We start from the raw sequence: 136379 nt of genomic DNA, 5'->3' as shown, positions 1-136379 counted from the left end.
AAAAAATAAGCAAGTTATCCAGGACCTGACCCAGTGAGCAGTCGTCCCTACGAGAGCAAAGTCCTGGCTCTGACATTCATTCCAGGCCAAAGACACAGCAAGCCCTCCAGCCCCCGCTGGGGGACATCCTGCCCAGGCCTCGGGCAGGACCCCCGGGGTGGGGGGCAGCTGAGCCCACGCAAGGCCCCAAACACACAAACAACCCCGCCGAAGGCTTGAACACAGGAACCCCACTGCGCAGGCAGGACCCACACGTGGGATGCAGGCCGGGGAGGTCGAGCCAACAGGGGGACGGGTCCAAACAGGAGCAGGGGTGAGCACAGGAGACCCAGCCCCCGTATTCATCCCTTGCCCCCTCCAGGGGGGCTGGGTCTAGGGGAGCTTGCGTGTGGCCCTGCGGTCACTGGGACCCACAGCCGCCCCCGGCGAGGGAAGAGCCACCCTCCCTCCTGGGTGGTGGGGGGGGGATTTTGTCTGCATGAGCTTGGGTGACCGGGGTGGGCAGGGGTCAAACTCAGCCAATCATTCCCCAGTCCCACTGGGAGTCCATGAGGTCTGGTACACAGCAGGCGTTCAATAAATGCCCGCTGCACAAAGAGATAAAAGACTCATCTTGTGCATCTCGGTGGCCTGGCACTTAGCACGTGGCCCGGCACACACATCGGTGACCCGGTGCCAACCCGGCGAGTGTTACACTGTATCGCTAATGCCTGTAGGTGTTCTTTAGATGGGGTGGGGGGTGGGGGGGAGGAAACCGATCGAAGCATGAAAAGCACCTTGTTTCTCTTCATCCCCAGCACACAGCAGGCACTCGATAAATGCTCTGAGTCAGTGAGAACTTGTCTTTGTGTCACGAGTACCAGGCAGGCACAGAGCGGGTGCTCGGATGTGTTGTTGGAAGAAATGAACGAAAGGGGCTGGTCAATCTCAATATTCCCAGAGCCTAGGATGGTTGGTGCCCAGCCTACAGTAGGCGTTCAATAAATACTTAAATGAATCAAAACAATGACTGTGTATCACTAGTGCTGATTCTTGGGGCGGTGGGGGGAGGGGCGGTCGGTAGAACCTTGACGACTGAATCGATCACTGGCCTACGGAATAACTGCGCCTCGCTCACTGCCGCTAACACAGAAGCCTGGGACACAGCGGGGACTTCAGGTGTTCGGCCCCTGAAGACAGGAACGTGTCTCGTTCCCATCTGACCGCCCCCCGGTTCCGGGCCCCGTTCCCGGCATACAGTAGGCACTCCATTAAAGCTGCCTGCGTGCACGTGATTGCTGAACAAGAGCTGGCTGGATACCGCCTTGCGTGGAGAGCCCTCTGTGGCCGGCCAGGGGTCCGCAGGGGGCTGGGGGGGGGTGGCCCTTCTGTCCCCGGCGAGCACAAGGAGGCTGGGCCAGCGATGCCTGCTTTGGTGTCTCGGCCGCAGCCCCTCAGAGCTCGTCTCGGGCGGCGCTGTCCAGCGGGGACTGCAGCACGTCTGAGTTCTTGGCCTCGCGACTCAGTGCCTGCTGCTGGCGCATCTTCTGGGATTTGGCACGGTCCCAGTCGGTCTTGACGTGTTCGTTGTTCCACACGACTGAGGTCTCCGTGTCACTCACGTAGCCATCGTCCCCCGTGTAGTGCGTGGGGTAGATGAGCAGGGGCTCCACCGAGAAGGCGCGAAGGTTGCGGGGCGAGAAGTGGGCCTTGTACTCAGACCTGGGGGAGGGCGGCGAGAGGAGAGGCAGCAGTGGGTTGGGAGTAAGGGACAGACTGAGACGGAAGTGGGCAGGGCGGTGGCGGGGAGGTGGGGGGGATCATGTGGAGCCGGAGGGTGGGGGTAGCACGGGGGAAGAAGCAGGCAGAGGAAAAGACACACCCTTGGGACAGACCCACGGCAAGAGCCCGGCCCACGTGCCCGCCGCAACCCCCTCTCACACTGGGTGCTTGTCAAACATGACGGGCAGGAACTCGTCGACAGGCAGCATCTTGGAGAGCGGCTGGGCCGCCAGCAGCTTGCGGGCGCCTTGCAGGGAGATCACGTAGGCCAGCGTCCAGTAGGAGTAATCGGCCTCCACCAGGTTCCTCACACGGGGCACAGCCTTCTCCGGCCGCTCCACCTGCATCCTCTTCCGGCCCACGTAGCTGGGGTGCAGAGTTAGGGTCCTGTCACCCCCACCTCCTTCCCGCCCGCCGGAGGACGCCCAGCGAGCAAATCAGAGACCTAGCGAGCCTCCGTCAGGCCCCGGGGTGGCGGCAGGCGCCGTGTGTTTGGGGAGCGATGGGGAGGCTGGAGTGGCTGGGCCAGGGAGGACCCCAGGGGCTGAGGTATGCAGGGAGGAGACTGGGTTTTTCCAAGGGCACTGGGGAGCCCCGGGAGGATCTGGAGCTGGGAAGGGAAGGATGTCCTGGACCCTCGCTGAGGCTGAACCACGAGAAGGAGTGGGGCCGGGAGGGAAGCTGCTCTGACTTCACAAGGCTGTGGGGCAGCTGGGCAAGGCGCGGGAATGTGGTGAGGGGTCAGGGACGAAGGGGTACGGCTGCTGCTCCTGTTACAAACATGGTCCACAGTCTGGGGCCTAGAGCCTGCATCAGGGCCCTGCATCCAGCAGGACAGCGAGAGAGGGAGGGAAGGAAGGACAGAGGCAGGGAGGAGGATCCAACTGACCTAGAGGAGATTCCAAAGGACTGTTCCAGAAATACGCTGGCCACACCCCACCTCGAGCTGGTCCAAGACCCAGGCTCCCCGGCTATGCCCCCAGTCTGCCAGGCCCCCAGCTTCTGGGAACACTCCCAAGCCCTGACCACACCCACCCCAGGCCACGCCCCAAGCCCCGGCTGCTCTTAGATCGGGGGAGCGCGGGGCCTCTTCTGCTATACCCCCAAGAGTTGGCTCAGCCTGTTAACTTGCAAAGGCCATCAGACCCACAGGCTCTAGGCCACCCTTCTGAGCTCCAGGCTCCAGCTCCACCCCACCCCAAACTGGGCCCCGGACCACGCCACCAGCCCTGCCCCCACCCCCCCCACTCACATGAGGTCCCAGTCCAGACCCTCCCGTTCCACGTCCCGCATGAGGTTCAGCAGGCGTCTCTTGAAGAAGATCTCAAAGCGCAGGTCGTCCTCGAACACAAGCGACTTCCGCAGCCCTCGGTCCACCACCTGAGGGAGGACGCCCTGCCCACGTCACACAAAGACCAAGGCCAGACCCGACCCTGAAGTCAGCTCTGCTTAAAGGCCCTGGGGCAGCCGGAGAGAAGCAAACAGGCACCTTCCTCACCATCTTTTGCATTGACCTCCCTCCCTTTGAGGGTGGCTGCCGAGCCCCTGGCACGGGGCTGGCGTTGGTTAATGTCCCTGTGGCCGTCGTTTCTCATTGTAAATGTTGAGCACAGAGACCAGGCTCCGGAGACATTTGACAGCAGCTGGGTGGGAAGAGGCCTCAACTGGGGGCCCTGGGTCTCAGACCCCACCTTCTGTGGGAGCCGGGCTCCCCCTCCCTCCCTAGTCTGTTTTCCCGTCTGCACAAAGGAGGGACAACAGCTGCCCCACCCAGGGTTCAGGGGACTTCCGGTGAAGCAGTCACCGGAGAGAGGTCCTATGTCCCGCTGAAGCGCCGGAAGCCTGCAGGGGGCGCCAGCGATCCCCTCCCGGAGGGGCCAGAAGCCTGAGGACCCGAGGACAGCCAGCCCTCCCCTGCGAGGCCTACCTCCTTCCAGATGTTATAGTGGCTGAGGAAGCAGCCCAGCTCGCCCTTGGTGAGGGGCCGCCCGTGGTAGGGGTCCCGGTAGCCGGGCAGCATCTGGATGCCCAGCGCCTCCACCTGGCTGGTGTTCATAGCTCTGGAGGCAGGGAGCAGGGGTCAGAGGAAGCCCCGCTCGCTCGGCCTGCCATCCCGCCGTCAGCCCGCCCCCTCCCACCGTCCGCACCCGCCAGGGAGCGGTCTACACCCGTGCGTGTGGACCCCCCGGGGTGGGACTCACTTGCCGTCCACCGCCTCCACCAGCCGGCACTCGATCTCCTGCGCCCGCAGCGCCCGCAGCATGCGGTCCCGCCGGTCCTGCCGTCGCTTCAGGTTGATCATGAAGACCTGAGGGCCCGGAGCTTCAGTGGGAGACTCCAGGCCGGGCCCCTGCCCCCACCCCCGCCCCCGGGGAAGGAAGGCCTGGCTCACCTCGTCAAAGCCCATCTTGTCAGGCGTCCCGGTGGGCACGGAGATGAACCTGGAGGGCTCCGCCGGTGGGTGCTTCACTGTAGGGCGGAGAGAGGCCACGGGGTCGGTAGGGTCCCTCGGGGAGGGGCCGTGGCCTCCTAACAACCTCCCTATCCCAGCCCCTGTGTGACCCCCCCCCCCCCCCCCCCCCCCGTCACCCCAAACTCCTTAGCCTGGCACTGGAGGCTGTGCCTGAGCCGGCTGCACTCACAACTCTGGTGCTAGTCTCTTTCCCCACCCCTACTCACTCGGGCTGTCGGCACTGCCCCAAATGCACCCCCTTCCTACCTCAGGACCTTTGCACACGCTGGGCTTCTGCCTGAAACCGCTTTCCTTCCCCCGCTCCATCCCCTGAGTTCTAAGACGGCCTCTTGAGTTGGAGCGGGGCACCTCCTCCTGGCTCCCACAACACCTGGGCTTCTGCCATCGAACCCTGTAGTCCTCTCTGGTTTCCTGTCTCCCGTGTGCCCCACAGAACAGACACCAGGTCTGTCCACTCACGCTGAGTCCCCAGTGCCCAACGCTTGGTACGCAGCAGGCACTCAATAATTACTCGTAGAACGAGCACAGGAATGATGGCAAGCCGTGTGACGTTGACCTGCCTGGGCCTTGGCTTTCCTCATCTATAAAATGGGACTCTAATAAACAAAAACCACTAACAAAAAATTCTTTACCTCCTCCTCCCAGAGGTTTCAGGAAAAGATGCCACGAAACGACACACATTATGGGTTGAACTGTGTCCTCCCCAGTATGTTGGCATCTTTACCCCCCGTACCTCGGAATGTGACCTTATTTGGAGGTAAGGTTTTAAAGACATAGTCAAGTGAAAATAGTGACTGGGATCCTTAGAAACATGGGAACTTTGGTTACAGACGCACGCGCAGAGGACCACAGGAAACGTGCAGGGGGATGGTGACCGTGTGACTGGAGCGCCTACAAGCCAAGCTATGCCAAGAACTTCAGAGTGGCCGTGACCACTCCCCTGTCAGCTGCAGTGAACGACGCTCGGACCACGTCCCTGGGGCCCTGTCTTGGCACACCCCTGGTGGTTTCCCTCAGAAGGATCAGATCCGCGGGTGGACGGGGGGTTGGGGAGGCTTCTGCACGCCCACTGGGCTGGCCCAGAGGAGCCCAGCCTCACGGGCAGTGCAGCATCTGCAGCCGTCAAGAATACAGGCCCTATGTGAGCCTGAGGGACAGACACAGGCCCCTCTGTCTGGGACAGACCTGGGCGAGGCCCAAAGCCAACCTGGGCCCCCCAGGGATACCACATCCTGGGTTTTTGTTTTTTTGTTTTTTTTTTTTTTTGCCTGCTGGGGGCCCTACACAGCTCTGACCACCCCCTGCCCTCTTTGAGGGAGCCGGAGACCAAGGGCAAGATGTTGGGGTCTGAGCACCCGGGTGCAAACTCTAGGTGCCTTTCCCTTCTCTTTCTGAGCCTCTGCCCCTCCCCTGGGGCCCAGGCTCCCCTGGCCTGCCTGTGGGGAGTGAGGATCTCCTCTTTATTGCCTGTTCTGGGAAAATGGAGCACATCGGGCATCCAGGAGCAAAGCCATGCAGCCTTTCCGGAAAGTCACATCACCGTGGCTATAAAAACCTAACACCTTCAGACCCATCATGGGGTGAATAATCGAACTTGCCCAAAGAGAGGTCTGGCCTTTGTCCCCAGCTCCTGGGAGGCGGAAGCCCTCTGAACATCCTGCCTGGCAGGACTATCTTTGTTTGCCTGGGGTCTTGGGCCACACCGGGTGGTCTACGCCGACAGTGTGATTTAGGATCTTGCGCCATGTGGAATCAGCTCGCCCTCGGCGAGGACTAGACGTGGAGGTCACCCATGTGGCAGTCAGCCAGGTCCCTGTGAGTCCAGTAAAAACCCTGGACACGGAGGCTCAGGGGAGCACCCGTGGCTGGCAGTACACCATGCGTGTTGTTCACACTTTGGTGCTGGGAAAAGTACAAGCTGTCCACACGACCCCACAGAGAGGGGACGACTGGAAGTTCCATGCATGGAACGCTCCTGGATACCACCCCAGACACCCCTTCCCTCTGCTGACCGTAATCTGTCCTTTCACTCGTAATAAACCGTAACTGTGAGTGTAACAGCTTCCGGTGAGCCCTGAGTCCTTCTAGCGAATTATCAGACCCGAGTGTGGTCTCAGGGACCCACGGACTCTGCAACTGGTCTAAGAAGTAAGAGAACTAGTAACACCGGGCAGCAAGGCAGGGGACGAGCCTCAGCTGCATCCAGCAGCCATGGCAGCACCGGCGGGACGCTGGGCGGACGACCTGGTACTTGAGAGAGGCACGCGGGGCGATTCCACTGCCAGAAGCACCAGGCAGCCCAAACCCATCCGCTGAGGAAATAGGGGCGGTGGGAGGGCCAGGGGAAGGCCAGGGCCCGGGCTGTGGCTGGTGACAGGATACAAAAGCGATCATCACCCGCACACACACAACGCCCATCGCCCCCGTGTTGCTAAAGCTCAACGGACAGGACTTCTATCGAGCAAGGTTTACGGGGCCGACAGGGAGAGATGCCGCATAGTCCGGGGGCGGGGCGGTGGGGAAAGGAAGCAAGTCTCCGGGTTCCCCATACTCAGGGGCCTCGCTGAGCTTTTCTGCGAGTCTGAAGCTTCGCCGTAAGACAGACCTGAATGCGTGGGGAAAAAAATCACACGCACAGCCTGGGTCCAAGCGCCCACGCGTGGACACGTGGTTTTCACTCAGACCAGAAGGAGGGATTTGCACCAACACCTGAAACCTCCAGCCCCTCCTTCCTTTCATTCCATGTGCTTTGCTCTGGCCCCTGAGAAATGGGGAAATATTCGCCCCTCTGTCATTTTCGGTTTCTAACAGCGGCGCGAATGGTTTCCTGACCGGAGATAACACTGGAAATACTTGTGAAACTTTAAACTAGGAAAACTACGGAAGCCTCGGAGATATTTCTCAGGGTCTAGTCGCCAGTGGGAGTTGGTGACAAGCAGAGATCTGCCTCCTGTGACTGCAGTCTGGTGGGGTTTGCTGGGCCGGGTGTGGGCATCCGTCCCAGACGCTCAGATGTTATGCGGGGTGGGGGGGGGGGGTGGTCTTCAGCCTGGTCACCTTGCAGCCTCCAGATGTCACCTCCAAATACCCAGAAGTTGCCCCAGAAGGCAGGGTGCCATTCCACCTTCAGCCACCAGGGGGTGCCACAGACAGAACTTTCTAGAGCGTGGGCCGAGTGGGAAAGGAGCCCCAGAGCTGGGCTCCTCCCTGTCTGTGCAGTGGGAGGAGTGGCCATGCTGTCTCAGAGGCCGTCTTGGGAGAGTGTGGGGCCAGCACAGGGCGAGGCCCCCGTGGAGGTGGACAGTGTCTCACTGCTGGCTGCTCCGGAGGTCCCCAGCTGCTCAAACCACCACGAGGGCAGCTCAGCCCTGCGTGCCTGTCCCACCTCAGGGGCCCACTGGAGGGACGGCTGGCTTAACAGTTTATGGACTGATGTGTATACGTACATACATATTAGAAAGACGTGAGCTTGCAACTATGATACAAATACCTTTTTAAAATAAATCTATTCAAGTGGGGGAAATAAAAGCATTCATGTAAGAGAAATACGAGACAAAGACTGGTGGGTCTGGGGGTTGGCAGGGGTACGGATGAGGAAACGGCTCAAGATGACAGTGTCCCAGACGCTACCATGCACATGAAGGTCTATCAGCGAAAACCTGCTGCCCCTGGGCTCCCACACCCTCCATGGCTCCCGCCTGCCACCGGGGAAAGAGGCCTGTTACTCAGCTTAGTGTCTGAGGCCACTGCCCCGGCCCCGCCTGCCAGCTCTGCCCAGCTCACCACCTCGATTTCTGCCCCGTCAACCTTGGTTGGTCGCTGGGCTCACGTCCCCTCCAGCCTCCTGGCCTTTGCGAGGGCTGATCCTCCGGCTGCAATCTTCTTCCTGGCTAACTCCCGTCCACCCTGCATCTCAATGCCACCTCTTCCCGGAAGCCCACCCCGACCGCTCTCGGGAGGCTGCGCACAGCTACCTGCAAGCTGATCGTGCCGGGTACCCCCTGCCCCCAGCCAAGGGGCCGGCGCGCGGCAGACGCTCGCGTCGGGGGATGGGTGCGAGGTGGCGGAGAAAGGCAGGTGACTTGGGCGCGGGTGGACTCACCCATGACTTCCAGCTGCACGTGCATGAAGCTCTCGGCCTCATCCTGGAGGCTGCTGTGCGCCCGCAGCGGCACTGGCAGGAAGCCATATACCTCCTTGTTGCAGACGTACATCTGGACCTCTGGGGCCGAGGAAACAACAATCAGAAGGGCAAACGGCGGGGCTCCGGGGTGGCTCAGCCGGTTGAGCGTCCGACTTCGGCTCGGGTCGTGATCTCGCGGTCCGTGGGTTCGAGTCCCGCGTCAGGCTCTGTGCTGAGCGCTCAGAGCTTGAAGCCTGCTTCGGATGCTGTGTCTCCCTCCGTCTTTCTCTGCCCCTCCCCTGCTCGCGCTCTGTCTCTCTCTCTCTCAAAAATAAATAAACGTTAAAACGAATTATTAAAAAAAAAAAAAAAAAGTGCAAATAGTGTGAAGCCGCACGGCCCCGGGCGGGGCTGGATCCGAGACAGGTCCCGCTGCTCCTGGCAACCAGCAGAGGCTCCTCGGCTCCCCATCTGGGGCCAGGAGCCAGAGGAGGGGCTCACGCTGTGGGGCAAGCCCATGACAAACTCCAGAGCTGTTAACAGGCGCCTTGCGCGGCCACGGACTCAGTCCCCGCAGGATTCCACGACAAACCAAACCACAAAACAGCGGGTGGACCCCACCAGATGCACCCTTATGCCCAGAAAGGGGCTGCAGCTGAACAAAACATTAGTTACATCAGAGCCGTCTGCATTCGCCCTTTTCTGAGTGGTTTACATCTTTGTATCTTGTGTAATCTTTTTTTTTTTTCCCTTAAAAAAAAAAAAAAAAAAAAAAAAAACCCGGTGAAAATGATTTTTCGTTTTAACTGGTTAAACTTTTTCTGTGAAGGGCCAGATGGTCAATATTTACGCTTGTGGGCCAGACAGTTCTGTCTGAATGACTCAGTTGCCGTTGGAACGCGAAAGCGGCCATAAATGATGCTTAAATGGATGGGCGTGGCTGCGTGCCGCTGAAACTTTATTTATAGGCCCTGAAATATGAATTTTATATGATTTTCAGATGTCACAGAATATTCTTGTTCTTTTCATTTTTTTCCATTCAGAGGACCAACTATGTACTTCTTCTATATATTTGGTCTTTGTTCAGTTTCTGGCTCACGGTTCCCCAAACCCGTGGAATTTCCTAAATGTTGAGAGCTTAAAAGTGTCTCTTATGTTAAGAAGTGCCTTTTGAGAAGCATTTAAAGAGGACCCCCCCCCCAACACACACACACACACACACACACACACACACTGATTGCCAGGGGAATCAACCATGAATAGAAGGTTGGATTCTTCAGTCCCGCCCCTCCGACCTCTGGGGAGAGGAGAGAGGTAGAGGCTGAATCACCGAGAGCCAACGATTCAATCAACTGCGTCTATGTCACGGAAGCCTCCATAGAAACCCGACAGGATGGGGTTCAGAGAGCTTCCAGGGTGGTAAACACGTGGAGATGTGGGGAGAGCAGTGCACGTGGAGAGGACGAGGAAGCTCGGCGCCCCTTCCCACGTACCTGGCCCTGGGCGTCTCCTCTACGTGGCCGCTCCCGAGTTCTATCCTTTTATAATAAACCAGTAATCTAGTGAGTCGAGGGGTTTCCTGAATTCTGTGAGCCGCTCTGGCAAATTAATGGTGAGACCATGGGTTGGTGGCTGGCATGTGAAGTCGGGGGCGGGGGGGGGGGGCAGTCTTGTAGGACCGAGCCCTCAACCTGTGGAATCTGATGCTATCTCTGGGTAGACAGTGTCAGAACGGAGTTGAATTATAGAACACAATGCTGGTGTCCAAGAATTGCTTGTTGGACAACACGCCCCCCCCCCCCCCCCCCCCCGCACACATACGTGATGCAGTTGGGTCCAGGAACCAAAGGCATTCTTAGCTCGTGGCTACAGAAAAACAGATGGTGGGCCGGCTTTGGCCCATGGGCCATAGTTGGCCGCACGGTGGTTTTAAAAATACAAGTCAGCTATGGTTGGCTGTGTTCTCTCTCTCTTTAACATGTTTTTTGGTGGGGGGGGCGTCTGGGTGGCTCAGTCGATTTTGTGTCCGACTTCAGCTCAGGTCATGATCTCCCCGTTTGTGGGTTCAAGCCCCACGTCGGGCTCTGTGCTGACAGCTCAGAGCCCGGAGCCTGCTTTGGATTCTGCGTCTCCTTCTCTCTGCCCCTTTCCCGCTTCCTCTCTCTGTCCCTCAAAAAATAAATGCTAAAAAAAAATTTTTTTTTTAATTTTTTTTCCCCTAATTGTACAGTTAGGGAACAATTATGCTCAGCTACAGAAAACTGGGAGAACACAGGAGAATATCAAGATGGGAATAACCCTCAATAAATAGGTCTTAAACACCTGGGGAGTGAAGCGGCCCAGCAAAGCTGGGGCTGGAGAATAAGTAGGTCCTGAGGATATCGCCTCACACCTGGCTACAGCCACACCTGAAGCCGTCCCTGCATTCTGCAGCTCTGATTCTGTGAACCTTCTGTGGGCTCGGCGCCGTCCCAATGAACCGGACGCCCCAGTGATGGCCAACTCCCTGCGGGCTCACCTGCTTGCTTGCAGGAGAAGGCAAAGACGATGATGTCGTCAAAGGACCAGGTGTAGTCGGGGTGAGGAGGGTAGAATGCCAAGTTCCTGGATGCCGCCTTCCGCAGGTCGATCAGGAAGGTCGAGTGCACCATGGGAACCGCAAAGCAGCCCTGACGGTCCCGCTTGCGAATGGGGATGTAGGCAGGTGTGCGTTTGTAGTAGCCCTGCAGGGAGAGGGGCAGAGTGCGGGGGTCCCTAAAGGTGAGGCGGGGGGCCTGGGACAACGGGAGGCATGGAACAACTCGGAGAGCAAGACCCAGATGCCAGCCTCTGGCCGCAGTGGGTATTCGCTGAGTGCAAAGCTCTGGGTGCGGTCAGGCCTCATCTGCACCCCGCCCCCCACCAGAACCTCGGCCACCCGGGCGGGGGTGGGGTGGGGTGGGGGTGGCAGATAAGGAAAGGGAAGCGGTTGTCCACCCGCAGACCTAGCTCCACACTTCAGATCAGGAGGGAGCCACTGGGGGGCTCAGTCGCTTGGGCGTCCAACCTGGACTCTTGACTTCGGCTCAGGTCATGATCTCACGGTTCGTGAGTTCGAACCCCACGTGGGGCTTTGCACGGACAGCGCAGAGCCTGCGCTGGATTCTCTGTTTTCCTCTCTCTGCCCCTCCCCTGCTAGCACTCTCCCTCTCAAAAATAAACAAAGATTAAAAAATTAGAAAAAAAAAAAGAAGAAGAAGAAAGACAGGAGACATTAGGGAAGGAGGAAATCAGAAAGTCAAGAAAGGGCTGGATCTTTGTGATCCTTTGATTTACGCTGGACAACTTCAAGGAAGTTGGGGGGGAATCTTCTAGAAAAGATGACTTAACAGTCGGAGGTTGGTCTCTCTCTTCATCATACCTTTACAAACTGTAATTCTTAGAGTGTAACATTTAGGTTTCTACGACATATTTTTAACAAATAGAAACCATGAAATTGTTCACTTTAAAATGGTGAGTTTGGGGCGCCTGGGTAGCTGTTGGTTAAGCGTCTGACTCTTGATTTCGGCTCAGGTCATGAGCTCACAGTTTGTGGGTTCGAGTCCCACGTCGGGCTCCATGCTGGCAGTGCGGAGCCTGCTTGGGATACTCCCTCTCTCTGCCTCCCCTGTTTGCTCTCTCTCTCAAAATAAATAAAAATAAACAAACAAAGCTGAGTTTTATGTTATGTGAATCACCCAACAATTAAAAAGACAGGCAGAGGCAAGAGGGGTCCCGGCTCCAGCCACCAAACCCCATTCCGCTGGCATGGTCCCCACTCCAGCACCTACCCTTTCACTCCCCCTGGAGTTGCCTGCAACCCCAGCCTCAACCCTGGGGTGGGACTTGTGGCCCAGGCTTGGTCAATCCGAACCTGGCATTTTCCTGGCTTCAGTAACTGGCTCAGGTGTAGGAGGAGACTAGACAGGGACCAAAGTGGACTTTGGCCAGATGGTGCTGGGATCATGCCTCAAGAGTCTGAAAATGAAGCCATCCAAAGGATGGAGGAAGATAGGAATGCTGTTTGAATACCTAGATCAAGCGGTGCCGGAAGTCCTATCCTGGCACCGCCACTTCCTAGCTGTGTGAGCTTAGGCAAGTCAACTCCTCTCTGTGTTTCTATTTCTGCTTCAGTAACTGGGAAGAGGGTGGGGAGGAGAGGGCACAATCACAGCCCCTCCCCAGAGGAGCTACTTAAGGATTATCACAATGATGTTGTGAGATGCTCACATGAGGTGGTATGATAAGTTAGACTCTAGCCACAGCCCCCAGTTGCTCACCCCCCCACCCCCGGCCCACACCCTACCCCAGAAGCCCCCTGACCTGGGAAGTCATCCCACACCAGAAGTTGGAGTACGCAGCCCGCGAATCCAGCATCGGGGCCACCACGGTCTTATTCTCGGCGATGAGGAGGCTCAGTGTGTCAGGGTTGAGGATCAGGTTGTCTGCATCCACAAACTGCAAAACACCCAATACAGCATCAGCATGGGTCACGGGACTGACCTGGGCTGGGCCATAGCTCTGAACAGCCAGAGTCCTACAGGGGAGGGGTGCCTGGGGATCCCAGAGCAGCAGATGGGGCCCTGGAAGCCACCTGGTTCCTCAAGTGACAAGCCAAGTCATGCTCATACAATACACTACACGGCAAGAGAAGGGACAGACCACACAGCACAAAGCAACATAAATGGGTCCCAGATGTAGCACTGGAAACTTTCAAAACGGGCCGCGCTGGAGGACGAGGACAGTCGGAGCAGAGGCCACCTCTGTGCGGAGTGGCTGGGAGGAACACACGCTTCTCCTAACGTCAATTAGATGCTGATAAAAAGCGTATAAAAATCAGACCTTCACATAAGCCTTTTTTTTTTTCCTTTAATGCCTCGCATGTTGGGATAAAAAGATGGTAACTTCCTTGTTGCGGCACCAGATGAAATCTACCAGCCTGGGAACAGCGTCACCATGGGGGGGGGGGGGGAGGGGTGCCTGCTGGTCCTCCCACCCCAAACCACGCGTCACCAACACTCTCCAGCAAGGCCACGCCAGGATGTTCACCACAGTGTTATTTATCACACAACCCAGGGACGACCCCAAGAGTCTGGTGGTGGCGAACCAGCCAGGGGGGTTCGGGCCGCGTCCCACCGCGGAGTGAGCCAAGACGGCTGGGAATCGCGCCGCAGAAAACGATCAGGTAAGGGTGGTCCTGTCCACCGGGGATACGCCGGTCACGATGCGATTCCACACTCCCAGGCGTGCTCCAGGACAACCGGAAACAGGGATGAGACATTTGCACACCCAGGCTCCCCGTGGCATTGGCCACAGCAGCCAAACGGCGGAAAGGACCCAAGTGTCCGTCGATGGCAGAAGGGATGAACAAAACGTGGTCCATCCGTTCAAGGAACATGACTCAGCCACAAAAAGGACTAGAGTTCTGGCACACGCTACCACATGGATGGACCTTGAGAACATGGTGCACGGTGAAGGACGCCAGACACAAAAGGCCACGTGGTGTTATGATTCATTTACAAGAAATGTCCAGAACGGGCGCATCTATAGGCACAGAAAGCAGACTGTTGGTGGCCAGGGGCTGGGGGAGGAGGAGTGGGGAGTGATTGCTCATGGGGACAGGGTCCCCTTCTGGGGTGCTGGGAATGTTCTGGAACTAGACAGAAGTTGTGGTTGCACAACATAATGAATGTACTAAATGCCGCTGAGTTGTCCGCTTTAAAACAGTTAATTTTATGTTATGTAAATTGCACCTCAATTAGAAAACACAGAAAAGCAGCCAGAAAGTGAGTCTCCCTGGGAGGTAAGATTATAAGGTTTGCTTGGTTTTTTTTTTTCTTTCCTAAGTTTCTGATTTTTTTCTTGTGTATTTTCACACCAGTAACACCTATATCGCTTGCAAAAGGAGGAAAAAAGAGGGTCCTTTTCTTCCCCTTTCTCTCCCTTCCTTCCTTCCTTCTTCCTTCCTTCCTTCCTTCCTTCCTTCCTTCCTTCCTTCCTTCCTTCCCTCCCTCCCTCCCTCCCTCCTTCCTTCCTTCCCTCCCTCCCTCCCTCCTTCCTTCCTTCCTTCCTTCCTTTCTTTCTTTCTTTTTTTTAAAGAGGTCCTTTTCATAACAATTTTAAAACACCGGACAAAGGGGTCCACATCCCAGTATGGATTTCCAAAGGCCCCAGTCACAGAAAGACACTGGTATGCCGAAAGCTGCTTTGAGTTTTAAACTAACACACTGAGTTCCCCCCAAGTTTGCTGAGGGAGAGAAGTGCAAGCCAGCCAGCCTCGAACCTGGGGAAGCAGACAAGGTGGCTCTGTGCTAGATGGTTCCAGGAGGGTCCAGTCTCCTCTCTGCACTTCACTGGTTCCGAGACTCCACCCAGCACATGGTCACCTACCTCTCTGAGCCTCCACCTTCCCGTCTGTAAATGGGCTGATAAGACATCAACCTACGGGGCTCCCAGGAGGAGTCTGTTCCTTTTTTTTTTTTTCCCCCCCGGTTTAAGAAAAGAAAAAGTAATTTATAAAGGGTGTTCCATTCTTTCTCCTCCACCCTCTCTGCAGAGCTGTCAGGGACATGGGGTCCTCCTGGCACCCTCACATCTAGTCCCCGAGCAGAGCCTGTCCCCTCAGCCTGACAAGGCGTCCCCAATCCATTTGCAGTCACTCCCCATTCCTCCTCCTCCATATTGGCCTCTACCCTGGCCTCCTGCTAACCCCATTCCTGCCCCAACAGACCCTGCTTCCCCATGGGAGGAGCCATGAGGCTTCTGAAAATCATAAATCAGAACACAGTTCTCCTGTGCTCACATACCCTCCATGGCTCCCCATTACCCTCAAAGTAAAAAACGAAATCTCTCCCTTGGTCTGCGTAGTCTGGCCCCCGCCCACCACTCCAGGACCGCCTCCATCACCCCTCCAGCCACACCGGCCTCCTTGCCAGTCCCTGTATGCCCCACGGCTGTGCCCTACTCTGTTCCCTCTGCCTCAGACACTGTCCCCCAGTGTCCCCCCAGAGGCTGGCTTCCTTCTTCCTTCGGACCCACTGCCAGGGTCCCCTCCTAAGGGAGGCCCCCAACCCTGCTCACTCATCACAACACCCTGATTATGCCATCTGTTGTGGACTGAACGGGGGCCCCCAGAAAACGATATGTTGAAATTCTGACCCCTGGTAACCTGTGACTGTGGTCTTAATAGGGTCTTTGCACACGTAACTAAGACGTAGGTTAAGAGGGGGTCAGACTGGAGTAGGGTGGGTTCTAAATTCAATGACTAACCACCTGATAAGAAGCGACAGAGAGAGGAGTCCGTGTGACCCCAGAGGCAGACAGCAGAGCGATGTGGCCACAAGCCAAGGAACATGCTGAGCCCCCAGAAGCTGGAAGAAGTGAGGAAGGACCCTCCCCTAGAGCCTTCAGAGGGAGCAGAGCCCCGTGGACACCTTGACTTCAGACTTCTGGTCTCCAGAACCACGTGACAATAAGCTTCCATCATTTTAAGCCCCCCCCCCCCCCCCCCCAGTGCGGGCTACTTTATCACCGTAGCCCCAGGACACCGACCCGCCACCAGCTGCCTTTGTACGATCGCAGCACTGGCGGCCTTTCGGTATGTCCTCACTCAGTTTCGTTTTCTGGTCCCGTCCACCTTTCCGGGGACGCTAGGAAGGCAGGGTGCAGCCCGTGCTGACCCTCACCGTGTCCTCGGGGTCCGGCCCGCGGACGGAGGGCAGGGGAGAGGCTCACAGACGTCTGCCCGCTAAGTAAATAAGGAAGGTGCAGAGCACGGCTCAGGGCCCGGCGTGTAGATGGAGACCAACCACAGGTACGTCAGGCTGGCATGAGTGCGCTCAGCCTCCACGGGGCGCCAGGCCCAGCCTTCCGTGCCGTCCACCCCCACCCGCACCAGGGGGGAGATCACGTCCAGATCAAGGGGATGGGCTGACGGGGCTCGCAGGCCTGTGGGGAGATACCTTAACATTACTGCACTTGCGCCTGAACCGTCCCTCCCTCCAGAGGCAACGGCCGGCCCAGAAGGAAGTGAAAGTCAGGCCCCATCGCCAGTGCCCCCCAGCCCCCCACCCCATCCTCTAGCTTCTCGGAATTCGCCCAGAGGATGTTATCGTCGGGCGTGCAGGAGGGGCAATAAAAAGGAGGTGGCCCAAGGGTCCCACCACAGGGGACGGTTAGGAACACAACCTGATGACTAAGAGCCCAGGGGGCCCTGGACTGAATCCCAGCAACTCTGCTACCCAGCTGTGTCACCTCTGACAACTCACTCCCCCTCTCAGAGCCTGTTTCCCTCCGTAAACGGGGGGGTTAAAGTTGGTCTCTACAGCCCACTGCTCCGGCCTCCCTCGGCCACCCAGACCTCCCCCGCCATCTGGGGGCAGCTGGCCGAGAAACTCACCAGGATGTAATCGGCCCACATGTCCCGGGCAGATTTCAGGGCTGCCTGGCGCAACTTCATAACGTGCTCGTAGCGCGAGTCGGACCAGTGTTTGGGGCCCTCCTCGTCCGGGTAGGACCTGCAGAGAGGCAGCTGTGCTGTGGGAAGCGTGGGGCACCATCGCAACCCAGGGGGCAGTGGTCAGAGAGGGCTTCCTGGAGGAGGGGATGTGTGGGCTGGATCTGAAGGCTGCGAGGAAGCAAGAGGAGAAAAGTGGGGGAGGGAGCCCAGGGCCAGCTGCAGAGGAGGAAGAAAGCTCTGGAGATGGGGGTCGGGGGGCCTCTATGCCTTGCAGGGCCATTCCTGAGGGTAAGAGGAGCCGCAGAAGCAAACTTGCAGCCTGTCCTCCCAGACTCGGAATCTGGTCTGGGCAGCAGACGGGTTAAGAAAAAAAACCTGAAAGGATTAAAGAAACCAGGGGTCAGCACTGCCCAGGGGATCATGGGGAAGCTAAGCGGTAGAGCTCGTGCCAGGGCACAGAGGGACACTGGGGACAAAGCAGTAGGTGTCCCCACCACCAGGAGGACAAGGGCCCAAGGGAACCGCGGGGAAGAGAATTTCTGGGGCAGAGGTCCAGCTGGAGGGTTACGGCCCATTGAAGCTGAAGGCGGATCAGAGCAGCCAAGGCCAGCCCTTAAGGCCGCAGAGCTGGGACAGTGGGGAGTCAGGAAAGGTGTGTGAATAAGGGCGCAGCCCAGTCCGGCTGTTGGGGCGTCGGGGAGCGGGGGGGGGGGCATCCGGGCAGAAGCCGAAGCTCACCTGGGCTCCTCCGCCGGCCGCCACTCCACAGAGTGGTACCAACTCTTCACAGCCACCAGCCATTCCCGCAGCACAGCCGACGTATTGTCTGAGTTGTGGTCCGTGGCCACCCTGCGGGCAGAGCAGGACAGGCAGCGTGAGGCCGGGGACAGTGAGGCAGGGCAGACCACCGGGGCAGCAGGGCAACAACAGACTCCGGACCCCAAGCCAGCCTCCCACTAGCTTATAGCCCTGGGCAAGACGCTTCCCCCCCTTCGCTGCCTGTGTCCTCATCTGAAATACAGGTGAGGGAGGACTGGACCCACTTCCCCGGGCTGCAGAGGGGATCAAACGAGTTCATTCTGGAAAAACACATCAGACGTTGTTAGTACTATTGAGCATCTAGAATCTTACAACGACCCCAAGTACTAAATAGGTACAATTTAGTTTTACCATGTTTTCAAAGTTTATTCATTTATTTTGTGTGAGAGGGAGAGAGGGAAAGAGAGAGTCCCAAGCAGGCTCCACTGTCAGCACAGAGCCAGTGGGGGGACTCGAACCCACGAACCCATGGGAACCCATGAGATCATGACTGGAGCCAAAATCAAGAGCCGAAGACTTAACTGACTGAGCCACCCAGGCGCCCCTGTGCAATTTAATTTTAAAATGTATCCGGTATATCACATACGCTCACCCCCCCTTCCTCAATTGTCTTTTATGAGCCAACACCACCTTATAGTGGGCTGTGGTTACTTATTAATTCAACAAACATTTCTTGGACTATCCAGGCTACGCAATCTGGGGTGGAGGAGTGAGAGCCATTTAAGAGTTCAGGTTTGGGGCGCCTGGGTGGCTCAGTCGGTTAAGCGTCCGACTTCAGCTCAGGTCACGATCTCGCGGTCCGTGGGTTCGAGCCCCGCGTCGGCCTCTGGGCTGATGGCTCAGAGCCTGGAGCCTGCTTCCGATTCTGTGTCTCCCTCTCTCTCTGACCCTCCCCCGTTCATGCTCTGTCTCTGTCTCAAAAATAAATAAACTTAAAAAAAAAAAATTAAGAGTTCAGGTTAACCATAAAGATGAGAGCTATCCCCCCACCAAAAAAAAAAATTGTTATGAAGTCGCCAACAACAGCAGTGATGATTAGTAATGACAACATAAGGGTAAGAGTACTAGTCCCAGCTCTGGCCCATCGGGCACCAAATCAGAGACGCCAGGCACAAGGGCTTCACAGGCATTAACTGGTGAATTTTCTGAGACGGACCCAACCGCAGTGACATTAAAGCCCCCCATTTTCCAGATGAGGAAACTGAGGCAGGAGGCGGGAAGTCACCAGTCAGGCAGAACTCGGCCCCATTCCCCTGCCAGGAAAGAGCCACTTCCCCCTTTGGCCACTAGGGTCCGGTAACCCACCCACCCACGCCGGTTAGAGGGCAGGGAATCTGACTCCGGCTGGGTTCGGGATCCAAGGCAGCAGGAGCCGAAAGGTCTTTCTGTTAGCGGAAGTGCCGTGTGGGCCGCGGGGACCCCGGGTTCCCCTTCTTTGGGGCTGTGGGTGCTCCGAAGCGGGTTTGAGGGTTAGTCCCAGGCAGAGCGGCCCAGCCCTGGGCTGGGCGCGAGGGGTCCCAGATCTGCAGAGCGCGGTCGGTCAGTCCTAATGCGGCGGGGAAGGGACAGGGGGAGGGGCGGGACGGCAAAAGCAAAGGGCCCGCGCGCCCGGCCCGCCCCGAAGAGGGAAGCCAGCGGGGGCCACGCGTGGGTCCGGTCCGGCCCGCCCCGCCCGGTGCCGGGGCAGCAGGCAGCGCGTGGCGTGGAGCCGCCCGAATGGGGGCAAGCGGGCCGGGCGGGGGCCGAGCTCACCACAGCGCCGTGCGCTCCCGCGGGTGCCGCAGCCGCTCGAGCGCGCCCAGCGTGGCGGGCAGCGCGTGGGCCGCGTTGCGCGCCAGCAGCGCGATGAGGACTCGCGGCGCCTGCAGCGGCGACTCCGGGCTCCAGCGCTCCTCGGGGAAGTAGGCGGCGGCGCCCGGCGGGCCCCCCGGGGGCGGCAGCGCCAGCAGCAGAAGCAGCAGCAGCACCGGGCGCGGCCGCCAGCCCCGCCTGCACGCGCGTGGGGCCGCCGCCATCGCGCCACGCGTCGCCTTTAAGCCGTTTTTTCTGCCGGCGGACGCGGACCGCGCCTTGGAGAGGCCAGTGGGGGGCCCCGCCCTGCCGCGCGCCTTAAAGGGGAGGAGCGCCTGGAGTGAATCAGCCGTCTGGGCCCGGTTCCCAGGCCCCGCCCTCAGGACGGCCTTAAAGGCACAGAGAGCCCGGAGCCTTCCAATCTGACGTGACTCTGGTGCCTTCAAGGTGCCGGAGCTCAGAACAAGCCCTGCCTCCCGACACCTGCCCCCGCCTGATGTGCCTCCAGGCGGAACTGGCTAGTTAGGACCAGGTTTCACGGGGACGTCGTCTAGGGCTGTGGGGTCTGAAGCGCGCGTGGCCCCTGGCGTCCTGCAGACCTGGCTTCAAATTCAGCCCCCACCGTGGGCTCCCAGTGTGAGCCTCGGTTTGTCCATCTGTACTATAGGGTCTTCCGACGCCTCAAGGCTGGCGGCTGCTGGAGCCAGATACTTGAAAATGCTGAGCACGCGATCTGGGGGCAGCGTGGGAGTTTCCAGAGAAATGCTATCAGGGAATTGTTTCCCAGGACTCTTATTAATGTACTTTACGATTGCTTGTTTCTGGGCCATTCTTAAAAACTAAGTTTTAAGAAGGATGCTCAGGTGTACATTTATTAGTATGGTCGGAAGGAGGAGATTCAATATTGTGAAGTGAAATTCGGGGCACTGTGGTGTGTCCTTGTGCTCAGGGGACAGTAGGGCTTGAATTTAAGTAAGACAGGGCGGTGGGCTTGACCCAAAAAGCTTCCCGGCTCCCGGCGCGGCTAACCGAGTCACGTGATATTTACCCTTCCTCCTCCCGATGCCCTTCTCCTTGTCCATCCCCTTCCTCCAAATTCATTTCTCTCCTTTCTTCTGTTCTCCAGTTTTTTCTACAATAATCATTTGTGCAAGTTCAGTTTTTAGCTGAATGTTTTGGAAGCGCAACCTAAAATTTACTGGTTACATGATTGACTAAGGGAGTGGAGGAAGGGGGTCTGGCCACACTGGTCACTGCTGAATCCGAGTAGGGGCACACTTGGGGCTCTGCTTTAGGGGTATGTTAGAGATTTTCTGTAATAAAATGGCAAAAACAATTCTGCACTCTATGAACCTGGCCAGAACATTCATATTAAGTTAGAAAAACAGAGTGACAAGATGTATCCCATACCCTGATAAACTGAGAAAAGACTAGAAGGTTTTCGGACCAAAGACAAATAGCGATTTTCTCCAGGAGGACTGGATGGCAAATTCTTGTTTCTCCAGTTTTTCAGGATTAGCATCACATCCTGGGTTTAAAAACTACAACAACAGCTGTACAAGGCTGCAGAAACACAAATGTTATCTCAGAAGTTAGAGCTGGAGGGTAAAGTCAGGAAAAGTGAAGAAACTCTCTTTGGGGAGGCTGAAAACGCCAGGGCGGAAAGAGGCGGAACCATCTCCACGGGGAGTATGCATCTCCCCCTCTGAAAGCTGAACCCAGAAGGACCCTGGGGAAATCCCTCCGGAACCTGCTCCGGAAGCAGCTGTAAGGCTTGTTGATACAATGAAGCTGTCAACTGCCAGGACACAGATGGCTTCTCTGGCAGGCAGAGGGAAGTCAATCAGTGCTTCACTGTCAGCTGAGAAACTAGATACCAAGTTAAGATTTGGAGCAAATAAATCCGAAAGGTCTATAGCATGCTGCGAATTAAATAAATAAATAAATAAATAATAACCTGTACCGTATAGCAAAGCATTAATATCTTCAATATACAAAGAGTTTTTAGGGATCAATAAGAAAAAGAGAAAATCTACTGAAGAGAAAAGTAGGTAAGGCCATGAACTGGCAATACACTTTAAAAAAAAAAAAAAAAAAAAGCACAAACAGAAAAATGGCAATAAGCCTATTTTTAGGTTCAATTCAATCACTAAAGAAATTCAAAATGAAACAATGAAATAAAGAAATTCAAAATGAAACAATGAAATGTGTGCGTCCCTCCAACTGACTTTTTTTTCTCTTATGGACACTCCTAGTGTTTGGAAAGGATACAGAGAATGTGCACAAATGCTGTTGGTGGGAGGGTAAAGAAACCCAGCGTTTCTGGAGAGGAATGAGGTAGAGATATGAGGGTTATAAAAGCCTCGAGGGGCGCCTGGATGGCTCAGTCGGTTAAGCGTCAGACTTCTACTCAGGTCGTGATCTCACAGTTCATGAGTTCGAGCCCCGTGTTGCGCTCTGGGCTGACAGCTCGGAGCCTGGAACCTGCTTCACATTCTATGTCTCCCTCTCTCTCTGCCCCTCCCCTGCTCACACTCTGTCTCTGTCTCTGTCTCAAAAATGAATAAACATTTAAAAAAATTTTTAATAATAAAAGAAAAATAAAAGCCTTGAAATGGTGTGGATGCTTTGACTCATTTGTCCGATGGGAACGAAGAGAGATGCGGTCGAGACGCAGCTGTGGATGTTCCTGGAGGAGGCCGTGAGCAGAGCAGCTGGACCTCGGCACCAGAGCCTGGTTGCCTGGGACAAGTCCCTCTCTGAGCCTCAGTTTCCTCGTCTGTAAAATAGAAAGCGTCATAAGGAAGACAAAATACACCAAATGCCTGACACGTAATAGATGCTCAGTAAATGTAAGCCTAGCAAAAGAAACTGAGCAGAAATTATAAGCTCCCAGAAGATAAATGGGCCAAGGAGAGGAGCAAAGTTTCACCAAAAAGAAGCTAAAAACAGCTCATAAACACATGAGAAGATGCTCAATCTCCTCTCCAATTAGACATGCTCATTAAGATGACGACCAGACACCATTATTCACTCAGAAGATCTGAGAAACCCCAAGACAGCGGATAGCCTGTGCAGCCGATGGGGAAATGGGCCACCTGCATACAGGTGAGGGGCACCAGGTGGGACCACCTTGGTGGAGAATGCTCTGGACACTGCCGTTGAAGTAACAAACACAAATGCTCTAAACCCTGAGATTTCGTATTGGGGGATTTACCCGGAGACCTGCACTTGCTTGGAAAGTCTGCTCAAGGTCATTTCCTGAAGCAATAACATTTAGCTCAAAAGACTAGAAGCAAAATAACCATCACTGGTTAGATTCCGGTTAAAAACATTAAGGGGCCCGTTCAACAAGACCTCATCCTCAATTGCACATCCCCAAATATTTTGACACCCAGGAGTCTTTCTAAGACTGTTGAATCTCCATTTACGCCAGCAAGTGTGAATATTCTTCAGTTTATCTGCACTGACCAACTATGGGATGCTAGCCCAGATCAGTGGTGTATTTGTTAGCTGCTGCTGTGTAACAAATGACCCCCCCCCAAAAGTGAGCAGCCAAAAAGAACACACATGATCTCAGAGTTTCTGTGGATGAAAAATGTGGGAACTGCTTAGTTGGGTGGGCTCATAAGGCTCTCGTAACAGTAATACTCAAGGGGGTTGAGCTGTTAGCTCTTCCAGAATCCCTGCCCCTACCCTGGGTGCTGAACATCTAGATTATAGCCGTCCTGCCTCCTGGCCTGCTTCTGGTTGGATGGGTTGTTTTCTGCCCCATTTCAGGGAAGTCCCCATGACACATTTCCATCTCACAGCTGGAGCTGAGGACCCCGGCACCTCCCAGCAGTGTCAGCCTCAGTCCTACATGCATTTACGGCTCCAACAAAGCGCTCGCTGTAGGATCCTGCAGTAGGAGGTCAGGTTCCCCCGGTGCTGAGCATGGCTCCCTGTACCCCTCTCCCAGAGCGGCCCTGGCTTGTGGTGAGCCCAAGGCTCCCATCGCCATGAGCTCCCCTTGCAGTGTTGGGAACCGGTAGCTACTGGGAGAGGCTCCACAGAGGCCTGGCAATATGCGATAGGACACAAATTCATGTGCATGTCAGAGGGTACCTCTGGCTCAGACAAACACTGTGGCTCCCCACTGCCCTTGTTTACCGTGAGCTTGGCCAACCTGGCTGGGTCAGGAGATAAGGTATATGCCGTTCCATCCAGGAATCCACACTTGAGAACCATCCCCCCAACAATTCACTGGATGGCCCAAGAGCTTGTGAGATCCTCACCTGCTCCTGTCGGGTCCCATGGGGCCTCCGAGCAGCCATCCAGAGTGCAGGACATGTCACTGACACCAAGGGCCTTTTTCAGTTCTAAAGCAAGAGATAAACCTTTGGACCCATGTGGGGATTCCATGCATTCTCTCAGAGAGGCCACAAGAGGGCAAAGGATGGCAGGAAATGTCTCAGCCAGGAACCCAAAACAAGTGGCTCAAATAACCCTCTCTCCATACCTGTGGCCATGGCAGACATTGCTAGTCGATCCCCACATCTTCACTGAGCCCCCTACCAACCCTCCCTGCCAACACAACACTCCAAGCAGACATTACAAGTCAATTAAGGATGAAACACCACCAAGGACCCCTCTAGGAATAGAGACTCTCTGAGGTTACCTGTTTCTGGGTTTTTTTGTTTGTTTGTTTCCAATTAGAGAATAGCCTTCTTCCATTTAAAATGTCCCCTTTCTAAGGGAACTTAGTTCTTTTTGTCACCCTTACTTCCTGGCTCCTAGAACCCTACTGTCTTTGAGTTCCCCCCCCCCCCCACCTCTCCAACTGCTCCTTCTGTGTCCCTACTTCCTGTTTGCTCCTTCAGATACAGGTGCTCCAGGACTCCACTCTTCCCTGTAAACAGCATTCCCAGTGTCGTGGCCCCTCTTGTGCCCTCAGTGACGCCCAACAACCTCAGGCTCCCACCTCAGCTTCACGCCTGGGCTCTATCCCCTTGTTTGCTGCACCTTCGGTCCATCCTTTGCCTCTAGGACTGTGCCCTCAACCTCCTCCCCTGGCTTCCGGTGTGGCCGGTGTTGCCCTCTGCTCACACACCCTCCATGGCTCCCCATTGCCTGCCCAATAAAGCCTAACCTCCTCTGCCTGTTATTCAAGGCCCTGCACACGCGCCCCAGCAGCCTCCTGCCTCCTCTCCTTCCATTCCCCTTCATATCCTCTGTATCAGCCACGCGGATGCCATGACATTCCCTGAAAGTCACATGGCTCATCCGAGCACACATCTCTTCAGTCACAGGCAGTGGGTCACGAGCAAACGGAAGAAGCAAGAAGGAGAAGAGATGGTTCTGGAACCACTTCCCAGCCCAGAAGGTCCAAGGACTCTCGGGGCTTCAATGCCAGCCCAGAAAAAAACAAAAAACAAAAAACAAAAAACAAACAAAACAACCAAAACAGGGAGTGGTTGCTGAATGAATAAAGGTCAATGTGTCTGAATTTTTCCCAGTTTCTGAATTTTTGCCTCCTTCCCTTCAGCCTGAGAACTCCTACACACCCCTTACAGCCTTGCCCCAATGCCCCCTCCTTTAGGGAACCTCCATCGCTGCCCTTCTAAGACTCGCTCACCCTAGTCCCCATCTGTCCCAGTCCTAACATTCAGTCAAAGGTTAGTGTTCACAGGAAGTAAGAGGTGATGGGGAACCCGGGAGAGCTTGGTATATACAGCCAGGGGGCACCAGGCTTCCTTGAGCCAGAGAGGAACGGGGCTCACCTCCATCAATCCTCTGCAGCAGAACCCCCCGGACAATGTCTTCATAGATACCCTCGATGGTCAGGGCCGGGCTACCCATGGCGAGGACCTCCCCTTCAAACTCAGGCAGCTCCTAGAACAGAGGTGGGTGAGGGGTTGGGCTGGAGGAGAGGGCTGCGACCTTGACCCTGATCAGCTGGGGGACCTTGGGACTAAGTTTCCTCATCTTTAAAATGAACTCCTGGGGCGCCTGGGTGGCGCAGTCGGTTAAGCGTCCGACTTCAGCCAGGTCACGATCTCGCGGTCCGTGAGTTCGAGCCCCGCGTCGGGCTCTGGGCTGATGGCTCAGAGCCTGGAGCCTGTTTCCGATTCTGTGTCTCCCTCTCTCTCTGCCCCTCCCCCGTTCATGCTCTGTCTCTCTCTGTCCCAAAAATAAATACACGTTGAAAAAAAAAAATTAAAAAAAAAAAATAAAATGAACTCCTGGATCCATATGCCCTCAGGTTGTTGCCGGCGCTGATGAACCACAGCACGGCACATCTCAATGGGAATTGTGCGGGGATCTCTGTTGGCCAACCCCCCTCCCCCGCTTCTTCTTCTAGAGAGGATCGTGTGAGCGCCTGAAGCAGACCCCGGCCTGGTGTCCCCGTGTGACCGGGCCCCTGTGACCTTCTCTCTCATTGCCTTCCAACCCCCTCACTCACTGAGCACCAGCCACGCTTGCCTCCAACGCACCAGGCATAGTCCTACCTCAGGGTCTTTGCACATGCTGTGTCTTCCCCAGGACATGGCTCATGCCATCAGTTCACTGCTTCTCAGGTGTCATTTTCAGGAAGAGCCTCCCTGGCCACCTGGAAACCCCTCGCCCCCCCACCCCCCCCACCCCACACACACACACATTCCCTCTCTGCCTCCTCCCTTCGCTGAGATACAATGCATGGGCCCCCCCATCCAACCCAACCACAGGGCTCAGGGAACAATAGTCTCTGAGAGAGAGAACATTCTGCCCACTTTCGTAGGACACAGGCACATGGCTGTCCTCTGGGCCCCACGTGCACGTGCCCCATTACTCACCGCTTTGCAGCTACTCTTCAGCTGACTCAACACAAAGGGCAAGAAGATACAAAGCAACCATCCACGGATGAACCTCCTCCGCGCTGAGCTGCTGTCCGACTGGAACTTCTGCGGGGGGGAAAAGCAGCAGCGGCCAGTCCAGTGGCCCTCTGAGCGCCCGGGCCCACGGCCATCTGCTATCTGCCATGCCCTCCCGGTGGACCTCACCTTCAGCACCCGCCCCCTGACTTTCTCCAACTGCTGGGCGGCCTGGGTGCAGTCCAGGGCTGTGGTCAGACACTGGTCCGCCAGCTGCAGGAAGGTGGCCACGGCGTCAGCCATAAGCTGCGGGAAGAGTAACTGCTAGAACCCCGAGAATCACGCTCCGGCCGACGGAGCCCCGTGCCTGCCTGGCTGACCCTTCTCAGCACGCAGACTGACCCGACCAGTCACTTTTCCCCAGCCTCCTTCTTGTTTCAGGAAACAGCATCCCCTTCCTCTCGGGACTGGGGCATCATCCAATCAGTGGGGACCTGTGTGTAATCTAGCAGAAAGTGCCCTCCGCTCTGGAGGATGGTGCCTGGGTGCTCGGCCCGGGGAGCGGAGAGCCGGTCAGAGTTCAGCCTCGTTGGCTGAGCGCTCTTGTGCAGCGTACAACTTGAACAACTGTACCAGGCAGCACTCGGTCTTCTCCATCCCCGTCTCCTTCACTCGCCATGTCAATTAGCAGGCCCCATTCCCTCGGCCTTCAAACACACGCCACTTCTCTCCACCCACAGTGCCCATTCTGCTTCAGGCCTCCTTCCTGCCTCCTCTATTCCTGCCCCCGACAGCCTCTCGTCCCCACAGCAGGTAGGGCTTCCTAAATTTTGAATCTGGTCACGCCCCTTCCCTGCTCACACACCTGCTGTGGCTCCCCATGGCCCTCAGGACAGAGCCTGGCCCCTTAACCCCATACTCAAGTCCCTGGCCCCCCTGCCCCTCCACCTTGCTGGCAAATCTCCCGCCTTGCTGCTCTCACTTGGAGCCTACAGCCAGCCCAGTGTCTCTAAATGGCTTCCAAATGCAGACGAACTCCCTCACCTCCCAGTGCTGTTCCCTCTACCCAGGATGTATTCCACCCCCCATGCCTCCCACCGCTGCTTCAGTTTGAAAGTCCTCTCCTCCTGGGGGGCCCTCCTAACCCTGGAGATGAATCAAATGTCTCTTCAGAGGTCCCATAGCACCACGGCCCTGTCCACCACGTGTGGTCACAGCCTGCTTATGGGGCGATGTCCGCATGATACCCCCCACTCGCCCTCACCTGCTGTGCGAGATCCTGGGCCCCAAATACCAGGCTTCGTGTGCCAAAGAAGCCAAAAGGCGCCACCAGCTGCCCCAGGCGCTTCTGGCTTCGCTCAGCCTCACGGTAGCAGGCGTGCATCAGCTCTGAGTCCCATGGCATCTCCCCAAATGAGTAAACCTGTGCCCCGATGGCAGTCAGGTGAGAAAAACACCATCAGTCGATGGAAAAGCCGGGCCAAGGACCTCACAGCCAATTCGTAGCAAGAGAAATGCAAATGGAAACACATCCCACCTCAGCCACGACCCCCAAAATGCATAATAAAGACAACAGGTATGGTGTAGGACATAAAATGGTAAAACCTGAAAGAAATAGATCACACGCCGTGCTGGCACGACTGAGGGGCAACAGGCACACCAGCCCTTGTCACACCCGCACCCATCACCTGATCCCCTCTCTGTCCTTGGCTCTGGGGCCACAGAAATGGAGTAACCCCAGATGGTCTCTGCCCTCAAGGAGCTCACAGAAAAGTTGGGGAAGATAAACTATCGACAATCAACTACAGAGGTGTATAAACGTGTCTGTGAGGAAGGAAGCACAGGTAGCTGTGGATGCAGAGAGGGAGCAGGGAAAGTTCCTAGAGGAAGTGATTATGAAACGGAGGCCTAATGAGTTGAAGTTTTCCTGGCACTTAGTAGGTGTTCATTTAATATCAGAAGAACAGGGGCGACCTGCATGGAGCAGAAGTCACTGGCTTAGGGGATGGGGGGTGGGTTCTGGCAAACAGAGGAACGGGAAGAGGAGGGATTTGAGGGTAGGTGATTCCAGACGCATGTGGCTAAAATCCTCCTCTTGTCATTTTGCTCCTCCCCCGACCGTGTTTCAAACCGTACCCCTCAACGACCAGAGCACGGTGGTCTACAATAAGAAAAAAAGCACCCTAGGGCAAAGTTCGGAAACAGTTTTCAAAGGAGGCTTTCAAGCAGAAAGATGAGAGGGTTCACGCAACTCTTCTGTGAGGTTAACACACCGCACGTCCGTCGAATGAACCCCACCCCGGGAGCTCACCTCCTTGCGCAAGCGGGTGCTAGAGGGGCTCCCACGCAGGTGGCGAGACAGGCGGTCCATGCCCTGGGCTAGGAGGGTCTGCACTGTTGAGAGCACGGCTTCCACGGTGCTCAGCAGCTTTTGCGTGACCCGGGACAGCTGTGTGTCCACCCTCCCGCGCAGGCAGGACTCCAGGGGGCCCTCGACCTCCACTGGAATGGGAAGACACTAGCCCGGGTCTCCTCCGCAAGGTGCTCCACAAAGGGGGCGCAGGTGGCCCGGGGCTCAGCACGAGGAGGACAGGGGCTCAGACTCTGAGCGCCCTCTTCTACCATTTTACAGGTGAGAAAACTGAGGCTTTGCGTGCGGCAGCAATGAGCTCAAAGCCGTACGCCCGAGAGGCCAGAGTCTGGATTCCAACCCGGTTGTCTTTGTCACTGAGCAGAGTGGGAGCCTCCGCCGTCTGACCGGGACGACCCGGGTCAGGTCTGCCACTACCTGTGCCTCCACCCCTCTCCCGACTGGATGTCGTTAGCCCCATCCCTAGCCCGCAGCCTTTCCGCGGCCGCGACCTCGCTCTTGACCCCTCCCTGGTCTGGCATCCTCCAGCCTTGGCCCAAGGCCACGCCCATACTCCAACTTATACCCCGCCCCTCATGCCCCGCCCTTTCTTTGTCCTGCCCTGTCCCGCTGGGTCTTCGCTCCGGATTCTCGGCCCCACCCCTGAGGCCCACCCAGTTCCCCGCCTACCAGTCAGGCCCCAGGCCCCGCCCCTCCCGGCCCAGGCCCCGCCCCCAGGTCTCACCCCGCAGCCTCCGCGCCACGCGCGCCCGCAGCTGCAGAATCTGGTCCACGTCCGGGCGGATGGTCTTCTCCAGGGCCGCCAGCAGTTCGTCCTTTTCCGGCTGGAAGGCGCGGAGCCCGGCGGAGGCCCCGGCCAGGACGGCAGCGTGGACTGCGTCTAGGAGCTGCCCGGACCGGCCAAAGGGACCCCACACGGGCCAGAGGCGCGACAGCGAGCCGAGATGGGGCGGGATGGGAGAAGAGAGACACAGAGACGGAGAGCCAGAGAGACGCGCAGAGAGTTTAGGGGATAGTCGCGGGGAGGGGGAAGACGGGCCCCAGGGTCCGGCCCCTGTCCCCCTGTGCGGCCACCCGCGTGTACCTCGGTCCAGGCCCAGGCACGGTTGCGGCTGGCCCCCCGCAGGCCGGGCAGGGTCTGGGCTCGCAGCGCCGGCAGCAGCTCCCGCATCAGCACCCCGGTCAGCACCTGCGGGAGAGGGGGCCGTAGGCGCCCGCGGCGGGCCTAGAGGGGTCCCAGGGGCGGCCGTGCACCGCACTGACCTCGGCATCCGAGCCCAGGGTCACGTCGTCCTCGCCAAAGTGGCCTCGGCGCTGCCGATAGAGTCTTAAGGCGTCCAGGAAGGCACGGGCTGCGGGGGCCTGACTGCGCTGCAAGACTGAGGGGGCAGTTCCTGAGTGCCAGCCCACTTCTCCCCTGCTCTCTCACCTCTGCCCGGCTCCCTCTCACCCGGGCAGGAAGCCCTCCACCTCCTCACCAGGTCCCCAGACACCTAAATCTCACCCATCTCCAGACGCTTGCACAAGCAGGGCCCTCTGCAGGGAACATGGTGCCCCAGGACCATCACCGGCCCATAAGTCACCTTGATACTCCGATTTAGGAAAAAGCATCCCCTGTGGGCAGTCACAGGCCAGGCGGCACGGCCCCTCCTGATAGGCACATCTGTGCCCTCAACAGCCTGCTCAACAGGCATGTTGGTCCTGTTCCCCTTCTTCCCCTGGCTGGCCCCAGCTTCAACACACCCTCCTCTGAGCAGCCCTCCCTGATCTCCCAGGCTAAGCTCCCACAGGGCCGTGTCCCCATCACAGCCTGTTGTCACGTCTGTCTCCCCCCAGAATCCATTTCGTAAGTAAACTGGAAACTTGGGAGAGGACCCCACAGCCAGCAGGGGCAGAGCTATCTCGCCTCGGACCCCAGGACACGCGGCTGCCTGACCTTTCCCGGGACCCACCTGTCCCACGGAGCCGGATGCCACCCTGGAGGGCCAGCCTCCAAGCCCGCCGCGCTTCCCCCGTGGCCGCGGAGAAACAGAGGTGCCGGCGGAAGGGGTGCTGCAGGAACAGGGGGAAGTTCACGGGCATTTCCAGGAGGGGTTCGGGCTCTTCCTGGGTATGCTCTCCTGGAAGCAGACGGAGGAGGCTGTGTCATCCTTCATTCACTCGCTCTACAATCAATCGTTCATTCGCTGGAAGAAAACACCCATGAAAATACCCCCCCACCCGCCCCACTCCCCTCCCACCCACCCCCACCCCCCCGGCCGCCCGCACGGGCAGTTGCTAACATAGTTGCACTATCCTTATTCTGGCTCGGTCCCAGGGGGAGGTGCGCCCAGGGGAGACATCAGCGAGCCATCCCAGCGTTGTTTCTGAGCCTCAGCATCCTCCTCAACACGGAGGCCTGGACAGCCACCACCCGTCTGTCTGAGTTGGCGCGTCGTCGTCTGAGCCCTGCTTGCCCTGGGAGTCAGCCAGGGCCAGATTCAAACCCGGCCAAGTCACTTGCTAGCTCTATGTGTAGGGCACGCTTTTCCTACCTGGACCTCGGTTTCCCTGCCTATAAAATGGGCCTAAAAGTGATATCGATGACCCGTTGGGAGAACTGTGGGGGAGCCAGGGTGAGTGAATTTGGGGGGAGGGGGTTAATTTATTGCAGGGGGGGGGCCCTAAATCTTCACTTTTTTCTTCTGATTTCCAGAACTGCAGCAAGATGCAGGAATCCAGAAGGTGGAAATCCCTGGGCATCCCGGCCCTTCAACGGCAGCCTCCGGAGGCAATAACAGCCTTTAACGCTTTGTTGGGGGGCATTACCCCAGATTTTAAAATCCGCACAAAGCGCATGATGTGCATCTGAGTGAGAAGATGGACTTTTCCGGTCTATAACTGGCCTTTTTGTTCCTGCATACGTCTGGGGCGCCTTCAGCGGCTACCCAGCTTTCCTTTCTCAGGGCTGGGCCATAACTGATTTCATCAACCCCTGAGGGCCGGGTGTTCGGATAGATTTTCTTCTTTCCGCTAGCACCAACATTTCTGCAAACTGTCCTTATTGCTACCTCTTTGCATCGCTTGGTGGCAGGATAGCGCCACAGTGAAGCAGAAATGCGATTCTGGCTCTGTCCCTTACTGTGTGACAGTCCTCAGCCTCAGTGGCCTCATCTGTGCAATGGGGGAGTTAGCGATGGGGCCGGCTTCTGGGCAGGCTCAGTGAGATCACACGAGCCCCGCGCTGAGCACTCGTCATACATATGCCAGTCCAATAATGCGGTTCCTTTCCCTATTCCTGCACGGTATTGTGGTCATGGAAGAGAGAGGGGGGTAGAGAGAGGAAGTAGAAGGAGGAGGGAAGGGAGGGAGGGTGGGAAACCCTCCTGGGAATGCTAGGCTGAACAGTACCCCCTGCAGCAAATCTGTGTGATAGTCCCACCCACCCGTGACTATCTCCCCACATGCTTGCTAACATCGGGTTTTATTGTTTTTACCCTCGCTACTTTGGTTCCGGTCCAGTGTCCCAACTCTCCTTCTCACTCTAGTAAGGGTGGATATTTCTCTTGCTAGAGCTGGGGTACTCACCCAAAGGGCAATGCTGCCCCCGGGGGACACTTGATAGTGTCTAGAGATATTTTTGATGGTCACACCTCGCGGGGGGGGGGGGGGGCGCGTGTCCTACGGGCATCGAGTGGGTGGAGGCCACGGATGCTGTTTAACATCCCGCAATGTATAGGGTGCCCCGCCCCTTGCAAAGAATGATTTGGCCCCAACTGTCAACAGTTCTGACGGTAAGAAACGTGCTCTTGAGATCTCGGGAACCTTACCTGAGGGGACTGGGCAGAGAGCATCCAACAGGCAGAGATATTCCCGCTGGGAAGTCAGGACGGTATACCCTGTCAAGGCCACGGAGCTGAGGGGATGGCCCCCATTCTCATATTCCTATGAAAGGCATCCAGAGAACCAACTTGGGACAGGTCTAAACCATGGCTTCCGTGTCCTAACTGTGGGATCAGGGGAAGGCTTGGGGTTAGCTAGGGAAGTCCCCCACCCCTCCTCCCTCCCTCCCTCCCCTGTAGTCGAGCACCCAGTACCCACTGGGTGCTAGGCCAGTCCTAAATAATATACGAAGGTTATCTCCTTGAATCCTCACAGCCCCAGATGACGTGGACCAGCACCAACCCATTTCACAGAGGTGGAAACTGAGTCCCAGGAGCACAAATGACCTGCCCGAGCTCCCCAGCCAGGCGTGATGTGCGAAGGCCTCTCGGTTTCAACCTCAGCTCTGCTGATGACCATGAGGAAGTCGCGACTCCTGGCCTGGACCTCGGTTTTCCTACCCAGCCCAGCGGGGGGTGGTTGCCCACCCCAGGCCCATCTCATAGGGACCCTCAATCCATACTAGGTGACTGAAGACAGGAGAGAGGACCCTGTTGGGAGCTGGACCCCAAAACCCATGCCGAGGAGCGTGGCCTGGCGAGGCCAGGAGGGAAGGGAGGAGAGCCGCTTCCTTACCTCCCTATGGCTGAACCACTCCAGGCGGCCATCCCCCCGCAGGACACAGAAGATCGCCTGCCACCGAGGCGGGTGGCCCCACAGCTGGGTCAGAGGCCCTTGGTGCTCACGGACTCGGGGAAGCTTCTGCAGGAAGAGGGACCAGTGGGTGTCAGGGGCACAGACCGGTGTCCCCACGTCCAGACCGCCTGGAGAGCACCCCACTCCACACCCCCCATCCCAGGCTCTACTAACAGTCCTGGGGGCAGACACCTTGTCCCCACTTCCCCCCTGAGCCTCAGATGACACCCCAGCCCTGGCCCACGTCTTTTTTTTTTTTTTTTTTTAATTTTTTTTTTTAAGGTTGATTCATTTTTTTTTTTTTAATTTTTTTTTCAACGTTTATTCATTTTTGGGACAGAGAGAGACAGAGCATGAATGGGGGAGGGGCAGAGAGAGAGGGAGACACAGAATCGGAAACAGGCTCCAGGCTCTGAGCCATCAGCCCAGAGCCCGACGCGGGGCTCGAACTCACGGACCGCGAGATCGTGACCTGGCTGAAGTCGGACGCTTAACCGACTGCGCCACCCAGGCGCCCCGATTGATGCATTTTTGAGAGAGACAGAGTGCAAGTCTGGGAGGGGCAGAGAGAGACGGAGACACAGAATCCGAAGCAGGCTCCACGCCCCGAGCAGTCAGCACAGAGCCCGCTGTGGGGCTCGAACTCACGAACCGCGAGATCATGATCTGAGCCGAAGTCGGCCACTTAACCGACTGAGCCACCCGGGCGCCCCAGCTCTGGCCGACATCTTGATGGCAGCCTGTGAGAGACCCTGAAAGAAGGAAACTCAGGAGGCTGTGTCTGGATTCCTGACCCACAGCAACTGTAACACGTGTGTGTTGTTTCCAGCCACTGGTTGTGGGATGTTTTGTTATGCAGCATTAGCTAACTGATACAAATGGGATTGCTGGGCCGTGGAGCCGGTGGAGTTTACCTTCATGGGAGAAACAGCCAGTCCTCTGCCCACAGACCCCTCCCTTGGGCAGGATGGGGCATCACTTTGTTTTATCACCTTTGTTACTCTTCTCACTACCTGGCCACCTGAACCGTGTGCCTTTTATTTCATCACCGGGTCCCAGAGCAAGTCCCGGTAACCCAGATGGTGCTCGATAAATACTCTGTGAATACGCTAACTGCGTTTGTGATGTTTTCATTCTTTGATAGAAAGTCACGTGTGGGTTAAATGATTCTCCAAACCTTTTCTGAGGTCTGAGATTTTTCCTAGTGATATTGTTAAAACATGATTATAGAAATTATATATGATAAGCGTTTTGTAAGATGTTCAAACTGAAGCCAGGGGAAAGCCCCCACACTGCCGAACCCCAACGTCAACTGTGCCCTGGCCCCTGTGGCCGGAACCTACAGGCGGTAAAGGGGCAGGTGGGGACCACACCCGCGGTCCCATGATGCCTTAGGCAGGACAAGGAGAGTCCCGGGTGAGAGAGGGCTCTGTGTCCACAGTGTCGGGGAGCCTCCACCCCAGGGCAGGCAGAGCTGAAAAAGGAGTCATCTGAGAGAGGTAGGAACAACTCAGAGCCCTGATCGGGGAAGTGTCAGTAACCAGCATGGGCTCCAGGTTCAAATCTTGCCTTGCTTCTTTTTTTTTTTTTTTTAATGTTTATTTTTTGAGAGAGAGAGAGAGACAGAGATAGAGCATGAGCAGGGGAGGGGCAGAGAGAGAGGGAGACACAGAATCCGAAGCAGGCTCCAGGCTCCGAGCTGTCAGCACAGAGCCCGATGCGGGGCTCGAACTCACAAGCCATGAGATGGTGACCTGAGCTGAAGTCAGATGTTTAACCGACTGAACCACCCAGGCGCCCCTCAAATCCTGCCTTGCCCCTCGCTGGCAGGGCGACCTCGGGCGCTGCAGTTTCCTCACTGGTCAGAGACTCATTTCCCAGGCTGGTGAGGACAGGGTGTGTGGTAGAGGGCGTGTGGAGTCATTTGTTGGCTTGGCAACATCTGGAGCTGGGGCCAGGCAGCTCTAGGCTCTTACGTCCTATCAAGAAACGTCCTGAGCTCCTATTGGGTGCAGGCACCACACGGACGCAAGGGATTTGGGGTGGGGGGGTGGGGGGGTGGGAACAAAGCCTGGCCCCTACCCTCCCAGGGCAGAGAGATGGGGGAGGCAGACGTGTGACCCAAGGCTTCCCTGGATAAACAGCGGGACGGGGATCCCAGAGGAGGCACCCAGCCCAGGGAGGGGCTGTGCTGATCAAGGAAGGCTTCTTGGAAGAAGCGGTGGCCGAAGCACGAGGAGGAACAGGGAGAGTGCACCAGGCAGAGGGTGCCGCGCGTGCAAAGGCTCCAGGGTCCAAGGGGCGTGTTTCATGCCCAGTAGACGAGACGAGCCTCTCCCAACTTCAGAATTTGGCTGTGCCCTCCCCCTAGAATCCGCTTCTCATCCCGGGCTCCGCGTCCAGCAATTTCTCGTCCTGTACATCTCCGTTCAGAGGGGGGCCTCCCTGCCCCCCGACTCCCCGCCCCCGCCCCCAACACTGCCTCTCATCTTGTCCTCATGGCACCTATCGGCGATGACGCTGCAACACGACACAGTAGTCTGTCATTCCTCTCCCCGTCACGCTGTGAGCCGGAGGGGTGGGGGAGGGGGGGGGCGCATGGCAGGACCCACCCCCACCGCCACTGTGTCCCCAGCGTCCGGCCTAGGACGTGGTATGCAGTAGGGGCCCAGTGCATGTTTGTTCAAAGGATGCATTTTAACAGTCTTCCCGGGTCTCGGCGTCAGGAGAGGCCCCCACCGGACCCGGCGCCCCCCTCCCTTTGTGGCACCCACTTTACTGCGCATCAGCTGGCATCCGGCGGGCTCCTGGGGCCCCAGCTCACGGGAGATCTGTCGCAGGACAGAGGCCGCCAGCTGCTCGCGGTAGCAGGGCAGGAAGTCCCTCAGCATGGTGTCCACCTGGCCTGCAGGGACAAGGGGACACTCAGGCGGTTGAATCAGACCTGCCTGGGGAGGGCCGAACAGGCAGGGGAGCCGCTTGTGAGCTCCTACCCTTGCCCCAAAGCTGCCCAACAAGAGGTGCTCCAAATTCCATTCACCCTGAACCCTCCAGACTGTTTCCATCCACGTGGGAACAGGGGGTGGGGGACTTAGGTGACCGGGGCTTAATTTATAACCGCCGTACAGTAAATTTGAATCGTATAAAGCCTCCGATCTGATGAGCTTTGACACCTTTACAGCCCAAGAAACCATCGCCACAATCGAGGTGGTGAACGGAGCCATCCCACCCGAGTTCCCTCTTGCCCCTTCCACGGGGAGGTTTTCAAAATCTTTTAAGAGCCTCACCCTAGCACCAGGGAATTTTCCGGGGGGACCCGATCTAGGAAGCGACCACACAAGTGTTAAAGTCCGCCAAGCGGTTTCGCTAAGATGTGTGCACTTGGCTGTATGTAAAACATGAATCCATCCTGCTGCCTGGAATGTGGACCCAACGGCCGGAGCATCAGCAGGCATTATGCACCATGAGGTGGCCTCAGGCACAAAAGCCACGCACGGGAGAATGATGAAGCGAAGGAGTTCAGGTGTCTAACTTGTATCAGCCTGCCTGCCACTGTACCTCCCCATAGGAGAGAGAAATAAATCTTTATCTTGTTTAAGCCCCTACAGGAAAAGAAAAAGAAAAACACGGCATAGAGTAACTTACTGAATCCTTACAATGGTTCCATGAGATAGGGATTGTTGCTATCCCTGTTTTGCAGATAAGAGAATGAGACCTAGGAGATGAAGTCATTTACCCAAGGTCACACAGTAAGTGGCCGTGGTGTGAACTTGGATGGTCTGGGTGTTGGTAAGACATGCCACATGCCGGGGAACATGCTGTTCCTCCTATCTGGGATGCTCTTCCCACATCTGCCCACCAACTCCGTCACGTCCCTCCAGCCCCGGCTTGGCCCTCATCTCAGTGGGCAGTTGCCCACCCCTCCTTCTTCCCCTGATGTGGGGAGCGTGGGGGTTCTCCGCCGTGCTCATCAATCAACTGCCATTCTTGAAATGATAACTTGGCTTTCCTTCCTGGTCTAGATCACGAGCCCAGGAGGGCGGAAGGATTCTCCACCCCACCGTGTCCCCCGCAGAAAACTCGTCCCAGGAGGTCTGGCTGGGCTTGGGACACCTCCCGCCTGGCCCCCCGCCCTCACCCCGAACCCACGCCCTGAATAGAGCTACCAGATTTACCGAGTAAAACTACAGGACGCCGATGAAATTTGAATTTCAGAGAAATGGGGAGTCATTTTTTCGCATAAGTATGTACCCCAGGCAAAATGTGGGACATACTCATACAGAACAAGAATAGTCGTTGCTTATCTGGAACGTAGGGCATCCTGCTACGGTCAGCCACCGTGTCGGACAAACTTGGCCCTGAACCCCACCTGGCCCCCGACCCACCTCACCCCGTGCCGGCTCACCTCTCAGGTGCTGTTGCCGCCGCTTGTCCAGGGGGCTCGAGGGCCGCCCCCCCATCCTGCTGCAGTCACTGGGGGCTCCCTCGAGAGCAAAGCAGACACTCCCTTCCCTCCCACGACCCCCAGGTTTCTGGGTTCAGGGGCACCCCGGGAGCAGGGCAGCCCGTAAGAGGCCTGGATGCCGCCGAGACCAGCCGCCTGGGCTCAGAAGCCAGAACATAGGCCCTGCGTGAGTGTGTGCGTTTGTTGGGCTCAGTGGGGAATGCCCACCCCTGCCCTGCCCCACCCTGCACCTGCGTCCTCCTGGGACCAAGGCGTCCAGAGCTGCTGGTTTCTGCAGGGGCTGCTGGGGCAGCCCCGGGGGTGCTTTGGGGGTATGGAAGACAAGAGTCCCAGCTGGCTTTGGAGGAGGGACGCAGGGCAGACACCCGGTGGGACCAGTAGCTGTTGTTGGGGTGATGGGCAGGGACGGGGTGTCTAAATCCTGGTGCCCGCTCCCACTCTGCCAACCCCTTGCTGGGTGGTGCTGGGTCCTGAGAGGATCCGGCCCCGGCCCAGCCCCCAGCAGCCCCCAGCCTGACAGCCTCAGTTCCTGGGGTCAGTGCTGGCGCAGGGGGAGAGGGCGGGGAGCTGTCGGTATGCCATGGACTGATGGGATAGGTCCCTTGTCTTCCTGTCTTGTCACCCTGTCCTCCATCAGTGCACATGGCACTGGACTGGGTTGGGTTAGTTGGGTCTCCCTACCCCTTCACCTGTCTCTCCAGTGCCTAGCAGACAGCAGCCCTCAGTTTAGTGAAGGAAGGGAGGGAGGGAGGGAGGGAAGAAGAAGAGTCGGCACTCCAGGCTGAAATATGATCAAATGGGAGTTTTGCAGGCTTTCAGATGAGGAGAGTGTTGAGTGCACTGTGGCCAGAATGTGGATGTGATGGCTGGAGCAGGTGCAGTCCACCTTGGGCCATGAGGTGAAACCCACATACCGACAATGGCACAACTATGATGTAGGAACCGGGGATCCCCCCCCCCCCCCCCCCGCCAAGAGTTCATGACATTGCTCCACCGGCCCTGGGTGGCCTCCCTCCAGAAAAAGAGCTAACCCTCCATTTGTTGAAGCCACCAGGGACATCTGATTGTAACCCTCACCAATGCCCCCGGATTCGGATTCGTTTCTTCTGTCAACGAACATCACTCCTTGCCAGCCTGAGTGTGTCATCCTTGAACTATGTGCCGGGGATGCAGAAGCGGGTAAAGCAGACCGTGGTCCAGCCCCCACGGACCATCCGTTGGCACACCAACAAAACTGTCAGGTAATGAGAAGGGTGAGGAAGAAAATTGGAACAGGAAGAGGGAGAAAATACCAGGAGTGGAGAGGGATCGGGGACATGATTTGCGCCATGACCTAAAGCAAGTGACAGCCCGAGCCACGCAAAAAGCTGGAGGAGAAAGAATACTGGGGAGCAGGCACAGCACAAGCAAAGGCCCTGAGGTGGGAACGGGCTTGACAGGTTCCGGTACAGCCCGAGGTGGGTGGGCTAGAGGAAGGCAAGTGAGGGGCAGACAAAACAGGTCTGGATCGCTGCGGCTACAGGGAGAGGAGCAGAGGGGAGAGGCCCCCCCCCACATGGCGTCCCCATGCCCATCTCATCACTTCCCTTTGCTTCTTGGCACCCCCATCCTGCCTTCTGCCTGCAGCACTGGGGTCACGGCCACCTGCTGTTGCCCGAGCCCACGGCTGGGTTGCTTTCTCTGCTTTTCTTCATGTTTCTGCTCTGGCCCTGGCCCACTTCCTCACTCTCACATCTGAGTGACTGACCCAGACAAGATGTTGGAGGAAAGTTCAGTTTCTGTGGTTTTGGCTTCGGGGTTTCAATCCCCATGGCCCCGATCAGGTGCCTCTGCGGGACGCCCCCAGCCCCCAAACGTGGCAAAGCTCAAACACGGCTGAGAGGCACCCGTGCACCCACCAGCCTCCCCCACTGCAGCCCCTAACGCCACAAAGCCGACAGGTGACCCACGCGTGGTCACGCTCTGGGAAAATGCTACGGCGCAGGCACATCACAGACTGGGGTGTCTTGGCACGTTCAAGGCTCTGAGAAGGTCCGCAGCCCAGGGGGACACAGAGGCTGCTGCTGGCCCCACGTGTGCCGGGAGAGCCCGGTCAAGTGTACGATGGGCTGAACCCTGTGCTCCAAAAGGATATGTCCACAGGCGACTACCAGAAAGCCAAAACAAGCGTTTGTGAGGATGCGAAGCAACTAGAACCCTTGTGCCCTGTTGGCAGGAATACAAAAGGGCACAGCCGCTACAGAAAACCCTACGGAGGCTCCTTGAAATTTAAACACGGAATTACCATGTGAATCAATAATTACACTTCTAGGAATATCCCCAAAGAACTGAAAGCAGGTTCTTGAGGAGGCGTTTGCACACCCACGTTCACAGCAGCCCTATCACAAGAAGCAGGGCGTGGAAGCAACCCAAACGTCTCTCGACAGACGAACGGGAAAAAAATGTGACGCACAATTCTGACCCAGGCTGCAACATGGAGGGACCGTGAGGACGTTACGCTGAGTGAGACAAGCCAGCCGCAAAAGGACAAATCTTGTAGGACTCCACTCATAGGAGGTACCCAGAGTAGTCAGAGTCATAGGGACAGAAAGGAGAAGCACGGGTGGCAGGGCCTGAGAAAGGGGAGCGTGGGGAGCTGTCTCACAGGGGTAGAATTTCCGATCTACAAGTGTTCTGGGGACGGAGGGCGGGGACGGCTGCACAGCCCTGTGAACATACTTAAGGCCACTGCACGGGACACTTAAACGGTTAGGATGAGGGGCGCCTGGGTGGCTCAGTCAGTTAAGCGTCCGACCCTTGATTTGTGGCTCAGGTCATGAGCTCACGATAGAGCCCCAAGTCGCGCTGTGTGTGTGTTGACAGCGAGGACCCTGCCTGGGGTTCTCTTCCTCTCCGCCCCTCCCTGGCTCATGGGTGCGTTCTCTCTCTCAACATACATAAATAAATGATAACTTTAAAAAATGGTTAAGACGGTAAATTTTGTTATGTGGTTTTATTTTTAAATGTTTATTTATTTTTGAGAGAGAGAGAGAGAGAGAACAAGCAGGGTAGGGACAGAGAGAGGGAGACACAGAGGGGCACCTGGGTGGCTCAGTCGGTTAAGTGTCGACTTCAGCTCAGGTCAGGCTCTGGCAGTTTATGGGTTCGAGCCCCGCGTTGGGTTCTGTGCCGACAGCTCAGAGCCTGGAGCCTGCTTCGGATTCTGTGTCTCCCCCTCTCTCTGCCCCTTCCCTGCTCGTGCTCTGTCTGTCTCTCTCTCAAAAAAGGAAGGAAGGAAGGAAGGAAGGAAGGAAGGAAGGAAGGAAGGAAGGAAGGAAGGAAGGGAGGAAGGAAGGAAGACGGACACCGTATCCGAAGCAGGCTCCAGGCTCTGAGCTGTCAGCACAAAGCCCAACATGGCGCTCAAACTCACAAACTGTGAAACCCTGACCTGAGCTGAAGTCAGATGCTTAACCCACTGAGCCACCCAGGAGCCCCTGTTACTTGGGGTTTTTTTTAATTTTTTTTTTCAACGTTTATTTATTTTGGGGACAGAGAGAGACAGAGCATGAACGGGGGAGGGGCAGAGAGAGAGGGAGACACAGAATCGGAAACAGGCTCCAGGCTCCGAGCCATCAGCCCAGAGCCTGACGCGGGGCTCGAGCTCACGGACCGCGAGATCGTGACCTGGCTGATGTCGGACGCTTAACCGACTGCGCCACCCAGGCGCCCCCCTGTTACTTGGTTTTTAACACACACACACACACACACACAGGGTATGTCCATCCCTTAACTCCTAGAACCTCAGAATGTGACCTTATTTGCAGGTGTAATTCCTAAGGATCTTGAGAATTCATCCCGGATTTAGGGTTGTCCTATAGCCAATGACCTGTGTCCCTACGAGAACAGGAGAGGACACAGACACACAGGGAGGACACATGCCAACAGAGGCAGACATGGAGTGATGTGTCTAGAAGCCAAGGATGGCCAAGGAGTGCCAGCAGCCACCAAAACCCAGAAGAAAGGCATGGGACAGATTCTCCCTCAGAACCTCCAGAAGGATCCAACCCTACTGACACCCCAATTTCAGACTTCTGACCTCCTGCTCTGGGCGACCACACATTCTGTGGCACTTTGCTCCGGCAGCCCAGGGTGCCCATCCCTGCCCTCCACCCTCTGGGACGAAGGCTTTAGGTCACACGCACAGCCTGGGCATCCCTGATCCCGCTGCCCACCAAGGACCACGAGACAGTGCGGACTTCAAGCACACGCGCCCTTTAATATCCGGTCACCCAGAGCCACGGCCGGTGGGCTGAGGGCCCCCGGGCCGGGCCGGTGGCTGGACCCCGGGGGCTTCTGGCGGCACCACGCGGCTTTTCGAAAATGAAGCCTGGAGCGGCGGCGGGGGCAGCGGGGCCCAGCCCAGGAAGGTCCCGGCCCACGGGGGCCGTCTGTGGTCCCAGCTGCGGTGTCCCTCGGGGCCAGCTACAAAGTGGAATGCTTCTCGAAGGGCACAGTCAGGAGTCGCGCCGCGGCCTCGTCCAGGAACCAGCAAAGTTTCCCCGTGTGGGGCTGGACCAGGGCGGCGGGGAGGGGGTTCTCCTCCTTGGCCTCCAAAATGCGCTGCATAAAAAAGGCAGGATCGTGAGGCCCCCGACCCGCACCCCCAGCACCCCTCGGAGCTCCCAGGGCCCCCCACGGACAAGACTCTCCTACTCTCAGAATGTGATGCCACCCTTCCGGCTGTCCTGGCTTTAAACGATCAGCAGGGGACTGTGTAATACCGGGGTCGGCACACCTTTCCGGCACAGATCAGAGTCACTCTTTCGGCTCTGCAGGTCATACCCTGTCTCTGTCACAACTACTCAGCTCGGCTGTCACAAGCGGCAGGATGTGGTCCCGTGGGCTGTGGTGTGCTGATCCCCTGATGTGACCTCACGATCGGTGGGAATTGTAAATACTGCTTTCTGATGGCCAGGCCTGCCCCCGTGCCCTCTGTCATTTCCTCTGACCATCGCCCTGTGAGGTCGCCTCATTTCCCACCCCCATTTTATAGTCAGGGAAAGCCTGAGGCTTGGGCAGTCTTACGTGAGCCTACTCTGAGCTAAAACCGCTGCACTGATCCTCAGGAGGACAACACGGAAGGGCCCTCCCGACCCACCTTGCAGATGGGAAAGTTGAGGCCTGAGGGCTTAAGTGGCTGCCCAAGGCCATGCTGGACGTCACAGGCAGGGATGCTGGCCTGTTAGATTTTTTACAGTCTGAACCCTTAATCCCAACCCAAGCCACTCCTGGGAGGACATCTGGGCTTAACAGTTTGGGAGGAATAATTATTACTTATTAATTTAAAAATATATATATATTTCTGGGGCGTCTGGGTGGCTCAGTGGGTTGAGTGTCTGACTTCAGCTCAGGTCATGATCTCAGTTTACAAGTTTGAGCCCCAGATCAGGCTCTCTGCTGTCTGTGCAGAGCCCGCTTCAGATCCTGTCCCCTCTCTCTCTGTTCCTCCCCTGTGTGTTTGTGTGTGTGCACGCACACATTCTCTCTTGAAAATAAACATTAAAAAATTTTTTCAATGTTTTATTTAGTTTTGAGAGAGAGAGACAGAGAGAGAGAGAGAGAGAGAGGGAGAGGGAGAGGGAGGGAGGGAGGAGGAGCAGAGAGAGTGGGAAACATAGAATCCGAAGCAGGCTCCAGGCTCTGAGCTGTCAGCACAGAGCTCGACGCGGGGCTCGAACTCACGAACCGCGAGATCATGACCTAAGCCGAAGTCGGTCGCTTAAACAACTGAGCCACCCAGGCGCCCCTTTTTACTTGTTTTATATGTTCCTAAAATATTAAGTAAACTTTTTTTTCTTATTCCTCCTTGTTTAGTTATTCCTACTGCATAATTTCCCTCCCTGATTAGTTTTGCCAGGGGTCTAACTTTGGGATCTATTACCATTAAGCTTTTAAGAATATTAACCAATCCAGGGGTGCCTGGATGGCTTAGTTGATTGAGTGTCCGCCTTCGACTCAGGTCATGATCTCATGGATCGTGAATCAACCCTCACATCAGACTCACTGCTGTCAACGCAGAGCCCACTTCAGATCTTCTGTCCTCCTCTCTCTGCCTCTCCCCTGTTTTCCTCTCTCTGCCTCTCCCCTGCTTATGCTCTCTCAAAAATAAATAAACATATAAAAAAAGAATATTAACCAACTCCTTAATTTCTGACTTCAATGTCACTTATTCCTTCCACTGACTTTTCTTGGATTTTTGTTATTGTTCTTTTTCCTGAGTCTAGAGTAAAGCACTCAATTTGTTTAACTGTTTTTTTATTTAATAGTTTTTAAAAATTGTATTTTTAAGAGATCTCTACACCCAATGTGGGGCTTGAACTTACAACGCCAAGATCAAGAGTCATGCCCTTATTCACTAATTTTTGAAACCACACCTTAAAGCTACAAATTTACCTCTGAGTGCAGCTTTGGCCTCATCTCATCAATTTCACTTCATTTCATAATTATTTATTCCTAAGTAGCCTGTAATTATAGTGGCCATCTCCCCTTCAAACCAAGAATTACTCAAGTCCCTTGGGGCCTGGTGCTTCTAGCACAATAATGTCTGGGGCCATATTCCATCCCTGGGCCCACGTGCCATGACCTTCCTGGGAACGGGGCCCTCAGCCATTACCTTCAGAACAGCTGCCTTGCCTTCTCCGGTTGCCACAAAAATGACCGTTCGGGCTGCATTTAGCACAGGAAGCGTGAGGGTCACACGCTCTGGTGGTGGCTTTGGGGAGTCGCTGATAGGGGCCACGATCTTCTCCCGCTCCTGGGGGAGGGAGGCCCCGGGGTGGAACGTCACTTCAATTTCTCGAACACTCACATACACCAGGCATGATCTGTCCATCATTCCATCACCCCGCCCCCACCATTAATCTTGTGGTACTTGATTCAAACCCCCATTTTAAGATGGGTAAACCAAGGCTCCAGAGTTGGCTAAGGCTTGCTAGTTGGCAGAGGCTGACTCAAACCCTGCTGTGGGCATCTCCCGGTCCCCCAAAAGTGGTCCTCCCTCCGGAAGTTCTAGTCGGCAGAGGCCCATGCGGGTGTGCTCACCTGCAGGAGGGGGTGGTCCGGGAAGAGTGAGCAGGTGTGGCCGTCAGGACCCACTCCGAGAATCAGCAGGTCAAAAACCGGAATGGCGTCCCCTTGGAAGGCCTGGGTGGGGAAAAGACAGTCCTGAGAGGTTGGGGCGGGGTGGGGCTCAAAGGACACAAAGAGACAGTGGCTGTAACACAGGGAGCAACACGCAGCCTCACCTGCATGAAAGGGCCTCTGTGAGGCTCCACATTTCACCCGTGTGACTGGCCAAAAGCCTGGGGACACAACTGTCCCAGACCTGCTCCCAGAGTGTCAGAGGCTGGGCTACCTTCAGGGACCCAACGGTGGGGCTGTGGACTCCCGGGAAGGGGGAGCGGGGGTGGTCCTGAAAGGCATCTGTCCAGGGTGGGGCCGTATTTGCAACCACCCCCGGGGCGGGGCGGGGGGGGGGTGTTGGGGGGGAGGGCGCTAGTTTTTGCTGGTGATAATCATACAGTGCCACCCACAGGCCTGCTCCGTCACCACCGCATGGACCAGGCCTCCCTGGGGCCACACCGTGGGACTCACCTGTCTCAGCTTCTTGGCATAGTCCTCGGCCGCCTCCTCCACAGGAAGCTGGGGGTTAATGGTGATCACCTGGCTGTCGGGAATGGGCAGCCTGGAGAGCAAGTGGGTCTGCAGCAGAGGGAGGGACAAAGTCACCAACAGCCACACATGGTTCCCAGAGGCACAAGGTTTGCACGCGTGATCACCTGGATTCTCCAGGGGAAGATGCCTCCAGGACAGGACCGTCATACACCCACCTCCTGGGTGAGTCGGGACCCCGGGGGCGTTTCCGCCAGGAGTCTTTCTTTTTTTTTTTTTAAATTTTTTTTTTTTTTTCAACGTTTATTTATTTTTGGGACAGAGAGAGACAGAGCATGAATGGGGGAGGGGCAGAGAGAGAGGGAGACACAGAATCGGAAACAGGCTCCAGGCTCTGAGCCATCAGCCCAGAGCCTGACTCGGGGCTCGAACTCACGGACCGCGAGATCGTGACCTGGCTGAAGTCAGACGCCCAAACGACTGCGCCACCCAGGCGCCCCCCGCCAGGAGTCTTTCAAGGCCAGCATGCTTGGGGGCCTCCTGGCCCCAGCTTGCACCTGTGTGGCCACATCACAGCCCTGTTTCCAAGTCCCCAGGGTCCCTTGGACCTCAGGATAAAACCCAGCCCCTCTCTGCCCTCCATGACGCCCAGCTGACCTTGCGCCGCCCCCCCCCCCCCCCCCCCCGGGATAGCACGCACCCTGGCCTCGACAAGATGGATTTAATTTCTGTGGAAGTGGCCGGAGCCTCCTGCCAGGTGGAGGGCTCTGGCCCTTTCCCTCGTCTCCCCAGGTGAACCTCAGGGCCTTTGATCTGCTCTGGGATGGACCCTGGCGACCCCCACCTTGGTGCCTCCCACCTTGGTGCCTCCCTTCACACGGGATCTAGCCCACGGACGCAGCGCCAAGCTGAGTCACAAAGGAAAAGCAGGAAGCAGCAAAAATATAGTATTAGAGGGGGAAAGTGACAGGGACATAGAGTAAACAGGCCAGGGGCGCCTGGGTGGCTCAGTCGGTGAAGCGTCCGACTTCGGCTCAGGTCATGATCTCACGGTTCATGGGTTCGAGCCCTGCGCAGGGCCCTGTGCTGACAGCTTGGAGCCTGGAGCCTGCTTCGGATTCTGTGTCTCCCTCTCTCTGTCCGTCCTCCACTCGCACTTGTGTGTGTCTCTCTCTCAAAAATAAATAAACATTTAGAAAATTAAAAAAATAATAATTTTAGAGAAAACAGGCCAGACACACAGTCCTGAAGAGTAAGAGCAATATACTGAGGGTAATGGGGAGCCAAGGAGGGTGTGTCCGCTAAGAAGGGACACGGTCAGATCTGTTCTCGGAAAGACCGCTCTGCTTTGTCCAAGGTCCCCATCTATACACACGCTCGGGGATTATACTAAGCAAGCCAGTGGGGAATATCAGGGCCCTATTTCTGTCCCATGATCGTCTCCTTAGCTGCCCTTCCCCTACGGGCTCACAGCCATTCCCTCCCCCTCCTGGCTGGGCTCCTTCCAGGGAGCTCAGGGGTGGAGGGTCAGGCAGACAGGTTCCCGGAAGCAGAACTGCTGGGCGATCAGGCTGTTTCTCTCTTGACATTCTGCAGGCACCGAGGCACCATTCCCCCCGAAGGCAGCCCCTGCAAATCCTTCCAGCGGAGACAAAGCCCTGGCCTCAGCAGCAGAAGACCCACGGAGCACGCAGGGTGTGCAGAACATTCACACCGACAGAGCCCCGGGGTACACGAGATCCGTCCTTGAGGACAGAAGCGCCTCTGCATCCCTATACTGGGTTGACCAGTGCCCCCCCCCCAAATTCATGCCCACCCAGAACCTCAGAATGTGACCTTATCTGGAAGCAGGTCTTTGCAGATGTGATTAGCTGACTTCATAGGAGATTGCTGTGGGCCCTACATCCAATGACTGGTGAGGGACTGGAGGCCAGGGAACACCCGGAGCCCCCAGAGGACAGAAGAAGCGAGGAAGGATCCTCCCCTGGAGCGTCCGGAGGGAGCGTGGCCTCGCCAACACCTGGATTTCAGGTTTCTCCGGGACAGAGAAAATGAATCCTTGTTTTAAGCCACCCGATTTGTGGTCCTTTGTTAACAGCAGCCCCAGGGAACTCACGTGACTCCCCCAGAAGGAGTAAATCCTGGCCCCACATTTGCTCCCGTGGCAAAGCGTAGGCCTTGGCCATAACCTCTGCCCCAGCTCTGCCCATGGCCAGGTCCTCATACCTCCAGGCCTCAGTTCAAACATCACCCCTCAAAGCTCCCCCAGCCCCCACCATCCTGGCTGAAAGGTCATCCCTGGGCTCTTTCCATCATCTCACACAGTTATCTTTTGTCCACACTGCACTACGCGAATACTCTGCGGGGCTTCCCCTCATTTCCTGCCCGATGCCCCACTAGGAGCCCCATGAGAGAATGGCCCAGCGTCCCATCGTGTCCCCAGCGTTGGATACAGAGACATACAAGGAACATCCCCGCAACACTTTTGTTTACCGTTTTGTTAGAATTTTGTTACTAGAGCAAGCACAGTGTTCCTAATTTAAAAAAAGCAAAAGTTCTGGGGCGCCTGGGTGGCTCAGTTGGTTGAGCGTCCTGCTCTTGGTTTCGGCTCGGGTCACGATCTCAAGGTTCGTGAGATCCAGCCCCGCGGGGGACTCTCCCTCTCCCCCTCTCTCTCTCTGCCCCTCCTCCCCCTTCTCAAAATAAATAAACTTAAAAAAAAAAAAAGTAAAGTTCTTCAAATTTATGCAAACTAAAATGAAGAAACATGAGTCCACTTTTTAATTAAACTCTTGAAAAAGACCCACCGGGAGGCCCCCGCCTCTGAGACGTGTCCCAAGTGCTATCCGGGGCGTCCCTTCAAACTCTGGCTTCCCTACTAGTCTGGCACATAAGCTCTCCTCCTCTTCTCGTTCCAGTTTCTCCACCTATGAAATGGAGGAACTAACAGCCCCCCACCTCATGGGTTATCGTGCAATTTCGTGAGCTGATGTGGCTAAAATGTTTGGTAATCAGTAAGCCTTCCTTCTTGTGACAAAACAACAACAACAGAAAATCATCAGCTCCAACTTCTACCTAAAGAGGGTGAAACACACCCAGGACCTGAGGGACCAGAAGCTTCTGGCCACGCCCGCCCCTTCCACACCTCCCTGGGCGCGTTTTCCACGTCTAGGGCAGGAGGAGAGAGCTCAGATGCAGCTGGGGAACCCCAGGGCAGGCCACGACCCCCTCCAAGCCTCGGTTTCCCGGATTCTATAGGCTCTGAGGCCACAAGCCAAGCATAACCACCCCTGGAGGTGATCAGCACCGAAAGCTCGAGGTAGATCAAGAACCCGTCCAGACTGGAGATGAGAAAACCGAAGCCCAAGCTCCACACCAGATACCTCCTGCCTGGCCCTTCCCTACCTCTGCCCTTGCAAGTTGCCAGGCTGTGTGGCGCCTGAATTTCTCTAGGTCCCTGGCATGGGCCACTCACTCTGTTTCACCTCCACGCCTTTGCCCGGCCACAGGATAAAGCATTATAGGACCTCAAGGCCCCCACGGGCCCACTCGGGTGGCAGTGGAGGTGGGAGTTCGGGGCACGCAGCAGACCCCTCCCAGACAGTGGCAGAGGGGACAGTGTGACCCTCCGTGACCCCCACAGCTGGGTTCAGGAGGTGGGCGCGGCCTTCTTGAAATGACCCCCGGCGGCCCCCGTAGTCAGGTTCAGGCGGTGGGCGCGGTCCTCTCGGCGGCATGACCCCCGGCGGCCCCCGTAGTTCTCACCCGATAGAGACCGTACGTGCTCTCGGCGTGCTCGAAGGGCACGAGGCGCTCGTCGCAGAAGCCTACGGTCCAGCGCGCGAGGCTGGCGGGGCCGGCGGGGGCGGCGGCGGCGGGCAGCTCACGGGCCAGCATCGAGACGAGGCTGCCGCCCGACAGGCCGAGCGCGAAGCGGGCGCGGGCCCCCGCCAGGCAGCACGCCGCCCGCTGCGCCACCAGTTGCGCTAGCGACGCGCCCAGCTCCTGCGGACTCGAGAAGACCGAGATGAGGCCCGGGGCCGGCGCGGCCATGGCGACGGCGGCGGCGGGGAGGCGGAAGCGCCCCGGGCAGCCGCCAGCGCGCCTGCGCGAAGGCTGGCCCGGCCGCACCGCTGTCAGTACCTCCGGGCGGCCGCCTACGGCACATGCGCAGTCCCGCGAGTGAAGTCGCGGCTCGTCCCGGCGGTCGATCCGAAGGGGCTCGTTGATTCTTTGCACGCTGTGCCTGAGCTCTTTGCTGGGCCGGGGCAGGCGGAGCCGGTGCGGTTGATCTCAGCCTCGCGGTGTCAGGGCGGGGCCGGAGAGAGGACCCCACATCTGGGGTCCCCAAGAGGGTGGTGTAGGGGTGGAATGGAAGGAGGAGATGGGAGATTTCCTGGAGGAGGGCGCGTTTTGGTGGACTTGGAAGTTCCTGAACCTTCTAACATACTGATCTCGTTGCTCGTTGTTGTCTTCCTCTTTCATTAAAGTACAAACAACACGAGGGCAGGGTGCGTTTTATTCACTCGTGTCCCGAAAGCCCCCTGAACTATGCTTGTTGCAGAATTGGGGCTGGAAACAACCTTGTTGAATTGCTTCTGAAAATGCTCCCTGGCGATTTGTGTGCCTGAGGACCCTGAGAGGCCTCTACCCTGGCTCTTGGCTGGAGGAGCTCCTAAAATGGGGCAAATGGGTCTTGGCTGATGAGAAAGGGTATTCCAGGGAATAGCATGGGCAGGGAAGACTGGAAGCAGGGGACCTGGTGGGCCTGGCCAGCTGGGCCACTTATCCGGGTCAGAGAATTCAGGAGCCTGTGGTAACTGCCATGAGACTTGCATGGGTAGTGCGTCTTTAAAATTAGTAACAAGTTGGGGCGCCTGGGTGGCGCAGTCGGTTAAGCGTCCGACTTCAGCCAGGTCACGATCTCGCGGTCCGTGAGTTCGAGCCCCGCGTCGGGCTCTGGGCTGATGGCTCAGAGCCTGGAGCCTGTTTCCGATTCTGTGTCTCCCTCTCTCTCTGCCCCTCCCCCGTTCATGCTCTGTCTCTCTCTGTCCCAAAAATAAATAAACGTTGAAAAAAAAAATTAAAAAAAAAAATTAGTAACAAGTTAGGAAAACAGTCTATTTACAAAAGCACCAAAAAGAATGAGATCCTTAGTAATGAACTTAATGAAAGAATCGCAAAACTTGTGCACTGAAAACTACAATACTTCGCAAAAAGATGATTTAAAGATGATCTAAGTAAATGGGAAGACATCTTCTGTTCATGGATTGGAGGATTTAATAGCGTGACGATGTCAGTACTCCCCAAATTGGTCTACAGATTCAACGCAGTTGCTATCAAACTTCAGACTTCTTTTTTTGGGTAGAAATTGCTAAGCTGATCCTAAAACGCGAATGGAATCGTAGGAGGCCCCAAGTAGCCACAATAATGTGGAAAGAAAAGCAAAGATGAAGGACTCACATACCCTGATTCCAAACTTGCTGGCAGAGCTGCAGTGATCCAGACCTTGTGGTATTGGCATAAGGAGAGAGCTATCAATGTATTAGAACCTGGCAATGCAGATATAAACCCATACATCCATGGTCAGTGGATCTTTACAAACAAGGGTGCCAGGGATCATTCAATGGGCAAAGAATGGTCTTTTCAACAAATGGCACAACTGGATAGTCCCATGCAAAAGAGTGAAGTTAGACCCTATAATGGCAGAACAGTAGGACACCCCCACCCCCACCCCACCGCTCCTGGCAAAGGTGTCTACACCATGATCCCCAGAACCTGGTGAATAACGTTAGGTTACTTGGCAAGGGGAAATAGTGGTTGCAGATGGAATTAAGTTGCAAATCAGCTGTCCTTAAAATAGATAGCCTGGATGGGCCCCATGTAATCACCAGGGTCCTCGTAAATGGAAGAAGGGAGCGGACGAGGGAGAACCAGAGGAATGACAGCATGAGAAAGACTCAACCCACTGTTGCTGGCTTAGAAGATGGAAGAAGGGGCAATGAAGCAAGAAATGTGGGTGGCATCTAAAAGCTAGGAAAGGCACGCGAGTGGGTTCTTTCAACCGCTAGAGGGAAGGCAGCCACAGGCCAATGCCTTGATTTTAGTCAAGTGAGCTCCATTTCTGACTTCTGACCCTCAGAACTAGAAGATGATAAATTGGTGTTGTCATTTTAAGCCAGTAAGCTTGCGGTAATTTGTTACATCTGCACTGGAAAACAAACACAGATTCCCCCCACCTCACACGATATACAAATTAAAATGGATCGGGGCGCTTGGCTGGCTCAGTCAATAGAGCATGCAACTCTTGATCTCGGGGTTGTAGGTTTGAGCCCCACGTTGGGTGTAGAGATCACTTTTAAAAAAAATGGATCAGGGGGCGCCTGGGTGGCTCCGTCGGTTGAGCGTCCGACTTCGGCTCAGGTCATGATCTCGCGGTTTGTGAGTTCGAGCCCCGCATGAGGCTCTGTGCTGACAGCTCAGAGCCTGGAGCCTAGTTCAGATTCTGTGTCTCCTCCTTTCTCTGCTTCTCCCATGCTCATGCTCTATCTCTCTCTCTGTGTCTCTCAATAATAAATAAACGTTAAGAAAAGAAAAAATTTAAAAAAAAATGGATCAAAGGCCTAAATGTTAAGGGCTGAAACGAAAAACCCTTAGAAGAAAACAAAGTCATAAATCTTTCTAAAAAGTGTATTTCTTTATTTTGAGAGAGCAGAAGGCAGGCATGTGTGACTGGAGACTGACCACCCAGGCCAGACTGGAGATGACACCAGGAAGGGAAGGGCCACACCCCTTAGCAGATCCTCTGAAGGGCTTGAGTAGGGGAGAGGCCTGGGGTATGTTTTTAAAAGATCACTTTGGCTACCACATAAAGGGATTGTGGAGGGAAAGGGTGGGAGTAGGGAGGCCAGCCAGGAGCCACGTTTAGTGGGTTAGAGAAATCTAGTGCTGGCTGGGTTTGGTGGGTTTAGGGTCCGTCTTGGAGGCAAGGCTCCTGATCCATCCATCCTTCCTTCCTTCCTTCCTTCCCTCCTTCCTTCCTTCCTTCTCTCATATCGCATTTTTTATTTTTATTTTTTTTTAAATGTTTATTTATTTTTGAGACAGAGAGAGACGGGGGAAGGTCAGAGAGAGAGAGGGAGACACAGAATCCGAAGCAGGCTCCAGGCTCTGAGCTGTCAGTACAGAGCCTGATGCAGGGCTCAAACTCACAGACTGTGAGATCATGACCTGAGCTGAAGTTGGATGCTCAACCGACTGAGCCACCCAGGCGCCCCATTATATTGCTTTTTAAAAGATCTACTTAAAATTCAAGGAAGCAAATGGTTCTTTGGATAGGTTAGCCTCAAATAGCCCCACTGTTAAGTTTGCAATATAGATCTGACTTCAGAATGGATGTTTTTCAGCGTCGCTTCATCATGGTGTTCAGTATGAAAGCGTTCCAAGTGTGTCTTCTTTTTTTTTTTTTTTTTTTTTAATTTTTAACCTGATCCTTTCTAATGGATGGGCCAAGGAGTATGAGGAAAAAGAGGAATCAGGATTGAGTCCTGAGTTTCGAGCTTACTGAATTAGATGCCTGGTGGAGATTAAGCTAACTGAGACACGGAAGCAGGTTGGAGAGAACACGCAGGTCCATCTGTTGCCCGTGTTTTGTCTGAAATAGACATATTTCCCAAAGAAAGTGCTGGCAAGGACATGGGAAATTGGAACTCTTACACACAGCTGCTGGCGGGACCATAAAATGGTGCAGTCACTTTGAAAAACAGTCTGGCAGTCCCTCAAAATATGAAACAGTTGCCATATGACCTAGTATTTCCACACTTTGGTTTCTACCCCCCCCCCCAATTAAAAACATATGTTCACACAAAGACTTGTACACAAATGTTCACGGCAGCACTATCACAATAGCTAAACGGTAAATAACTCAATGTCCATCAACTGGTCGATGGTCAACATGCGGCCCATCCGTACAACGAAATATTATTTGTCCATAAAAAGGAATGAACCTGGATGAATCTTAAAAACATGACGCCAAGCGAAAGAAGCCAGACATCAAAGACCACATGTTGTATGATTTCACTTACATGAAATGTCCAGAACAGACTAATCCATAGGGACAGAAAGCCAATTAGTGGCTGCCAGGGGCTGGGGAGAGAGACTTCTAATGGGTATGAAGTTTCCTTTTAGGGGAATCAAAGTGTTCTGGAACCAGAGAGAGGTGACGGCTGCACAACTTCGTAAACACTCAACACCACTAAATTGGGCAATTTAAAAAGATGGATTTTAAGGTATGTGAATGACACCTCAACTGAAAACAAGTCAGTAGGGGCGCCTGGGTGGCTGAGTGGGTTAAGGGTCCAAATCTTAATTGCGGCTCAGGTCGTCATCTCACAGTTCGTGGGACTGAGCCCTGCATTGGGCTCTGCCGTGACAACATGGAGCCCGCTTGGGATTCTCTCCCTCTGTCTCTGCCCCTCCCCTGCTCTCACACAAGCGCTCTCTCTCAAGATACACAAACATTTAAACAAAACAAAACAGTAGGAGTTGGCCAGGCATGCAGCGGACGAACAATGGTTCAGGCACAAGAGACAGCAGGTGCAAAGGCACGGAAGGGAGACGCAAGCTGGGAATGACCACTCGCGGTGGAAAGAAAAGAGCCTGTAGGATGGCAAGCTCCGGCCAGGGAGCCTGGACTCTTTCCCAAAGCAAGGGAGACCCTTGGAGGGTAGGAGGCAAGGTCCCAGCCCACAGCTACCTCCCCTCGGAAGGCTCTCGTGTCCTCAACTCCCCCTCCTTCACACGCCCTCTCTGGCACGGCTTCTCCCTCCTTGTCTCTCACACACCACTGCTCGACCCCATGTGCCGATGACAGACCAGGACGAGTCCTTTCCCACGTCACAGGGATGGACATCCCCTCTATACACATCCTGCCGGGGCCCCTCCGTGAAGGGGAGGCTTGAGGCAACAGATCGCCTCGTGATCCCAGCTCTTCCTCCCAGACTTAACCCCGGTTCCTGGGGCAGGGCGGGGGTGGGGAGAGGGCGTCCCAGACCGACTCGTCTCATCTGGCATCAACAATACAAAGCTCTCAAGCCATGAAACGTCGTGGAGGGTGCCTGAGTGGAGCTTCATCCGGCTAAGTGAAAGAAGCTGGTCTGGAAAGGCTATATACATTGCGTGATTCCAAGCGCGTGACCTGGAAAAAAGCAAGACTATGGAGACGGTGAAAAGATTAGCGGTTGCCAGGGGTTGGGATAGGAGGGGCGGAGAGGGACGGAGCACCGGGGACGTTTAGGGCAGAGAAACTAGGATACTATCACAACGGGTGCACGCATTTGCTGAAACCCACAGAATGTACAACACGGAGCGAACGCTAACATAAACCGTAGGCTTGAGATAAGAACGCACGGACCCAAGGCCCATCAACCCTAACAAATGCAGGGCGGTGATGCAAGATGTTGATGGTAAGAGAGACAGGGGGCGGGGTGACAAGAGTATATGGCAACTCTGTACTTTCCACTTTTTTTTTTTTTTTTAATAAACCTGACGTTGCCCCAATAAATAAAGTTTATGATTAATTAATTAAAAAGACACAGAGCCTGATGCAGGATTATTTTCTTGGCAGCTCGGAGGGAGCGTCTTACCCTTCTGGGACTCACAAGCTTTGGACCAAGAAAGGTCCTGCTGGCCCGCTTTCGCACCGGGAGCTGCTGGCATTGACTCCGTTCCCCTGCTTGTACCTCAGTTTCCTCATCTGTACAACGGGGACCACGGCGGTTGAGGTCTCGTGGCACGTTATACGGAATGCAGTTGTTTGGTCAGCACACCAGGGGCGCTGCACCCCCAGAGGCAGGATCCTTCCCCTGCCTTCTTCTCCTGGCCGGCTGTGGGCATCCAAGGACAGCCCCACCCATCGATGGTTCCTCCATTCTTGAGCCAACCAGGGCCTGATCCATCCCCAGGGCCACCGCTCAGTGCACCCACCCGGCAAATGCCCAGTCACCACAAACCTTTCCTCCTCTGTCCCCTGAAGCGGAGACGAGCTGAGACAGATGTTATAACACTGGAGGAACAGCAGAAGTTGGGGCTAGGTGGATAGACCCTGGCGCTGGATGTCCTGGATTAGAATGCCAGCTCCAACAGCCACCTCTGAAGCTCTCACTCAGAGCTACGGCCACGCTGGGCACCCGCCAGAACCTACAGGCACCTCCTCTGGGACCGGGGCCGGCGCAGGGCTTCGTGAGGCCCCAGAGGCTGCAGGGAGGCAGTGAGAACGCTAACCCGAGGCCCCAGAGGCCGTGCCGATGGGCTTACAGGCAACAGGGGACAGCAAGCAAAAGCCGTGTGTCTGGCTCTTGCCTGGTGAACATGAGTTCCCCAGCGAAAGTCCTGCCTTCTGAAACTCAGAAAGCGTTCTGTGCCACATGGGGACAGACAGTAAATAACTGGGATTCAGGCACTGGACACTCTGCAGGTTTATTTCTTCAATTCAACTAGGAAACAAAACCTTGGTGCTTGGAAAGGCCCATGCGCAACAGCACTGGCCCCAGTGTTTGAGGGGCTGGATGCTACTGCAGAATTGGGGGCGGGAAGGACAGTCCGAGTGGCCAGGAGTCCGGGATGAGTCCGGGATGAGCCACCAATGAGGCCGACCACCAACACGAGGTCTGAACTGTCACCAACAAAGCCAGTGGGGATATTCAATGGGCTGGAACTTCCAAGGCCCCAAAGTCCATCTCAGACACTACCCCCAGGCGGGAGACCTCCCCCTACACCACCGCTGCCACTCCTGTGGGTCCCACCAGCATCGGCGTCAGATAGGGACCCCCTAGAGTCCTCTGCCAGGGTGAGTGTCTGGATGGTGAGCCGAACAGCCACCCAGCGCAGTCTTCGAGGCTCCTCTAGCAAGAGCTCCGTGGAGGCACCTAAAAGGAGACATCTGGGCAGGGGCAATGTCTAAGGGGTCACAGTCAATTCTGGAAGCTTCCGGGCGTCAGGAAGGGCAGACAGGGGACAGGAGGGAGGCCCACCAAAGATGGTTAAGTGCAAAAGGCAACTGGCCCAGCCTGGGAGAGATTTCCAGCTGGCCTGGAGGTCCCTTGACAATGACTCCCCCTGACACCCAGGTGGGCGGGGCAAACCACGTGGATCCTCTGCTCGGGAAGGGTGATAGAGGGTCCGTCTGGAGCTCAGACTGGCCTGTGACGCCCTGGGGCCCAGCAGCCTGGGGAGGCGCGGACTGTCGCTCCTTAAGGCACAGCTGAGACTCGGGAGGCTGAGAAGCTCCACTCTGGGTCCATGACCCAGCAGGGAGGACAGCTGGGCCCTGCATGCCCGCAGATCTCAGGAGAGAGCAGGGGAAAAGAAGGAGGGAAGAGGTGTGGGCATATGGGACAGCGGGGAGGCGGAGAAGCAGGGAGGAGAGAGACGCACAGAGCCACAGGCACGGGAACTCAGGCAGGAGACAGCCCTGAGGAGGAGAGAGGAGAGAGAGGGTAGCAGAGCCGTGGGCTCTTCCTGGGGCTCCTCTGGCTGCTGAACACCAGGGTGGCCCCACCTGGCATCGCTGGGCCAGCCCCCCAGCCTCACTGGCAGGGCCGGGCTGGGAGTCTCTAGTGGGCGGAGGAGGGGTGTCAGAGGGCAAAGGCACCCGAGCAGATGCGAGTGTAGACACTCTGGTCGAGGGGCAGGTAGTGGCCCTGCTTCAGGTCCAGGAAGAAGAGCCGGTCCGAGGTCTGGCGTGGGTCAAAGCCCTCATGCTGCAGCCGAGTCTTCTGGATCTTGAAGGTGCCTGTAGGGGTGAGGATGGGGATACTGAGCAAGGGGGTTCCAGGGACCCCCAACTCACCATCCTCTCCTACACCTCCAGGCTTCTGCAGAGGCCATCCCCTCGGCTGGAAACAGTCTTCCTCATTTTGTCTGCCTGATTCTCCTTTGCCCTTCAGATCCTGACTTCATGCCCCCTCCTCCAGGGAGGCCTCCCTGACTACCCCCATCACAGCCGCATACTCTGTGTACTCCCTGCCTGGTCACACGTACAGCCCCGAGACCAAAGCAGGGCTGAGTCTGTCACACGGTAGGTCAGGGGGACAGCAGCAGCCTGTAGCCGAGGGCCAAATCTGGCCCATCATCTGTTTTGTAAATAGTTTTATTGGCATGAAGCTATGCCTACCCAGTTACACATTGTCTAGGACAGCTTTTACACCACAGAGCCAGAGGTGTATGGGACAAAGACTGCATGGCCCCAAAACTGAAAATATTTACTATCTGGTCCTTTAAGGAAAAGTTTGCACTCCCTACAGTGAACAAGTAAAGGAAGGTTTCATGAAAGATAAGCCTAGGAGCACCTGGGTGGCTCAGTTGGTGAAGCATCTGACTTTGGCTCAGCTCATGCTCTTGAGGTTCATGGGTTCAAGCCCTCTATCGGCCTCTCTACTGTCAGCACAGAGTGCTCTTTAGATCCTCTGTCCCCCTCTCCTTGTGCCCCTTCCTTGCTCTCTCTGTCTCTCTGTCTCTCTCTCTCTCTCTCAAAAGTAAATAAACATTGGGGCGCCTGGGTGGCTCAGGCAGTTGAGCATCTGACTTTGGCTCAAGTCATGATCTCACAGTTCGTGAGTTCGAGCCCCGCGTCGGGCTCTGTGCTGATGGCTCGGAGCCTGGAGCCTGCTTCAGATTCTGTGTCTGTCTCCCTCTCTCTGCCCCTTCCCTGCTCATGCTCTGTCTCTGTCTCTCAAAAATGAACAAACGTTAAAAAAAATGGTTTTTTTTAAGTAAATAAACATTAAAAAAAAAAAAAAGATAAAGCTAAGGGTTCCGGCTAGTAGGAAAAAATGGACGAGGGATACCTGTATGCTTTAGAGTTGGGAAGGTGTCTTGTTCTAAATAAAACTTCAAAAGCATAAACCGTAACATTAAAAAAAGGGGGGGGGGGGTAAGTTTGTATCAAAATTAAGGGCTTCTTTTCAACAAAAGCCCCATAAACAAGGTTAACGGTTCGACTCCCAAAATAGAAGACTTCTGATGTCCGAAACTGCTACGGAATTAACATCTGGACTATTAGGAGAAACTCTCACAAATCGAAAAGAAAAAGACAGCAAGGCTATGCAAAGACGGGCAAAAGATACAAACAGGCAATTTACAGAAGCAGGAAATCTCCTAGATAACAAGATGATTTGCTCAAAGTTCCTAGTCACCAGAAAAAATGCAGGAAATGGAAGCAATGCCCCAAACACTGCAGAATGCCTAGTGGGGGTAGGATCGAGGAATGGAAATAAATAACGATGCTAATAACACAAGACAAAGGCCCTGCGTGAGCCCACCGTGCCTGCTGGCCACGAACCATCGTGTCAGACTTGGCACAAGGATCTGAACCAGGACAAACAAGCAAATGGTTGTTGAACCAAAAGACAGATGGACGGACAGACGGAGAGGCGAGAGGCCGCACCTGTAGTGTCCACTTGGGGCAGGAGGCGTAGGAAGATGGGCCGGGCATAGGGTGCCAGCACCTTCTGCAACTCTTGGTACAGCACATTGGGGCTCAGCTGGCCGTGGGGGTCCGCGATGGCCGCCATGCCTGCTTTGCCCTCTACTCCTGGAGACAGAGGTTTCACTGAGAACACCCCACCTTTTGTGCCGCCGCAGCACTGAATACACCCTCAGACAGAGGCCCCTGGTCTCTGATCTCTAGTCCCTTCCATCTGAGATAACGCTTGCTGAAGCAGCAATCATTATTCTTATTGAGATTTTGCTGTACTCGCTGCGACTCTGAGACAGTCGCTTTCACGATCCCATGCACTGGGTAAGGAAACCGAAGGGTTATCATCCAGGAGGGGTAACTCCAGCTCCAGTGCCCCGACGCAGGTTGCTACGTGCAGTTATCCGAGCTGAGCACTGCCCAAGAGCACCTGTACCTCCAAGCTCATGCAGGTTGGGCTCCTCTGGGGCTGCCATACCCTAGGACCACCCCCACAAACCCAGCTTGCCTGGCACAGCCACCCCGTACACAGCCACATCTGTCTGGCCCAGCAGGCGGCTGAGCACGCCCTCCACCTCAGTTGTGGAGACATTCTCCCCACGCCAGCGGAAGGTGTCCCCGCCACGGTCCCGGAAGTACATGTAGCCCAGCTCATCCATCACCAGCACGTCACCTGGCAGAGGGGAGGAGGAGAGGTAAGATGGTGGCCCGCCATCCCCACAGCCAGCCCCCAGGATCTTCGCACCTGAGAGGTAGGCGCTGTCGCCCTTGCGGAAGACACTGTGGGCGATCTTCTTGCTGGTGGCGCTCTCGCTGATGTAGCCATCGAAGCGACGCAGCGGGTCCTGCTGGTTGATCTGGCCCACGAGGAGGCCAGGCTCCCCTGGAGAGGAGGCCACCCTCAGGCTGCGCTGGGTGGGCAGGGGGCGGGGGGCCCCGGTTCCCCAGGGGACTGGGCAGGGCCTGGCTCACCGGCCTGACACGGGATGCAGAGGCCCTGGGCATCCCGCAATAGTTCCATGGTGTCCTCGTTGACCTTCACCAGCCGGATGGGGTACACATGGGGCAAGATACGGCTGTTAAAGCCACAGGAGCCGACCTGGGAGGGGGCGAGCCACGTCGGTGAGGAGCCCCGTGGGGCATGGTGTCCTCCCCACTGACACCTTGCCTCTCCTGCCCCAGGGCCTGGAATTAGCACGCTGTGTCCCTGAGCTCTGTGGCCTTGGGCGATCCGAAAAAGGGGGTATTAAGGGCCGTGCTGCCTTCCCAGGACTCATGCCCCTCCTCCCATCTCCCCGGCCTCCTTTGGCCATCATCTCGTGAGGAAACCTGCTGACTGGTCACCACTTCCTGGTCCCTAAAACCCTCTATGCTGGCAGGAAGTGAACGCCTGGGGTAACCCCGGAGCCACGTGGGGACACTGGCAGAGCTTCTGCCCGCTCCCCGCTGCATGCCACCTTGCCTGGCTCAGTCCAGTGAGCACAAATCCCTGTCTAATGGGTCTGTGCTGCCGTGTGCTGTTACGGCAGCAACTGGTGTTAATGCAGCCCAGAGTGTCTTCGACAGACATGCACGGTGGGGGCAGTGCCTTGTTCTCAGGTCCTGAGGACCCAAAACAGAGACAGACAGGAAACAAATCACTGCCCCTCTGGTGCTTGCTTTATTGTTATTCTCATTAGCGGTGCCTGGCTTAGGATGGGAGGAGTTCGATAAGGCAGCAGGGTCCTGCTAAGGCAGGACGGAAACATTAATTGCGAATCATAAAAGCAACCGCAGAGAGCTTGCAACCTGGGGGTGCCGCGCTGAGCTCGTGATTAAGTTGGGTGATTAGATTAGAACAGGCCCAATGGGCTGTCGTCCCCATGTACAGAGGAGGAAGCCAAGGCCCAAGGAGTCTGAGTGACTTATCCAGTAGGAGGGGATGGGCACCCCAACCCTGGCCCCTGGATCCCCCAGAGTCCCGCTCTCCCCTGGCCACCTCCACAGGTGCAAACAGAAAAGGCTGAGCCCTTTGCCCAAGATACACATGGCCTCACCGAGGACTTGAATTCAGGGGCACCGTCAAGCCACTAACTGTGCATGCCGGAAGAGGGACCCCCCCCCCCCCCCCCCCGCGCGCCCTGGCAGTCCCAGGCGCCTCCCCCCTCCCTCCCCTGCCCTGTGCCACCTGGCCGGGCGCTCCCAGCAGATCAGGCTGCTCTGGGAGAACGCGGGGCCGGGTAGGCAGAGGTAGCAGCGATCCCGGAAGGTCAGAGCCTGCCCCGCGCCGCCCCACCGCCGCCCACCTTCCCGTCCACGTTGGCGATGCTGCAGTTACACTCGGTGGCTCCATAGAACTCGCCGATCTGGCGCACGCCGAAGCGCTCGGTGAACTCCTCCCAGATGGCGGGCCGCAGCCCGTTGCCCACGGCCAGGCGCACGCGGTGCCGCCCTTCGGCCTCGCGCACGGGCTGCTTCAGCAGGTAGCGGCAGATCTCCCCGATGTACTGCACCACCTGGGGGCGGGAGAGGGGGGGAAGCGAGGGTTGGGCGGCCACGCTGGGCCCCAGCCCCCGAGCCACCCCTCCAACCTGGGCGCTAGGAACAAAGCGCTCTTAAAGGGCGATGGTAACAAAACAGCCCAGGCCGTTTACGCCTGCCCCTCGCCCGAATCCACGCCAGGGGCAGGGGCCGAGAGGATGCGGTCAGCGTCCCCCATGCCCCCCCCCCCCCCCCCGCGCTCCGTCCATCCCCACGCTGCCTCTCTGACCCGAACCTCAGCGCCCCGCCCCCCCCCCCCCCCCCCCCCCGCAGGGCTCCTTCCCTCCCCGTCTCAAGGGTCCACCTCCGGGGGCGGGGGGGAGGGGGGTGAGTCATCTCCCAGATACCCCAGGTGCCTTCAAGTCCTTATCTGAGGTTTGACTTCCTAAGGATTACCCCCATCACCACCACCACCAACTTTACTAGGGGTCACAGACAGTAAATAACCGGACCAAAGCTGGTAAGTGATAGTGCTTGATTTGAATCTGGGCATCGCGGCCGGAGTATGAATGAAACAGTTACACGCTCAGGATGAAGCGCCAAGTTGATCATTACAGCTCCAAAGTGTTCACAGCGTCCCCTCACCAACAGGATAAAGTCCAAATTTCTGCCAGTGGTCAATTCCCTTCGCCCCCACTGCCTCCCCTCCTTCCCTTTCCCACCAACACCCTGTGCCACACAGGGCTCCTCCTCAGGGTCTTTGCACATGCTGTGCCCGCTGCCTGGAGCGAAAATCCTTCCCCAGGGATGCATCTGGGTCCCCAGGGTTTGGGCCAAATATCACTGCCGCGGAGAGGCATTCCCTGCACAGTGCTTGTTGAATCCCTGATGAATAAACACATGTGCTGAGTATTCTACCGCCAAACACAGAGCTCATCCGTTTAATTCTCCCAACACTCCACGCGGGACAGGAAGGCATGAGATTCACAGAGGGCAACGGCCTGTCCAAGATCATCAGCTGCTGGACACGAGGCAAGCCCAGGATGGGGCAAGGTCAGAGCCTGAAGGTGGGGAGTTCTCTCCCTCGGTCCCTAGGCTCAGGTCAGTGCTTTTGCCGGGGGCCCAGCCCACGCCAACCTAAGACACAGCGGGGGGCCAACCAGCCCAGTCCGTCCCCAGCTAGTAATTGGTTCAAGGGTGAGCACATGACCAGAATTAGGCCAATGAGAATCAGCCCCAGACTGTCGCTACCTGAGCTGCTGAAAACCTGCCAGAAGGAACAGGGCTAAGAAGGAAGCTGCACACCTAGGAAGGAGAAAAACAAGAAGTGGACAGAGACAGAGCACCTCCTGCATCAGGTCGTGCCTGAAGCTGTCCAGCTCTCAGCTGTCCTCTTCAGGCCAGGGGAGGGACAACCCAGCCACGATTGAGGCAGCGGAGGGAGACAATGACACCATCCCCCCCCCCTCCCCACCAACCATGGCCCTGAGTCTGTGTCACGCTGAAAGCAAACAGCTGATCTTTACCTCTGCCTGGACCCCGGGACAGACCCAGGGCTGAAGGGAAGACAACTCAGGTCAGCTCAGAGAGGCAGACATCAGATGGCCTATGCCAACACCTCCAGCCTGCACGGTGGCACCTAGATAGAGGCTGGGAGCAGATCATCGACCAGGGACCCTGCTACAACTCCCCCGCATCAGGGTGACCTTGTATACTAGATGCACTCACCCCAGTGGGCAGGGAGAGACACAGGCACCACACATTCAGCACCCCCAGGGATGAGGAGGGGTGGAGTCACCTGTCCCCTGCCCGTCTGTTGCTACACAGCGAAGAAAGTGGGGTTCTAATGTTTATTTATTTTTGAGAGAGAGAGACAGAGACAGAGCGTGAGCAGGGGAGGGGCAGAGACAGAGGGAGACACAGAATCCGAAGCAGGCTCCAGGCTCTGAGCTGTCAGTGCCGAGCCCGACGCGAGGCTCGAACCCACGAACAGGGAGATCATGACCCGAGCCGAAATCGAATGCTTAACCAACTGAGCCACCCAGGAGCCTCGAAAGTGGGGCTCTAAATGACAGCCCGCTGCCTCCCCTGAGGACGGATGGACGGTTGTTTGGGCCTGGGGCCACCGCTGCAAGTAAACAGCAGCCAAGCAGTTTCTCTGTCCAACAGCCAAGGGATGGGATTTCCGAACCCAAATGCATGCACTTGTTTTGTCAATGTCCTTGTTAAACTTGACCTCTGAGGATTCCGTCCTCTATTCCTTAAAGAGCCCCTCAGTATTTAGCACGTACCTTCTTTTAGACACAGAAATTCCCCTTGTTAGAAACAGACTACCAAGGGTCCAGAGACGGTGAATGATGCCCGATGCAGCACGGCATGTCAAGGACAAAGAGGGGGACCACCTGACACCACGGGCCTCCCAGTGGGAGGGCACAGCACCACCTACGAGGAATCCTTGCCAAAAAAGTTGAACTTGAAGCTGATCAAATATCTAGACCAGGGGTTCTCAACCACAGGCAATTCTATCCCCCCAGAACACTTGGCAACATCTGGATGCATTTTGAACGGTCACGACTGGGGGGGGGGGGTGCATGGGATGCTCTTGGCCTCTAGTGATGTCAGGTCAGGAATGCCTGTCAATATCCTGCAGTGCACAGGATGGCCCCCAGAGCAGAGACTGATCCAGCCCCAAATATCCCAAGCATCATGGTGGAGAAACAACTCCCAATGGACAGGAAATGCCAGGGACAGAGGAACACGTTAAGAGACACTGTCTCCAGATCGGGAAAACACTACAGGACAAGCAACTTCCTTTCTTCAGTAAATACACACAAGATGGAGGAAAAAAAAGAAACAAGAGGTTCCTACAGATGAACGGATTCCCAGGAGACATATCGACGGTCGAAATGCGTGGGTCTCCTCTAAAAACGGATTTTGTCCGCATTCTAGAAACAGGGGAAAGACCACCTTTTTGACAAGGCGAGTCCCTGGGGACTGAGCCGCTGCCCGGATTCCTGATGACACTGCGGGGGTCACTGTCACTTTCTGGCTGTGATGGCGGTGCTGAGCTTACCGGGTTTTTTTTCTTTTCTTGTTGCATTCACGTATACCTCAAATTGACCATCTGAAGCACTTTTAAGGGCACAGCTCGGTAGTATTAAGTACATTCACACTGGGAGCCAGCCATCACCATCCACCGGAACTCCTTTCGTCTTGGAGAACCGAGACTCTGTCCCCACTAGACGCTGGGTCCCCACCCCCTCCGGCAGCCCCGTTGGCTTCCATGTTTCAGCCATTGTAAACAGCGCTGCTGTGAACCTTTGTGTGCAAATATCTCTTCGAGACCCTGCTTTCACGTCTTTTGTTCTAGAAACAGCCCTCACCAGACACAAAAAGCCACACAGTATCTGATCCCACTTACAAGAAAGGTCCAGGACAGGCAAATCCATAAAGATAGAGAGCAAATTAGTGGCTACCCCAGGCAAGGGGGGCGGGCGGGGGGGGGGGGGGGGGGGGGCGGACAGGGCTAGGGAGTGACTGCTGATACCGGGTTTTCCTTCGGGCGTGATGGAAATGTTCTGGAATTAGAGGTGATGGTTACACAACATGGTGAATGCACTAAGGGTCACTAACTGTCCGCTTTAAAAATGGTTTATTTCGGGGCGCCTAGGTGGCTCAGTCGGTTGGACGTCCGACTTCGGCTCAGGTCATGATCTCGCAGTCTGTGAGTTCGAGCCCCGCGTCGGGCTCTGTGCTGACAGCTCAGAGCCTGGAGCCTGTTTCGGATTCTGTGTCTCCCTCTCTCTCTGCCCCTCCCCCGTTCACGCTCTGTCTCTGTCTCAAAAATGAATGTTAAAAAAAAATAATAAAAAAAAAATGGTTTATTTCATACGAATTTTGCCTCAAAAGCAAAACAGTCCTCATCTTTCAGAGGTTTTCCAGAAACATCTATGTAGGAAACACACTGCTCTCTGGGGGTTGTTTCACAATGATGCCGAAGGAGGGATGTGGGTGGGGCTAGAGGGGGCAGGATGGGGTGTTTGAAGGCCCCTGGGGCCAGTGACAGGTGCAAAAGAGAAAATCCTCCTCGGATTTCCTTCGGTTAGTGAAATCAGGTACTGATGTAGGTCTTTCCCCAAAGCAAAGCACTGTCACTGGAACTTTCAGAAAGCGGTGGGGGGTGATCTGTATTCACAACTCTCAATAATCAAGTGGATCAAACAGACCCGCTTGCATTTCAAGACTTGGTTTAACAACGTTCCTCAAGGGCCGCCCGCAAGGAAAAACGGAAAATCCTCAAAAGGAGAGCAAATCAGTCATTGCCCCCCAAAAACCCCCAAGATGCCAACCCAGAGCCCCCACCCTGCCTAGCTGTGTGACCTGGGCAGCTGGCCTAACCTCTCTGGACCCCACCCATCCAAGGTGAGGTGGGCACCTGCCAACTTGCCAGTCCCTGGACACATCCCATTCTCTCCTCTCCTCACCCCTTCTTCCTGGAGGCAGGTGATAGCACCTGTATTTCTATTTTCATCAGGACACTGAAATCCGCAGGCTGGTTTCCTCTCACCGTGGAGGGGAGAAGAGAGGAAGGACCGGGTCCTAGCGCCCCCCCCCCTCATTTTCTACAGGACTGTGGATGTCCTCACCCCACCTGAGCCCCACACCTTGTGGCCTTAACCAGCGCAGGGCGGCGACTGCACCCACAGGCCTCATTTCCTGCAGCCGCCAGCAGGGAAGGCTGCTGGGGCCCAGGGCGGTGCGTTAGAGAACTCAGGCAGCCTGGCCCCAATTCCAGATGCCTTACAGGCCTCAATTTCCCCACCTGCACAATGGCCTCTGCGATGCCTCTGCCCACTCTCAAGCAGTCCTAAGAGTCCAAGGAGTTTGCATGTCGAAGTAAGGTTAGCCTGGGGCTGACACGGAGCACGTGCTCAAGAAGCACGGGCCACCTTCCTGTGCCCCTCCGGGGCCCTGGAGAACAGGGGGTCGGGGGAGTGGCTGCCCCACAGCGGAGGCCCTGCAGGTGGAGGGCGGGGCAGCGCGCGGGAGGGGCGGGGCCTGACCGTGCAGTTGTACTTGACGCAGTCATCCCAGAAGCGGCTGGCTGAGAACTTCTTGCGGAGGACCACCGTCAGCCCGTAGAGGAGACACTGCCCCACGCCCATGATGTTGCCTGCAGAGGGCGGGCTCGGTGAGGGGTCCCCAGTCCCTGCCCCACCCCCGCCCGGCCTGCCCACAGTACCTGCCGTGTGGTACAGGGGCAGGCAGTCATAGAGCACGTCTGCCACCTGCATGCTGTAGGCGTAGTGGCCGAAGGCTGCGATGCGGTAGTACCTGCGGGGGGTGGGGGCAGGGAGTGCAGGGGCTGGGGCTTATGTCCTCCAGGGTATGGGAGTGGGGGGAATCTGTGGCGGGGGAGGGGACCCAGCAGGGACCCAGGCAGAGCCAGCCCAGCTTACAGCGGGGGGTGGGGTGGGGTGGGGTGGGGGGGTGGGGGGGGTGGCGGGCGGGAGACGAACCTGCAGCCCCTTAATTGCCTTGCCGGTGGGGCTAGGTGCCAGGAGGAATACAAGAGAGCAGGGACACGGAGAGGGGCTGAAGGTGACAGCCAGAGAGGTGTGGGGAGGTGACACATGAGCTGGGATCTGGTGAGAAAGGGCTATGGGGGCTGAGCTAAAGAGCGCCCTGGTGGAGAGCGCAGCCTGTGCAAAGGCCCAGAGGGCAGAAGGGCCCTGGCCGAGTTGAGGAAGTAACGAGCTGAGAGGGCTTGAGCGAGGGGTGGAGAGGAGGAAAATGAGAATTGGCAGGGGGTGGGCAACGCGGGCATGGATTTTACTCTGAGGGCCAAGGCAGGTACAGGGAAGTCTGGCACGGGGGGGGGGGGGGGGGGGGGGGGGGGGCGGGGGGCGGGGGGGGGTGGTCTGGTTTAGGATTTGAGACCCTCCCGCGGACGGAGCGGCACTGTCCTGAGATGGGCCGTGGGTCTTCCGCGGGGTGAAGACAGAAATGTCCCCAAGATCCCAACAAGAGCGGAGGGAAGGGGTCGGCCGTAGAGGCGAGCGGGAGTCACTCTCCAAAGCTGGGGTGATGCCCACGGGCCCCCCTCACCTGCTGTGCACTACAATGGCGGCCTTGGGCAGCCCCGTGGTCCCCGACGTGTAGATGTAGAAGAGTCGATCTGCAGGAGACGCATGTGTTGGGGTCCGAGGATGAGGGGGTGGGGGGCGGGGGGCACTGGCAGCGGAAGGAAGGCGGGTGTCCCATGCCAGCCTCACCATCCATTCCCTTGTCAGGGGGCTGTGCCAGGGGGGCGGTGGAGGCCTCCTTCAGCAGCGGGTCCAGGAGTCGGGCATCCGGCAGGATGCCCTCAGGCCCCAGTTCTCCAGAGCAGAACTTGAGCAGACTCTTCCCCAGCTGTCCGCTCACTTCGGCCACCGCTGTAGCCCAGAGCAGACGTCACGGTCAAGGGCGGCCTGGGATGTACCTCGCCATCTCACCGCCCCCCCCCCCCCCCGGCTCAGGGATGCCAGCTGCGCCCGGCCTCACCTGCTGCCAGCTCCCCTCCGAAGATGAGGGCCTTGGCACCCGAGGTGCCCAGGCAGAAGGCCAGGGGCTCCCGCCGCAGGTTCACATTGAGCAGCGCGGCTTCCACGCCCGCCTTGGCCAGGCCCAGCCACAGCCCCACGAACTCGGGCCGGCCCTCCAGGAGGATGGCCACCACGTCACCTGGAGTGAAGCCCAGCCGGCAGAAGAGGTTGGCCACGGCATTGGAGTAGGCGTCCAGCTGCGCAAAGGTCCAGCACACGCCGCTGCCCGCGTCCACCAGCGCCAGGCGGTCAGGCTGCCTCTGTGCCACCACCTGGAAGATCCGTGGGATGGTGTGGCGGGCACGCTGGTGCCGCCGCAGCTCCAGGCGCACGCGGATCAGCACAGAGAGGCCGCTGGGAGGGGGAAGGGAGGAGACGGCGTCACTGGGTGCCCCGCCCGGCCTCCAGGAGACCTCTCCAAGCCTCAGCATCTCCATCTGGAGACAGCAGAGGGAAAGGTCCCTGCGCCTCCGAGGACGGCGAGGCTTCGATAAGGACGCTTTGGTTGCTGGGTCTCTCGGGGGACTGAGAGCGTGAGAAGGGCTGTTGACCAAGCAACGCGCAAGTACCACAGATCGTCCTTGTTTCTCTCTCCTGGGACGTCCAGAGCCTCCCCCAGTCCCCACGAGCACCTGCAGCCTGGACTCCTCATGCTCCACCCACCCGAGCCTGGGGTCCCCGTCATCTCCTCCAGGAAGCCTTCCGGGGCTCAGCCCCTGCCCTGCACCCACTGCTCCCCCATCAAAGCGCAGAGTCCCCCAAACGGGGCCAGGCTGGGACAGACACCGGCTGGGCTCAGGGAATGCTCTCTTGTTCACCTTGGGAAACCTCCCCATCCTCTGTGCTCCCCCACCAAAGCCCCTGTGCGGAGCCACTCGGTCATGGGTCTGTTCCCCCCACCCCTGGGTCGTGAGCTCCCCGGGGAAGTCACATCTGCACCGGCCGCATGCCCGGTACGTACTAGATCCATACACAAAGAGGCCGGACTGTGTTCGTGTCTCCCAACCTGGAACTCGAGGTAGCGGCCAACACAGAGGCAGATTCTTCCACTCACCTCCCAAATGATGAGCACCTATTGGGTGCCAGGTCCACGATGGGCGAGACAGACCCAGCGGTAACCCAAACCTAACCCTTCTCCCCCTCCCTCTTCCTTCCGCTCCTTCTCCTTTTCCTACCCCTTGCTCACTCACTCCAGCCACAGGGCCCTTCTTGCTGTTTCCCTGAAGACACCACCTGGCATGCTCCCACCCCAGGGCCTTTGCATGCGCTATGCCCCCTGCCTGGACCGCTCTTCTGCCAACATCCACGCGGCTCCTCCCCCACTTCCCTTAGGTCGTGGCTCAAATGACACCCGTCTGTTACTGACCACCCCCCTGTCTCCCCCTCTCTGGTCCCTGCTTTGTTGCGCTTATCAACACAGCACTTATATTGTCAAATGCCAGGCCTACCATCTTGCCCCTGGGCTATCTCTTTCTGCTCTAGGTGACAGGAATTTCTGTCTGTTTTGCTCTAGGGCCTGGAGAGACAGCAGCGGAGACAGATCAAGGCCCCACTCTCCTGGAGCGCAGTGAGCCTGCCACAAGCAATCCCACAGGACAGTCTTGGAGGGAGAGAGAGGCGTCTGGAGCTCCCGGGCCAGGCCTGAACCCCACAGCCCACGAGAGCAGCCAGCCTGAGCCTGGCAAGATCTTCGGTGAGAGGAGAGGCCGCCACACGTGAGCACGGTCTCAGGGCAAGGCCACACTGAGAAGAGGCACAGGCATAGGGACAGCTGTGAGGAGGCTGCTCCCCAACCGGTTCCCTCTGGGTGCCCGCCCTGTTACTCTCAGGGTGACGACGGCCTCCATGTAGATGAACACCCCTAATCGGAGAGCCCTGCTCATCGAAGCCCCTGTTCCCGCCGCAGGTTAACATCGAGCAGTGCGGCTTCCACGCCCGCCTTGGCCAGGCCCAGCCACAGCCCCGCGAACTCAGGCCGGCACTCCAGGAGGATGGCCACCACGTCACCAGGGGAGGTAACCAGGGGAAGCGACACCTGCATCTGATCAGGAGCCTGGCACATAGTAGGTGCTCAGTAAACAGAGGTTGAAGGACTGCTTTCAAGCCCCTGACCCTGGAGCCCAGCATCCCGCCCCTCCCTGGCGACCAGTGCAGAGGCCCAGATTTCTTCAGGGCCCCAGACCTGAGCACCTACTTTGCACAGGCGAAGCTGATCGGGATCAGGTGTGAGAAGTCCGATCGGTGGAGGAAGGGGACGGGGGCTGGGGTGGCCAGGGATACTGATGGCAAAGGGGCAGGAGTCATCTTGTGGGGAGATGGGAACGTTCTCCAGGACCTTTGCCCATGCGGTTCCCACTGTTGAAACATTCTGCCCCAGAGCCCCCACCCCCACCCCCATCAGGGTTCCTACACATCCTTTACCTCTCAGCTCCAATGTCCCCTGCCTAGAGAGGTCTCTCCAGCCCTGCCCAGCGTGGATCACCGTATAGCTGTTTGAAAACATGCTTGCAAATTCTTTGACAGTCGTCCCTTCAAAAGGCAGGTCAGGTCCTATTTTCCCTACCCCACAGGAGTGGGCAGACTCAGGGACTTGCTTCTAATGAAGAGAATGGGGCAATAGTCATGCTGTGTGATTTCCGAGACTGGGGCTCAGAGACAGCACCTCTCCTCCAGGCACGCAGGTGTTCTCACATCTTTCTGGACAGTGGACCTCGGAACCCAGCACTGAGTTGTAAGCAAAGGAAGCCAAGACCACATGCAGAGGCCACGTATAGGGGCTCTAGCAACATGTCTGAGTGAACAGAGCTTTGGGTAATTCTGGCCCCGGATCCTGAATCCTGGAGCTGAGGCTCCAGACACAGCAGAGCAGATAAGATGGTGACATCTTGGCGACATCTGAATTCCTGACCCACAGAAGTCACAGGAAAGGATACTGATCATTGTCTTAAGCCTCTAGGTTCTGGGGTAATTTGTTACACAGCCATGGAACTGACAGGTAACTGATACACTCCCAGGCCCTGTTTCACTCCTTCGGAGCCGGTCACCACACTCTAAACCCGTCATCTTCCTTTACTGATTTCCTGAACTTTTTGTTATTTTCTACGAGAGCGAGCACCCAGTTTGTCTGTCTGTTGTGTCCAGGGATACGGTTCCGGGACGAAGCACAGGACCTGGAACGTAAGGACGATGCTGGTATATCCTGTGGGCAGACTCAAATGCAGCCCCGCCTCTTTTGCCTGCGCACAACTGTACTTGTTTGAAGAGCATCCCCCCAAATTCGTGTCCACCGGAAACCTCAGACCGTGACCTTCTTTGGAAGTAGGGTGTTTGCAGATGTAATTAAGGGAAGTATGAGATGAGGTCATCCTGGCTCCCCAGTGGGACCTCAATCCAATGACAGGTGTCTTTTTTTTAATGCCTAAAAACAATCTTTTTTTAATGTTCATTTACTTTTTGAGAGAGGCAGAGACAGAGCGCGAGTGGGGGAGGGGCAAGAGAGAGAGGGAGAGGGAGAAACAGGATCCCACGCAGGCTCTAGGCTCTGAGCTATCAGCACAGAGCCCGAGATCGTGACCTGAGCTGAAGCCGGACGCTCCACCGACGACGGAGCCACCCAGGCGCCCCCAGGTGTCTTTTTAAGAGAGAACACACAAACACAGGGGAGGAGACATGGGGAGACAGAGGCAGAGACTGGAGTGACCTGGTCACAAGTCGTGCGATACCCGGAGCCCTCAGAAGCGCAGCCCAGAGGGAGGAAAAAGCGGCCTGGAGTTCATGGCCTTAGTTCACACCGCCTACCAGTGGGGCCTGGGCGGACGCTGCCTCAGTTTCCTTACTTGGAATATCAGGAGACTGAATCCAACAAACTCCAAGGTGTTCTCCATCCAGCTCAACAAAGTGCCAGTCCTGCCACTGCCTTATTTACAAGCGGGAAGTGGGGCCCAGAGCAGCAATTCTCAGCCTATTGGGTGTGAAGTGTGCTAAGTGCCCAACCAAGAAGAAGGGCTGAACCAGAAGGGATCCATTGTTACTCTGCCCAGAGAGATCCCGCCTCTGGGCTTTGTAAGCATTCTTCTACCTGAGTGCTCTTCCTTTCCCCAGGTCATGGCAAGGCTGGCCCCTCTCATCTGCCCACTTGTGCAGGGTGCCCTAACCACCCTGGTGCAAGGAGTCCCTCGCTATCCCCGCCTCGCCCCTACACGTTTCATCCTTCTGGTCACTGTCTGATGTTTTATCATTTCCTTCTCGGTTATTCTTTTCCCTCACTAGGCTGTGGGCTCCAGAGGACGGGAGAAGCATCTGGCACATTCACAGCAGGTCACAGGGAACATGGTGTCCCCCCAAGCCCAGATGGGGTGTGGCTCCCAGGAGGTCCTTGGGGATGGATGGAACAAATGACAGTGGCCAGAATCTGACCATCTCACCAGCCCGGCCTGGCCCCCACCAGCACACAACGGGACCCGTGCCCTAGTCAGCTCTTCGTGGTTTCCTGGGTCTGCTCTGGGCCAGGCCCCACTCCCTGCATAATGGGGTGAATGGTGGTCCTCAAAAGATAGACCCAATTCCTGGCCCCCAGAACTTGTGAACGTGACCACATGTGGAAAAAGGGTCTTTGCAGGGTCTTTGCGCAGGATACTCCTCTGCTCAGTGTTCAAAGCCCTGGAAATCTGGCTCTGTCTGCCGACCCCCTTGGCTCCTTGAACTCCAACACGGCCCAGCCCATACACCTCCCTGCGACACATCAGCCCCTTTCCCACAATCCCTGCACCATGGGACGTGGCAGTCCCATGTTCCCTTTCCTCTACCCAGAGAAGCTGTCACTGGCATGTGATGGCTGGAACCACAGCAGGCAGCGTGAGAGTATGAGGGTACCCGGCTGGAGATGCCAAGCCTTTGCAGCAAGGATGCCAGAGCATAAAGATCGAAGGAACGTGGGTCAATGACAACATGCTGCACTGGGAACTGACCAACCTCAGGCCATCTCGTGTCAAAACTCCATGTTACGTGTGGTTGTAACTGTTCTTTACTGCCAATGCCACTCCTAGTCGAGATTCACGCGACTCGCAGCCAAAAACCTCCTTCGAGAGTTTAGCTCCCTGGAGGGGCTGATCCGCTCGTGCACCATACCTCCACGGAGCACCACCACGTGCTGGACATCACGACAGGGACAGGGACACCCAGGTGACTCAAGTGGGCGTGATCACTGTGCAAATGGGGTTGACCATCTAAGGAGGGGAAGGGAACTCCTAACCGAGGAAAAAGCGAAGAAAACCGATGACAGTTTGTTTTTACTGTTTTATTATTTATTTTTGAGAGAGAGCAGGGGGGAGGGGCAGAGAGAGAGAGGATCCCAAGCAGACTTCGCGCTGTCAGCACAGAGCCCGACGCGGGGCTCAAACTCACGAATCGTGAGATTATGACCGGAGCGGAAATCGAGAGTGGACACTCAACCAACTGAGCCTCCCAGGTGCCCCAATCCAATGATAGTTTTATGCTAAGTTTCCTAAAAAGGAAACAGGATGATGTGATCAAAAGCTTTATCCACAGGAAGGGCAGGGGAGAGGGGGGGAGACCACTTTGAGGAAGCGACATTTGTGCTACATTTTTTTTATTTATTTATTTTTTTTTTTTATTTAAAAAAAAATTTTTTTTTCAACGTTTATTTATTTTCGGGACAGAGAGAGACAGAGCATGAACGGGGGAGGGTCAGAGAGAGAGGGAAGCACAGAATCGGGAACAGTCTCCAGGCTCTGAGCCATCAGCCCAGAGCCTGACGCGGGGCTCGAACTCATGGACCGCGAGATCGTGACCCAGCTGAAGTCGGACGCCCAACCGACTGCGCCACCCAGGCGCCCCTGTGCTACATTTTAAAGAATGGGAAGGAGGGGCGCCTGGATGACTCACTCAGTTGGGCCTCTTGGTTTTGGCTCAGGTCATGATCTCACGGTTCGTGGGTTCTAGCCCCGTGTCAGGCTCTGCACTGACGTCGCGAAGATTGCTTGGGATTCTCTCTCTCTGCCCTTCCCCTGTGTGCTCTCTCTTTCAAAATAAAGAAATAAACTTTAAACAATTAAAAAATGATAAAAATAAAGAACGGGAAGGAGCCAGCAGTGGGTAAAGCGCGGCCGGTAGGGGGAAAGCATTCCAGGTGGAGGGTGCCATGAGTGCAAAGGCCTGGAGGTGGGAAGGACAAGGCCAGCAGGCTAGAGAGGAGTGAGCAAAGCAGAGAGTGGGAGGAGACTGCACAGCAACAGGACTTTCTCCATGGTTCTGGATCCTTCCACTAATTAGAAGATCGATCTTGGCAGGTTAAAGTCACCTGGGGGAAATGATACTGTTACTCATTTGTAGCTTCCAATGAGCAGAAGACGGAAAAGAGCCCAAACGATCTGTAGTATAGGAGGGGTTCGATGCCCGATGGCGGATCCTTACAACGGAAGGCTGTGGGGCCCCGACGCAGGTGGATGAGGAAGGAGCCACAAGGTGAGAAAAGTCACGGGTGATTTCATGCAAAGGCAGCAGGCAGGTCAAACACCCAGACACTGACTGATCCTTGAATTTCCCTGTTTCCCCCCAAAATAGCCAGTAAAGGGATTTTTTCTTTTCATTAATTTTTTGAGAGAGAGAGAGGGCACAAGGGAGCAAGGGACAGACAGAGAGAGAGGGACCGTCCCATGAGGGGTAGAGAGAGGGGGAGACAGGGGGGAGAGAGAGGGAGAGAGAAGGGGGGCTCAAACTCAAACCGTGAGATCATGACCTGAGCCGAAGTTGGACGCTTACCCAACTGAGCCACCCAGGAGCCCCTACAAAGCCTATTTAATAAAGTGTTGAATATCTCACATAATTAACTGAATACCGTACTGCAAGCGAAAACCAGAAGGGCTGAATGGGTACAGAACGCCTGTACGGGTCGTTTACCCTCGTGATCGTGCGGCTGACTGGGAGCGGCGGCTCACTGCTGGTGGCCAGGATCAGGACAGAGTCTCATACTGCCTGTCAGGAGTCTGGGAAAAAGATCCAAATTCCACATTCAAAGTACAGCTTCTACGGAACGCACATCACGTTTGCATCATCGTTAAGTCAAAAAATTCTAAGTCAAACCACTGGAAGCCAGGGAGTGTCTGTCCCGTATCCCATGATGAGCCCCCAACCTTCGTCTCCTCTGCATGGTTTCCCGCAAAGCACCCTTGGCCGGGTGACCCCATCATGAAGCTCGCAGTTGAAAAGACACCCCCCCCCCCATATGCCCATGCCAAGAGCTTCTAACCAGATTTACAACCAAGGATTATCGGACCCCTGGGGATTTCCTCTACTAGGGATGACGGAAACTAAAGGAAACAAAGGGGCGCCTGAGTGGCTCAGTTGGTTGAGCGATTGACTTTGGCTCAGGCCACGATCTCATGGTTCATGGGTTCGAGCCCCACGTCGGGCTCTGTGTTGACAGCTTGGAGCCTGCTTCGGATTCTGTGTCTCCCTCCTCTCTCTGCCCCTCCCCTGCTTGTGCTCCATCTCTCTCTCTCTCTCTCTCTCTCTCTCTCTCTCTCTCTCTCTCAAATAAATAAATAAATAAATAAATGTTAAAAAGATTTCAAAAAAATAAAATAAACAAAAAAGGAAAGTTTTGAGGAAATAGAGGTTGTGCAAAGAGAAAACAAAACTAATAAAGTCAGTGATATTCTCGGAGATGTAAGAAAACATGCATGCATGAAACAAGAATGAGATGCTATTTAAAAAGCTTTCAGGGGCGCCTGGGTGGCTCAGTCGGTTAAGTGTCCGACTTCGGCTCAGGTCATGATCTCGCGGTCCGTGAGTTCGAGCCCCGCGTCGGGCTCTGTGGTGACAGCTCAGAGCCTGGAGCCTATTTCAGATTCTGTGTCTCCCCTCTCTCTACCCGTCCCCTGTTCACTCTCTGTGTCTCTCTGTCTCTCAATAATAAATAAACATTAAAAAAAAAATTATTAAAAAAAAAAAAAGCTTTAGGGAATGAAAAAAAAATCCTGGAAAATTACAACGTGAGGGCACCACAGAATGCACAGCACACAGAGTAAACCCTAAGGGAAAAAAAGAGCTTTAGCTAATAAAAACGTGTCAAAAGGTTTCTATAGTTTTCAGGGTATACATTTTTCATCTCTTTGCTCAGGTTTATTCCTAGGTATTTTATGGGTTTTGGTGCAATTGTAAAGGGGACCAGTTCCTTGATTTCTCTTTCTGCTGCTTCATTCTTGGTGTCTAGAAATGCATCGGATTTCTGTGTACTGATTTATATCCTGTGACTTTGCAAATTCATGTGTCAGTTCTAGCAGTGTTTTGGTGGAGTCTTTGGGTTTTCCCCATAGAGTACTCCTTGCTGATTTGGATACATTTTATTTCTTTGTGTTGTCTGACTGCTGAAGCTAGGGCTTCCAACACTATGTTGAATAACACTGGGGAGAGCGGACCCCCTTCTCGTGTTCCTGACCTTAGGCGGAAAGCTCTCAGTTTTTCACCGTCGAGCATGATATTAGCTGTGAGTCTTTCATATATGGCCTTTAGTAATCTTGAGGTATGATCCTTCTATCCCTACTTTCTTGAGGGTGTTTTATCAAGAAAGGATGCTGTATTTTGTCAAATGCTTTCTCTGCATCTATAGAGAGGATCATATGGTTCTAATCTTCTCTTTCACTAATGTGATGTATCACATTGATTGATTTGCAGATATTGAACCACCCTTGCAGCCCCGGAATAAATCCCACTTGATCATGGTGAATAATTCTTTCAGTGTATTTTTGGATCCGGTTGGCTAGTATCTTGTTGAGAATACACTGAAAACTATAGAAAGCTTTCGAAAGAAACTGAAGAATTCACGGAAAAACATTCCATGCTCGTGGATCGTAAGAACAAATATTGTTAAAATGTCAATACAATCCAAAGCATATGCAATGCAAACCCTATCACAATAACACCAACATTCTTCACAGAGCTAGAGTAAACAATCCTAAAATTTGTATGGAGCCAGAAAGACTCTGAATAGCCAAAACAATCCTGAAAAAGAAAATCAAGGCTGGAGGCCATCACAATTCAGGACTTCAAGCTGTATTATAAAGCTGTAATCATCAAGACAGTATGGTCCTGGCACAAACACAGACACATAGATCAATGGAACAGAATAGAGAACCCAGAAACGGACCCACAAATGTATGGCCAACTAATCTTTGACGAAGCAGGAAAGAATATCCAATGGAAAAAAGACAGTCTCTTCAGCAAATGGTGTTGGGGAAAAAGACAGCAACATGCGGAACAATGAACCTGGACCACTTTTTTACACCATACACAAAAATAAACTCAAACTGGATGAAAGACTAAACATAAGATAGGAAACTATCAAAATCCTAGAGGCGAAAGCAGGCAAAAACCTCTTTGACCTCAGCCACAGCAACTTCTTACTTGACATGTCTCCAGAGGCAAGGGTAACAAAAGCAAAAATGAGCTATTGGGCCCTCATTAAGATAAAAACCCTCTGCACAGCGAAGGAAACAATCAGCAAAATTCAAAGGCAACAGACGGAATGGGAGAAGATATTTGCAAATGACATTATCAGATAAAGGGTTAGTGTCCAAAATCTACAAAGAATTTATCAAACTCAACACCCAAAAAACAAATCACCCAGTGAAGAAATGGGCAAAAGACATGAATAGACACTTTTCCAAAGAAGACATCCAGATGGCTAACAGACACATGAAAAGATGTTCAACATCACCCATCATCAGGGAAATACAAATCAAAACCACAATGAGATACCACCTCACACCTGTCAGAATGGCTCACATTAACAACTCAGGCAACAACAGGTGTTGGTGAGGATGCAGAGAAAGAGGAATGCAAACTGGTGCAGCCACTCTGGAAAACAGTATGGAGGTTCCTCAAAAAATTACAAATAGAACTATCCTATGACCCAGCAATTGCACTACTAGATATTTATCCAAAGGATACAGGAGTGCAGATTCAAAGGGGCACATGCACCCCAATGTTTATAGCAGCACTATTCACAATAGCCAAATCATGGAAAGAGCCCAAATGTCCATCAACTGATGAACAGATAAAGATGCGGGGTATCTATATATATATATATATATACATATATATATATATATATATATACACACACACACACACATATGGAATATTACTTGGTGATCAAAAATAATGAAATCTTGGGGCGCCTGGGTGGCTCAGTCGGTTGAGCGTCTGACTTCAGCTCAGGTCATGATCTCACACTCCGAGAGTTCGAGCCCCGCGTCGGGCTCTGGGCTGACAGCTCAGAGCCTGGAGCCTGTTTCAGATTCTGTGTCTCCCTCTCTCTCTGCCCCTCCCCTGCTCATACTCTGTCTCTCTCTGTCTCAAAAATAAATAAACACATTAAAAAAAAAAAAAAAAGAATGAAATCTTGCCATTTGCAATAACGTGGATGGAACTAGAGTGTATTATGCTAAGCGAAATAAGTCAGCCAGAGAAAGACAAATATCATATGATTTCACTCATATGTGGAATTTAAGATACAAAACAGATGAACATCAGAAAATGGAAGCAAAAATAATACAAAAACAGAGAGGGATACAAACAATAAGAGAACAAACTGAGGGTTGTTGGTGGGGTGGTGGGTGAGGGGATTGGCTAAATGGACGAGGGGCATTAAGGAGGACACTTGATAACATGTACACTGGGTGTTATATGTAACTGATGAATCACTGAATTCTATTCCTGAAACCATTATTACACTGTATATTAACTAACTTGGATTTAAATTTTAAAAAATAAATAAGTAAAAATAAAAATGTATCAATATTGGTTCATCAATTGTAACAGGTATACTACACTAACACGAGATCTTTTTTTTTTTTTTTTCTTAACGTTTATTTATTTTTGAGACAGAGAGAGACAGGGCATGAACGGGGGAGGGTCAGAGAGAGGGAGACACAGAATCTGAAATAGGCTCCAGGCTCTGAGCTGTCGGCACAGAGCCCGACGCGGGGCTCGAACTCACGGACCTCGAGATCATGACCTGAGCCGAAGTCGGCCGCTTAACCGACTGAGCCACCCAGGCGCCCCACACAAGATCTTAATAATAGGGAAACTGTGGGGAATGGGAAGGGGATATATGGGAACTCTACGTACTCTGTGATCAATTTTTCTGTAAACTTAAAACTGATAATAAAAAAATGAAGTCTATAAAAAATTAAAAATAAAGCCTATGAATTTAAACAAATAATGATCATAATAAAAAATTTTAAACTTGCAGGCATAAGTCAAATATTAACAGAAAGATTAGAAGGTGTATTTGAAGAACTATCATAGAAAGTAGGATAAAAAGATGGAGATGGCAAATTAAAAAAAAAAAAAAGAAAGAAAGAAAGAAAAGAAAATTAGAGAACCAGCCCAGAATATCCAACATAATATGTATTCAACAAATAATTATCAAGCCAAATGCTTTTCCAGGTACTAAATAACAGGTGTTCCAAGAAGAACAAAAGAAATAAAAGTGAGTAAATCATCAGTACCATTTAAGAAAACTTCCTTGCCATGAAGCTAAACAACAGACCATACAATGGATGGAAATAGCTCACCATCTTGAAAAGATCCCACAAACTTCCAGAAAGAAAAACAGATCCCTATAAAAGATCAGGAATTAGGAGGGTTTCAGACTTCTCAACAATAATTATGTGAGAAGAAATGCCTTCAATACTGAAGGAAAATTATTTCCAACCTAGAAGTTTAAACCGAGACCATCAATCAAGTGTGAGGGTGGAAATAAAAATGTTTTCATACATAAAGGGTCTCAAAAAATTAACTTCTCAACCACATGTCTCCCAAAGCTAATAAGAAGGTGCTCCACCAAATCAAAGGAGTAAACCAAAGAAGAAAACCACCAGGGACCCAGGAAACAGTGCATCTAACCCAAGACAGACGTAATGCCAATCCTTAGGAAGGTGGCTAGAATCAAGATTGGAATGACCGCTATTCACCAGGTGCAAAGAGTCAGTAGCCCAGCCTGGACAAATTGGAGGCTAGAAGAGAGACTTCTCCAAAAAAGGGGAAACTGAAAGCCCATCTTACGCTATAAAAGTCATGAGAGAAGACAGACACAACTGTCATTTGGTCTTGAAGTATAGATGAATGCAAAGAAAACTAACAAATACAAAGGCAAGTAATAACCCCCCCCAAAACACATAAAGGTTGTTAAGAAATAAAAAAGGATCATAGTATACTAGTGGCTCAACTAAGAACACTGTTACCATCAAAACAACGTAAATATTGATTACTTACCTGGCCAAATTATGAGTCAATCCTCATTACTCACAGATTTCTTAACTGCAAATTTGCCTGCTCACTAAATTTATTTGTATCCCCAAAAATCAATATTCATATTCCTTTCACAACCATTTGAGGACACACACAGAGTGGCAAAAAAACAACAACAAACAAACGTGCTGCCAATGTGCACATTCCCAGGATAGTTCAACAAGACAGCACTCTGCCTTTTTGTTTCAGCTCATATTGTAAATAAGCATCCTTTTGGACGTCTATTTAGTGCCACATTTTTTTTTTTTTTTTGCATTTTTGTCCTTTCTTTGGTGATTTTGAAGCTTAAAATGGCTCCCAGGAATAACGCTAAAGTGCTAGCTAGTGTTCCTAAGTGCAAGAAGGCTGAGATGTGCCTTACTTAGATAAGTTTTGCTCGGACATGAGTTATAATGCTGTTGGCCATCAGTTCACTGGTAATGAATCAGGAACATATATATGTATATATACATATATATATACACACACACACACACACACACACACACATATATATCTTTTTAATGTTTATTTATTTTTGAGAGAGAGACAGAGACAGAGTACAAGTGGGGGAGGGGCAAATAGAGAGGGAAACACAGAATCTGAAGCAGGCTGCAGACTCCAAGCTGTCAGCACAGACCCCAATGTGGGGCTCAAACACACGAACCACGAGATAGGGACCTGAGTCGAAGTCAGTCGCTTAACCAACTAAGCCACCGAAGAGACCCAAGAATGAATATATATATATATATATATATATATATATATATATATATGTATTTTTTTTAATGCTTTATTTATTTTTGAGAGAGAGATGTAGAGCATGAGTGGTGGAGGGGCAGAGAGAGACAGACAGACACAAAATCTGAAGCAGGTTCCAGGCTCTGAGCTGTCAGCACAGAGCCCGACGCGGGGCTCGAACCCACAAACTGTGAGATCATGACCTGAGCCGAAGTCGGCCGCTCAACCGAGCCACCCCGGTGCCCCAAGAATATATATTTTTAAAAAAGGAATATAGGGGTGCCTGGCTGGCTCAGTCAGTAGCACATGTGACTCTTGATCTCGGGATCATGAGTTCAAGCCCCATGTTGGGCCCAGAGCTTACTTCAAAGCAAACAAAAAGAGATGGGCATTGAGGAGAGCACTCGCTGGGATCAGCACTGGGTGTTGTATGGAAGCCACTGAATTATATTAAAAAAATAAAAAATAAATAAAAAGAACTTCTATAAAATGAGGTGTCTTTAAATAGAATAAACATAAAACAAGATCATGTATTGATTGGTTGATAAAAATGTCGTGACAGGAGGTTTGCAGAAACCTAACCCAGTATTTCCTCTAGGAATGATAGCTCAGTATTTGTTGATTCAATGTTTGCAGTGGCTTTATGAGGTAGAGGGCTGAGAATCTTTCATCTGGAAGCTTGCATGACTTTCATAAAAGTAAAAATGACAAGTAAAAATGGAAAGAAAGTGCCAGTTAAGAAATATGACGGAGAATGTGTGGCCACCTGTGGGCACGGACGGCAGGAAGGTCTGTGCAGATTCTGTAACTATATCTTGGGAAAGAGACAGAAGACGCCCTCTCTGGTCAGATCCTGATATCCCACCCGTTCGGTAATAAGTAGACTAGCTGAGGTGAGCAGCCTCGGCATTTATTGAGCACCTACTATGTGCCGGGCGCTGTGTGAACTTTATGGCCACCCTCTGAAGCAGAGTCCTAAAATTCCCATGTGACAGATGACGGGATGAGGCGGGTGCTCAGAGAGGTGCATTAACATGCCCGAGGTCACACAGCAAGTCAGGGCAGAAGCCCAGAACCAGGACCCCCACCAGGGTCCCTCTGCTCCTCCTGAGGCCCAACAAAGCATTGATAAAGCATTCGCCACATATGCCCATGCTGCACACAAGAGGTGCTCAATTCATGCTTCTTGAGGGAGAGACATTACATAAGGACTATTTTTACAGATAAAGGAACTGGGACTCAGAGGGCAACTTTCCATGGGCCAGCAAGGGGCAGAGCTGAGGTCCACCCTGGCTCTGGCCATCAAGCTCCCAACCATCCACTTACACAGCCACCAAGCCCCCCCTCCCCCCACCAGCCGACAGCAACCAGCACCAACGCATCTGAGTACCGACCGGGTACCCAGCTCTCCTCTAAGAGCTTCCCGTGAGTGAACTTGACAGAGCACCCCAAGAACCCCAGAAGCTGGTATTATTTTTATAGCCATGGGGAAAGGACCTTCAGCAAGGCTGGGAACCACAGGAAGCAGCCCCTGCAAGGAGGCCCCCCCCACCCCCACCCCATCCACCGGTGATATTGCAAGAAACAGGAATTGAGGCTATAGCCGGTCACGATCAGGTTACATGAGCATCTGGGATGGGCCCAGCTCTCACCGCCTGTCCCGTCCTGCCCTCGCCCCCGTCCTTTCCGGAGTACACCCACGTGGGGAGACAGGAGACTCCAGTGCTCAGCTCCAGCCACATGCCTGGGCTGCCCCGGCCTGGCAGCAGCCCAAGCCACCCCCACCCTGGGGACAAAGAAGCCACTGTGCGCCTCTGGGCCCTTCCTGAATGAGACTTCTTCTCATCCTTCTGTTCCTTCTGCCCCCTCATGTTTTCACCCTGAGCTCCAGGACACCCGGGCAGAAAGAAACCAACAAGAATAAATGTGATCAGATTTCACGCCGCGAATACAGGATACAGAACGAGGTGGGAGGACTGGAGTCGGGTGCTTACAGATTTTCTGAACCCTGGGTCTAAAGGCAGCTCCCCCACCACAGCACAGGGGTTAAGAACATGAACTCCAGTGCCCTGCCCTCCTTGCCTGTGCATTCCCGGGTAAGGGACCTCGTCTCTCCGTGCCTGTAAATGGGGTTAGTGGGCATCCCTTTTTTTTTTTTTTTTAAGGTTGTATTTATTTATTTTGAGACAGTGAGAGAACGTGAGCAGGAGAGGGGCAGAGAGACAGAGACAGAGAATCCCCAGCAGGGTCCGCACTGTCAGCACACAGCCCGGACATGGGGCTCAAACCCATGAACCATGAGATCATGACCTGAGCGGAGATCAAGAGTCGGACATTTAGGGGGCACCTGGGTGGCTCAGTCAGTTGGACACCTGGCTCTTGGTTTGGGTTCAGGTCATGATCTCACCGTTTCGTGGGTTTGGGCACCACCCTGGGCTCCATGCTGACGGTACGAAACCTGCTGGGGATCCTCTGTCTCTCCTCTCTCTCTCTCTGCCCCTCCCCGACTCATGCTATCTCTGTCCCTCTCAAAATCCATCAATAAATTAAAAAAAAAAAAAAAAAAAGAGTTGGACACTTAACCGACTGAGCCACCCAGGCGCCCCCTTTTTTAAGTTAATTATGTTTTTGAGAGAGAGAGAAAGAGCGCGAAGGTAGGAGGGGCAGAGGCGGGGGTGGAGAGAGAGAATACCAAGCAGGCTCTAAGTTGTCAATACAGAGCCCGACGTGGGGCTCGATCCCACGAACTGCGAGATCATGACCTGAGCAGAAACCAAGGGTCGGAAACTCAACCTTCTGAGCCACCCAGGCGCCCTTCCTTCTTTATAGGACTGTGAGAACACAAGGCCTGGTCCACGGAAAGGGCCATACAAGCTGTGTTAGTTAGCTATTGCTGTGACAAACTGCCTCCAAAATTACCAGCTGGAAACATTTATTATCACACGTTTTCTGAAGGCCAGGAAGCCAGGAATAGCTTAGCTGTGTGGTTCGAGTGTCTTATGAGGCCACAATCAAGGTACTGGCTGGCGCTGAGGTCATCTCAAGGTTTCACTGGGAGAGAGTCTACTTCCAAGTTCACTCACGTGGGCCTCTCCCCAGGACTGCCTTGCATAACAGCAGCCAGCTTTTTCCAGAGGGAATGATCTGAGAGAGCACCACAGTCATGCATATTACAAACCTCGGATGTAACAGCCCATTTCTTTTGCTGTATTCTGTTCATTAGAAGCAAGTCTCTAGATCCAGCCCACTCTCAAAGCAGGGGGGATCATAGGAGAATGTGAAGACCAGGATGTTGGGCCATCTCGGAGGCTGCCTCCGAGTAGACCCAGCTCCTGCCCCATCCCCAGGGGGGACAGCCAGGCACAGACACTCTGGCTCAATGAGGCAGAGCTGGGGCCTGTGCGAGCCCAAGGGGGTAGGGAAAGGCGTGCCAGCCAGCAAACACATCTTGTGCTCCTGCGATGTGCCGCCCCATGTGGAGGCCAGGGCCACAGTGACACTAAGACCAACACAGCCTCCATTGTGTCCCCACAGGGCCCGCCGTCTAGTGGGGGGAAAGAGACTCAAGAATTAAAAGGCGCTAAACCAGACACACAAGATCATTACAAACGATGAATGTCGCTAGCGGTTACAAGTCAAGCTTTAGAGCCACACTGCCTGGGTTCAAATCCTGTCCCCACTACTCCCCCCGACCTGGGCGAGCGACCAAACCTTGCTGTGCCTCAGTTTGCTCGTCCGTAAGGTGGGGACAAGAGAGTACCCACACCATAGGGCTGTTGGGAGGGCTTCAAGAAGTCATGTTTAGCATGGTGCCTGGCATGGAGTGGGCGCTCAGCAAATACTGGCCATCCTGCCAAGGAGCAACAAGGTTGGAGAGTGTACAGAGACACAGGGTCAGGAGAGGGCTCTCTAAGATGACATTTAAGCTATGGCATGATGACAATGAATAGCAAGGAAGAGTGACCCAGGCAGAGGGAGCAGCAAGAACAAAGGCCCTGGGGCCGAGCATGTTTAGGAACAGCAAGGCCAGTGTAGCTGGAAGAGTGACAAAGGAAAGGAGAAGAGGTTGTGGACACAGTCAGGAACCTCAGGTGGTGTCGATTCTAAGGGCAACAAGGAACCGTGGGAAGGTGTTGAGTAGGAAAATTCTGCAAAGGGTCCCGAGGGAGGCAACATCATAAGGCATCACCAGGCAAGAGGAGGTCCAGCGTGTGCCAGGCAGAGGGAACATCCTGAGCCTGACAAGGCAAGTTGATATGAGGGCCAGATGACACGATAGAGGTGGGGAGTGGCGAGTGGGCAGATCCCAGGATAGGTCACAGTGTCCAGCTGGAGGTTGAGTCTTTTTCCTGCAGAGGATGGGGGTCGTGGAGGGTAGGTGAACAGAGTGCATGCTCAGATGTGCATGTCAGAAAGACCAAGGCAGAGGCAGGGGCCAGCGCCCGGAGAGGAAAGGACCGGTGCTGGGAGGTTCAGAACCAGTCAACTGGCAGTGGAACTTTCCCCAGCTGCACACCATCCCTGCTGCTCACGGAGCCTGTTTCTTCACCCTTAATGGGTCAGTCCCCCCACCTCCCTGAAAGGATCAGCCTCGCAGCCACAGCAGGTGCTCAGGCATTCCCATGTGGGGACTGTTACCAAGATTTGCTCGGATGGGAATCCCCCACGACACCTATTCCCCCCCACCCAGGAAGACCCCCCCAACAGCTTCTTCAAGCAAGCCCCTCAGAGACACCCCAGAGACCTTCTTCCAGGGATACCTGCCTAGGACACCAAAATCCCCTTGGGTGAGGTCACAGTCTCCAGAGAGTCCCCAAACAAATCTGGAAATACACAGCAACCTCTCCACAAACCCTGAACCCCCCAAATCCTGCACAGACTCCAAACTCTCAAAGAGCGCTCCTGCCACAGAGAAACCGGTAAATTCTCCCGTGGAGACACACACCCTTCAGGAACCCTAAAAGTCCCTTACAGGTACCCCAAAAGGCCCCGTCATCCATCACACCCGAGAAAGCCCTAAGTAAACCCAAAGTGTCTTGGCAGCCCCCAGAGACCACTGGGTCACCACTGTGGGACCCTAGGGACCTACCAGAATCCCTGAAGAGCCCCGAGAGGCCTGTCACAGTCACCAAGTCTCCACAGAGACCCCCAAATACCCAGGGCCTCCCAATCAGCCTCAGCTCTCTGAAACCCCAACCAGCTCCCCCAAAGATCTCCAAGTTACCTTCCAGTCCCCTGAAGTCTCCAAAGCAGCCCCTAGAAGCCTGAAACCTACTCATCTCCCTCCAGAGACCCTCAAACTGTCCCCTGCAGCTCCCCTCAGTGACCCCCTACCCGGCACTCTTTCAGGTCCCGGCCCCGCCCCTAACCCCGCCCTCATCTAAGCCTCGCCCCCCCCGTATCCAAAACCCCTCTCCCCAAGCCCTCAGGAACCCCCCACGCCGCCGCTGCAACCTCCACCTCTGACCACCCCCGGGACGCGCAGCCGGCGGGGGACCAGGCCCCGAATGCACTCACAAGAGGTCCCGCCTCGCGGTCTTGCAGACGATACGCAGGAAACGCCAGCCGCCGCCGCCCACGTACACGCCGAGCGCCGCCGCTGCGCTCCAGGTCCACGGCAGCCCCAGCAGCCACAGCAGCACCAGCGAGACCACGGAAGCCGAACCTGCACCCGGAGCCCGCATCCTGGGGAGGCGGAGAGCGCTGAGGCCGCGGGCCGCTGGGGCCCCGCCCCACAGCCAACGGGGCTCCGCCCCCCGGCCCCGGCTCCGCCTCTTCGGGGAGCCCAGGCCACCGCCTTCGGGTTGGGCCCCGCCCTCCTGCCTAGAAGAGGCCGTGTTCCGGACAGGCTCCGCCCCTGGATCAGGGCCCCGCCCCTATCCCATGTTGGATACAGGCCTCCTGGTTCCTAACCCTCCTCAGGCTTCTTTGCCAATCATTATTACAGGCCACGCCCTCAGGCGCAGCTCTTCCCCTCCGTCAGTCACTATCAAGCCCTGCCCCACGTCTTGACCTAGAGGCTGGACTCTGAACCCAAGCTCCACCCTCACGACCTGGCTCCAAGCATGGGCTCCACCTCTTCCCTACCACAGACCCAGTCCCTTCCCCGTAACTTGACCAGCTCTTCCCCATGCCTTGACCTAGCCGTTGTCTTCAGTTACAGGATCTTCCCCGTTCCCAAGCCTGTCCAGCCAACAGGTCATGAGCTTTCCCCCGATGTCCCGCTTCTACCCTTCCTCTGCCACCCATTGGCCCCGCCCCCAGTTAACGACCTGATCCCGCCCACAAACGCATACCACGCCCATTCCACGCTAGGCCCCTCCCCTAGCCCCGGGCTTCGCCCGCCCCCTATCCCAGGCACAGGTTCCACCCCTGGCCGCTGGCTCCTCCCTCGAGCTTTACCCCAATCGTCACCCTCCGGGCCCCACACTGGCCCACCTAGCGCGCTAGGCCCCTCCCCACCTGCCAGCCCAGGCCCGCCCCAAGGCCCTCTTCTGACTTGTCTAGCGCCGGAGCTCCTCAGCCGCTTAGCCAAGGCCCGCCTCTTTCCGGAGGCCACGACCATAGAGAGAGGCCCCGGGCCAGAGAGACGACGGCCAACGAGACCCCAGGGCTAGAACGGCCCAGAGACGGCCGCAGCTGTCTTCAAGACAACCAAACTGCCCTCCCTCCGCCCGCCCCCGCGCGGCGTTTAGAAAGCACGTGCTCCCGCAGCCTTGGGGCGTGGCTTCGGGTTGAGCTTTAGATGGCACACGGTTTCCTACCTCTGGGCACCAGAAAATCCCAGTTCACACTCAGGGCCTGTGTGTACTGGATTCTTGCCCCAGTTTGTCCTATATCCAAGCACCATAGCCTCTTGGGTCTTAAATGCACATTCCGGGGACCTGAAGAGTCCTAAACTCACAGCCTAGGACCCTCAGAAGGTTCTAAACCCCATCTGTCTTAATGATCCATTTCAAGGACCCAACTAATCCCAAACCTATATCGCAAAATCTCGTCAGTTAAATCTCTTTAACACCCCAAGAGCCCAGGGAGGGCAAAATCCACACACCAGGGTCCCCACACCCTCCCGTACCCAAGGTCCTAAATGCCCACCAGAGACCCAAAAGCCCTCCTCCCGATCAGGCACGGGCTAGCGCCCGCCTGACTGCCCACCACCCTGGTCCCTGGCTGACCTGGAGCGGCTCACAGACCCTCAGTCTTGGCCGGTTCCCCGTGGGTTCCCAGAAGCTCAGGCGGGGACGATGAGGCCAAGACAGAGAACTCCAAACCTAGCCCGAGAAGGTGGGTACTCCAGACCCTCTGTTTCTGCAGACTCCTGGTCCCTGTTCTGCCTGCGCTATGCCCATGTAGGCCACTGCCTTGGATCCCTCCCTCCAAGCTCCCCCTCCTCTGCCCCCCTGCCCACCCCACCCCTGCTTGTTTTCGGCCTTGCTTTGGCCGACCTTCCCAGCGCTCTCCTTGGGAGGCAGCCAGGGCCGGCTTCCAGCGCCATTTGGAGGACAGGGCTGGGCAGGCTCCCACCCCTCCCACGTGCTACCATTGGTGCCTGCGGCTGCCCAGGGTGGGTGGAATGGGGGGCAAGGAGGCAGATCAAGAGGACAGGCCCAGAGCCAGCCACTGGTCTGCTACTTCCTTGGGCAGGGATCCGCAGTCAGCAGTGACCGGTAACTACAGCTGCACTCTTATCCTGCCAGGTAGCACTTTTGTGATCACCCCATTTTACAGGCCAAGAAACTGAGGACTGGAGCTGTCACACTAGCTAGAGTTGGGAGTCATTCATTCATTCACAAACGTGGCCTGGAGGCTTGTGCTTCCTCCTCTCCCTCTTCCTCCCCTTTTCTCCTTCCTTCGACCCAGATTCCTTCATTTTTCCCCACTTCCTCCCTCTCACCTCCTCTTCATCTCCCTCTTCAGATTTCTTCCTCCCCTCCCCCTTTCCTCCACTCTCCCCCTTCTTTGCTCCTCCCCCGCCCCACTTCCTTCCCTTTCTCTTCTGTTCTATCCCTCTCCTCCCTGCCCCTCCTCTTACCTCCTCCCCTGCCCTCCTGGCTTCCCTCCTCCTCCCCCCTCCTCTTCCTCTTTCTTCCTCTCCCCGTTCCTCCTCTTCTCCATCTTACAGAGTTTACTGAGACCTGACTAAATAGTGCCCCAGACAAGCAATCTCTCCCAAGTGTGCCCACAGCTCCTGGAGATACTCTTATGGGTCCTCAGGCTGAAATCCCCAAATCCAAAAGGCTCTGGAAACCCAACTTTTTTCTTCAGGCCAGAACTGCCAGAACTCCAGATGTAGGTGTAGGCGAATAGGGCGAGAGGTTCCCGAAAAAAGAAAGACAAGGCTTTGGGATGCCTGGGTGGCTCAGTCAGATGAGCGTCCGACTTTGGCTCAGGTCATGATCTCACAGTCTGTGAGTTCAAGCCCCGCATACGCTCTGTGCTGACAGCTTGGAGCCTGGAGCCTGCTTCAGATGCTGTGTCTCCCTCTCTCTCTGCCTCTCCCCTGCTCATGCTCTGTCTCTCTCTCTCTCAAAAATAAATAAAAACATTAAGAAAAAGAAAGACAAGCCGTAACTTTCTTAACATAAGAGAAGTCATTTTAGGTCCCCAGCCACTTTGTGAAATGCCCAACCACATTTCTTGCAGAACATCCTGGGATCTGTTAAAATCACAAGACCCCCATAGTTAACGATTTTAAAGGAACAAAAGGAATTAAAAACAGCCACTACCCGGCCAGGGGAGAACCTCACCACATCAGAGACAATACATTGGTGGTAAAAACTCCCGCTGCTGTTTCAGAGGGAAAGATGGACCCACCACACTCTTGAATCTTTGCAGGGTTTAAACCCCTGGAACACTCAAACAGTGATGACTTTTGCCCCACTTCTCTACAGCGCTCTCCTTTGCCAAGCCCCTTCATGAATATGCATGTACCCTTAGTTTCAAACTTCCCCAATTTTGTTGTCTAGGGGAGGGCGGGGACAGTGCTTTGGGAGAAGCACTCAGTGGTCTCCCTACTTGTTGCAAATAAAACCCTTCCTTTTCCCACTCTTGGCTTGGTTGTCTTTCAGCTGGACACCCACCAGGAGGAGAACCCAGTTTCCGGTTACAGAGGGACCACCTCCCCCTGTGCTGACCCAGTCTGCTGTCACTGCTTTCAGTGGTCAATTATTCCTTTGTATCCCTGTTTATCCCTTATGTATCCCTTTGCTTAAGGGCTGTCCCGAGAGCCCCAGGGGCATCATGTAAGATACAGCAGCTTTCACCCTCAATGAGCTACCAAAAACTCCCAGTTCTGAAATACAACTGTCGCCTGGTTTTCCAGATGAAGCCCTGTCTTACCTCCATTTCACAGAAATGGAAACTGAGGCCTGGAGATGGGGACAGGCTCAGGTTCTACCCCTCTCCAGCTGGTGGCCTTGGACTGGTCACCTCTCCCCTCTGTACCTTGGTTGCCCTTGGGTGATAATGCCCGCCTCCTGGAACGCCGTGCGTCAAATATTTCTTGATCACCACTGCGCCACGGCTGACTAGGGGTTTCGCATCTGCGGAATGAATGGGCCAGGTACATGCTGGGTGTAGGGGCACAGCCAACCGTGCATCTCCCTCCCTGGGGTGCAGGCCACAGCGAAGGGAGTTCTTAGAACTTTCCAGAAGGAGAGAAATGAAGCATCCGTTGAAAGTAAAATACTGAAAGATCATAGCTTGGGGGTTTCATTATAAACAGACCATGAGCACCGCGTGGGAGTGAACAATTTCTCTCCGCCAAATTCATGTGCCCACCACAAGTAGGGGTATTAGTTTCTTGCAGCTGCCATAACAAAGTATCACAAAGTGTTAAACCAGGTGGCTTAAAACCACAGAAATTTATTCTCTCACAGTTCTGGAGGCCAGAAGTCCGAAATCAAAATGTCAACAGCCACACTCCCTCTGGAAATTCTAGGGGAGGATCCACGCATTCCTCGGCTGTGGCCACGTCACTCTGCCTCTGTCTTCACATGGCCTTCTCCCCGTGTGTCTCCTCTTCTGTCTCTTACAAAGACACTTGCCATTGGATTTAAGACCTACTTCCATAATCCAAGATGATCTCATCTTGAGATTCTTAATTACATCCGCGAAGACCCTTTCTCCAAATAAGGTCACGGTCACAGGTTCCGGGGTTAGGACTCGGACAGATCTCTCTGGGGGCCACCACTCAACCCACTACAACAGAATAAAGGGTTAGAGCAGTAGTTCTCGGGGCGCCTGGGTGGCTCCGTCGGTTAAGCGTCCGACTCCGGCTCAGGTCATGATTTCGCAGTTGGTGAGTTCGAGCCCCACATGGGGCTCTGTGCTGACATAGCTTGGAGCCTGGAGCCCGCTTCTGATTCTGTGTCTCCCTCTCTCTCTGCCCCTCCCCTGCTCATACTGTCTCTCAATAAATAAATAAATAAATAAATAAATAAATAAATAAATACGCAGTAGTTCTCAACTGCCCCTGGAGACACCTGGCAATGCCTGGAGACATTTTTATTTGTTTATTTATTTTTTTTAATGTTTATTTCTTTTCTGTTCTGAGAACAGAAGCCTGGCACCTCACGAACATTATAGAAGAGTCCTCTGTCCTTGAGATCATTTTACTCTTGGTGCGTCTTTTGCACTCACGACACGACAGGACTTCCTGGGGTTTGGGGAGAGTGAGGAAAATCTGGGGAAACCATTTCTAAACAGAATGTAACAAGGACATATCGGGACTGAGGTCATTCACAAAACCTTGACAACATGAATTACATCTTGGGAATGGAGATGTTGTGACTTCCTTTCTTATTGTTTAAAGCCAATCCAAAGTTTCTTTCAGAGTCTCTCATGTTTTTCTAAACCTGGAAAAATCTTCTAGACCTGGTGTCCCAGTTAGCTATTGCTGTGTAACAGATCACCCCGAACTGGAGTAGATTCATACAACAGGGATCAACTGTATCTGTCTGCCTGGGCAGTCCCCCTGCTGGACTCAATCGCCTCAGCCAATGAGACACCATCATCACCCTGAACTCCAAAGGACTTCCCTTCAAAACAACCCCTCCCAACTTCCTCTTTCTCCAAAAAATCGCAATCCTCTCCTTTGCCTGACATGCCTGTGGTTTTTGCGTAGCTTGCTTGTTCCGAATTGCAATTCTCTGCTATTCCTGAACAAGCCCATTTTGTTGGTACAATAATTGTTTTCTGGGGCGCCTGGGTGGCTCAGTCGGTTGAGCGTCCGACTTTAGCTCAGGTCATGATCTCACAGTCTGTGAGTTCAAGCCCCACATCGGGCTCTGTGCTGACAGCTCAGAGCCTGGAGCCTGCTTCGGATTCTGTGTCTCCCTCTCTCTCTGACTCTCCCCCATTCACGCTCTGTCTCTCTCTGTCTCAAAAATAAATAAAATCATTAAAAAATTTAACAAAAAAAAAAAGTAATTGTTTTCATTTTAAGGTCAATACCACTAAGTGACCTCTTATCCAATAGGCTAGAACAGGGGTCTGCAAACCACAGCTCACAGACCACATCTGGTTCACCAGAGGCTGAGAATGGTCTTTACACTTTGGAATGGTTGAAGAATATCAAAAGACTAATATTTCCTGACACGTGAAAATCCTATGAAATTCAAACTTCGGCTTCTGTAAGTAGAGTCCTATTGGAACTGTGGCTATGGCACACCAAGCCAAAAACATTTACCACCTGGTCCTTTATAGAAAAGCTTTGTCAGCTCCTGGGCTAGATCAGCTTCCTTACATGGGGCATCAGGAGGCAGCATTCCAAGAGAATCAAAGTGGGAAGTAAGGATAAGACTTATCTTCCAAACTCACACCTTCTGCCGCATTCTGTTGGTCAAAGCAAGTCACGAAGCCAGTCCAGATTCAAGGAGAGGGGAACTAGTTTCCATCTCCTCCTAATGAGAAGGGGCTGCAAGATACTGTGGCCATGGTCTTCAACCTTACCAAGGGATCTTAAGGTGGGCTGTCCAGACTGAATTCAGGGAGGTGGAGAAAAAAACCTAAACATGTTTATTTTCAGTACCTTCTATTAACTTTGAAGATAAAAGTTAGTGGGGTGCCTGCATGGCTCAGTCTGTTAAGCGTCCAACTTCGGCTCAGGGCAGGATCTCGTGGTCCGTGAGTTTGAGCCCTGCATCTCGCTCTGTGCTGACAGCTCAAAGCCTGGAGCCTGCTTCAGATGCTGTGTCTCCCTCTCTCTCTGTCTCTCTGCCCCTCCCCCTACTCACACTCTTGTCTCCGTCTCTCTCAAAACTGAATAAACGTTAAAACAAATAAATAGGGGCGCCTGGGTGGCTCCGTCGGTTAAGTGCCCAACTTCGGCTCAGGTCATGATCTCAGAGTTTGTGAGTTCGAGCCCCGCGTTGGGCTCTGTGCTGACAGCTCGGCGCCTGGAGCCGGCTTCGGATTCTGTGTCTCCCTCGCTCTCTGCCCCTCCCCCACTCATGCTCTGTCTCTCTGTCTCAAAAATAAAGAAAGGTTAAAAAATTTTAAAATAAAATAAATAAAATAAATAAATAAATAAAGTCAGTTTACTAGCAAAAAAAAAAAAAAAATGGGTTTATTTGCTATAGCAGAGAATTGTGATTCGGGAGAAGCAAACTATGGCAAAAACCGTAGGCTATTCCAACAAAGGAGATGAACATTATTTTATAGAGAAGGAGGAAGTTGGGAGGGGCTGTTTTGAAGGAAAGTCCATCAAAGAGAAGCAGGAGTTCAGGGTGATGATGGTTAATTGGCTGAGTTTCAGGGGTAGTTGACTTATTGTAGGAGACGGCATGTCCCTCTTTTCCTGTTGAGAACTGTAATTGATCATTCTTTCCTGTGGATTCCCCTGTTGGAGGTTCTGAAATTGACACGGCTTCCTGTAATTGATATGGAGTGGTAGGGTGTGAGCTCCCCCTTCTGGCCTCAGGGTTCCATTTTAGTGTGGTTTCCCATTATTAATTTTTACACTTAAAAAAATATTTATTTATTTATTTATTTTTAAGTTTATGTATTTTGAGAGAGAGAGAAAGCACGAGTGGGGAAGGCGAAGAGAGAGAGAGAGAGGGAGAAAATCCCAAGCTGACTCTGCACTGTCAGTGAAGAGCTCATCGTGAGGCTCTATCTCACGAACCGTGAGATCATGACCTGAGCGGAGATCAAGAGTCAGACGCTTAATGGACTGAGCCACCCAGGCGTCCCCATCTTTACACTTCTAACTGGAATTTAGCCTGTGTTTTTTTATGTCCTGTCAAAGCAGGTATCAGCCAGCCCTGTGACTTTGTCTCCCGTGGAAATCAAAGGTAATTTCATATCACAGCCTGGCTGTTGCAGGCAGACACCTCAAAATATCACTAATGCTCATTTTGATTTAGAAATCACAAAGGGCGCCTGGGTGGCTCAGTCGGTTGAGCGTAAGACTTCAGCTCAGGTCATGATCTCGCAGCTCATGAGTTCGAGCCCCGCATCGGGTTCTGTGCTGACAGGTCAGAGCCTGGAGCCTGCTTCGGATTCTGTGTCTCCCTCTCTCTCTGCCCCTAACCCACTCGCATTCTGTCTCTGTCTCTCTCAAAAATAAATAAACATTTTAAAAAATTAAAAAAAAAAAAGAACTCACAATACTTGGGGGCACCTGGGTGGCTCTGTCGACTTCAGCTCAGGTCATGATCTTGCAGTCCGTGAGTTCGTTCCCTCTCTCTCTGTCCCTCCCCCACTCATGCTCTGTCTCTCTCTCTCTCTCTCTCAAAAATAAAAAATAAAGCATTAACAAAAAAAAAAGAAATCACAATACTTTGTAGAGCCATCATGAATCTGGATTACTGAATGCATTCAGTTCACGAAGAAGCACATATATTTTTATGTCACAACGTAGTAAAATATTTTCACACCCCTATGTCAGTATGACCGTTTTCCTTTCCAATCCTGTGCCTTAATGGATTGGGTTTCTAGCTGTCTCCAGAGAAGGAGCCCACAGGGGCCTGTCTCTGCCCTTGGAGGCAGCACAGAATCAGGTCACGGTGTAGGCAGATTAGTGAGGTCCTGAACTGGCCTCCTTAAAGATACCTAATCCTGGACCAGAAGCCAGCCAGCAGGCCCAGGGCCACATAGAGTCCCTCCACCCTGTCCCCAGCTCCCGGCCGGGGCTGCCATGGCCTCCCTGTTCTCTGGCCGCGTCCTGATTCGCAACAACAGCGACCAGGACGAGCTGGACACGGAGGCTGAGCTCAGCCGCAGGCTGGAGAACCGGCTGGTGCTGCTGTTCTTTGGCGCTGGGTCATGCCCACAGTGCCAGGCCTTCGCACCCATCCTCAGGGACTTCTTCGTGCGGCTCACAGACGAGTTCTACGTGCTGCGGGCAGCCCAGCTGGCCCTGGTGTACGTGTCCCAGGACCCCACAGAGGAGGAGCAGGATCTGTTCCTCAGGGACATGCCGAAAAAGTGGCTCTTCCTGCCCTTCGAGGATGACCTGAGGAGGTGAGATGGGAGAAGAGGCCAGGGAGGGCTTCCTGGAGGAGGAGCTATTTCTGCTGAAAGTGAAGTATTCGTTCATTCTTGCCTCCCTTCCATCTGGAATTGATGAGCACGGCCTGTGTGGCACTCTGTACCCAGCCTGGGGGGTGCATAGGGGGGAGGGGTGCACATGCCCATTTCCATTTAGCTCCCAAGGAGCTTACAACCTGGGGAGACAGACATGACACAAAGACTCAAACACATCATAACAAACTGCAGTTGTGTTCCCGAGGACAAAGGGAGGATACCACGTGGGAACATAACGGGCAGACCTTGCTGAGGTTTGGGGTCAGGGGATGTTTCCCTGAGGCAGTGCCTTTAGAGAGACCCCCCAAGGCCAAGGGAGGATAGGAGGGGAAAGAGTGAAGCGAGGGAAAGGCTTCCAGGCAGAGGGCACAGATAAAGGCTGGGAGGCCATCAGGCAAAGAACAGCCAATTCGGGGACCTGTAAGGAGTAACAGGCATGAGAGGTCTGCAGGTCTCAGGTGGCGCCACAAACTGCATCTTTACAAGTATGAGTGTGGTCCTCAGAGTAGCTGGGAGCCAGGGAGGGCATCGGAGCTGAGAGAGAGGTGCATGGATTCGAGCTTTGCACCGAGCTGCCCAATAAATGGGATTGCAGTTTGCTCCTACTTTAGAACCTTCCCCAGGGATGCTTGGGCGGCTCAGTTGGTTCAATGTCCAACTTCAGCTTAGGTCACGTTCTCATGGTTCATGAGTTCGAGCCTCGCATCGAGGCTGAACTGAAAGCAAAGCCTGCTTCGGATCTCCTGTCTCCCTCTCTCTCTGCCCCTTCTTCACTCCCGCTCTCCCTCTCTCTCTCTCTCTCTCTCAAAAATAAATACACGTTAAAAAAAAAGAAGCATCTTCCCCTTTTCTGCGGTAAAACTTTCCTTCTTTTTGAGGTGCCTGTGCGGCACCTCAGTTGGTTGAGCGTCCGACTTCAGCTCAGGTCATGATCTCACTGCTCGTGGGTTCGAGCCCCACATCAGGCTCTGTGCTGACAGCTCAGAGCCTGGAGCCTGCTTCGGATTCTGTCTCCATCTCTCTGCTCATGCTCTGTCTCTCTCACCCTCTGTCTCTCAAATATAAAATAAAACATTAAAAAAAATTTTTTTTTAAGTTGGGAGAAGCATACAACGAAACAATTAACAATACAATTGTTAACATTTTGCCAGATTTTCTTTCTCTGCACACGTGGGAGCGTGCCCTGAACCATTTGAGCGGGCGTCGCAGACTTTGTGACACTTCACAGATTTCATTAATTTCTTTCCACAAGTTGGAAGTTTCCGGAGACCTTCGTTGTCCATCCAACATTATCAGATATGGACACTTGCTCACTCCCCCTGGCCTCTCTGCAGCCGAGGGGGATCTTTCTGGCAAACTGGTAACATTTCCCTTCCCAGGGGAGAAAGGCCAGCTGTGAGGGCATCATAGCCCAACACTGACCTGCTGACTGTGTTTGAGGCAGGGTCCTCTCAATCAAACCTTCACTGGGGCTAGATGTCTGGACAGAGGGTGAGCGAGTCCCCATCGCCCTACTCCTTATCCTACCCACATACGGGGTCCCCAGATAAAACACAGGATGCCCGATTAAAAACAAATTTCAGGGGCGCCTGGGTGGCTTGGTCGGTTGAGTGTCTGACTTCGGCTCAGGTCATGATCTCACAGTCCGTGAGTTCGAGCCCTGCGTCGGGCTCTGTGCTGACAGCTCAGAGCCTGGAGCCTGTTTCCGATTCTGTGTCTCCCTCTCTCTCTGCCCCTCCCCTGTTCATGCTCTGTCTCTGTCTGTCTCAAAAATAAATAAACGTTAAAAAAAATTAAAAAAAAAAAATTTCACAAAAACAATGAATTTTTTTTTTAATTTTATGTATTTATTTTGAGAGAGAGCGAGCACGAGTTGGGGAGGGCAGAGAGAGTAAAGAGAGAGAAAATCCCAAGCAGGCTTCGCACGATCAGTGATACGGGGCTCCAACTCACCAACTGTGAGATCATGACCGGAGCCGATCCAAGAGTCAGACTCTTAACCAGCTGAGCCACCCAGGTGCCCCAATGAATAATTTTTTAGTACGTGTTTTTAGTATAAGTATGTCCCGCATATTGCATGTTGTTATATAATTCTTATTTTATTTTATTTTATTTTATTTTATTTATTATATCAACTTTAACGGGTGTCCTGTATTTCTTTTTGCAAAGTCTGGCAACCTAGTCCTGTGTGACTTTACAAGTGCCATGCATTCTCCGTGCAGAGGCCTGGAAAAGGGCCACCCAAAACCCCAGTGGATGGAAATTAACAACTGTGGATGATGGGCTCAGTCTGGTCTCCCCCTGTACTTCAGAATGTCTGTGCGTGATTCTGGTCCAGATGGGAGGTTTGGTCTGGGGTCTCCTGGGATCGTGGCTGGCTCCTCACTGGCTTCCCCTCATACTGAGGACAAAATGGAAACTCCTTACTACGAGCCTGCAGGGCCTCTGATCAAGGTTGCACTCTAATCTCCCTCTCGTCTCAGGGCCTTTGCACGGCTGTGTCCTCTGCCTGGGACCCTGGCCGCCCAGTGCCCTCCTCATCTTGCAGCTTTGAGCTCAAAGATCACCTCCTTGGAGAGGCCCTCTCTGACCACCAATCCCTTACCCAGCTTGGTATTTCTTTATGACATTTATCGGTATTGATTCATTCATTCATCCCACACAGTTTCTGAGCCTCAATTCTGTGCCCTATACTGTTTCAGGCACTGGGGACCCAGGTGAATGGCGACAGAAATCTGTGCCCAAGTGAAGCTACATTCTGTGGTGGGCAAAAATGATAAAGGGGAAAAATAGGGGCGCCTGGGGGGCTCAGTCGGTTAAGCATCTGACTTCGGCTCAGGTCATGATCTTACAGTTCCTGAGTTCGAGCCCGCATCGGGCTCTGCACTGACAAGGGTGGATCCTGCTTGAGATTTTTTATCTCTCTCTGTCCCTATCCTGCTAGCACTCTCCTTCACACTCTCAAAATAAATAAACTTGGGGCGCCTGGGTGGCTCAGTCGGTTAAGCGGCCAACTTCGGCTCAGGTCATGATCTCGCGGTCCGTGAGTTCGAGCCCCACGTCGGGCTCTGTGCTGACAGCTCAGAGCCTGAAGCCTGTTTCAGATTCTGTGTCTCCCTCTCTCTGACCCTCCCCTGTTCATGCTCTGTCTCTCCCTGTCTCAAAAATAAATTAAAAAAAAACGTTAAAAAAATAAATAAATAAATAAATAAATAAATAAACTTTAAAAAAAAAAAAAGACGAAAAACAAACAAATGGTGCAGTGTGTTGGATGCTAAAAGGCACAGCACAGCAGAGGGGAGAGCGAGGCATTGAGATTTGAGGTTGGCTACCCAGCATACAGGGTCTTAACCCACAGAAGTCCGGGGAGAGTGCTCCAGGCAGAGGCCATGGCCAGTGCAAAGGCCCTGAGGCGGTAGCATGTCTGAGGTATTGGACACCCAGTGCAGAGGCCACTGAGGCCTGGCCTGGCCCGGTCTCTGGGCTCCCCCAGCGCCCGGCACGGGGTAGTGCACACAGCAGGTGCTCAGTAAGCACCGGGAGGAGGGCTGTGTGGCTCCCCAGCTCAGGGGCGGGTACGGGCTTCCAACTGGACTGACCCGCCCGCCCCGCAGGGATCTCGGGCGCCAGTTCTCCGTGGAGCGCCTGCCGGCTGTCGTGGTGCTCAAGCCTGGAGGGGACGTGCTCACCCGCGACGCAACTGACGAGATCCGGCGCCTGGGCCCCGCCTGCTTCGCCAACTGGCAGGAGGCGGCGGAGGTGCTGGACCGCAACTTCCTGCAGCCCGAGGACCTGGACGACCCCGCGCCCCGGAGCCTCACCGAGCCGCTGCGCCGCTGCAAGTACCGCGTGGACCCGGCGGCTCGGGGCAAACGCGGCCCCAGGAGAGGGAGCGACCCCGAGGGGGAGGGCGGGGCGGAGGGCGGGGACGGGGGGCTGTTCTGAGACCCCCCCGCGCAGAGCACACGCCTGAACGTCCCAAAGAGTGCCCTCCCAGACCCTACAGGGACACAGCAGTGGCCACTTGAGGCAGACATCCAGCTGTCCCCGAAACAGCGGACCCACCCCCAGCGCGGGGGCGGGGGGGGGGGGGGGCGGCGCTCAGACCTCCGGGAAACAGCAGGGCTTCAGAAGATTCAAAGTGCTGCCTGGGGGGAAACAAGAAGACAGGCCACCCATTCAAAAATAAGCAAAGGGCATGAACAGGCAGTTTTTTCTCCAAAGAAGATACACAAATGACCAACCAAGCGCATGAAAAGATGCTCCACATCATTAGCCATTAGGGAAATGCACATCAAGAGCACCATGAGATACCATCTCACACCCAGTAGGATGGCTATAATCAAAAACCAGAGGGGCGCCTGGGTGGTGCAGTCGGTTAAGCGTCCGACTTCAGCCAGGTCACGATCTCCCGGTCCGTGAGTTCGGGCCCCGCGTCGGGCTCTGGGCTGATGGCTCAGAGCCTGGAGCCTGTTTCCGATTCTGTGTCTCCCTCTCTCTCTGCCCCTCCTCCGTTCATGCTCTGTCTCTCTCTGTCCCAAAAATAAATAAACGTTGAAAAAAAAAATTAAAAAAAAAAAAGAAAAGAAAATGTCCAGAACAGGCAAACCCAGATACAGAAAGCAGATCAGTCCCAGGGGCTGGAGGAGGGGGGTGGGGAATGGGGGTCTCCCTTAGGGATGATGAAAATATTCCGGCACTCGACAGACATGATGGGTGCACAACTTTGTGTATGTACCAAATGCCTCTGAATTGTTCGCTTCAGAATCGTTTATGTCATGTAAACTTCACCTCAATTTCTAAAACTGAAAAATAAGTAATAACCAAAGACTTGTAGCAAGACATAGGGGTGCCCACTCAAGGGGGGTGCAGAAGGGCCTCGCCCAGTTGGCAACATTTCTGCAAAGCCTTGAAAAAAGGTTGAACAGAGGGGAAATCACAGCCAACTGCAGGTAAGAGACCAAATATCAAGGTGAATTATTTAAGGGGCGCCTGGGTGGCTCAGGTCATGATCTCAGGGTTGGTGGGTTTGAGCACACCCCGCCCCCCCGCCGGGCCCTGTGCTGACATCTCAGAGCAGGGAGCCTGCTTCGGATCCTATGTCTCCCTCTCTCTCTGCCCCTCCTCCACTCACCCTCTGTCTCTCAAAAATGAATAAACGTTAAAAAAGAATTTTAAAAAGTGAATGATTTAAAAATTTGTTCAAGCTTCCTTTTTGTTTTTTTTTGTTTGTTTGTTTTAAACAGTGAAACAGGTGCTTAGGACAGTGGGCGGAGTGGGGGGTCGCTTTAATGAATTTAGGGACTTGTGGGGCTCCCTGGATCCGGCCACCGAGCTTTTGCAGCTCTTGGGGCCACCTCGGTTTCTTCTTCGCCCCGCCCCGCGCCGGCCCCGCCCAGCCAGGACCTGGAGGCCGGGAGGGGGCGCCCGCAGGGTCCCCAGAGGGAGGAGAAAAGACTTTGTCCCAAGTTTTCGCGGAGCTTCCTCATCCCCGCTGCGATCGGCGTCCCAATCCCCCTACGGCCCCCCCAATTTTCAGACACCCCTTGCGGTCCCGCCCCCTTTCGGAACTCCTGGGGGCCCTTGGACTCCCGCCCAACTTCTCTGCCGCTAAAAATCTCTTTAATTCCTCGACCGCCCCCCACCCAGGCCCGTGGGACCCCTACCATGGCCCGGTCTTACGGGGGCCGGGTGCTGGCCGCGATGACCCTGCTGGGCATCCCGGCGGCGGTGCTGGCGGCGCTGGGAGCGCAGCTGCTGTTCCAGCTGCAGGCGGGCCGCGCGGAGCTGCGGGGAATGCGCGCCGACGGGCTGGGCCCGGAGCTGGACGCCGGCCCAGGGCTGCCCGAGGACGCGGCCGGGGCGCTGCTGCCTCTGGCCGCCGCGCTTGCTGCGCTCGCCCTGGTGTTGGGCCTCACCAGCCTTCTGCTCGCCGCGCTCTGCGGCCACCTGGGCGCCGAACTGGCGCGGGGGCCGGGTCCCGGCAGGTAGGACAAGCCCCTCCACCCCGACGCCCGGCTGGGGGCTGGGCGAGCCCGCGAGCCGCCGCCCCTTTCTGGGCCTCAGGTTGCGCGGGGGGTTGTGGGGGGGGGGGAGTGGATCTTCCCTTATCCCCTCTCCCCTTCTCCTTTCTTCCATCCCTCCCTGCCTTCCTCCCTTCTCTCTCCATCCCCAACTTCTATCACCTCTCCCTCCCTCCATCCTATAGTAGTTGAAAATTTACCGCAGGTGCCAATTTTACAGAGGTGGAAACTGAGGCTCATAGAGGGCCCAGGGTCAGCTAGCTCCTGCGCTGATAGCGCGTGTCATTTAGGGAACCCCAAACTCTTCGTGCTTCTTGCTTTCCAAGGATTAGCTCAGTGAAGTCCCCCCACCGCCTTCGCCCCGCGGCGGCTGAACGTTACTGCCTCCCTTTGTAACTGCGGCTCCGACAGGGGACAGGGTCGGCTGATCTCTCTGGGCTGCCTGATTTGGAAGTGGGCGGACTGGATTTGAATTTGATTCTGATAGAGACAGAGCCTGTGCCCTGGCTCGGGCATCTGAGCTCCGGAACATGAACCCTGGGGAGGTGGGGGGGGGGGGTTGGGGGGCGGGCAGTGAATGTAGAGTGAGGGGCCTTCCTTGAGTCAAGGACTCGGCTGCCCCACATCCAAGTGTTTCCCTCCAGGATGCCCGGGGAGGAGAGCCAGAATCATTGGTCCAGGATTCCATGGATTTGAGCAGATGGGAACGTCCACCATTTGGAGTAGATCCCACCTAAACTATTCATTCGATAGCTCAGGGAGTCAGTCGACCAATATGTATTGGGCACCTGCAGGGGGCTGACCCAGCACTGGAAATAGAGGACACAGCAGGAACCAGGTGGACCCAGACCGGCCCTGGTGGGGTAGACAATAGAGACAAGCCAGATCAGAAATGTCAAGTGAGGCTGACTGCTGGGAAAGGAAGAAAATGGGGTGATGTGGTGGAAGCGGAAAGGGTAAGTGTGGTTGAGGCGGGACCATCCGGGGAGGCTTGCGCTGAGACTTGAAAGAGGAAAAGAGGCAGCGGATCTGGAGGACTGTGATGGGGGGGGGCAGCATGTGCAAAGGCCCTGGGGCAGGAATGAGCTTGGGGTGTTAGAGGTCGAGGTGATTGGTGTGGCTGGAGGGAGAGATGAGGGAGATAAGGGTAAGGAAATCAGAGGCAATAGACCATCCTGGGCTTCTGTGCTGTGGTGCAGACTTTGGGGTTTACTCTGCCTGAGAGAGTTGTGAGCAAGGAGGGGCATGTGACCTGACTTAGGTTTGAAATCACCCCCTCCAGCCACAGGTGTCTAACAAGTGTCCCCGCATAATAGCTGCTTCGTGAGTGCTGGATGTGTGAAGGGACTGATGTGCGTGGATGGGTCACAGGAGATGGGTGGTGGATGGGTGAGTGGTGAGCGAAGGATGAATGGCCAGGTGGATGGTTGGATCGATTTGATGGTGAGCGGGAGGTGGGTGGGTGAAGGATGGATGGACAGACGGGTGGGTAGATGGGTGGTGAATGGCAGATAGATGGATGGACGGACGGTGGCCGTTTAAATAAGTGGATGGATGGGTCAATAGGGCCTTGCTGAACGGCTGGCTGGCTGTGTGGTTGAACAGCCGATGGAAGTTGGTGGATGGTAAATGGTAGTGGACGGATGAGCGGGTAGATGGAGAGACCGATGGCTGGATAGATGGTTAGGTCCTCACACAGAACTCAGATCCCCCAAAGCTCCCCCTCCTTCTCCTCCCTGGCTTTCCCCCACCAGCCCCACCCCCTGAGCCCTTTTTCTTCCTGCCCCCCGCCCTCCTAGGTCTGACTGGTTTCTCTATGACTGCCGCCTTCTCAGACACGTGGCCCTTGGCCTCTTCTGCTGCGGGGTCTCTGTCTACTTAGCAGGTGCGTGCCGGGGGAGGGGATGTGGGGGGTAGAGCCCCGGGCTGGGGTGGCTTTGTCTGACACACTTTCTTGCTCTGGGACCTTCGGCAGACTCCCTTGCGTCCCAGTTTCCTCACCGGTAAAGTGGGGACGTGTACCGTCCCCGCCTTATAGAATCGCTGAGGGCATTCAGGGTGAATCCCCGCAAAAGCCCATGAAAGCATCTGACTCCAGTGGGCGGGGGGGGGGGGGGGGGGGGGCCACGAGCAGTAGTTGCCTTCAGAATCCTTTTGGATTCACCAGCTTTTCTACGTCTGGTTTGAACAAAAGTGTCCATGTCCTTGGTGGTTTTCTAGAGATAGTGTTTCACAGGTTGGTCTTAGCAAAATCCATTTGCTTACAAATATCAGAACCTCCAGCTCAAGAATGCCTTAAGTAAAAAAAAAAAAAAAAAAAAAAAAAACAACAACTGCTTTATAAACCAGAAATGCAGTTGTAAATCCCAAAACAGGAAGCAGAGCGAAAAGAAAGAACGTGCCGCACTGGCTTTCCTTCCCTGACTTGTAATAACTTTTCTTAGCTCGACAGTCTCTCACCCACGCTTGCTGGTAAAGGAATCAAATCATCAAGTCTCTTTAAAGAGACTTCTGACATCTTCTGTTTTGTTCTAATCTTGGAAAATGTGTTGATGGGGCTGCAGGTTCGGTGCTGAATCACACGTTAGATCACTAAGCAACCTGTTTTAGTGGAAGAAAATAATTTCCAGCTGAATGAAAAACAAGGGATTTGCTATGATTGCCTCACTCTTATTCCTGCGACAGAGCAACAGAAGTTTAGAAGATATGTTTAAAATATTTCTTTGTGAGATGCGAGCCTAGGGTTCATTATGGGAATACAGGGGTACATACGGGCATATCACGTGCAGGGAACTCTGCAGAACTTTTGTTGCTTGGCTTAATAAAATGCTCCGGATGTGAGTTTTCTTTAAAAAAGGACAGTGGAGGGGGTGACTCGTGTATCTGTAATGGTCACGGGTGGTTGGCCTCAGGTGCAGCTGGATCCAGGTGATCAAACACGGTAATCAGAAATGCCTCTTGCGTCACCTGTGAATCTGCTGTCCCCTGAGAAAGATGCCTGTGTCTGTAAGTGCTTTTGACACGATGCCCACGACCTTGAGCCTTTTCACAGGCTGGCAAAAAAAAAAAAAAATGTTGGAGACTTGGAGAATAAGATATGCTCGTTCTAATATACAAGAAAACTCACAAAGAGGAAAAAAAAAAAGGTAACCATGTCAGCCTCATTAAGTGTTAAATTAAGAATTTGTTCAGCTCCCATTTCGATTCTTTTTTGAGGTTAGGTGACCTCACTCAGCAAGAATTCCTGACCACGTCCAGCCAATCATCCAATTAGCCATCGTTGCTGACCAGAGCCAAAAGAATAATTAAAAAAACAAAGCAAAGCACACACGCTTTAAAAAATGTGTAGAGCAAAAAAGGTCCTTGGCCTCATTTTAATATGTCAAACATGATGCAGTGTGGCATCTTAAAAGCAAAAGTGCAGGGGCGCCTGGGTGGCTCCGTCGGTTAAGCGTCCGACTTCAGCTCAGGTCACGATCTCACACTCCGTGAGTTCGAGCCCCGCATCGGGCTCTGTGCTGACAGCTCAGAGCCTGGAGCCTGCTTCAGATCTCCCTCTCTCTCTGCACCTGCCCCCCCTGAAAAATGAAATAAAAACTTTTTTTTTTTTAAAAACAAAAGTGCAGAGCTGAAGAAAGCATAAAAACAGCCCACAAAGTGTCAAGAAGTCTTCCATTCACTCTGGGCTTCTCCACTACAAAGTCCCCTGCTGCTGCTGCTGTAAGAAAATTCCTCCCTACCCGTATCCCAGTCAGCAGTCCCAGGACAGGCTCTGATTGGCTGAGCTCGGATCATGTGCTAGCCCTGCACCAATCACTATAACCAGAGGAATCAATGCTCTGATTGGCCAAGCCTAGTACCATACACAACACTGATGCCAGAGAGGTGGGTCAGTGCTCCTACTAGCAATCAGGGTGAGGGTAAGGACTAGACCAGTGGTTCTCAATGGGAACTGATTCTGCTGACCCAGCGAACATTTGGCGATATCTGGAGACATCTTTGGTTGTCATGACAGGGCAGGAGGGAACGCTATTGTGCCTCGTGGGTAGAAAGCTGCTCAATGTCCTACCATGCACAGGACGGTCCTCATCAAAAAGAATGATGCCAACTGGGCGTTGGACAGGCCAACAGAAAACTAGTACAGGTCGGTCCTCAAGGTCAGGTCAGCAACAGTCTTGTTCAGACCAGCAACCTGAGGCCAGGGAGGGGCTGTGATTCACTGAAAGTTAATCACCAGGATTCAGAAAGCCTGAGATCTGGGTTGTTTCAGTTGTAGTCAAGTACACATGATAAGGCACGGAAGTTTACCATTTTATAGTGAAATGGATGTGACAACGATGTGAGAGGATTAGATGGGTGAAGCTGTGTGCCTAGCATGTTGTATGGGTGTCTGTGACTGCCCTCTGTTTGGGGAGCTCTCCCAGGGTTTGGGGAGCAAACGTTTGTGGACTAAGTGAATGAGAGCCGTTTGTTTTTCCAGCACTGTCCATCTACGCCCTGCTGCTCTTTGAGATCGAGACAGGTGCAGCCGCCGCCTCCATCCTCGGAGTGGGTGCTCTGGTCCTGGTGGCGGCACTGACCCACACTCTGGTCCGAGCTGCCCGGGCCACCCGCCGTGGCCTCCACGAACTGTCCCCACCGCACTTTGAAGATGATCCTGTCCGTCCTGCTGAAGTCTCCAAGGCCAGCCCCAGGGCTCAGCCCCAGCAGGGTACCCACCACCGGACCCCCTACTCATCCTTCCCAGAACCTGGGGACCCCGTCAGACCCACGGGTGCTGCTACAGCGCCTACGGCCAAGGGAGGAGGCTGGGAGGGCAGCCTGCCTTTATCCCGCATGCACCGGACACTGTCAGCTGGCAGAGGGCACTGGGAAGGGATCACCCATGAGATGCGCAGCATGCTGGGCCACAGGGCAGGGGGCTCAGGGAAGGACTCCACCCTGGTGTGAACCCAGGGACCAGGGACAGAGACCTGGGATCAGGCAGCAGGAAGAGGATTCTGTAAAGATAAGTCTAGGCTCAGCCATAGTAGCAGTATGACTTGATTTCTCGGTTCACAGCATCCCTGGTTTCTGTCCCGAAGGTTGCTTCATGGCACAAAATGGCTGCCAGGGCTCCAGCCTTCATCTCCTCTCAGAGGGAAAGGCAGAAGCTAGGGCAGGCTCGGTATCTTCTGGAAATCTCCCCGGGAAGCCTGGGGGCCCTCCTGTTTATACCTCACTAGCGAGAACAGTCACATGGCCACATCTTGCGGCAGGGGAGGCTGGGAAATGTAGCTATCTAGATGTTATAGGCAGGAGGGAGGGTTGGGCTTATGCCGTGGTTCTCTAAATGTCTCCATCCATTTTACAGATGAGGAAACCGAGGTCCAGAGAGGGGCAGTGACTCACCAGGAGTCCCATGGCCAGTACTGAGCATCAGAGGCAGGATTTGAACCTGGGTTCTGTAACCCCCGTGCTGCTGACAGTGCAAGTCTCAGACTCTGCAACGTCTTCCGGGCTGTGAGCATTTGAAATCTGTGTGTGCTGAGCTCAGAACAACCCAGGGCCACGGGTAAACCTGAGGGGCTGGACCCAGACTTCTGGCTGTGGCAGAGACTTCGCTGCTCTGTGTCTCACTTTCCTTGTCTATAAAATGGGGACAGAAGCAGCTTCTTCTCCTAGGGCTCCTGGGAGACTCGGTGTAAGCCATTCCAGGTGCCTGTGCACAGTAGGTCCTCCACGCATGTCAACCTGTGCCATTGTCAGTCGGGTGGGGTGCGTGGTGGCAGGAAAAGGCGGGGTCGATGACCACTTTCTGGGGCTCACGAAACTGACAAGGCTTGGAGTGGATAACTCAGAGCCCTCAGGGTCTCCAGAGGCCCTGGCCCCCCCCTCCCGTTCTGCACGAGCCTCAAATAAACTCTGACCCTCACTATCTCCTTTGTCACTTGAGCCACATCCAAACATGCTGGGTGGCCAAGCCCAGGCCCGGGGTGATGGATGGAGTGACAGGAGTGGGGGTGAGGAGGCAGAAGCGGGGAGCAAGGGTGTGTTCCTTGTAGACCTCAGTCAGGGACCCAGGTCCCACAAATCCTCATGTATGTAAATTTCACCGGGCGGGAGGGGGAATGGATGCCTGGCCTTCATCCCGACCCCAAATGGACAGATATTCCCAGAATTCTCCCAATATGTCCCTTCCTGGACCACAGAGGTACTCCAAGGCTCGCGGAGTAGAGGTGACTCAGCCACACAGTGGCTTAAAGCCCCCCCAGGACCCTTTCCAAAGGTCAGAGAGGTGACAGCACCCAGCGGTGGCGGCGGGGGGTGAGGGGGTGGGGGGCGGTTAGTCCCCAAGCGTGACCCTGGCAGGGACCCTGCTGATCAGATATACCCAGACCCAGGTGGCCCACTGACTCTGGCTGCCACCTCCCAGAGCCGCCAGGAAGCTGCACAGAACACCTCCTTGCTGGGGGAGTGGGGAGAGAACACACACGAACATTCCACAGGGTGCCTGACATGTGGGGTAGCCAGGAACATAGGTTCTCGGGGAGCATGATAAATATCAGTGAAGACAAAACCAGAATAAATGTTGGGGCCCCCGACAGGCTGTCAGTAGAGCATGTGACTCTTGATCTTGGAGTCGTGAGTTCAAGCCCCACGTTGGGCATAGAGCTTACTTTAAAAAACAAACAAAAGAATAAGTGTCCCATCCTTCTCACAAGCCTGGTTCTGCGGGCACATGCCAGGCACTTTCCTGGCCTCGGTGAATCTTCAGGACAACCCCACTTGCAGATGGGAAGACCGAGGCCCAGGCTGTGAGGCCACGTGGTGGCGATGGCTGGAAGTTCACAGTGGGCTCCAGGCCAGAGCGGGTGACCGAGAAACCCTGGAAACTGCGGTTTCGGAGAATCCCCTGGAATGGGGCAGGCTCCGAGGGCTCCGAGAGGGTGGGAGAGGAGCAGAGGAGGGAGGACCACAGCTGCCTGCCGGGGAGGAGTGCCTCATCTCCTGCAGCGGGCAGGGGAACCAGAAGCTGGACCCCTCAGCCTCGTCCCCAGGGCAAGGACCGGGGTGTGGGTGCAAAATTGGAGGCCTAAAAGAATTGATAACAGGGATTCCAACAAACTCTTTCGCAAACATGTTCACGGCAGCACTAGTCGCAAAAGGTAGAAACAACCCAAATGTCCCTCAACAGGTAAGTGGGTAAAAAAATATGATCGATCCATACAATGGAACATTTACTCAGCCATAAGAAGGGACGAAGCATTGACACAGCACTGCAAGGTGGGTGACCGTGAAAACATCACGCTGAGGGAAAGAAGTCAGACACAAAAGGCCACGCGTGTGTGTGTGTGATTCCATGCATAGGAAACGTCCAGAGCAAGCAGGGCCGTAGAGACAGACGAGTGGTCGGAGGAAGAGAATGCTGCTAACTGCTCGTGAGGACAGGGTTTCCTTTCCGGGTGATAGAAATGTTCTGGAACTAGGAGCACCTGGGTGGCTCAGTCGGTTAAGCGTCTGACTTTAGCTCAGGCCATGATCTCTCAGTTCATGAGTTCGAGCCCTGCCTCGGGCTCTGTGCTGACAGCTCGCAGCCTGGAGCCCGCTTCGGATTCTGTGCCTCCCGCTCTCTCTGCCCCTCCCCTGCTCACATTCCGTCTTCTCTCTTTCTCAAAAAATAAATAAACATTAAAAAAGAAAAAAAAAAGGGGCGCCTGGGTGGCGCAGTCGGTTAAGCGTCCGACTTCAGCCAGGTCACGATCTCGCGGTCCGTGGGTTCGAGCCCCGCGTCGGGCTCTGGGCTGATGGCTCAGAGCCTGGAGCCTGTTTCCGATTCTGTGTCTCCCTCTCTCTCTGCCCCTCCCCCGTTCATGCTCTGTCTCTCTCTGTCCCAAAAATAAATAAACGTTGAAAAAAAAATTAAAAAAAAAAAAATGTTCTAGAACTAGACAGTGGTGACGGCTGCACGATCTTGTCAGTGCGCGAAATGCTACTGAATTGTCCGCTTTCGAATGGCGAGTTCTGTGTGATGTGAATTTCACCCCAATTAAAAAATAATAATAATTAAGGAGGCACTTGCTCTCGGGCTCCTGCGGGAGCAGATGGGCCTCTGAACTAAAACGAGCTCCTTGAATGTTGCACCCCATGAGCTCACGAGCCTCATCTCAGTCTGACCCCTGCTCATCCTCTTGGGAAGCTATGCAAGGTTCCGGCTCAGAAGGCCGGCTGGGAACAATGCCCATAGCCCGGCCGAAATGTGCCCCCCTTGCCAGCCGTGCCCTGGAAGGGGTGCCAAGCGTCCTCGTATCTCAGCCGGAATCAGGTTGTCCCGGGGCTGGAACCAGATGCTCAGGTTGCTCTGTGTCCTGGGTACCCGATAAGGGTTTGGTGCTCCAGGAACTGGGACAGATCTGGCCCAGCGAACAGTCATGCAGCCTGCAACCTCAGTTTCCTACTTTATAAAATCAGGTAACCTTGGGGGCGCCTGAGTGGTTCCGTCAATTAAGCAGCCAACTTCGGCTCGGGTCATGATGTCGCGGTTTGTGGGTTCGAGCCCCGCGTTGGGCTCTGTGCTGACAGCTCGGAGCCTGGAGCCTGCTCCGGATTCTGTGTCTCCCTCTCTCTCTCTGCCTTTCCCCCGCTCGTGCTCTGTTTCTCTCTCTCTCTCTCTCTCTCTCTCTCTCTCTCAAAATCAAATAAGCATTAACACAATTTTTTTTTTTTTTTTTTTTTTATAAAATCAGGTAACCTTCTCTACCAAACAGCTGTGAGGACCAAATCAGAAAGGGTATCGATGTCTCCATTCATTTCACAGGCCACGCAAACAAAAGCAGTGGTTGGCATCCCGGTGGGACTTAGCGTGTGGACAACGTCTCTCAAAGACGTAGCCTTGGATTGGGATCCTCAGAATCACACCTTGAGATGATTTGGGGGATGTGGTTTGCTTATGTGGGAGGTTACGCCAGGAAGTCCCAGAGCCCTTCAGGGGCACCAGTGAGGACACAGTGCCCAGGGTTGGGGGGGTGGGGGGCAACCAGGGTTCCCTCCTGCTGGGGAACTCTGGCAGACAGCATAGAGCACACCCAGCAGAGTGGTCCCAACACAAGGGATCAGGGCTGGGGTGCTTATCCTCTGACCACCATCAGGCATTGCTTAGAGAGAGATTAACCCCTCATACTTCTGGTCTTCCCTACACACCAGCTGGACACCTGTGGCCACACAAACCCCAGGCAAGGTTGCGGATAATTGCTGCGAATGACATTCATCATGTGGAGAGGAACATGGATGGGATGGATGGGAGGGGGAGCACAGATAGCATCTGCTTGAGCTGTGTTGCATTTTTGCAACAGTAGGCATGAGTGGGGCGGGAGAGGGATACCGAAAGCACGTAACCACACTATCTCTGGATGAGAAGAACTATTGATGTTTAGATGCCCACCATGTGCCAAACACCATGCCTGACTCACACAGGCATGACTGTTGTCCCCTTGAGGCAGCAACCGGTCTCCCTCCTTCACTTCTTCTGCACACGCAATCTGCTGAAGGTGGCAGAATGCAGCTGGCGTCCTCTGTGCTGGTGACATTTAGAATGGAAGGCCAGGGGCGCCTGGGTGGCGCAGTCGGTTAAGCGTCCGACTTCAGCCAGGTCACGATCTCGCGGTCCGTGAGTTCCAGCCCCGCGTCGGGCTCTGGGCTGATGGCTCAGAGCCTGGAGCCTGTTTCCGATTCTGTGTCTCCCTCTCTCTCTGCCCCTCCCCCGTTCATGCTCTGTCTCTCTCTGTCCCAAAAATAAATAAACGTCGAAAAAAAAAAAAAAAAAAAAAAAAAGAATGGAAGGCCAGAGGCCACCTTGAAGGAAATGGCTTAGCACAACAAGGGGTGTATCCCGCCTCCCCACACACAAAAAAACAATTTATGAGCATATTATTTTTTAATGTTTATTTCTTTATTTTTGAGAGAGAGTGAGTGCAAGTGGGGGAGGGGCAGAGAGAGAGAGGGAGACACAGAATCTGAAGTGGGCTCCAGGCTCCGAGCTGTCAGCACAGAGCCCGACGCGGGGCTCGAACCCACGCACCATGAGATCATGACCTGAGCCGAAGTCGGACAGTGCCAAGTGTTGGTGAAGACACGGAGTCACTGGAACTCTCATTCCTTGTGAGCGAGGGGGTGCGTTGGTCCAAAGAGCCTCGGACATCTGCTTGGCTGTATCTGCTGAAGATGAACCCAGGCCTCGCCTACCACCCACAATCTCCACTCAGGGCATTTGCACAACGGGAATGAGTGCGTTCCTCAAAAGACGCGTACAACAGTGCTCGGAGTAGTTTTGCTCAGTGGCCACGAATGAGAGACAACCCACGTGTTCATCAACAGGTGACCAGACTGGTACATCCATACCATGAACTCTAGCAATGAAATTTCAGCTCAGGTCATGATCTCCCGGTTCACGGGTTCGATCCCTGGGTCAGGTAAGGTAAGGACCTTTGAGAGGTAAGGACCATTGAGATTCCCATTGGAAAGATGGAGAAACTGAGGTATAGAGAGGTTAAGCCACAGCTCAGGGTCACCAGCTAGTGAGCAGTGCAGCTGGGACCTCATCTTGCCCTGTGACGCCTCAGTCTCAGTGCCTGGGCAGGAAGGATAAAGCTTTGGCTCCCTCCTCTGTAGCCCAAGATGTGAGCTCAGCCATAGCAGTCAGGATCGATGGGGCCCAAGTCAGGAGTGGGTGGGTGGGCTCCATGGCGATTCTCCTGGACCTTCCCCAGGCTGTCCTGAGGCCCTGTGGGGCCCAGAGGGTTGGGATTTTGCAGGGTCATTGGCCTAGCGATGACAGCAAGCCCAGGTGGTTCCTAGGCCAGGACAGCTCATCTGGGGGGCCCCTGGTCACCCGCGGATGCCCTGGAAAGTGATCTGAAGCTGGTTTCAGGGTGGCCAAGAAGGCGACCAGGGAGAACAAACAGCCTTTACTTCCCGGGCAGATCAGATTCCACGGCCGGCGCCACAGCAGCCTGGGCGGGACCTGGCAGGTGCTGTCTGTGCCCAGAGAGGGGAGAGGTGGGGAGATGTCTTCGACCAAAGGCCTAGTTTTCCCAAGGCAGCTGAAGTGTATGGGGGAGGGGGCACATTTTACGGTTTCCCCTCGCCCACCTCTCCGGGACAGCTTGCTGTCTCTCCCCTCAGACCCCCAGGACAGGGGGTACAAGTGGGTGGTACAGGGGCGCCTGGGTGGCTCGGTCGGTTAAGCCTCCGGCTTCAGCTCAGATCATGATCTTGTGGTTCGTGGGTTCAAACCCGGCGTCGGGCTCTGTGTTGACAGCTCAGAGCCTGGAGCCTGCTTCCGAATCTGTGTCTCCCTGTCTCTCTGCCCCTCCCGACTCACACTCGGTCTCTCTCTCTCTGTCTCAAAAATAAACATTAAAAAAAAAGTTATTTAAAAAAAAAAGTGGGTGGCACAACCCTTCTGGGGGCCCAGTGGGGCGCGTTCTGACCGATGACCTGTGAGCAGAACTTTGACAAAGGCACTTCCAGGCCCGGGCATTTGATGGTGCAAGAGCTTTTGGAGTCCGTCCCCCACTGTCGCCAGGGGATGGTGGCAGCCCCTTCAGGCAGATTTCAGGGACTGTGACCAGCCGAGTCTGGGGCTGCTCTGCCATGGGCCCGTGGGATGAATGAAAACTAAGCCTTAGCCTTTCGAAGCCACAGAGATCTGGGGATGTTCCTGACCGCAGCAGGACCTGGGCCACCCAGGAGCTGTGGGGACCTAGGGAAGACAGAGCATTGGGGCGCCTGGGTGGCGCAGTCGGTTAAGCGTCCGACTTCAGCCAGGTCATGATCTCGCGGTCCAGGAGTTCGAGCCCCGCGTCGGGCTCTGGGCTGATGGCTCAGAGCCTGGAGCCTGTTTCCGATTCTGTGTCTCCCTCTCTCTCTCTGCCCCTCCCCTGTTCATGCTCTGTCTCTCTCTGTCCCAAAAATAAATAAACGTTGAAAAAAAAAAAAAATTAAAAAAAAAAAAAAAAAGGGAAGACAGAGCATTAAAGGAAGGAGCACAGATGTGGGAGAAAAATGGTGTTAGTCTGGGGCTATTCGTTTAACAAATGGGTCCAGCCTATTCTTCACGGATTCCGTATTTGTGAGTTCTACTGGCTGAAATTCACTTGTACCCCACCCCCCAGCCAATACTTGCGCACTTTGCCGCCATTCAAGGACACGCACAGAGCAGGTTGGCGGCGGGGGGGGGGGGGGGGGGGGTAGTTTGAAGCATTGGGGGACCCATTCCCAGCTGAGGCGGAACGTGGTGACACTCTGGCGTCTTGTTTCACCCCTCAGACCGTAAACAGGTGGCCTTTTTGTAAAGGTCTACCTAGTGGCAGGTTTTTCACATCGTTGTGCTTTTTCATTGGCAACTTTGTTGTTTAAGAAAGCCCCCAAGGCGCCTGATGGGGGGGGGGGGGGGGCCTCGGACTTGGCTCAGGTCACGACCTCATGGTTGGGGGGGTTAAAGCCCTGCACTTGGCTCTGCGCTGTCAGGGCAGAGGCAGCTTGGGATTCTCTCTCCCCCTCTGTCTCTGCCTTTCCCTGCCTCCCTCAAAATAAATAAACTTAAAAATATGGGGCGCCTGGGTGGCGCAGTCGGTTAAGCGTCCGACTTCAGCCAGGTCACGATCTCGCGGTCCGTGAGTTCGAGCCCCGCGTTAGGCTCTGGGCTGATGGCTCAGAGCCTGGAGCCTGTTTCCGGTTCTGTGTCTCCCTCTCTCTCTGCCCCTCCCCCATTAGTGCTCTGTCTCTCTCTGTCCCAAAAATAAATAAACGCTGAAAAAAAAAAAAAAATTAAAAAAAAAAAAATTAAAATGTCCCCACGTGTAGTGCTTCGTGCTACCTAATGTCCCCACACGCAAGAAGGCAGGGATGTGCCTCCTGGAGAAAATGTGTGGGTTAGATGAACTTTGTTCAGGCATAAGTTAACAGCGCTATCGGCCGGAAGTTCAACATTAACTTATCAGCAGTATGTATTAAACACGGGGTCTTGAAACACACACAAAACAAGGCCCGGTACCGATTGCTTGACAAAAATGTGACCAAAGGCTGGTAGGAACCCCCCTTGGAATCCGGTACTCCCTAACTCAGTTTTCGCTGTGACATTAAGGGACCTAACTACTGCCAATAATGAGAATGGACGGAACGTACCCGTCACCCGGCAGAGGAAAAGAGACACGTAGAGAAGCTCGAAAGTTCAGACAGCAGGCCCTGGGTTCAGATCCCAGCTGTGACCTTAGCGGCCCCTGCCTCAGTTTCCCGCTCCGTAAAACGAGACAAAACCGGGGCTTCCCACAGGGGTGCCGGAAGACTGAAAGAGACGCTGCGCATCAGGTGTTGGGGCTGAGGTCCCCGCAATATAAATGTGACTGAAACGATTATTCGCGTTTTGCGCAATGCTGGAAGGGCGGACCAGGTCTTCTCTGTGACCTACGTCCCCGGCTCAGGCACTCGCGGAGCCTGATTCCCCCTCTGTAGAAGGCGAGTGGTGGCAGCGCCGCCTTAGATGTCCTGCACTGGGGGCACCTCCGCCCCCTGGCTCGTGCCGCGCGTGCGTGGTGAACACCTTGAACCACAGAGGACCGGCGGCCGGGATCGGGACTCCAGACGGCGAGCGCAGGTAGGTGTTTATTGCCAGGAGGACGCCCGCGTGGCCTCCAGGCACCAGAGTTTTGACACAAATGACTTGAAGGCACTGGTTTCCGTCCAGCCCCCACCCCTGCCCTGCAGGGCCCAGGGGCGAGAGACCCCATCACCGAGCGGACCGGTCCTGCTCCCTTCTCCAGGGCTGTCCCTCCGCTGCGTAGCTGAGGGTCTAAAATGCCCTGCGCCACCAAGATTCCCAAGATGCTGTGGGGCGGGGTGGCTGCCAGTCCCGGGTGTCCGGCAGGGGGGACTCTTCCCTGGGGCTGACGAAGGGCTACGAGACGCTGGGGGGCAGGCGCGCAGCCGCAGTCTTCTCCACCACAAAGCCGTAGTTATACTGGGGAGGCGGAGCGAGGAGAGCACAGAGTGAGTGAGGGGGTGGAAACGACTAGGGGCGATCTCCAGCATTTGGGAGACGGGGTGTGGCTGGGGGAGCCTGGGGCGACGGGAAGGGAGGGGAGAACCCCAACCCCCACCCCCACCCCAGCATGCCACCCTGGGCCCTGCACCCACCTCCTCCTCAATATCCGCCAGTGACTTGATGGTCAGATCGGCAAAGGCAGAGAAGGCCTGGCGGGCAGAGGCAGATCATTCCCGGGCGGGGACCCCAACCTGGAACCCCCATTCCTTGAACCTCAAGGAGGGTCTCCCTCAGTATTGGCCTGAACATCCCCTCACCCTTCCTGCCACTGCCTGGGGCCACCAGCATCCAGTTGTCCCTCCTGATGCCCCATTCCGAGCCTGAGACCCTCCAGCTTCCTCCAACCCAGGAACATGGACCTCGGGGCTGGGGCACTGGAGGCACGGATGACCCTCCCTGCCACTGACAGGGGCAGACCCAGGCGCCCCCAGCGCCCAGCGTAGACTCACCAGGGGGCCACAGCTCTTGCCCTCAAATCGCGGGTGCAGTGTGAAGGGAACACCATCCATGGCTGAGGAGAGCGAGTGAGGACAGAGGCTGAGGCACAGGAGACTTGACGCCTGCCTGCCGCCCACCCTAAGCAGAGAGGCTCACGCCATCCCCACCCCCCAATCTCTACAAAATGGGGGAGGCCCAGGCCTGGTTCCAACCCTGGTTCCACCCCTTCCTGGCTATTCAACCTTGGGTAAGTCTTGCCCTCCCCCCCCCACCCCCCACTCCCGTGCCTCAGTTTTTTGCTCTGCGCTCACCTGAGATGCCATAGAGGTTGGAGGCCTCATAGATGGAGTCGCTCCTCCGCAGAGTAGATGCCCGAGAGCCAACCCGGGACAGGGTCCGCTCTGGAAAGCCGCCCTTGCTGGTGGAGGCAGGACAGCACAGGTCAGGCCTAACTCCCCCCATGGCCGCCCCCTTCCCAAGCCTGAGGACTCACCTGGGCTGGGCAGGTGGGTCCAGGGAGAGGCCCCGCATGTCCCGGCTGAGAGCTCGGGGCTTGGGCACCGGCCTGGGGGCCTTGGCCTTCTTGCACCAAATGGCAAAGCCTCCCATGTCCCTAGAAGGAGAGAGAAATAGGGAGGGGTCCTAGCCTGATGGGGTGACCCCAGCCCTTTGGGGGATTTTCCTTTCAGCATCGCAGCCCGCACCCTGAGCAACATCCTAGTTAATATTGCTGGGTCAGATCACCACAGTGTGCGTCTCAGACCCATCAACTCACTCTTCACAAGAACCCTACAAGATTGATACAATTACCCCTGTTTTACCGTGCAGAAATTGAGGGGGTGCCTGGGTGGCTCAGTCGGTTAAGCATCCAGCTGCTGGTTTCAGCTCAGGTCATGATCTCAACAGTTCATGTGGGGTTGGAGCCCCAGGTCGGTTTGTGGGGACTGCTTGGGATTCTCTCCTTCGCTCTCTGCCCCTCCCTCACCCCCTCGTGCACTCTCTCTCTCTCTCGAAACAAACTTAAAATTTTTTTTTTTCAAAAAGGCAGCACAGGGGCGCCTGGGTGGCGCAGTCGGTTAAGCGTCCGACTTCAGCCAGGTCACGATCTCGCGGTCCGGGAGTTCGAGCCCCGCGTCGGGCTCTGGGCTGATGGCTCAGAGCCTGGAGCCTGTTTCCGATTCTGTGTCTCCCTCTCTCTCTGCCCCTCCCCCGTTCATGCTCTGTCTCTCTCTGTCCCAAAAACAAATAAACGTTGAAAAAAAAAAAAAAAAAAAAGGCAGCACAGGAGACCTCAGGAGACTCCCTGAGGGTCAGCAGGGCAGATATGGGACTTGGAGGGCAAGGGAGGAGGCCAGAGGTGGGGGGAGGGTAAGGGGGGGCCCTACCCTACTCGCAGGTATCCAGGCACTGTCTTGGTCTTCCCACTCAGCCGGACATCAAACACAGCTGTGTCTGCAGCCCCCAGGGGCACCAGCTTCATACACATGCGTTTCTTCTTGGACACAGAGGCCTCTGGGAGTGGGGGTGGGGGGCAAGGGAGTGAGAAGAGGAAAGAAGCAGAGAAGGGACCCAAAGATGGCTCCAGGATGACGCCTGCCAGGGTGCTATTTAAGGCAGCTACCTGGATAGCTTTAGGTCAGTGGTTGAGTCATGAATGGTATAGCCATAGGAGGGGACTCCATGTAGCCTTTAGGGGCCATTGGGGCAGGCTTATCTTTGGTGACATGGAGAAGCATTCATGGGGTGACTGTGCACACCTATGGCAAGGGTGGGTAGCTGTGGGATCGGATGGAACCGAGTGCCCATCCTGGCCCTGCCAACCTCACTTTTCCTTAGTCCTCTAATCCAGGGGTCAGCAAACTCTGGTCCGTGAGCCAAAAGACGCCAAGATCTGCTTTTGTACAGCTAAGAATGTTTTTCACATTTTTAAAGGATTATGGAGGGAAAAGGCAACAGACACTATCTGGCCTGCAAAGCCTAAAATATTTACTATCTGGACCTGTACGTAAAATGCTTGCTGACTCTAATATCAATAGATATACCCTGAGAGTCAAATACACATGACAAGGAATGCTTGGGTGGCTCAGTCGGTTAAGCGTCCGACTTCGGCTCAGGTCATGATCTCGTGGTTTGTGAGTTCGAGCCCCGTGTGGGGCTCTGTGCTGACAGCTATGGAGCCTGGAGCCGGCTTCAGATTCTGTGTCTTCCTTTCTCTCTGCCCCTCCCCTGCTAGTTTTCTGCCTGTCTCTCTCAAAAATAAAAGATAAAAAAAAAAAAAAACAAAAAAACAAATACACATGACAAGACACAGTGAGAGGCAGGGAGAGCCGGGTGGCTGGAAAGCAGGGTGGTCAGGGCTGGAAGGGCAGCACCAGGGCTATAGGAGTCAGAAGGGGCGGGGACTAAACAGAGACCTGAGGGAGAATCAAGCATTAACTAGCCCCAAGAGTCGAAGACAGGTGCTCCAGGCAGAGGAAACTGTGTGCAAAAGCCTGGAAATGAAAAGGCGTGGAAATGGCGAGGGTCCTACTTGGCTACCAGTTAAGAAGATATAGCAGGAACAGTAATAAAACAAGTCATGACTCTTACTCTGGGACAAAGGCTGTGCCAATGGCACATTTTTACGCAGGGCAGGGCATGTGGCCCCGCCCTGGAGCAGAGCTCGACGCCTCAGCCGGCTGTCATTACCCAGTGCATCGAGTGGGCAGTCGAGGCTCGGAAAACAAGTGCCTGTCGTCCCTCCGCCCCTCCCTGGTCCTGCCCACAGGGACCCGAACGCGGCCCCCCACCCCGCCCCCAGTCTCGGACGCGGGCCTCACTGGAGTCCAGGGGGTCGCAGACCGGGGAAAAGCCCGGTGGGAGGGGGCTCTTGTCCACCAGGACCTGGATATCGGTCACCACATTCTCCTGCGGATTCTGAGAGGGAGGAAGGGGAGGACACAGCGACAGTCATGCTGCGGCAGGAACAGCGCCCCTGGCGGAGGGCCCCGCAAATGGACGGGGGAGTGGGCTGACCCCGGGGATTCCGAAGGTGGGCACCCCTTACCTCTAGGCTGCCCAAAGAATTGAAGCACAGAAAGTAGCCAGACTTCTGCGCGAAGCTCTTGCCGAAGTTGGCGGGCGTCCCTTCCACGGTGCAGGAGATCTACGATGTGGACGGGAGTCAGAGCCAGGATCCTACCCCGACGCGGCCGCCTGTGCCCCCACTTGATCCCGTGCCCCCACTTGATCCCCGGCCCCCGACGTCGCTCACCGCACTGAATCCCCGTGGCGGAGGCGCCGAAGCCGACGACCAGACCAGGCCAGCCAGCGGCGCCGTGTCGGTCCCGGGTCCTGGATCCATCCTCCGAGCCCAGAGCCGAAGGCCAGGACGGCCTCAGATGTCCGAGCCGACGACCCGCGGCCGTGTTAGGGCAGGAGTCTGAACTACAACTCCCAGAGGACCGTGCGAAAGGCGGGGCTGGGGAGGGGGCTGTCTGCGCGTGCCTGGAAGACGGCTGACCAATCGCGTGGGAACATGAAGTCACGCCCCCGTGCACCGCGCAGGCGCACATGAGCGACGTTTGCGGAAGATCGTCTCGTCTCCTTCTCACGCCCAGCGACTTCCTCCAGAAGTGTTTCTACTCAGCGCCGAGGTCTTGCCTGCCCCAAACCAGAACTACGCTCCCCAGAATTCCTTGCGGTATCGGCTTCTCCAGGGACACGTTTGGACATTTAAGGAAGAGATTTGAAAAACTGTAATTGTAGTTCTAGGAAGTCATCCCAAAGGAAACGTCCATGGGTTATGCAGCTATTAGTTTAAATAACAAAAAGTACGGACCACCGTGAACCATGAAATCGTGTGTAACTTGAGGAGTTGTTCATGTTACCGGTGGGAGATTCTGCATTGTGTGAATGGAGGTCTCGGTTCTTGGATTCCCCACGAAAGAATAAGCTGAGGATCCGCGCTTGAATAAAGACAGCTAGAAGAAAGGCAGCAAGCACAAAGCAGCTTTTTAAGAACCGTACACTTTCAAGGTAGGAGAGCGGGCACGCCCAGAGATGGCAACTGCCGAGAGGCTAGGGGTGTCTTTTCTTTTTCTGTTTGTGGGTCCTAGCGAGGGTGGTTTCCAATCATCTTAGGGACTCCTCCTATTTATTGGGAGGGGAAGTTTGGGGCCCTACAAATTTCTTGCCGGAAGTGTCATGGCCACCTTCCCCCCAGAAGGGTAGCGGGTGGGGGTCGAAACCGCAATGTAAATATATTAGAATGAACATAGGCAATCACCTGCGGTAGAGGTTGGAGAGGAGACCGCAGGTTCTGCACCTGTGGTTCTTGGTTGGCCAACCTTGGTGGAAGCCACAAGGCCAAGATGTTGAAAGCCACAAAGTCGAAATGTTGTGCCCCCAGGCTTCTAATGTGTGACCTATGTTTCACAGCCCTTGCCCCCAGCTCAGGTCTAACTAACTGCCTACTCCATCATTCCCAGACACAATTAGTTTTTTTTTTTAATGAGATATAAAGTATTTAATACGGTACCATGCTTTTACACCCCTCTGGGGGGAAAATACGAAAAATTAGGGAACAAGGTATTATCTACTCTAACATATTTTTCAGTTTTCTGCAATATCACGGGTTGGCCCACTGTCTGGTTTTTGTATGCATAAATGATTGAAGGGAGGGGAAAAAAATAAAGAGTATTTAGTGACGTGTGAAAAGTATGCAACATTTGAATGGCGATGCCCATAAGAAACAAACATCTTGGAAAAGACGACCCAATAATGAGATACAGGAGGGAAGTAACCATGGGCTCCCCTAGAAATACCCCAGTTTCCTAGTACTTAGGAGGAATGTGGGTTCAAAACCTGGAGAGTTCCCTGGGTGAAATTTTTTTTTTTTTTAATTTTTTTTTTCAACGTTTATTTATTTTTGGGACAGAGAGAAACAGAGCATGAATGGGGGAGGGGCAGAGAGAGAGGGAGACACAGAATCGGAAACAGGCTCCAGGCTCTGAGCCATCAGCCCAGAGCCTGATGCGGGGCTCGAACTCCCGGACTGCGAGATCGTGACCTGGCTGAAGTCGGACGCTTAACCGACTGCGCCACCCAGGCGCCCCTCCCTGGGTGAAATTTGAAACTGGACCCCACACTCAGAGGGCAAGGAGAAAGAAGTCAACTACTCTAGATTGGTAGAGGGCAGGGTTTTTGTTGTTGTTTTGTTTTAAGTTGTTTTTGTTTTTTGAGAGGCAGAGAGAATTCCTGCCCATGAACATGCAGAAGAGGGAGAGAGGGAGGGAAGGAGAGAGGGAGGGAGGGAGGGAGGGAGGGAGTCCCAAGCAGGCTCCACACTGTCAGCACAGAGCCTGGTGCGGGGCTCGAACCCATGAGCTGTGAGGTCATGACCCGAGACAAAGTCAGCCACAACTAACTGAGCCACCCAGGCGCCCAGGGAGATGGTAGTCCCTTAATAAGGAGGGGATTTACATAGGAGGCTAGTCTTCACTGGCTGAAAGACAAGTAGATCTCCTTACCGCCCCCCCCCCCCGAATCTTAAAAGTTCATATAGGGGTCTTAACTGGGTTCAGTCACATACAGTGTCCGGAAAGGCTCAACAACACCTTACTCTCTCAAGGCAGATCCTTGAAAATAGCTCTCACTGTGGGAATGGTGAGCAGAACATACATTCCAAGGACAGGGGAGGGGGTTAGGAGCCTCTGATTGCCTGGTTCCACCTCAAGGGTCAACTGGCAATCACATCCTCTTGGTGACCTCCCCTAACCCTCCACCCCTCCTGACCAGCTCTTACAGTCCTACACTTCCCCAAACCACAGATTTATTAAGTCCCTTAGGATGGGGGTGGGATCATTCAGGGGATTCACTTGTGTGTCTTCATCTGCTTTAACAAAGATGATACATTGATAGACTCATCAGGTACGAACACACAACATTCTGCTCGGATAATGGCACAGGTGCCTCTTTGCAAGGCAGTCATAATACCCAAGGCCATTCTAATCTGGAGGACAGATTTTCTCATTAGAGACATTTCAGTGTTCAATAGGACAGGCTTTGTCGGGTAAACTTACTAAGGGCTTCTATGCCTGCTAGAACTTCCTTCAGGCCAGTGGAGGGAACAAACATGGCAGCCGAGGGGTCATACCAGTGGAAAACAACGTGCCCTTCTGGCCTTACAGAGAGAGAGATTGATAACTTTGGTTGCTGTGAGTCAGAGTTTGGGGAAAACCCAGGGGGTAGCGGCCCCACCACCCAGGAGGAAGCCGAGCCAAAGATCTGTGCCGCACACCCCGTGGGCCCCATCTGGAATTACCCGGTCGATACCTGGGTGGCATAACAGTGCCAAGCCAGCCGCGATCCTTCAGAGTGACAGAACGACTCCATCCCAGGTCCCTGGTACACTTGGTTTGATTCTGTTTAGAGTGGTGTTTTTCTGTTCCCGAGCCCACGAGTGCTCCACTGTCTCTAACCCAGGGTAAGCCACATTGAAGCCACACGGGGCCATCCCACATCTGAGCGAAACCACCTAATGGCTCTGAGAGTGGTGTTTTGGGGACCCTTCCGGTCGGCGGTTTGATGGGCTGCCTGTCTGACTGACTTGACAGAAGAACGCCTGTGCCTGGTGTTATTGACAGTGTCAGTAACCGGTCAGGTTTCTGGATCGGTGCTGGTAATATCCGCTGAATTGTGAGCACGTGTCCTCGTTTGTGCTCCCTTAATGTACTGCTCTAATGCCTTCCAATCCCCTCCCTGGAGTAGTGGGGGGGGGGGTACATCACGGGCTGGGTACACCACGACAATCCTGACAAGCTAAAGGGCAGCCGCCTGCATCCCCAACCGTTTGGACTGTATTCCTTTGCCAGGCACACAAGTGGGCCCTCTGTAGAAAGGTATTTCCATCACGTGCCTATCCCGTGAGCGGACACCACGGGGGCAGTAGAAGTCTAAGGTCAAGAAGACAGATATTTCGTAGAAACTCGCATGGGGAACCCTTCTCGTTAATGTGACTGCAGCTAGGGGGCGCCTGGGCGCCGTTAAGCGTCCCAACTGTTGATTTCGGCTGCGGTCCTGATCTCATGGGTTTGTGGGATCGAGCCCCCGCATCGGGCTGACAGCGCGGAGCCTGCTTGGGATTCTCCCTCTCTCCCTCTCTTTCTCTCTCTGCCCCTCCCCAGCTTGCTCTCACTCCCTCTCTCTCAAAATAAAAAAAAAAAAAATTTTTTTAAATATGTGACTGTGGCTTCAGGAACTTGATCAGGTTGTGCACACCATGCTGGTTGGCCAGGGGAGGCAGCACTGTCAGGCGTGGGGAGATGGACGGGGGGCAGGATGTGCTAGACCAGGGTCCCCGTCTTCTCCCCTTTCCCAGTGGGGACTGGGCAGCTCCCCCCGACCCAGGGTGTGAAATAACTCTCCAACCCTGGCTGGATGTCCCATCACACATCTCGTAGATAAATGCCTCTCCCCGGGCGTGATGAGACTCGGTGTCCTCCTCAGCCCAGCACGTTGATGTACAGGGAGAGTCAGGGCGATAGCTCTCCCCTGAGACTCCCACACCTTTACGATATTGGGTGCTTTGACTGGGGTCCCCAGTCTGGCATATGGGGCAATTGGTTGTTCATTCCAATCCATTAAGCCTGGGATGGTACTTTGGCCACCTGGCCAAGGTGGTTTGACCTGTTGGTAATTTCATCTGCTGCTTTAATATTTCATTCTTCCTTTTACCAATCCTGCTGCTTGTGGGTTACACAGGAGGCGGAACCTCCATCCGCTGTAATGTTCTTTTGCTCAGTCTCACACATCATGACTCTTAAAATGCGACCCCAGCCACTTGTCTGTTTGGTGAGGGTATCCACACATCGTACTCAGTGTTCTCTAATCCCCTAATGGTGGCGGCCTGGTTTGCGTGGTGACAAGGGAAAGCTTGGGTCAGAGCAGACACCATGACCACACAACCCAAGCCATAGTTAGAACCCTCCCTCAGAGGGAAAGGGCCAATATAATCAACTTGCCTGTCCCTTACCGGTTGAGAACTCCGATGGATGGCCCCAGACTTTTTTGTCAGTTGCCTTGGGCATTGTTTAGAACACACAGGGCATGATATTACTGCATTAGGGGCGCCCGGGTGGCTCAACGCCTCGGTGGGGTATTCGACTTCGGCTCAGGTCAGGATCTCACAGCTCGTGAGTTGGAGCCCCGCATCAGGCTCCATGCTGACAGCTCAGAGCCTGGAGCCTGCCTCGGATTCTGTGTCTCCCTCTCTCTCTCTCTACCCCTCCTCCGCTCATGCTCTGTCTCTCTCTGTCTCAAAAATAAATAAACACTTAAAAAATTTTATGATATTACTGCATTAACCAAGTCACTGGTTCTCAGGAGCAATCTGGTATCCTTGGCAATACAGCATCCCACCCAAGTGCCGCCGTGGCCACTCTTCCCCTGCAGCCAATCTGCTTTATCTACCGAAGGGTCGGTTGCCAGGGCTCATACCTGGGCTAGGGCATCAGCTTCCTTGAATGCCAGGGGGGATTCAGCGCCTTACAAGCCCGGATGTGGGAGACAGTGAGGGTGCCTCAGGCTCCCGCAGGTGAACCCAAACGTCTTTCCACACACCCTGGCCCCGCAAAGGCTTACTCATGATCATCCACCTCTTAGCTTTCTGTTGCCCAAGCCACAGGGTTCATCCTTTTAAAACAGCCCCAACTATCAGGGCACCCGGGTGGCTCCGTCGGTTAAGATCCGACTCTTGATTTTGGCTTCGGTCATGATCTCACGGTTTGTGAGTTCGAGCCCCGCGTCGCGCTTTGTGCTGACAGCGTGGAGCCTGCTTGGGATTCCCTCGCTCGTGCTCTCCCTCTCTCTCAAGATAAATAAATAAACATTAAAAAAAATGAGAAATAAATAAAAGAGCCCAACTATCAGCGCAGAAGGGTTAACGGCCTGGGCTCCTGTGTGATCACCAGCCAAACGGCTCCGAGGTCAGCCCACTGGCTGCTGTGGTTTGTTCCCGTTTCCACCCAGATGGTGTCAGTGTTGAGCTGAATAGTGGCTGCAGCTCCCGTGGGTAGGTTGCCCCGACTAGACTAGACCCATCTGTATACCAGGCATGAGCAGAAATGTGCCACTCTCCTTACGGGCCTTGGGGCCACCACGGGACCAGGGGTGGGGGCACTTGGAAGGTCTAGGTCCTCTACAGGGCCTAGAGGCACCCTCTTTCTGGTGGGCTGGTAGATAGGGTGCTCCAGCACTGTCAGTCGGCTTCCCTTAGTCAAAGTGGGAGTTTGAGCCAGGACAGAGGTGAGTCCGTGGGCCCTATTCTCAACCTGCCCCTGGACAGGCAGGGAAGTTCCTCCCACGACACGCTGTCCCTTCGTGAGAGGCTCAACGCGAAGGAGCACAGTGTATACACCTGGGAGCTGTTGCTCTTTGGGGCATATCGGATTTCCGCCCCTTCCACGGCCGAGACCAAAGTCCTAGGGCATTCTCTCCTTCTGTCGTCTCTGGCACAGCGCCCAACCCAGACTCTGTGGAGTCACAGGCACATCTAACTCAGACAGTAGCCTTGCTTGGGAGCTGCCCAGAGCCTTCATTGGCTTCATGAGTAGCTTTGCCTTCTCCAAGGCCGCTTTTGCCCCGATCCCCAGTCCCACATGGGCCCTCTCTTTACCAAGCAGTATAAGGGACGGAGGAAAATGACGCCAGAGAGGGAATAAAGGTCCTCCTAACCCCTCCAAAGGCCTGCCCCTCTTTCACCTTAGGAACTCGCACCTTAGGACCAGCTCACAACATGTCAATAACAGCTTCTGGGACAATGTGCATCTTACCCAACCAAGTGACTCCCAAAAACTTCGTGGCGGTGCCTGGGCCTCGAGTTTCCTGTAGGTTCACCACCCATCCTCCCACTCACGGATGGTTCCAGGGAAGTCTGTAGAGGGCTCTGCAGCAGAGGCAGGTCTTTACATGTCAACATCATGTCATCAGTGTAACGGGCCCGTTTTCTGATGTGAGGAGCGAGATCGGGGACAAGTCTTGGGCCACCATCCTGTGACAGGTGGCGGGGCTGGCAGACAGCCCTGGGAAGCAGCTGCAAGGTCCGCTGTTGTCCCTCCCACGTGAAGGCAAATTGACTTCACGTCTAGTGGCCAGAGGTACACTGGGAAAGGCATTTGGTGAGTCTGGAGCGGCATGATACACAACCGGGACCATGGCCGAGCTGTCTAAGATGGTGGCAATGTCGGGGGACAACGCCCTGTTCAATTCTCAACCGTCTGCCGTGAGCATCTGTTTTTTTTCTACCAGCCGTACTGGACCAGTAGGAATCGAAATAGAAAGCGCTGGGGGCAAGGGGCACCATACCAACTTGGTGAAGTTCTTGGACAGCCCGTCAGGCAACTGATCGTTTCACAGCATCACTCTTTCCTGGGGGTGGCTGGCCTACTGGTTCCCAGTTGGTATTTCCCCTCAGTGCTGGTTTGGTAACTCTAACCCAGAGGCAGACTTCGCTGTTAGAGGTTCGCAGACTTTGACCTTGTAGGCTGTCCGTGCCCAGGATGTTCTCTGGTACTGGAGAAATAAAAACCTCACATTCTCATGGGGGAGAACTCTCAATCTGCAGGGTCAAAGAGATCTTCCTGGCCGTAACTGTTTGCCCTCTGTAACCATCGATGGCACTGAAGGAGCTGGAAACACCTGAGGGTCACCACGTGTTAGAGCACCTCCAGCTCCAGTACCCACCAGAGATGTCAACTTCTGTTTGTTTCTGGGCGACCAGTAAAGAATGAGCTCACTATGGGGCCTCCAAGTGCCCCCACAACCCTCACCTCGAGGTACTCTTGGCCTGCATCCTGTGGCCAGGCTGTGGGAGGCACCCACCCTGACTAGGCCTGTATCCCCGAGGCCTCTGCTGGAGCAGCGAGGGGCATCAGGGATGGGAGGGTCAGGCTGGGCAGATCCGAACCGTTGTTCACGGTTGAAGGCTTTCCACAGGCCAGCCGGCACAGCACGGTTTTGCTGACCCGTCTTTCCAGGTGGGGTCCTGACAGCAATGAGGTCAAACCATATTTGCCTCCAGGTTACCTTTATTGGACCCTCTACTATCAATTGGAATAGTCTTTTGGCTTCTTGGTCTCCCTCTCTGTCTTGGGTCTTTCCCACACCCTCTACCCATTCTCGGGATTTGTCAGTTTCCCCAGATCAGCAATGGATTGGCCCAGTGTCATAAATGTCTTGTCCCACAGCGCACCTGGGTGGCTCAGAGGGTTAAGCATCCAACTCTTGATCTCAGGTCGGGTCATGATCTCACAGTTCGTGAGATCGAGGTCCTGTGCTAATAACTCGGAGCCTGCTTGGGATTCTCTCTCTCTCTCTCTCTCTGCCTCTCTCTCCCTCCCTCAAAATAAGTAAGTAAACTTAAAAACTTTATCTTGGCCCACAGCTAGGCTCAGCATGGGTATCACTGTCCCATGGTAGGTTCCGGAAGGGGACCGGAAAATTTTATCTTTCATTCCTGCGGTGACTGACTGGGGCCCGATCAGGGCCTTCAGAGAGAGGGGTATAAATGTCCTGTCTCCTTCCCAGCTCGCTAAGCATTTGCTGTAGCTCTTCTACAGGTTTCCAGGGCCCCGTGCCCAGGGAGGTCCCCCTCATTTGGCCGAGCCTCCCTGCAGGCTAGAATAATCTAATCTAGAAGGGAGTGAGTACCTGAGTTCCCTGGGCATCACCCAGGTGCTACCAGAGGGCAGGGAGTGGGCTGGCGGTGCTGCTCGTTTTCTCTGCGTCCTGCCCAGTAAGAGAAATGCCATCGCCCCCTGGATCTCATAGGCGCACCACCCATGCCTGGAGACTTTCCCTGGCCTTTTGCTGGCACTTGGCAGCTATACCTATAAACAGGCCCAGTGGGGGTATATTCGCTCCTTTTTTTTTTTTTTTTTTTTGTAATGTTTATTTATTTTTGAGAGTGAGAGAGCAGGGGAGGGGGCAGAGAGAGGGTGAGAGAGAGAATCCCAAGCAGGTTCCGCACTGTCCGCGCAGAGCCCGGCGGGGGCCTCGAACTCAAACCGTGAGACCGTGTCCTGGGCCCCAAACCACGAGTCGGAAACTTAACAGACTGAGCCACCCAGGCGCCCCCGGAGTATATCCGCTTATCATGTACATTTCCGGAATTGGGGAGCTGCCCCACTGGCTGGGGCTCTCGTTGCTTTCCTTGGTGTTCAGGGTCCCCCACACGCTGCCTGCACCCTCCCAGCGACGCAAAACGGCGTGCTAAGGCCTCCAACTTAAGTATCCTGCCGTCCCACCTCGTCTGCCAGCCCCTAAGCCGGCAGTCGCTGCGCATTCTTTAACCTCAGCTGTCCTTCCAACCTTGTGACTCAGGAGCCGGCGCGCGCAGCTGCGGTGGGGCCCAGCCCACCGCGCTTCCTTCTTCCGCCACCGCGCGGCGTGCCAGTCACACCGGCCAGCATTTTCGGGGCGTCCCCATACTCACATGACAGTCCACAAACATCTGATATACGAGCCATGCCCCCCCCCCCCACCCCATCCCAAACGGGTCGATGGCCAACTCCGGGTTGTCCCTGCAGGTGCCTCTGTCCCAAGGCCCATTGTTCTGGTCTCCTGGCCGCCTTCTAGCTGTTGTCTCCCCACCTCCGGAGCTGGGGAGCTGCCCGGGTGAGATCTGAAACGGCCCCCAGACCCGGAGGGCAGGGAGGGACCGAAGAAAGAGGCAGGCAGCTCCAGATGGTAGGAAGCAGGTTAAATAAGGAGGGAAACTCCCTCATGAGGCTTGTCTGGGGAGGCAGCGGGGTGGGTAACTCTCTTCGCCCGCCCACCAGAATCTTAAGGGTTTCTACAAGGGACCTCAACACGGATACAGATGGATGGGCTCAACAACACCTTGCTCTCTCTCAAGGTTGTGTCCTTGAGGTGGTTCCTAATGTGGGAAAAATGGGCAGAAGGTACATGCCAGGGATAGGGGAGGGGGGCGAGAAGCCTCCAAGTGTCTGGGTCCGGCTCATTGGTCAACCAACCTGCACATCTTCTCCGTGACCTTCCCCAGTGTGAAACGTGCTTTGAATGCCAACATTCAGCCCTGGGGCCGAGTGAGAGGCCGGGACTGAGAAGCTGGTGCTGACTGAACCGTGGACCCAGGGCAGTGGCCGCAGCGGGTGGGGGCCACCTCGGAGCCGGCCTGCCCTGTGGCAGAGGAAGGCCTGAGAGCCAGGGACGGGAAGTGGCTGGAAGGACACAGGCGCGTCGGACACGTGGAGAGACAAGCATCCACTCCCTGCAGGGGCAGGAACAGACTGAATTCTGGATTCCTCTTTAGGGAAAGTGAGAGTCAGGGAGACACACATCCCCTGGGACCCAGTAACCACATCCCTGGGAATTCGGTCTAAGGAAAGAACACATTGGATCCACAACTTATCAAAGGATGACACGGACAGACAGACAGACAGGACAGTGGGGAGGAGTCGAGCGCTGAGCTCAGTGCCTTTTCACTTGCGCCTTGCCCCTGTCCTCGGAGCAGCTGGGGACAGCCGCCGTCACAGCCATCCTACAAGCAGGCAGGCCCGGCGGGTGCAGGAGCTGGCCCAGGGCCAAGCGGGCCGGGCCCAGCGGCCTCCAGACCTGTACCAGGACCGGGCCAGGGCTTCTCCTCCGGGGTCGTTCTCTGCGGCGGAGCCGTCCTGGGCGCGGGAGGGCACTGACCAGCATCCCTGGTCTCCACCCACCCGATGCCAGTAGTGCCCCTCCACTCAACCCTAATATGAAGTTTGTGACAATCAAAACTGTCTCCAGGGGCGCCTGGGTGGCTCGGCCAGTTAAGCATCTGACTGGATTTCGGTTCACAGTTAGTGAGTTCGAGCCCTGCATCTATCTCTGCACTGACAGGTGGAGCCTGCTTGGGATTCTCTCTCTGTCCCTCCCCTGCTCGTGCTGGCTCGCTCTCTCTTTCAAAATAAAGCAATAAACTTAAGAAAAAACAAAAACAGAAAACTGCAGACAACGCCAAATGTCCCCTGGGGGCAGAACTGCCCCTGAGTGAGGACCCTTGGGCCAGCGCCTTCCTACCAGGCTGGAGAGGACCCACCCAGGGCTATGCACAACTGAAAACACCTCAAAAGTAAGGCATTTAGTCAGCTCAGTGAAATACTTGTGTAGTTTAATGAACAGAAATAAAACACCTGAGGGGCCCCTGGGCGGCTCAGTTGGTTAAGTGCCAGACTTCAGCTCAGGTGATGATCTCACAGTTCGTGGGTTCGAGCCCCGTGTTGGCCTCTGTGCTGACAGCTCGGGGCCTGGAGCCTGCTTCCGATTCTGTGTCTCCCTATCTCTCTCTGCCCCTCCCCTGCTTGTGCTCTGTTTCTCTCTCTGTCTCAAAAATAAATAAACATTTTTTTTAAATTAAAAAAAAAAAACAAAACAGCTGAGTGAAGGGAGCAGGATTGAGGATGACCTTAAGAAGTTTTTTCGGGGCACCTGGGTGGCTCAATCAGTTAAGCGTCTGACTTTGGCTCAGGTCATGATCTCGCTGTTCATGAGTTAAAGCCCCACGTAAGGCTCTGTGCTGACAGCTCAGAGCCTGGAGCCTGCTTCGGATTCTGTGCCTCCCTCTCTCTGCCCCTTCCCCACTCAATCTCTGTCTCTCTCTCAAAAATAAAGAAATGTTTAAAAAAAATTTTTTAATAAAAAAAAGTTTGTTTCTTCAGTGTCCCTACATTATCCTGTCAAGATTAAGCACAAAAAGTGGCATCTGGGTGGCTCAGTCGGTTGAGCATCCAACTCTTTTTAAATTAAATGTTTTTATTTATTTATTTCGAGATTGAGAGAGAGAGAGAGAGAGAGAGAGAGAAGGGGGGGAGGGAAAGAGAGAGAAGGAGAGAGAATCCCAAGCAGGCCCTGTGCCATCAGCTCAGACGCGGGGCTTGATCCCAGGAAGCGCAAGATCATGACCTGAGCCACACTGAGAGTCAGATGCTCAAGCGACTGATCCACCCTGGTGCCCCTGAGCATCTGACTCGTGATCTCAGCTCAGGTCTTAATCTCAGGATCGTGAGTTTAAGCCCCATGTTGGGCTCCATGCTGGGTATAGAGGAAGGAAGGGAGGAAGGAAGGAAGGAAGGAAGGAAGGAAGGAAGGAAGGAGAGAGAGGAAGAAAGAAAAGAAAGGGAGAGGGGGAGGGAGGGAGGAAAAAGAAAGAAAGAAAAAGAAAAGAAAGGGAGGGAGGAAGGAAGGAAGGAAAAGAGAGGAGAGAAGAGAAAGAAAGAAAAGAAAAAGGGAGGGGGGAGGAGGGAGGGAGGAAAGAAGGAAAAGATTAACCACAAAAAGAAAAAGTGCTGTTTGTGCTTCTCCCTCTTCCCCAGGATGTGGGCTTAGGCATGGGCTGCACACCCTGACTTCCTTCCACAGGGCACCGCACCGAAAGGGGGCAGAGAGTAACTTCACAGTGGAGACACCTGACAGAGGCCGCCTCAGCCCGGTGGTCAAGGTCAACATCGTAGTGAAAAGTCACGCTGACGGCATGTGCGCCAAGAAGGACGCCTCACCTCTGCGGTCCTCCCCCAAACTGTCACCCCAGGCCAACCATGGAAAAACACCAGACAAATCCCAACTGGGGAGCATCTTACAAAAACACCTGACCAGTCCTCAAAACGGTCAAGGTCATCAAGAGCAAGAAAGCCCGAAACTGTTTTTCAGCCCAGAAGAGCCTAAGGAGGTGTGGCAACTAAATGTAACCTGGGGTCCTAGGTCCGAAAGAGGACATTAAGAAAAGCTGAGGGAATCTGAATAGTGTATAGACTTTAGTTACTAATAATGTAAGACGTTAGTTATCAGTATTGGTTCGGTCATGATAACAGAGGTGCCATAGACATGGAAGATGTTCAAAGGAGGAGAAAATGGAACGTTTTTGTACCGTCTTCGCTATTTTTCTGCAAATCCAAAACTATTCTAAGATAAAATGATCCTTTAAAAAAAAAAAAAAAAAGTAACAAAGCTAAAATCAGAAAAATGGCAGCCCGTTTCCACTGGAATTTTAGAGGGAAAAACTTACTGTTTGCCAGGGCCAGGGCCAGAGCAAGGGGAGTAAGGCACTCGCGTCAGCCGCAGAAATTAAGGGCGCCCCAAAAGGTTCTATTATCAATCACACCCATTTTAGAGCTGCAGAAACCGAGGCTGAGAGGAAATCACTCGCCCAGGTCCTACAAGGGCTCTTCACCCACAACCTCGGCCTCTGACCTGCAGTTGTGGTCCCGAGCCGACCCCAAAGTTTGAAGGCCAGCGCAGGGCAAAGTCAGCTTTGCCAAGGGTCACGTGTTTGCACGTAGGGCCCTGGCCAGGGTGGGAGACCCCTCCTCAAGGCGCTTCAGCAAGATCCCCCCATTCTTTGTTATTTGGCTGCTGAGTCCGGCCCCTTCCGAGGCCTCTCCCTGGACCCCCGACACTCCCCGGGCACTTTGGGTTCACCGTATCCCAAATGGACCAGGTTGTCTTTCCTCAGAATGGCCGTATTTCTGTGTCATCCACCTTTCTTCCTGCCCTGCATCCATTGAGCGCCTACTGGACACCAAAGCACTTTGCTAGAAACTCCTCACTGGCCCCTACTGACGAGGCCGCCCCTGTTATTGCCCCACTTTACAGATGACAAAATGGAGGTTCAGAGGGTTTACTTGGTGCCCTGGGATAAAGAGGCAGAATCTAGAAGTCGGAGCCTGTTTCCTGCTGGAGCCAGGACAGGGACCTGGGCGACTTTATTTGTTGGCCCTGGTGGCCAAGTTGAGAACTGCGGCCTGCGTGGAGGGCGGGGTCGGAGGGTGGGGGGCATCCAGAGCCTCTCTGGGCTTGGGCTTTCATTTTCCCAGCCTCCAGTCCTTCCTCAGACACCCTGCATGGTTTCCTATAGTCCCCTCGGTGGGCCCAGGGACGCTAAGTGAGCCCCGGCTGGGTCACCACAGAGACCCCTAAACACAATATCCAGCCTGTTGGGTCAGAGCCAGGCCCTGCCCCTAGTCTTCCACACACCTCTCAGCCTCAGTTTCTCCGGCTTGAGGCTGAATCAACGGCAGCTTCTGCCTCCTCAGGTCCTGGTACACGTGAACAGCAGGCTGGCATGCACCAGACGCCCCGTAACTGCTGCTGTCACCCTCAGTTACCTGCAGGGGAGGTGCAGGAACTTGAGATGGGGTGTCCCAGGCAGCCCTAGCTCTCTGCCCACAGGAACTCATTCGGGGACACCAAGCCAGAAAAGCTCAACGTTTCAATTCAGCACAAATAACCCACCTCTTTCCCGGGAAATAGAAACTGAAAGCCGAAACTTCTGCCTGCAAATACCCACTCGAGAGCTTCCAGGTCAAAGGATTCTCTCGAGCCTTTGTCATTGGCCAGGATGGCCGTTATGTTAATAAGGGGGCAGCCTCAGCCAATAGGACATCCCAGCACCCCCCTAGCTCCTGCCCAAACTCACTCATTCAGGGGCAGATCTAGAGGCACCTGCTTTTTACCACTATTGGCCTGTGCCCAGGACTGACTACTCAGAGTCAATGGTGCAAGGTCGGAGTCTTGGGTGGCAGATGTGGCTGGGGGGCTTCCTGATCCTGGCGGTGCTGGGTCTGTGTGTGGCCCTGGCCATCTTTATTGTCAAGGCCAACAGCAAAGCCTGCAAGGATGGCCTCCTAGCAGAGGAGGAGTGTCATGGTGTCACCCGCCTCCTGGAGGTCCGGCTAACCCAAGCCTGGGAAAGCTTACTGAGGACCGAGGTCCAGGCTGCCACCTGCAACGAGACTGTGGTAAGCTACTGCAGTTCCTGGAGAGGCCCCCCGTGCGTGGGTGGTCCCCACCGGTCTAGATGGAGATAAAGACAGACTTGAAACTGCCCCTGGACCCTCATATAGGGACCTGAGTCCCAATAACCCCCCATCAGGCTTTGGGGACCTCTGAATTCTCTCAGCAGTGCTGGTGTGGGGCAGGGCCTTAAAACTCCTTGGAGCATCCAAATCGGGTGTGTCAGTATCCCCGCTAGGATGTGCAAAAACCTCCAGCCTGCTGTGGGGGGGCTAGAAACTCCTCTTGGCACCTGTATAGCAGAGATCCCATCTAGGGGTTGGGAAGGGAAGGGGCTCTTTATACATCCACTGAATGAGAGAGAGACTTTGAAACTTTCATTTGGGTCCCGATATGGGGGACCTTGAAACTCCCGCTGATGTCTAACTTGGGCTCAGAAATCCCCCTGTGTTCTGGGCTAGAGGGGACCTCTAAATCTTGGGCAAAAAGAGGTCTAGGAGTTTCTCCTAGGGTTTGGGCATAGGGAGCCTCCAAATTCCCACGTTGGGGGCCTCAAACCCCCTATTTCGAGGATCACATCCTTAGCGGCCCTGGGAGGATGGGAGGTTGTGGCCATACTTGGAGGCGGGAGACTGGGGTGCAGGGAAGATCGGAGGTGAATCTGAAAGGGGTTTGGACCTGGACCCCTCTGAACCTAGGGTCTGGGGAGGGAGTCTGGGGCCCTGGTCAGCAGCCCCCCCTCTAGGCCAGAACCCCAGTCTCTAGCCCTCCCCTCTGTCCCAGGTAACCCTGTTGGCTTCCCTGGAGATGGAGAAGGCCCAGAGCCAGGAGTGGCTCGCGAAAGGGGAGGAACTTCGGGGTGAGAAAGCAGAAAGCTTTCCAAGGAGACGGATTCGGAGGGATGGGTCAAGTATTGAAGAGGGGAGAGGGAGGACCCCAGGGTTGGAGTCGCTAGGGAGCTGCCAGGGAAAACCCAGTGGAGGGTGTGAAAGGAGGACCTCAGGTTTCCAAGATGGGGTGGCATGGCGGGGGGGGGGGGGGGGGGGGGGGGGGCGGAGGCGGTCTTAGGTCCCAGGATGGAGCCTAGTGAAGGACGGTGCCACTGTGCTGACAGGTTCCCCCCCACCCCACCCCGCCGTTTCTCTCCCACCTTAGGAGAGATCGAGGAGTTGAAGCACAAGCTGCAGAACGCTTCGGTGGAGGTGGAAAGACTGAGGTTGGCGCCACGCCCCCCCGACCACGCCCCTTCCACCCGCCCGTCCTACCCCCCGTCGTCCTACCCCGAGACCCCGGACCCCCTTTGCACGCAAAGTTTGAATCCCATCCTTGCCCCTCTGGTCCTACAAGCCCACTCTCCTCCCCACTGACTTGGTGCGGGGGGAGAGGGGAGATTCTGAGGGGCGACGAGGATAGAGCTGGTGGCAATCAGTCCCGGGCGGTTGCCTGAGTCGTGCCCACATCTTCCCCCAGAAAAGGGACTGAGACCTCGAGCAAGAAAAAGGAAGTCGCGTCTGCCAGCTCCTTGAAAGCGCTCAGCCCCTTGGTGGTCTCTGTGCATCTGCTCCTGGCCTTCGTTGCTCTGCTGGCCTGAGGTCCCTGCGGGTAAGAAGGGGGCGGCCTGGGGTAGAAGAAAGCTGGGGACGGAAAGGAGGGAGTCCAGGACGAGCCAGGATTTGGGGAGGCGGCCTGCCTGCACAGGGAGGGGTTTGGGGGAGGGAGAGAGAGGTCACTGAATGGGGAGGAGGCCAGGGGCCCCGAGGCGAGGCTTAGGGAGGGGGCGGGGCGTCTTTTGTTCCCCTTCGTCCACCCTGAGTCCCTCTTATGATGCCTCTTAGGCCACAGTCTGGACTGGTCCGTTCCAGCTCTGCTTTTCCCTTGGAGGCTTGACCTGACCTGACCGGTTCTGAAGAGGCCACGCTGTGGCACAGGCAGGGGAAGGGGGGGCCAGGCAGCAGCTGGAGGTACACGGAGAAGCCTTGAGGTTGGACAAACGGGGGAGCTGGCCCAGGGCTGCCTCCCCCTCGGGCCTCCCCGCCCCCTCCCCCTTGCAGCGCTGGGCAGGGCATGGGATGGGGAGACCTACTTCTTGCTGTCACGGTTTCTGGAAGCTCACTGTCCTCTGAGGTCTTTGACCTCCTTAAAAAGTAAACACCCCTTCCGGGGAGAAAGACATTGCTCTGAAGTTCTTGGAGTGCCATTGTGTCACCCCACTGCGTCTGGGGCCTGTCCTGCAGGCAAATGTGGACACCCACAGACATCCACACCACATGCTGCTCCAGAATGTTCCCAGGAACCCCTTGGGTTTGGGCAGGCAGCATCCCACCGCCTCCCTGGCCCTCCTCAGTGGGACTGTCTTGAAGGACTGTGTATACACCCTCACCAGCTGTGCGCGGGGCAATCTATTCGTGCTCTCCTATCTACTCTCACTTCCTCACTGGATCTTCCGAGGCGTGTCCCAGTAAGGAAACCAAGGCTGTGACGGGGGACATCCTTTTGTACTTTCCAATCCCATCCCACAGAAATTCGGGGCTGGTACTCAAACCTAGATCTGCAGACACACACACACGCCAGGTCTTTGTCACAAGGCTCGCCCCCGCCCCAAACTCCTATTCATCCTGCAGTGCCCCACTCTGGGAACCCCTCC

The 136379-nt window shown here is 54.8% G+C and overlaps 8 protein-coding genes across 17 annotated transcripts in view; 3 read left to right on the top strand and 5 right to left on the bottom strand.

Moving 5' to 3' along the window:
- The window catches only part of COLGALT1 (collagen beta(1-O)galactosyltransferase 1), a 19797-nt gene extending 32 nt beyond the window's left edge, over positions 1–19765 (bottom strand). The window contains exons 1-12 of the mRNA XM_045496560.1: positions 19405–19765; positions 17572–17682; positions 16774–16891; positions 12699–12833; positions 10876–11080; positions 8337–8456; positions 4154–4230; positions 3963–4069; positions 3689–3821; positions 3014–3141; positions 1921–2127; positions 1–1701 (exon numbers count right to left, since the gene is read on the bottom strand). The exon at positions 1–1701 is cut by the window's left edge and continues 32 nt beyond it. Coding sequence (XP_045352516.1) covers positions 1434–1701; positions 1921–2127; positions 3014–3141; positions 3689–3821; positions 3963–4069; positions 4154–4230; positions 8337–8456; positions 10876–11080; positions 12699–12833; positions 16774–16891; positions 17572–17682; positions 19405–19667 — 1872 coding nt within the window. The 5' untranslated portion in view covers positions 19668–19765 and the 3' untranslated portion in view covers positions 1–1433. The remainder of the gene's footprint in view (positions 1702–1920; positions 2128–3013; positions 3142–3688; positions 3822–3962; positions 4070–4153; positions 4231–8336; positions 8457–10875; positions 11081–12698; positions 12834–16773; positions 16892–17571; positions 17683–19404) is intronic.
- Positions 19766–22013: 2248 nt separating this feature from the next.
- On the bottom strand, positions 22014–37877 carry NIBAN3 (niban apoptosis regulator 3). 4 transcript variants are annotated; one of them, XM_045496557.1, is made up of 15 exons: positions 37610–37877; positions 35979–36109; positions 33145–33270; positions 32457–32571; positions 30600–30767; positions 29911–30026; positions 29732–29836; positions 29372–29534; positions 28588–28778; positions 27541–27699; positions 26466–26549; positions 26259–26366; positions 25206–25317; positions 23721–23804; positions 22014–22222 (listed from the first exon to the last, which is right to left on the bottom strand). In XM_045496557.1, exons 1-15 carry the CDS (start codon positions 37662–37664, stop codon positions 22077–22079), a joined length of 1863 nt encoding a protein of 620 aa, XP_045352513.1. In that variant the 5' UTR covers positions 37665–37877; the 3' UTR covers positions 22014–22076. The 4 variants fall into 4 exon arrangements, with proteins under 4 accessions (XP_045352513.1, XP_045352512.1, XP_045352515.1 ...); XM_045496556.1 differs by having other exon boundaries at positions 26466–26582; positions 37610–37876; XM_045496559.1 differs by lacking the exons at positions 33145–33270; positions 35979–36109; positions 37610–37877 and having other exon boundaries at positions 26466–26582; positions 29372–29836; positions 30600–30812; positions 32457–32557.
- Positions 37878–41907: 4030 nt separating this feature from the next.
- PGLS (6-phosphogluconolactonase) lies at positions 41908–49586 on the bottom strand. The gene is made up of 5 exons (XM_045496555.1): positions 49088–49586; positions 45305–45412; positions 44753–44854; positions 44325–44465; positions 41908–42271 (listed from the first exon to the last, which is right to left on the bottom strand). The coding sequence occupies exons 1-5, from the start codon at positions 49373–49375 to the stop codon at positions 42134–42136; spliced, it is 777 nt and encodes a 258-aa protein (XP_045352511.1). The 5' UTR covers positions 49376–49586; the 3' UTR covers positions 41908–42133.
- A 6193-nt stretch (positions 49587–55779) lies between these two features.
- Positions 55780–88279, bottom strand: SLC27A1 (solute carrier family 27 member 1). 5 transcript variants are annotated; one of them, XM_045492503.1, is made up of 12 exons: positions 88075–88279; positions 86417–86584; positions 67803–68197; positions 67532–67693; positions 67365–67434; positions 66499–66590; positions 66320–66429; positions 61082–61291; positions 59769–59895; positions 59305–59679; positions 58767–58913; positions 55780–57113 (listed from the first exon to the last, which is right to left on the bottom strand). In XM_045492503.1, the coding sequence occupies exons 2-12, from the start codon at positions 86581–86583 to the stop codon at positions 56956–56958; spliced, it is 2013 nt and encodes a 670-aa protein (XP_045348459.1). In that variant the 5' UTR covers position 86584; positions 88075–88279; the 3' UTR covers positions 55780–56955. The 5 variants fall into 5 exon arrangements, with proteins under 5 accessions (XP_045348459.1, XP_045348462.1, XP_045348461.1 ...); XM_045492506.1 differs by lacking the exon at positions 58767–58913 and having other exon boundaries at positions 59305–59469; positions 59542–59679; XM_045492505.1 differs by lacking the exon at positions 88075–88279 and having other exon boundaries at positions 59305–59469; positions 59542–59679; positions 86417–87143.
- Positions 88280–94614: 6335 nt separating this feature from the next.
- NXNL1 (nucleoredoxin like 1) lies at positions 94615–99706 on the top strand. The gene is made up of 2 exons (XM_045492500.1): positions 94615–95365; positions 99043–99706. Exons 1-2 carry the CDS (start codon positions 95040–95042, stop codon positions 99371–99373), a joined length of 657 nt encoding a protein of 218 aa, XP_045348456.1. The 5' UTR covers positions 94615–95039; the 3' UTR covers positions 99374–99706.
- Positions 99707–100830: 1124 nt separating this feature from the next.
- TMEM221 (transmembrane protein 221) lies at positions 100831–107368 on the top strand. 2 transcript variants are annotated; one of them, XM_045492496.1, is made up of 4 exons: positions 100839–101415; positions 103251–103336; positions 105932–106162; positions 106805–107368. In XM_045492496.1, exons 1-4 carry the CDS (start codon positions 101096–101098, stop codon positions 106864–106866), a joined length of 699 nt encoding a protein of 232 aa, XP_045348452.1. In that variant the 5' UTR covers positions 100839–101095; the 3' UTR covers positions 106867–107368. The 2 variants fall into 2 exon arrangements, with proteins under 2 accessions (XP_045348451.1, XP_045348452.1); XM_045492495.1 differs by having other exon boundaries at positions 100831–101415; positions 105932–107368.
- A 7044-nt stretch (positions 107369–114412) lies between these two features.
- MVB12A (multivesicular body subunit 12A) lies at positions 114413–119402 on the bottom strand. Its single transcript, XM_045492497.1, has 9 exons — positions 119223–119402; positions 119016–119114; positions 118789–118885; positions 117355–117481; positions 116463–116582; positions 116281–116387; positions 115981–116042; positions 115624–115680; positions 114413–115447 (listed from the first exon to the last, which is right to left on the bottom strand). The coding sequence occupies exons 1-9, from the start codon at positions 119310–119312 to the stop codon at positions 115385–115387; spliced, it is 822 nt and encodes a 273-aa protein (XP_045348453.1). The 5' UTR covers positions 119313–119402; the 3' UTR covers positions 114413–115384.
- A 237-nt stretch (positions 119403–119639) lies between these two features.
- Positions 119640–135873, top strand: BST2 (bone marrow stromal cell antigen 2). Of its 2 annotated transcripts, XM_045492502.1 has the most exons (6): positions 119640–119986; positions 131320–133740; positions 134519–134594; positions 134891–134951; positions 135206–135337; positions 135571–135873. In XM_045492502.1, exons 2-5 carry the CDS (start codon positions 133495–133497, stop codon positions 135324–135326), a joined length of 504 nt encoding a protein of 167 aa, XP_045348458.1. In that variant the 5' UTR covers positions 119640–119986; positions 131320–133494; the 3' UTR covers positions 135327–135337; positions 135571–135873. The 2 variants fall into 2 exon arrangements, with proteins under 2 accessions (XP_045348458.1, XP_045348457.1); XM_045492501.1 differs by lacking the exon at positions 119640–119986 and having other exon boundaries at positions 132772–133740; positions 134519–134645.
- Positions 135874–136379: the final 506 nt, after the last annotated feature.

Source organism: Leopardus geoffroyi, chromosome A2 (assembly GCF_018350155.1).
Source record: "Leopardus geoffroyi isolate Oge1 chromosome A2, O.geoffroyi_Oge1_pat1.0, whole genome shotgun sequence".
Lineage (NCBI taxonomy): Eukaryota > Metazoa > Chordata > Mammalia > Carnivora > Felidae > Leopardus > Leopardus geoffroyi.
The sequence above is the reverse complement of the archived record's forward strand: the minus strand, read 5'-3'. Positions and strand labels throughout refer to the sequence as shown.

Excerpts from the sequence above, each read along its gene's own strand:
- BST2 (XM_045492501.1), top strand. The coding sequence starts at position 133,495 with ATGGTGCAAGGTCGGAGTCTTGGGTGGCAGATGTGGCTGGGGGGCTTC. Across the intron at positions 133,741-134,518 it reads CCACCTGCAACGAGACTGTG|GTAACCCTGTTGGCTTCCCT; the intron begins GTAAGCTACTGC and ends CCTCTGTCCCAG. Across the intron at positions 134,952-135,205 it reads GTGGAGGTGGAAAGACTGAG|AAAAGGGACTGAGACCTCGA; the intron begins GTTGGCGCCACG and ends ATCTTCCCCCAG.
- NXNL1 (XM_045492500.1), top strand. The coding sequence starts at position 95,040 with ATGGCCTCCCTGTTCTCTGGCCGCGTCCTGATTCGCAACAACAGCGAC. Across the intron at positions 95,366-99,042 it reads TTCGAGGATGACCTGAGGAG|GGATCTCGGGCGCCAGTTCT; the intron begins GTGAGATGGGAG and ends CCCGCCCCGCAG.
- TMEM221 (XM_045492495.1), top strand. The coding sequence starts at position 101,096 with ATGGCCCGGTCTTACGGGGGCCGGGTGCTGGCCGCGATGACCCTGCTG. Across the intron at positions 101,416-103,250 it reads CGGGGGCCGGGTCCCGGCAG|GTCTGACTGGTTTCTCTATG; the intron begins GTAGGACAAGCC and ends CCGCCCTCCTAG. Across the intron at positions 103,337-105,931 it reads GGTCTCTGTCTACTTAGCAG|CACTGTCCATCTACGCCCTG; the intron begins GTGCGTGCCGGG and ends TTGTTTTTCCAG.
- NIBAN3 (XM_045496556.1), bottom strand. The coding sequence starts at position 37,664 with ATGGGGGGGCGGCCCTCGAGCCCCCTGGACAAGCGGCGGCAACAGCAC. Across the intron at positions 29,837-29,910 it reads CCCTGGGCTCGGATGCCGAG|GTGCTGACCGGGGTGCTGAT; the intron begins GTCAGTGCGGTG and ends CCTCTCCCGCAG. Across the intron at positions 27,700-28,587 it reads GCACCCGCTTGCGCAAGGAG|GTTTACTCATTTGGGGAGAT; the intron begins GTGAGCTCCCGG and ends ATCGGGGCACAG.
- PGLS (XM_045496555.1), bottom strand. The coding sequence starts at position 49,375 with ATGGCCGCGCCGGCCCCGGGCCTCATCTCGGTCTTCTCGAGTCCGCAG. Across the intron at positions 44,466-44,752 it reads CGGACCACCCCCTCCTGCAG|GAGCGGGAGAAGATCGTGGC; the intron begins GTGAGCACACCC and ends TCCCTCCCCCAG. Across the intron at positions 42,272-44,324 it reads GCAAGGCAGCTGTTCTGAAG|CGCATTTTGGAGGCCAAGGA; the intron begins GTAATGGCTGAG and ends TTTTTTATGCAG.
- MVB12A (XM_045492497.1), bottom strand. The coding sequence starts at position 119,312 with ATGGATCCAGGACCCGGGACCGACACGGCGCCGCTGGCTGGCCTGGTC. Across the intron at positions 119,115-119,222 it reads CGCCACGGGGATTCAGTGCG|ATCTCCTGCACCGTGGAAGG; the intron begins GTGAGCGACGTC and ends TCCACATCGTAG. Across the intron at positions 115,448-115,623 it reads TGGCGGATATTGAGGAGGAG|TATAACTACGGCTTTGTGGT; the intron begins GTGGGTGCAGGG and ends CCGCCTCCCCAG.
- SLC27A1 (XM_045492503.1), bottom strand. The coding sequence starts at position 86,583 with ATGCGGGCTCCGGGTGCAGGTTCGGCTTCCGTGGTCTCGCTGGTGCTG. Across the intron at positions 59,680-59,768 it reads CTGCATCCCGTGTCAGGCCG|GGGAGCCTGGCCTCCTCGTG; the intron begins GTGAGCCAGGCC and ends CCTCCTCTCCAG. Across the intron at positions 58,914-59,304 it reads GTACGGGGTGGCTGTGCCAG|GAGTAGAGGGCAAAGCAGGC; the intron begins GCAAGCTGGGTT and ends CTCTGTCTCCAG.